The sequence below is a fragment of the Mustela lutreola genome, chromosome 4, assembly GCF_030435805.1.
Source record: "Mustela lutreola isolate mMusLut2 chromosome 4, mMusLut2.pri, whole genome shotgun sequence".
NCBI classification, from domain to species: Eukaryota; Metazoa; Chordata; class Mammalia; order Carnivora; family Mustelidae; genus Mustela; species Mustela lutreola.
This window is the reverse complement of record NC_081293.1, coordinates 56,898,392-57,019,568: the sequence shown is the minus strand read 5'-3', so window position 1 is coordinate 57,019,568 and position 121,177 is coordinate 56,898,392. Positions and strand designations below refer to the sequence as shown.

At 39.9% G+C, this 121,177-nt stretch overlaps 3 protein-coding genes and 1 long non-coding RNA gene across 6 annotated transcripts; all 4 read left to right on the top strand.

Annotated features, from left to right (window-relative positions):
* Nucleotides 1-6,246: 6,246 nt before the first annotated feature.
* On the top strand, nt 6,247-43,140 carry DDX50 (DExD-box helicase 50). 2 transcript variants are annotated; one of them, XM_059170079.1, is made up of 15 exons: nt 6,248-6,441; nt 9,887-10,183; nt 12,948-13,023; nt 13,392-13,570; nt 15,012-15,129; nt 15,244-15,429; nt 15,916-16,061; nt 22,481-22,630; nt 33,883-34,044; nt 34,505-34,624; nt 35,393-35,466; nt 35,692-35,851; nt 38,937-39,071; nt 40,220-40,264; nt 42,641-43,140. In XM_059170079.1, exons 1-15 carry the CDS (start codon nt 6,352-6,354, stop codon nt 42,917-42,919), a joined length of 2,217 nt encoding a protein of 738 aa, XP_059026062.1. In that variant the 5' UTR covers nt 6,248-6,351; the 3' UTR covers nt 42,920-43,140. The 2 variants fall into 2 exon arrangements, with proteins under 2 accessions (XP_059026063.1, XP_059026062.1); XM_059170080.1 differs by lacking the exon at nt 22,481-22,630 and having other exon boundaries at nt 6,247-6,441.
* A 3,507-nt stretch (nt 43,141-46,647) lies between these two features.
* On the top strand, nt 46,648-47,990 carry LOC131828892 (uncharacterized). The gene is made up of 2 exons (XR_009352601.1): nt 46,648-47,062; nt 47,275-47,990. It is a non-coding gene; the product is annotated as an uncharacterized LOC131828892 (long non-coding RNA).
* A 2,046-nt stretch (nt 47,991-50,036) lies between these two features.
* On the top strand, nt 50,037-76,796 carry DDX21 (DExD-box helicase 21). Its single transcript, XM_059170075.1, has 15 exons — nt 50,037-50,213; nt 53,454-53,906; nt 56,493-56,568; nt 57,904-58,082; nt 59,498-59,615; nt 60,953-61,138; nt 62,223-62,368; nt 63,707-63,856; nt 64,251-64,412; nt 65,549-65,668; nt 67,220-67,293; nt 69,860-70,019; nt 70,805-70,939; nt 73,315-73,359; nt 74,190-76,796. The coding sequence occupies exons 1-15, from the start codon at nt 50,136-50,138 to the stop codon at nt 74,484-74,486; spliced, it is 2,379 nt and encodes a 792-aa protein (XP_059026058.1). The 5' UTR covers nt 50,037-50,135; the 3' UTR covers nt 74,487-76,796.
* A 5,654-nt stretch (nt 76,797-82,450) lies between these two features.
* Nucleotides 82,451-120,812, top strand: KIFBP (kinesin family binding protein). Of its 2 annotated transcripts, XM_059170073.1 has the most exons (7): nt 82,451-83,309; nt 90,670-90,768; nt 107,226-107,305; nt 107,619-107,802; nt 110,419-110,503; nt 114,816-114,931; nt 119,377-120,812. In XM_059170073.1, the coding sequence occupies exons 1-7, from the start codon at nt 82,884-82,886 to the stop codon at nt 120,250-120,252; spliced, it is 1,866 nt and encodes a 621-aa protein (XP_059026056.1). In that variant the 5' UTR covers nt 82,451-82,883; the 3' UTR covers nt 120,253-120,812. The 2 variants fall into 2 exon arrangements, with proteins under 2 accessions (XP_059026056.1, XP_059026057.1); XM_059170074.1 differs by lacking the exon at nt 90,670-90,768 and having other exon boundaries at nt 82,455-83,309.
* Nucleotides 120,813-121,177: the final 365 nt, after the last annotated feature.

The following is a 121,177-nucleotide window of genomic DNA, read 5'->3' as shown; positions in this document are numbered from 1 at the left end:
AGCTGGCCCCAAATTCTATTTACTGGCAGCATCTGGGTCTATTTTTCTGGTTCCTCCTCACATTTGAGGCACTCTCTATAGCATGGCGATGAGAAGTCAGGGTGTTCTCAGATTGGTGGAGATAGAAAGGAAGGAGAATGGTTGCAGAATGGTTTGTGAGAGGAGGTTCTAAATCAAAGACTTATAGAAAAGATGGAAGAGGATGATAGTTTATTTACACTTGATCTATTTCCACTAAGACTTAGATTTGCTAGAATTTTTTCTGGCTGGCCTTTTTAGACCAAGTAGTGGAATGGTCAGTTCTCTTGGGTCTGAGGAACAGAGAGCAGTCAAGACTGGTTTCAGCATATTGGATAGATGCTAATGCTGACTTATGGATGAGGGGGTTTCTTCTAAGAGGTTTCTAAGGATTGTCAGGGCCTTAGATCTCAAGCATGATTGAATAATTGGAGTGTGCCTCTTTTAATTCTCACCATCCTGGTAACAGTGAAGGCAAGTTGAAGCTCAGCACCATGAAGAGCTGCCTCCAGGGGTTGGGTGTTGGTGGGGAAGGGGGTGCGGGGGAGGGTGTTGCAGAGGAGGGGAGATCAGATACACTGCTGGGTTTTGCAGTGGTTTGGCCCACTCGCTCCTGACTGTTGACTTTTAGTGGCTCTGCACAACCTACCATGGCATCCAAGAAGATCAGCTGTAGTCATAAGGACATTTGAAAACCTGGACAAAGTACCAAGAAGGGTAATCTGTATAGCAAAGGCTCATAGGGGAGATTTTGGTTTAGGGGGTCTCAGAGATCACAAGCAGGCAGAGAGGCAGGCAGAGAGAGAGAGGAGGAAGCAGGCTCCCCACCGAGCAGAGGGCCAGACCGGACGTGGGTCTCGATCCCAGGACCCTGGGACCATGACCTGAGCCGAAGGCAGAGGCTTTAACCCACTGAGCCACCCAGGTGCCCCGGTTCAGGGGGTCTTATAGCTCAGAATCATCATCACTGAATGAAAGTTAAAAGATTTCAGCTCATTTAAAGAACTTTCCATTAGCCAAAACTATCCATAAATGAAACACTTTAAAAAAAATTTTTGAGAGAGAGAGAGAGAGCAAGCACACAAGAGCAAGAGAAGGGAGAAAGTCAGAGGGAGTAGCAGACTCCCCATGTAGCTGGGATCCCGATGCGGTACTTGATCCTGGGACTCCAGGATCATGACCCGAGCTGAAGGCAGTCGCCCAACCAACTGAGCCACCCAGGTGTCCTGAAATAGACACTTTTATAAATAAATGTACTTCCCGTTATTGAGGGCATTCGGGCCAAGGCCTGGTGATCCTTTGATTGGTGTGCTGCAGAGGTATTTCCAGTACCTTAACAGGATAGCTGAACTAGATGATTTTGAAGATTCCTTCCAATTGTAAGGTTTTATACTTATAAAATTCAGTGAGGGTTATATATCAAATATATTTCAAGGAAAAAAAAGATTAAGTGAGGATCCTGCAAAGTACTAAATTCATGCAAGAATCCTAAGTTCTTCCAGTTTTCCATTCCTGTACCTATCCTTGTCAGTTCTTGCAAAAAAGATTAACAACTCTGTCCGTTCTTTGATTTTGGACCTCGACTTTTGTGGCTCTAGTCACATGTAGGGACCAATGAAATCCACCTAATTTTGCCACTAGATGCACTATGACACTCCGTAAATGTATGAAGCCTATTATGAAACCAATAAAACTTGCCTTCTACAAAACACAACATATGATTACAGATATTAAAGATGGGTATATGTGTGAATTACTTGGGAGATTACTCCTAAAATAAGTGACTTGTATTTTTACCCCCAATATTAATTTGTATGTGATAACATTAGTTCTTGATTTCTTATCCCCATTTTTCTATTCTCTAAGCAAAAAACTGTTTTCTTCAGGCAGAATGATGATCTGAATTTAGGAATCAAACAAGTTTGAATTCCAATTAAAATCATTGGGAGCTGTGTGATGGAGGAAATTTCCAAACTTCTTTCAGCTTTCTCATCTGTAAAAGGGAGATAAGTGATGATGTATCTACCTTACAGAACTGTTGTAAGATCTGAGGCTAATCTACTCAAGGTGCCCAATGCAAGAGGCACCTGATATTGTTATATATGTGTATATTTTTAATGTATTTATTCACAAAACTTGTCTGGTAGGTGAATACATGGCCTACTATACAGATCCTGTTTTTGTTTTTGTTTTCCTGTTTTTGATTGTAATTCCTCCACTTAGAGATTCAAGTCCTTTAGGTTAAGATTATAAGAAGTTTCATCGATTCAAATCCAGATTTGTCTGGGGAGGTATTGTCCCTTGGCCAACAAGTTTTCAGTTAACATCTGATGCTATAATAGGAAAAAAATGTGTAAAGAATGGGCTTATTTTAGACATTTCATACATTCTGAGATTATCCTCTTTCATCTGGAATCCCAGACCCCTAGGAATACTCAGAGAGTAGCTGGGTATTTTCAATATTTCCATTTTCAATATTTCAAAAATTCCAATAGAAATTGTATATTTCCTTTTCTTAACTCCTTGCTAATTACAACATCGTTTCTTTGGCAGTAGCTGAAATTATACCAGCTCACTAATACCATCACAGGCTGGTGACATTGCTAAGCTACATTTGTATCTTATTTATAGATAAGGAGAATGATCACAAGTCAATTACTAAATGCAATTTAGCAGACAAAGGTTTCAAAATGTCAGATCTGTGAGGGAAAAAAAACAATGGCGAGAACAGTAGTAATGTTGAAAGTTGGGGACAACTACATTTTGAGAACCCATCCTACAGCTACCTGAGGCTTTTGGGGTATACGGAAGAAAGACTACTGCCAAAATGGAGTGGGGGAGAGAGACACTGAGTCATGAAACAAGAAAGAGGGAAACAAACTCATGACTACTTTGTTGGCCTCTACAAATCCTTCTTGCTTTTGAAACCTTAAAAACATAGTCATTCCCTCTTTACGAGTAATAGCGTCCATTTCTTGGGTCATAGTGCCCTCTTTTGGGTAGCTGATGTGACTACTTTTCTAGCACTTGAAAACATGTACAAAGTAATTGGCTAAAAAAAGAGTAAGACCTCTCTGCAGAGGGTAAAGTTGAAAAGCTTTTTTTCCAGGGGCTCCTGGCCCACTGAATTGGTAGAGTGTGGGACTCTTAATCTTGGTGGTGTGAGTTCAAATTCCACGTTGGGTAGAGAGATTATTTAAAAATAAAATCTTAAGAAAAAGTTTTTATAAGTTTGAATTAGGAGCTACACATATACATAAATATACATTTGCTAAATGTGTTCAAAGCTGTGTCTTCTCCAAGGCTTTCAAAACTTGTCAAATCCTTGAGCTAAAGATAGAAATGTAAACTGTTCTGTATATCATCTTTGAAGTACTATAATATTAGCTGCTCCTCCCAATTTCCCTGTACTATCAGAGCAAGGAAGGCATGTTTGTCCCCACATTATTGACAAAAAAGACGAGGTTTTAAAGTTGAGTTGGCCATGATCACGTGGCTAACAATGACAAAATATCCCTCCTGTTGCCTCTTTCATTTTCTCCTTACTTCTTAGTACTCTTATTTCTTTTTTAAGATTTTATTTATTTGACAGACAGAACGAGAGAGGGAATGAGAGAGTGGGAGAGGGAGAAGCAGGCTGCGGGGCTCAATCCCAGGATTTGGGATTATGACCTGAGCAGAAGGCAGACACTTAACGACTGAGCCACGAGGGGCCCCAACTTCTTAGTACTCTAAACACTCATTCTATCCTCCAGTACCTTTTAAGCAATTTATAATTGCTCCTTAAACTATTTCCATGCCATGACATTTTAAAACAATAGTTTGATTCTTTTTGTCACATAAGATTGACATGCAGATGCAAAATGACTTTTAAAAAAAAGTCTGCTTTTCTATAGAACAAAATATCTAGCCCTGTAGGTTTGAGAATGACCAGAGAGAGGCAAGAGTGTAGTCCTCTTATTTTTATATTTTAAGGTCATAGAGTTTAAGGAGATAAAGCCAAAGGCAAGAGAAATCTTTATAGAATCTTGGAACAGAGCAATAGATAAGGCACCCCAATTCTTAAATTTTAAGAAATAAATTGTATCAGTGCCTCTGGTAAGATATTTTGTGGGAATTAAGATTCAAATAAGATTATATTTTGTATTTTTGGTACATTGAAATTATACTACTCCTTCATGTTCTTTCCATAGATATTATCAGATACAAATCTCTTTGAGTTTAGTTATAGAGGAAACAAATAGGAAGAAAAGTTCTACATTCCTTCATTACCATTCCCAAGTTTTCTAGTTGATATCCACGGAGAACAGGAAGTTACCCAAATTTGGTAGTACTCAAATTTTTTTCCACTAAGCCATAGCTTGAAGTAACTTATGGCTTGATTTAAGACAGCAGACAGACGTTTGATTCAATGAGTTTGAGGCTTAGAAAGGCAGGGATTGTAGAGTGTACTAAATCACAGATCATTCTGAAAAACATTTAATATACTCGTTGGTATTTGCATAGGGAGAATTAAACAGTCTAGTTCCTTCTATTTACACACCTGCTGTTTGACCTCCAAATGAATACCAATGTTTTAAAGGGGCTAAAAACTTTACTTCATCTGTATTTGATTTTCAACCACAACATACTAAAATCTGTTCCTATTATCCCAGTTTCACAAGTGTGACATTCTTTGCCACATCCACTCCTTTTTCCTATGTACATCATCCTCTCTTGAAGGGCTACAAAGACTTTACAATGGTAGAACTGGGGTGGGTGTGAGGGAATGGAAGAAAGGGATTTAGAAAAGCACAGATTGAGAGATGCATAGGGACTCTCATACTCTAGAGTTAATTTTTCCCACTATCATTAGCTAACACCCCCTTTGTTCACAGTATTGAATCCAGAAGGTAACTTTTAGAAAATCTATAGCCCTTTTGACTTCGGGCCAATCCATAATAGTGCAGAAGTCTTGTAGCGATCATTTGTGGTTTCAGCTATTTAGGACAAATCCCCAAACTCCGTGACAATAGCAGTTCGTAATTTTGCTAAGACACAAGTTTGATGCTCAGGTTACAAGACTGGTGTCTTAGAAATTGTCAAGTGCCCCTACATCTGAATTAGGTTCTTGTTCTCCCCTCAGGAGTAGCTGGGTTGAAGATAGCATGAAGAGATGAAAGCAATGGCTCTGAAAAGAAAGCCAACCAGCCGGGACCAGTGATGTAACAAAAGTGTAGACTAAGGAATCCACCCTTTTGCATTGTCAAAAAGATTTCCAGTTTTGTATAAGGTTGTAATTTAGGAGCAGTTAATCCCCATCAATAAAATAAAATCCTTTAATTCACTGCAAACACCTAATCTGTCGAAGACATTTTGGCTTTTCTCGCTACATTTCTCCAGGATTTAACGACTCATCCTAAGTTTCATGGGATCATCTGCCCCAAAACGCTTTTGGGAAAACAAAGCTTTCAGCTTGGTGTGGTAGAGAGAGCACCCAGTTTGGATTCAGAGGAGGTCGTCTCTGGTCCCGACTGTGCCTCTAACTGAAATGTGTGTCTTCAGACAAGTAAATCCTTTCCTAGGGGCTTAGTTTCCCCTCCGTTGGGGAGGGGGTGTACAAAGGACCTAAAATGAACCAAGGACTAACTTCACGACTAAAAGCTAAGACCTGAAGTACGACTGTCCAGTCCCATCCTTCCCTTCAAGGCCACCTACCCATTGGAGACCCCGCGAAGCCCTTTCCCACCAGCGCCCGGCCGCCGCCCTCGCGCTAAACCGTTAGACGTTAACGCCCCACCCCGCAATGGGCGGGCCGAGGCCTGCAGCTTCCGGCGGCGAATGGCGAGGCGGCGCGTGGCGGTCCCACCAGCCTCGCCTGGTCCCGTCCACGCGCCAGCCCGCCGCGCATGAGCCCCTCTCCGCCTCTATTGAGGGCCTTCCGAGCTCCAGCAGTGCATGTTGGGAAGCCCCAAAGTGTCTCCACGGCACCCAGTATAAGCGTTCGGCGTGGGGGAGGGGGAAAAAAGGGGGGAGGTGAATCACTTTATGCTAATAAGTTCGCGCGTCCTTTATGGAGACTGGCCAGGGTTTTTGTCCTAGCAGCCAATCACTTTAAGAACAAGGGTGGGGCCAGTCGAGATCGCTCATGCTCATTGGGTGGGAGGTTGCAACGCTAAGGAAGAGTTTAAATCGTGAATATCCGGGATTATTTTTCCCCGCCGGGCGGTGCGTGTCCCGGAAGTGACGTAGGCCTTGGCCGGGCGGCCGCCCAGCCCCCGCTTCCTTTCACGCTGCTGCCGCCCGTAGGTGGTTGTGGCCACCGAGCCCAGAGGGAGGTGGCGGCGGCAGCGAATGATGCCTGGGAAACTCCTCTGGGGGGACATTATGGAGCTGGAGGCACCCTTGGAGGAGACCGAAAGCCAGAGGAAGGAGAGGCAAAAGGTGCGCTGAGGATGGGCCGCGCCTCTTTTTGGGCTGCGCCGGCTTGGGCGGGGAGGGGACCTGTCTCGGATCGGATGGCCTGTCACAACCCGGTCGGAGCATCTCAGGGCCTCCCCTCGCGCAGTTCTTGTCCCTTTTAGGTCGCTCCGGGCTCGTTCCCATCTCCACCGTAACCTGGAGTAGGGCTGCACTAGGCTTTGGCCCGGCCTCCCGTGCTCCCTCCGCCCTTCCCGTAGGAGCCTACGAGATGAGCCGACTCAAGATCCCATCTCCGCGGAATTTGTGCTTTCTTTACTCTTTTTCCTTAAGCAGCGAGGCCTGTTTGGTTCTTATTGGCGGTCTTAGAAGACGATTAAGAAAGATGGTTGCCTTGAATATGTGTTACTTCTCCGTCATCCTGACCTGTGAGGAAATAGATCTTAGGTTTACAAACCTCGATAGCTAGTGTTTAGAGGCTTGAGGAAAAAGGTGTCACAGCCAGCGTTCCTAGGATTTGGCTGTGATGGAGTTCGTGTGGGTTGTTTCACAAGTAGGCTTTACTGTTAGATTTTAATTCAGTCCGCAGGTATTTAATGAGCTTAATTTGAGCCACACTCTTTGCTGGCACCAAGGAGTTCAAATAAGTCCCTATCCTCAAGGACCCGGTAGAGGGGTTGCAGGGAATTCCCATCCCTACCCTCAAAGAGACCTAGAGAGAAGAAAACAGAGCTTAGGTGGGTGAGGAAGCTGTATTTGAAGGCTGACATTTGACCAAAAAAATGAAAATATTCTGTATAGTTCTAGAGAGCAGAACCTACTTTCTCCTACCTTATCATCAAGGTAAACTTTGGCATTCCAGCCAACCAGTTATTATTATTATTATTATTAATTTTTTTGTGGTGAAATATACATAACATAAAATTTACTATTCTAACTCTCTTAAAGTGCAAGTTTTGTAGCATTAAGTACATTCACACTGTTCTGCAGCTATCACCACCATTCATCTCTGGAACTTTTTCACCCTCCAAACTGAAACTCTGTTCCCATTAAACACCAGCTTCCCATTGCTGCTTCTCCTCAGTCCCTGGAAATCACAGTTCTACTTTGTGACTATGAATTTGACCTCTCTAAATACCTTATGTAAGTGGAATCACCAAGCAGTCATAATTTTGGCTCCTGAAATACCTATATCTTCTGCATTCAAATCCTATCTATGAAGGTTTAGTTTATGTGTCTATTCGAAACACTCGGGTATATACATCCAGTAATCTCATTCCCCTTTGAAGTCTTGTTCCATTGCTAGCTTTACCATTTGATTGGCATCGGTTACGTGCTTCTTTGTAAAGTTAGCTCACTTTTCCCTTGTGTGTCTTCCCTAAAATGTTTCCAAAGATTCTTGAGGGAAATGGCCATGTATTTGTCCATCTTTACATATTAATACATTCTTGTAAGTTGGTGGCTTTCACGTTGTAGATATTCCAGAAGTACCTGTTGGTTTTCCTCCAACTATGAAAGATAACTAAAGATTGGGAAGCAGATTGGAGTACCAACTCGTAGAAACAGCATTCGGATAATGATCTGGCATTGAGTTGAAGATAACTTTGGTTTTGGATATGTAGAGCTATGGAGCTGGGCCTTAGATTCTCAAAACCAGAGTGCACATGAGGAAAGAAGCATGGAACTGTTTGTTGAAGCCATGAAAATGGTATGAAAGTATACACAAAGAACAGAGGCTTAGGAGCATCCACAGAAGGAGGAGGGAGGGGAACTATTGGAGAGGGTAGGTGTAAGAGGATAAGGAAGGTATATAGAGTGTCATGGAAGCTGAGGAAGTGGACAGTGTCGGCACCCACGATGGATCTGATGTGGAATGATGTATTTCATCACCTTGGGATATTGGTGGACTTGGACTTGAGATCTCACTTTACTGTGTTTCATCTTACTGAAGTATGGGTCCCCAAAGTGATTCTAACCCCAAGGCTGGCTCTGTAAATAACCTTGTTTTTCTATAGAACTTCCTGGTTTGGGGAGATGTGGGCTAGTTCAGTTAATGAAAGATCAAATGTTGAACATGTAACTGTATAATTTATGTTAATGTAAAACTCTGCTGTTTACAAAGCATTTTCATATATGTTATTCTGTTTTCACAGCATCTCCTCCATTTTATGGATGAGAAAATTGTATGTGAAAGTATTCTGTAAAATTTATGTAAATTATGGTGAAAATTTTGATGGTGGTGGTTTTGTTGCTACCACTAATAACTACTTTGTAATTTATTTTGAACTTTTGACCAAGTAATTTTGAAGTGTTAAATGGCCAAATAATTTCTTGCTGTTTGCAAATATTAAAACATTGGTCACCAGTTTGGCATTTTAAAACTAAAGTTGCAGAATTGTCTTTTTTTCTTTTTCTAAAGTTCTATTAATTAAAAAAACTTTTAAAAAGTTTCAAGGATTACTAATATATTTGCCTTTTCGTGGAAGTGTAACAGTTGGAGCTTTACGTGAATTACATAGTTTTGTTTGTTTATTCTTTAACCTGTTAATTAATCAAAATTCGAAGAGGAAGCCTGATGTGAAAAGAGCATTGTCTTTCAAATCAGACAGAGCTTGATTACTAGCACTTTCACTGGAAGGAAATCCTGCATGTGAGTCTTTGGCAAGTTACTTAACTCTAAGAACTTCTATTTCCTCATCAGTAAAATGGCAAAGGTAATACAGGTTCGCTATCCCTTATCCAAAATCCTTGGGGCTAATTCAGAGTTCTGGGAATTTTTAGAAGAGTAACACCCGGGTAGGGTTTGGGGCCCCCGGCTTATAATCAAACACCTTAATATCAAATATGAATATGCTTACTAAGTGGAATAAATAAAGGTTATAAATAGCCTCACATCAGTTTAAGTCGAATTTTTCCACCAAACGAGTTCAGGTTAGGTGAGGTTTTGTCTCCAAATAAGTTACCAAAAAACTTTCGGTTTTCAGAGCTTTATGGATATCGGAATTTCGGATAAGGGATTATGGACCTGTACTTCCCTTATAGGGTTGTTATGAAGATTTAAACAAGCCGAAAGCACATTACACAATGCTGGGTAGGTACTCAATAATATTAACTTTTTTTTCTTGGAGATATTAGAAGTTTTTGTTTGCTTGCTTTTTAATTTATAATTATAAATCTCAGGTTCTCATCTTTTTCTGAAAGGAGCTATTTTGATTTCCCTTAAATCACATAATGGGATCTGAGAGGGGCTAAAGGCCAAGTCTTGAGAATGCAAGAAATGGGATGAGAATGAAAGCAAGAGGTGAGGCTTAGGCTGGGCGTTAGCAACCAGTCTGGATTTCCACCAGGTAACTTTTCAAGGTGATGGTAGATTGAACTTTGCTGGTTGGGGAATCATGCTCTCAGTTCTCTAGAGCCTTAAGAGGAGAGCTTGTGACCCTCTTGTCACTGATTCTTTGTTTTTCCACAGAGTGATAGAAGGAAGTCAAGGCACCATTATGACTCAGATGAGAAATCGGAAACAAGAGAAAATGGTGTTGCAGATAACTTGGATGGTCCCAAGCCCAAAAAAGCTAAACTGAAAGAGAAGCTAAATGGAGACACTGAAGAAGGATGTAATAATAGACTTTCAGATGAATTTTCTAAATCTCATAAGTCAAGAAGGAAAGATCTGTCAAATGGAGATATTGATGAATATGAAAAAAAATCAAAGCGAGTGTCATCCTTAGATAGTTCTCCTAAATCAAGTGATAATAAAGTAGAGGAGGTATGAATACTTTTTGTTATGCATTTGGCATTATCCCTGAAATATAGGCTAATTGGATTTTTAGGCTAATTAGAATTGATTCCATAATGATTTCATAATGATTCCATAGTGTCTGGTGCCCTCAATTGGACAGTAAAGTCTATACAGCTAAAACCTGATGAGCCCTTTTTCCTCTGTCCCTTGTTTTTGTCATTGTGTTGCCTTTTTCTTTGAGTGGAGGTTGGGGGGATGGTCAAATATGAACCTTTCCTATACAGTTGGGTTCCTAAATAGTTTTTCCAAATTGCTTATTGATGGTCAACTACTTGGATTTCTTATGGTTATTTCAGTCCCTACCAGTCCTCATGAATTGACATCTGACTTCCTGAAAAAAGATACATAAAGCCTCTTGACTTTGTGTATTTTGCCTTCTGTTTTTTCAGCTTCTGTAACAATACCAACTCTAAATGTTATTTAGATTGTAATTCAGTCTTAAAGCTGTTTACATTTTTAAACAGAAATGAAACCTAAAAATGATCTGAAGAAGTCTGTTCTGGATAATAATTTTTTGGGAGGTGTAGAAAATATACTTCGTATAGAATTTGCATTGCTATACCCATGGCTTTTGCCCATACCTGTTAGAGTAGATATTTTCTTGCACAGAATTTATTCAATTTGTTCTTGCGATTTTCCTCTAGCAGAGTTCATAGATTTGTCTAGGTATCATAAATTGTTAGTAACTCAGGTCCTCTGAAAAACAACACTGATAGTCTTAATAATTCTTGGTAATTAATAGTTCTTTATATTTTAAAAATCTGATGGTTGCCAATACATCAGAGCCTAATTTAATGTGTAATCTTCGCAGAGCTTTGGGAAAGCATGTTGAATTTTTGCTTTAAAATATGGTATTTTTTTATTTGTGAATTTGATATTTGTCAGGAAGCACATATGTTAGAAAGTTGACTGACCTAAATAAGGCCCTACAAATTTGTCTTGCTAGTAGCAGAAGTACAGTTGCTTTTTCTTTATTGGGATTTTACCCGGTACAGTGCTCTGTATTATAAGAGGCTTGGTTGTTTATTATTTTTTTAGATCGCAGTTGGGTTCAGTAATTCTATTTCTAGGCATTTATCCTCCTAAGAAGATACTCATGAGTTGTGCAGGGATGTATGAAACTCTTATTACAGTATTGTTGATGCTAGCAAAAAATATATGCATCCTAAATGTCTGATAGTAGACAGTTGGTTTTAGGAAATATGCTATATCTATGCAATAGATGACATCAATCCTAAAGGTTGTAGAAGAATGTTGAAAAGGTATTCAGGGGGTGCCTGGCTGGCTCAGTCAGTAGAGCATGCAATTCTTGGTCTCAGGCTCATGAATTCAACCCCCACATTGGGCATGGAACAAAAAAATAAAAAATAAAAAGTTATTAAAAGGTATTCAATGTATCCTATTAAATGAAAAAAAATTACAAAACAGTATATACAGTATTTTTATTTAAAAACATTTAGGGGTACCTGACTGGCTCAGTTGATAAAGCATGTGACTTAATCTCAGGATTGTGAGTTTGAGCCCTACATTGGATGTAGAGTCTACTTAAAAATAAATAAATAAATAGATAAATAGATAGATAAAATTTATTTGTGCATAGATTGAGGTTTGGAGGAGTGTTTGTTTCAAATGTGGCTTTAGCTGACTGGATTATAGTTTTATTTCTGTTTATATGTGGCTTCTATAATGAAAATGTATTACTTTTGTAATAAAATTATTTTCTTTTAATCTTAAAAAGATAATAGCCTTGAAGTTTGCTTAAATGGCTTACAATTTCAGTTTGATATTATGTCTTTTATCTAGTTCTCTGTTCGAAACCGCTATTGTGTATGGTTTTGGAACTACTTTCTTTAAACATAGCAATAATAAAGTTAACAGGTAGTTATATTGTCTTTGTTCTATATACAAATTGATTAGTACATAAAGTTTTCAATAGATGTTAAATGATTATGTCATGTTAACCTGTATATGTGTTAAAGAAATTTTCAAGCTTACAGGAACTTTTCTTTGTTTTCGTGACCTAAAACATGCTTTTTAGAGCCATAGAACAACTTTTTTTTAAACACTTATTTTTAGAAACAATTTACTTTCCTCATTGTGTAATTTTTTTGGGGGGGTGGTTTATAGTCTTCTTAGACCTTGTAATTAATAGTCTCTATCTGTGAGTATGACTTAGATGATCAAATAGCTCTTCTGTAATGTCTGAATCAAATGGAAATATATTTTGGCTTATGTAGTAGATGTATTTCCAAAGGGAGTTTTATTTATGAGTTAATCATTTTAAAATGTCCTGTGGGAGGGGCATCTCGGTGGCTCAGTTTGTTAAACGTCCAACTCTTGATTTCCACTCAGGTTGTGATCTCATGGGTTATGAGATTAAGCCCAGTGGGTGGGCTTCACGCTGGTCATGGAGCCTGCTTAAGATTCTTTCTTTCCCTCTGCCCCGTCCCTCCCACTCCTCCTCTCTAAAAAAAATGAAAAAAGAAAAAAAAATTAAATGTATTGTGGGAAAATGTATTGTGTAAACTTGTTAGTTGAAGGGATACTTTTGAAATTAAAAGGGTTTTCCACTAATTTATCATGTAAGTTAATCTATACAATTTTTGCAAATACTAACTAAAGTTGTTTTGTTAGCTCATTCAGTAAACCCCAAAACGATAAGTGAATAAGATTCTAAATACCTAGTTGAATATGAACTATATCAGTTAGTACTTTGGTTTCATTTTGGCAGACCCTAACACGTGAACAGAAAGAAGGAGCCTTCTCCAATTTCCCTATTTCTGAAGAGACAATAAAGCTTCTAAAAGGTACTATGAATTTTAATGGATATGTAACTGAGAAATCTACAACTAGATTTTATAAAAAATCTGCCTCTTCTGACCAAAAGGAGAATTTAGAAAGCATAAGAGAAATAGCTGTTCTTTAATTGCAGTTATTTCTATGTCATCCTTTTTGATATTCTAACTGGTTTTTAACTTTAAATAATTTTATGTATTTGTCAAAAGTGTCAGATCGATTTTTTAAAAATTCCTCTTTGCAGTAGGAATAACTGTAAATGTCAGTAGGTGGTGTATTTTTAGGCTGACATTGAGGAATATAGATTTTCATTTTCAAATAAAAATATTTTTTTCTTAAGCTAGTCTTAAATATATTTCAACGGAATCTCATTTTACAGGTCGAGGGGTATCCTATCTTTTTCCTATTCAAGTTAAGACCTTTGGTCCTGTTTATGAAGGAAAAGATTTAATTGCTCAAGCACGGACAGGAACAGGAAAGACATTTTCTTTTGCCATCCCCTTGATTGAAAGACTCCAAAGAAATCAAGAGACAATTAAAAAAAGCCGCTCACCAAAGGTAACCAGTGAAAGGTTTAAACATTACGCTAATGGAAAGGGAAGGAAAGAATATACTGCTCTTAAGTTCAAGTCCCGCCAAAATAGAAAAGTTAGCGCTGTGGCATAAAGTAAAAATTTAGATCCTAAAACAATAATTAATTGACTTTTAACATAAATCTCAAGTAAAGTTGAGTGAAGTAGTTATTGCATATGAATGTAATGTGTATGGATTCATAGATGTCTTTGACAAGTGTATGTTATGAAGCCAGCATGTCTAATTTTAGGTATATTTATAGTGAGTATATGTAGTGACCTTCTCTTCTTTTTTTTCAGTCTTGATCTTTGCTTTTAAACAATGAATTTGCTAAAGAGGTATTCATTTATTTAATTATTCAGTTAATATCTATTTCACTGGTAGGCTTTTTAAGAAGAGATTATAGAAATGATTTTGCTAGTCCCTATGTTATTGGGATATTGGAAGTCTGCCTTAATTGTAGTAGAGAAAAGAGAAGACCGTGAAATTTTAGCCTAAAATTTGATGTTTTCAGAACCTGTATTCTCTTTAGGGTTAATAAAAGTGAAGAAGGAAAAAATGAGTATCATAATTTGAATAGATATATAACAAAAACCTATTTGTTCTTTGAGACTTCTAAATAGTATTGCAATATTTAAGTAAATTCACATATATTAATATAATTAAGTCATGGTGGTCTTGGATCAGGTTGGCCAACAGGAAAAACCTTTTTTTAGAGAGCTTTGTTTCTTAGGTGAAATTAGTTAAGATTGCAAGTAATAGAAGAAGTAGGACAAGATTCCAACACTGCCTTAAAAAGCTTTTATTCTAGAAGGACATAATTGGAGATTTGAGCTCCACCGTTTCTAGCTGTTTGAACTTGGGCAAAACTCTTAACTTAGCTCTAAGACCTGGGTTCTTCATCTGTAAAATTAGGATAATAATGCCACTTCATAGGGTTTTTGTGAGGATTGAATTATGTAATTCATGTAAAGCACTGGTTGTGTGCCAGGCACTGTTTGAAGCATAAGGAATACAGTAACTTAAATTGACATAAATCCCTGCGACCCTGGAGCTAAATATTTTAGGGGTGTGACAGACAATAAACATTTAAATAAGTAAAACATAAATATTTTACATGACTTAAGTGACTGAGGAGAAACAGTTAAGGGAGGAGTGAAGCATAGGAAAAGAGGGTTAAGAACCTCATTGAGAAAGTGAGTTTTGAAGAGAGACCTGAAGAGTATTATAAGTTACTATTCTTGTTATCATTTGTGCTGTCTTTATTTTTTAAATTAATTTATGTGTGTGTGTGCTCTGTCTTTAAATACTATGACTTAATGTTGAGATTCCTAGTTTTTAAATGTACCTTAAGAAAAAATATCCTCAGTTTGAATTTAGATGTCTTTAGAGAAGTTTCTTTTTATTTTTTAACCCTCTTGCTTAGGTTCTTGTTTTGGCTCCTACAAGGGAACTGGCAAACCAAGTAGCCAAAGACTTCAAAGATATCACTAGGAAACTCAGTGTGGCATGTTTTTATGGTGGGACATCCTATCAAAGCCAAAGTGAGTAGATATGTGTGGTAGTAGTGCAAAGATCTATTTCGTACTTAAATCTGAAGAAATGTGAGAACACATATTTGATTCTTACATATTACTGCAATTTCTCTTCTCTCACAGTTAATCATATTCGAAATGGTATTGACATCTTGGTCGGGACTCCTGGTCGTATCAAAGACCATCTGCAGAGCGGCCGGTTAGATCTTTCTAAACTGCGCCATGTTGTGCTTGACGAAGTGGATCAAATGTTAGATTTAGGTTTTGCTGAACAAGTCGAAGATATTATCCATGAATCCTACAAAACTGGTATATCCTAATTAAAAATAAACACATTAGCCATGCTTCTTATATTTAAAAGTTACGGATTTTTAATTTCATAATTATTATTACGTCATCCCTAGTGTTCTAACAAAACTTAAGTTACTTGGTATCTGCTCTCTTTCCACACAACAAAGTACAATGGCGTCCTTTAACTCTGTGTTACCTTCCTATGCTTTCTTTCATGTATTTTTTTTGTAGGCAGTAGTTAGATTTATGAACTCATTGTACTGATTTCTTTGCTCATTGTCCCTTCTTAAATTCTCACCTTTCCTCAGGGCTCAGTTTTCTTGATATTTTCCCCCAGTTTTGAAAGTTGACTGTTCTAATAATAGTAATGAAGTTTGTCTATTCAAAATGTACCCAAATTTTGAATTTTTTATGATTTCTTTGAAATTTGTGGAGGGGGATTTTCAAGAGCTGACTACATCATGGATATTAAGAAAGCATTTGATTTCTTTTTGTTTATTTAAGATTCTGAAGACAATCCTCAGACTTTACTTTTTTCTGCAACTTGCCCACAGTGGGTGTACAAAGTTGCAAAAAAATACATGAAATCCAGATATGAACAAGTTGACCTTGTTGGAAAAATGACTCAAAAGGCTGCAACTACTGTGGAAGTAAGTAGCTTTCTGGCATGATAGATTGTAGCTTTTATTGGTATTTGAAATTTTTTGAAGCTAAACTTAAGTTTTGGGTACCAGTTCAGACCAAATCTATCTATTTTTCTTCTTTTCCTTTTCCTTCTATTCTTCCAGATTGATTAATTGATTAATTAAGTTATTTCTTAGAGAGAGTGTGTGCACAAGCAGGGGGAGTGGCAGGCAGAGTGGCAGTTACGGAGCCTGATGCGGGACTTGATACCAGGATTCTTGGGATCATGACCTGAGCTGAAGACAAGACGCTTAACTGACTGAGATACCCAGGAATCCCCAAGTCTTTTCTTTTTTTGCCTTTAGTCAATGAGATACACAGGTATCTCATCTGTGGTCTGAGATTGAGGAGTAGAATAGAATAAATTGGAGGAGAAAAGTATGTTAGCAGACAAGTCTGAGCAAGTAATATATAAGCAGCTGTAGAGAGAAGCTTTTTTTTTTTTTAAAGATTTTATTTATTTATTTGACAGGCAGAGATTACAAGTAGGCTGAGAGGCAGGCAGAGAGAGAGGAGGAAGCAGACTCCCTGCTGAGCAGAGAGCTCGATGTGGGGCTCGATCCCAGGACTCCGGGATCATGACCTGAGCCGAAGGCAGAGGCTTTAACCCACTGAGCCACCCAGGCGCCCCTGTAGAGAGAAGCTTAAAGTGTGTAGAAAATGACAAAGGGGGCAGTTTAGATCAATTTGAAGAGAAGAACACTGGGAGGTTTAATGTGTTAAAACTTAGATGAAGGGGTGCTTGGATGGCTCAGTGGGTTAAGCCTCTGCCTTTGGCTCAGGTCGTGTTCCCAGGGTCCTGGGATCAAGCCCCGCATTGGGCTCTCTGCTCGGCAGGGAACCTGCTTCCCCCTCGCTCTGCCTGTCTCTCTGCCTGCTTGTGATCTCTGTCAAATACATAAATAAAATATTTTTAAAAAGTTAAAAAAAAAACTTAGGTGAAAAGGTTAGATCTCCATCCCATACCCTATACCAAAAAAATTCTCAAAAGAATTTATTTTGGGGCCACCTGGGTGCCTCAGTTGGTTAAGCGACTGCCTTTGGCTCAGGTCATGATCCCAGAGTCCCAGGATCAAGTCCTATATCGAGCTCCCAGCTCCACTGGGGAGTCTGCTTCTCCCTGTGACCTTCTCCTGTTTCATGCTATCTCCCACTGTCTCTCTCTTTAAAATAAATAAATAAAATCTTTTAAAAAGTTTGAATCTTTAAAAAAGTTTATTTTTTTATGTAAGAAAATAAACTTTTTTAAAGATTTAAGAGACCGGGAGAAAGAGGGCATGGGATGGGGGGAAGGAGCAGAGGAAGAAAGAGTCACAAACTGACTCTGTGCTGAGCACCAAGCCTGAGGTGGGGCTTGATCCCAGGACTCTAACATCGTGACCTGAGCCAAAGCTAAGTTGGACACTTAACCAACTGCACCACCCAGGTGCCCCCTCAAAAGAATTTTAAAAAGTGAGCCATAGCGGTGCCTGGATGGCTCAGGCATTAACCATCTGCCTTCAGCTCAGGTCATGATCCTGTGTCCTGGAATTGAGCACCGCTTCGGGCTCCCTGCTCAGCGGAAGCCTGCTTCTCCCTTTCATTCTCCCCCTGCTTGTGTTCCCTCTCGCGTGCGCACGCGCTCTCTCTCTGTGTCAATTAAATAAATAAATAAATTTTTAAAAAGTGAGCTATAAAATCATTTAAAGCAAATACAGATGAACAGTTATTTGATTTCAGTAAAGGGAAAGCTTTTCTAAACATAAAGTCAGAAGAAAATACCATAAAGGAAAAGGTGGATAATTTTCACTCTGTGAAAATTCAAACTAATAGTATATTTTAAAAAAAAAATTAAGGAGGGGGCGGGGTGCCTGTCTGGCTCAGAGAGTGTGACTTGATCTCAGGGTCATGAGTACAAGTACTGTGTTGGGTATAGAACTTACTTAAAAAGAAAGAAAAGGGAAAAGGGAATGGAATGGAATGGAATATAAGTAATATGCATTTATGACAGGTACCGTATAGGTCACTTTCCATTTAATAGATATGCGTGTATGTGTTACGTGTATGTAAATTAAAATGGTCTAAATAAGCAATAGTATAATGTATAAATACAATGGAATTGTTAAAAAGAATGAATGTGGGAGTGCTTAGGTGGTGCAGTCAGTTAAACATCTGCCTTTAGCTCAGGTTACGATACTGGGTATCCTGGAATAGAGCCCTGCATTGGGCTCCCTGTTCAGTGGGGACCTTACTTCTCTCTCTCCCTCTACCACTCCCCCTGCTTAAGCTCGCTCTCTCTATGTCAAATAAATAAAATCTTAAAAAGAAAAGAGAATGAATTGAGTGGCAAAACCTAAATTACAAAATGATACGTATAGAATTATAATATATATATGTGTGTGTGTGTATATATATATATATAGAGAGAGAGAGAGAGAGATCATGACCTGAGCCAAAGCTCAGACACTTAATCAACTAAGCCACCCAGGTGCCCCTAGAATTATGTCATATTTTCCAAAAAATATATTAATGCTAAATGGATTTTTCAGATATTTATGTTAAATGTATAAAGATAACATCAAACTGCTAATAATAATTAGTTCCTGGAAAAGAGGACTTTAACAGTATGGAATAGTCAAAGGAAGCTTTCTTTTGTATTTTATAATGGCTGAAAATTTTGTAAGGGTAGAATATATCAGTGAAAAAAATTTATTAAGGATGTTTTCAAACATACACAGAAATTGAATATTATAAGGGACCTGATATACTCATCACCAGGCTTTAATGATCTTTTCTAAACCCCCATACCTTCATTCCTACCTTTGAAGCAATCCAGTCATCATTTCATTTTCACGTAATTGTATATATTTTTTAAAGGATAAGTATTTTCTTGGGGCAACTGTGTGGCTCACTTAAGCCTCTGCCTTCGGCTTGGGTCATGATCCCAGTGTCCTAGGATTGAGCCCACATGGGGCTCCCTACTCAGCCGTGAATCTGCTTCTCCCTTCCCCTCTGCGATCTCTTTCACTTTCGCTCTCTCAAGTAAATAAATAAAATTTTTAAAAATTAGATAAAGGATAAGTATTCTTTAAAAAACAAAGCAAAGGGGCTCCTGGGTAGCTCAGTGGGTTAAGGCCTCTGCCTTCGGCTCAGGTTGTGATTCCAGGGTCCTGGGATTGAGCTCCGCATCAGGCTCTCTGCTCATCAGGGAGCCTGCTTCTCTCTCTGTCTCTGCCTGCCTCTCTGCCTACTTGTGATCTCTGTCCATCAAATAAATAAATAAATAATCTTTAAAAAAACAGTAATTTGGAAAAAAAAAAAAAAAAAACCCAAAGCAAAAACCATAGTTATCACAGTAGGAAAAAACCCAGTGGTTCTTTAGTATTATGAAATACCTAGTATCCACATTACCCTAGTGGTTTGTTTGTTTTTTTAGTAGTTTCAATCTGGATCCAAATAAGATCTTTAAATTGCCACTGGTCTGGGGTGCTTGGGTGGCTCAGTTGGTTTAAGTGACCAACTCTTTTTTCTCTTTAAAGATTTTATTTTTTTATTTGACAGTAGGCAGAGCAGCAGGCAGGGAGAGAGGGGGAATCCCTGCTGAGCAGAAAACCCAATGCAGGGCTCAATCCCAGGACCCTGAGATCATGACCTGAGTGACAGGCAGAGGCCTAACCCACTGAGCCACCCAGGTGCCCCACAAGTGACCAACTCTTGATTTCAACTGAGGTCTTGATCTCAGGGTTATGACTTCAAGCTGTGCCTGCTTAAAAAAAATAAATTGCCACTGGTTTATGTTTCTCTTAAATCTTTTTATTTAATTTTTTATTTTTTAAAGATTTATTTATTTATTTTTTATTTGACAGAGATCACAGGCAGGCAGAGAGAGTGAGGAGAAAGCAGGCTCTCTGCGGAGTGGAGAGCCTGACATGGGGCTCTATCCTAAGACCTTGGGATCATGACCTGAGCTGAAGGCGGAGGCTTTAACCCACTGAGCCACCCAGGCGCCCCTCTTTTTTTTTTTTTTTTTTTTTTAAAGATTTTATTTATTTGACAGAGACAGAGGTCACAAGTAGGTAGAGAGGCAGGCAGAGAGAGAGGAGGAAGCAGGCTTCCCTAATGTGGGGCTTGCTCCCAGGACCCTGAGACCATGACCTGAACTGAAGGCAGAGGCCTCAACCCACTGAGCCATGCAGGCGCCCCTCTTAAATCTTTTATATGTACATTTTCCTCTGTCTCTTTTTTCTTCTAATTATTTGGTTAAAAGGAAATGATTATCTTTCAAATGATGAATTTCCCACAGTCTCAATTTTGCTGATTTGTAGTCCTAAGGTGTTCTTTAATGTGTTTCTCCACCTTCATTTTCCTGTGAATTGATGATTAGATTGTAAGGCTTGCAGATTTAGATTCTTGGTTTCTTTTGAGAATGGGAAGAAGCAAAACACTGTCATAGGCGGTACAAATGATTCTTTGTGTTCTTCTTTGTTCTTTTCTGTTTTCCAGGTGCTCTGTAATTAATATGTATTACATTTTAAAAACAATTTTTTGAGATATATGTTAAAATGCACAGATTTAGGATATACACCAGTTTTCCCCCTACATTATTAAGTTTTATTTATTATTATTTTAAAAGTTTTTTATTTAAAATAAATTTAATTAACATATACTGTATTATTAGTTTTGGGGATAGAATTTAGAGATTCAGGGGTTGCATATCATACCCAGTGCTCATTATATCAAGTGCCCTCTTTAAAGCCCGATCTTTCTCCCCAACATTGTTTTAAAGGTTTTATTATTTTTAAAATGTTTTTATTTTTATTTTATTTTATTATTTTTTAAAGATTTTATTTTGTTATTTGTCAGAGACAAAGAATCTAAGGAGTTGGGGAGCAGCAGGCAGAGGGAAGAGTAGGGAGTCCGATGTGGGATTCAGTCTCAGGACTCTGGGATCATGACATGAGCTGAGGACAGATGCTTAACCGACTAAGCAACCCAGGTGTCCAAAGTCAGATTTTTACAGTGAACACTCATATAGCCATCAGCTAGCTCTACCATTAGTATTTTACTATATTTGTTTTATCATTTAGCTACTTATCCTTATATCCATCTTTTTTTTAATTCCTTTCATATTGCAGAAATGAGCATAGTTCCTCATAAGTACTTTAGCATGCATATTGTTAACTAGAGCTCAATATTTACAGATTTTTTAAGGCAAAATTAACATAAACTGTATAATATGTACAGTTGAGTGTCTGTACGTGCATGATATTGTGCAACCATAGCTTCTTTCCACTTCCAGAAACTTCATCACCCCAAAAGGAAACCCCGTATCCATGAAGCAGTTAGTTCTTCCATTCTCCCTTTTTCCTAGCCCCTGGCATCACCAGTCTGCTTTCTGTCCCTAGGGACTTAATTATTTTGGTTACTTCATATAAATGTAATCCTATAATATGTGACCTTTTTATGTTTGGCTTCTTTTAATTTGTATATTTTTGAGGTTCACATAATATTTACAGTTTTTAAAATACAGGATTTAGATACAAAAAACTCCAGAATTTTAAGTGCACTTGCTTTAGTTTTGACAGATTCATGACACATGTATCACCCAAACCCCTTACCATCATCCCAGAAATTTCCCTCATGCCCCTACTCAGTCAAGTCCCCCATCCAGGGATAGCCACTGTTCTGACTTTTTTTCTCTTCTTCTTTTTTTTTAAGTGGGTGTGGAGCCTACAGGGCTTAAACTCATGACCCTGAGATTGAGACCAGAGCTGAGATCAAGAGTCAGCTGCTTATCTGACTGAGCCACCCAAGTGACCTTGTTCCGAGTTTTTTCTGCCGTAGATTAGTTTTGCCTATTCTAGAACTTTTTTTTAACTAAAGACTTTATTTATTTATTTGACAGACAGAGATCACTGGTGGGGCAGGGGGGAAGCAGGCTCCCCGCTGAGCAGAGAGCCGGATGCGGGGCTTGATCCCAGAACCCTGAGATCATGACCTGAGCTGAAGGCAGAGGCTTAACCCACTGAGCCGCCCAGGCAACCCACCTAGAACTTGATATAAATGGAATCCTGTGTGTATTCTCTTCCTGTAAGGCTTCATTTACCTAGCATATGTTTTGACATTAATCCATATTGTTGCATATATCAATAGTTGATTGTTTTCTCTTTTTTTAGTTCCTTTTAATTATTGAATAGTATTACATTATATTAATATACAACAGTTTGTTTATCCTTTCACTTATTGATGGCCATTTGTATATTGTTTTTAAGTTGGGGTTGAGGAGAATTGTATTACTCTATGCCAAAAAGGCCAATTCTTGAACAGATAGAAAAAATATTTACAAAATAAGTCTTTTTTCACTAATTTTTATGAAACAGATACTTGATATTTTCTTTCCTCAAAGCATTTGGCTATCCAGTGCCATTGGTCTCAAAGGCCAGCAGTTATTGGAGATGTCCTTCAAGTCTACAGTGGGTCTGAAGGGAGGGCTATTATTTTCTGTGAGACCAAAAAGAATGTAACTGAAATGGCCATGAATCCACATATAAAACAGGTAAGTATTTTATCATGCTTTCTCTAATTGAGTTTATAGGATGATTGTTTGAACAAAAATACTGTCCTTTGTGGACTAGTTTTGGTAGTCTTTTTTTTTTCTTGGAGAGAGAGATGGGCGGTGGGGAGAGAACATGGGTGTGGGGGCAGAGAGGGAGAGGGAGAAAGAATCCCAAGCACACTCTATGCCCAGCGTGAAGCCCTGAAAGGGGCTTGATCTCACAATCCTGAGATCATGACCTGAGCCAAATTCAAGAGTCACTTAACTGACTGAGCCACCCAGCACCCCAAGATTGTCATTTTTAGAATTGAGTCTACTTCAGAAGGAAGTTATAGCCAGCCTATCATGGTCTTTAAGTCAGAATGGGGGTCTTGCTCGTTTTCATGAGAAGGCTTTTTTAAGACTTTGCATAATGAGATCTTGAAAACACAAAGGTTGAAACAAAATGAGTTTCTATATGTAAGAGGGGGTAATATTCACAAATATTTATTGAATGAATGGATCAGAATACTAAGTCCATGTCTTTTCTTTTAACTTTTTTTTTTTTTTTAAAATATTTTATTTATTTATTTGACAGCAAGAGAGGGAACACAAGCAGGGGGAATTGGAGAGGGAGAGGCTGGCTTCCGCTGAGGCTTGATCCCAGGTTCCTGAGATCATACCTGAGCCAAAGGCAGATGCCTAATGACTGAGCCACCCAGGCACCTCTTCTTTTAACTTTTTATAGTAGAAAATTTTAAACATACACAAAAGTTGACAGTCTAATGAACCTTGCATATTCATTCTCCAGCTGCAACAATTACCTTATTTTATCCACTGCCCACTGACTTCCTGCTCCTGAATTATTTTGATGCAAACCATAGAAAACATATTATTACATCCCTAAATATTTGGGTATGTGTCCCTAAAAGAAAAGAATTGCTTGTTTGTTTTTTTTAACGCAATACTGTTACCACATTTAAAATTAACAGTAATTAGTATCTCCAAATGTTAGGTAGTGTTCAGATTGTCAGTTACCTCATGATTGCTTTGTTTTTTTCTTTTAGAGTTTTTGTCTTGAATCTGGATCCAAATATTTATAAATTGTGTGACTTCATTAAATCTCTTTAATATATGGCTTCCTTTCTCATCTATTTTTTTTTAAAGGTTTTATTTATTTATTTGACAGAGATCACAAGTATGCAGAGAGGCAGGCAGAGAGAGAGGGGGAAGCAGGGAGCCCGATGTGGGACCCAATACTAGAACCCCGAGATCATGACCTGAGTTGAAGGCGGAGGCCCAACCCACTGAGCCACCCAGGCTCCCATCATCTGGTTTTTCCTTACAGCTTTTTTTGTTGTTTAAGAAACCAAGTTTCCATAATCTAGAGTATTGCTTCCTTGTGCAGTCATTTAACATGTACCTCTGTCTTCTGTATTTTCTGAAAATTCAGGTTTGTTTGTTTAATTAGGGCAAAACTATGTTATAGGAGTAATAATGTGTAGTTCTTTCTCTTTTTGTGATATTAACATCCACTGATAGTAAGGCTGTCAGTTCTTATGTCAGTGTCTGTCCAATCATTTTTGTTGTCTGTGACTTATTATCTAGTAGATTCCTGAAGAAGGGCTTATGGAAATAATACTGCCTTTTGATAATAGCATGTTTATAAATTTATACCTGGAAACCATTTGGCTGGATATTAAAATTCTTGGTTCATATTTTCTTTCTTCAGTATCTAGAATATGTTTTGCCATTGTTCTGGGGAGTGAAGCATGCTGGAAAAAACCTAATTCCAGTCTGATTTTTTTTTCCTTATAAGATTTTGCCTTTAGGCAAAATTTAAAAATCTTTAAAAATCAGGGATTCCTGGGTGGCACAGGTTAGGCGTCCAGCTCTTGGTTTTGTATCAGGTTTTGATCTTACGGGTTGTGAGATTGAGCCCCACATCAGGCTCTGCACTCAGTGGGAAGTCTGCTTGAAAATTCTCTTCCTCTGCCCTTCCCCACACTCGCACAGGTACTCTCTTTCTCTAGAATACATAAATCTTTTTTTTTTTTTTTTTTTTTTTTTTTTAAAGATTTTATTTATTTATTTGACAGACAGAGATCACAAGTAGGCAGAGAGAGAGAGAGAGAGAGAAGGAAGCAGGCTCCCTGCTGAGCAGAGAGCCTGATGCGGGACTCGATCCCAGGACCCTGAGATCATGACCTGAGCCGAAGGCAGCGGCTTAACCCACTGAGCCACCCAGGCGCCCTAGAATACATAAATCTTTAATCAGTAGTGTTATTAGAATGTATTTTGTACTAAAAGAATGTATTTGGTATTGTTCTTGGTTATGTTTTGTGGGCACACTATAGCATCAAATATATTTAATATTTCAGCAGAATTTCCTTGAATTACAATTTTTTTGGTGTTTGGTTTGTCTGATTGCTTTTTTTTTTTTTCTCCCTTTAGGGACTCTTTATGGATGTTGGTTTCTTTTTTTTTCCCTCTTTGTCACTTGACCTCAAATTCTTTTCATCTCTATTTCACTTTTTCAGGATTTCCTTTTTTTTTTTTTTTTTAAAGATTTTATTTATTTGACAGACAGAGATCTCAAGTAGGCAGACAGGCAGGCAGAGGGAGAGAGGAGGAAGCAGTCTCCCTGCTGAGCAGAGAGCCCAATGTGGGGCTCTATCCCAGGACGCTGGGATCATGACCTGAGCCGAAAGCAGAGGCTTTAACCCACTGAGCCACCCAGGTGCCCCAGGATTTCCTATTTTTAAGGCATTAGCTCTTATGTTTGCTCAGTCTTCTATTCCTTCCAGTAAAGTCTTCGTTTGTGAAGTCTTTATTTCTGTTTCTTTGTTGAGTCATTTCACGTCATTTTTTTGTTTTTCTCATTTTGATTTTTCTTGTTCTTTCTTACATCATTTAAAAATTTCTCTCAGCTTATTCAGAAATATGCTATACTTTCCATTTGTTTTATGGGGGTGCCTTTCTAGAGCTCTTTCATGATTTGTGGGGATATTATTCGCTTATTCTTTTTCCCCTCTCCTGGTTACTTTTTGTGGGATTCAGCTGTCTTTTTTTAAATTACATTTTTAATTTTAATTCCAGTATAGTTAACATACAGTGTTAAATTATTTCCAGGTGTCCAGTGTAGTGATTCACCAGTTCTGTACATTAGTTAGGGCTCATGATGATGAGCATCTTTAATCCACATCATCTATTTCAGCTCTCCTCCAGTTCTGCTCCCCTCTAGTAACGAGACGTTTATTCTCTATAGTTAAGAGTCTCTTTCTTGGTTTATCTTTCTCCCTTTTTTCCCCTTTGTTCGTTTGTTTTGTTTCTTAAATTCCACATATGAGTAAAATCATATGGTATTTGCCTTCCCTGACTCATTTTGCTTAGCATCATACTCTCTCACTCCATCCGTGTTGCAAATGGCAAGAGTCCATCCATTCTTTTTTTATGGCTGGATAATATTCATTGTATGGCTGGATAATATTCATTGTATGTATAATATTCATCCGTGTTGCAAATGGCAAGAGTCCATCCATTCTTTTTTTATGGCTGGATAATATCCATTCCTCTGTCAGTGGACACTTGGGCTGCTTCCATAGTTTGGCTGTTGTAAATAATGTTGTAATAAGCATAGGGTGTATCCCTTTGAATACAGTGTTTTGTATTTTTGGGTAAATATCCAGTAGTGCAGTTTCTGGATCTTAGCGTAGCTTAGGTAGCCTCTATTTTTAACTTTTCAAAGAACCTCCATACTGTTTTCCACAATGGCTGCACCAGTTTGCATTCCTACCAATAGTGCGCAACAGTTCCCTTTTGTCTACATCCTTGCCAGCACCTGATGTTTCTTGTGTTTTTGATTTTAGATATTCTGACAGTGTAAGGTGATATTTCATTGTAGTTTTGATTTGCATTTCCCTGGTGGTGAGTGATATTCAGCATCTTTTTATGTGTCTGTTGACCGTCTGTAATGTCTTTGGAAGAATGTCTGTTCATGTCTTCTGCCCATTTTTTAATTGGATTATTTGGGTTTATTTATTTATTTATTTATTTTGGTGTTAAGAACTTTATTCTTTTTTTTTTTTTAAGAACTTTATTCTTTACTGTTGCTCATTTTTAGGTGAAATTAATCTTTTTTTTTTTTTTTTTTAAGATTTTGTATTGTAATCTCTACACCCAGTGTGGGGTTCCACCTCACAACCCTAAGATGGAGTGTTGTGTGCTCTACTGACTCTTTATGAGCTTTAAATGGGCAGGCATGGGTCAGAATAGTTTTCAAGCTTCATAGCTCTAGAGCTGCTGCTTCTGTTACTGTTTGGTATGTAAATTATATCTCAATATAAAGCTGTTAAAAAAAAAAAAAGATCTCCCACTTTCTGAGCTCTGGCTGTCTTTTCCCTCACTTTTATCTCGATCTTCTCTTCCTTTGCTTCTGTGATCCCTGGCTTCCTCAATTTGGATCCCAGATCCAACCCTTTCTCCTTATTATGGACCTTTGTCCTGGAAAGGAAGCATTGGCGTGTAAATTTTGAAAGTTCATAAAGGGTCCAGGCTGCTCCAGCCTCTTTCAGACCTTACTTCTGGTTCCTTATAATCGCCCTTCAGTGTACAAAATCTTTTCTGCTTTCAGCTGCTATCCTTAAATTGGTCCATTGTGCTTTCTAGGGAGTATCTGTTCTTAGGACCAGCAGATCTCCCCCTTGCCCCATATATATAAGTCTTGTCTCTATCTGTTCGTGTTTTGGAAATCTTATGAAAATACTTGTTTCTTACTTTTGTCCTATATGTCTGTGGATTTTTAAGTTTGTTGTCCTAATTGCCCTGCTTGTTTTTATGTGGGAACTGGAGATTCAAAGACTATGCTGTTAATATCTTCCCCAGTATCATTTTAACTAATTGTCTAGTTTTAGCTTTATATATGGTATACATGGACGACCACTGGTAAATAGTGAAAGTGATCGAGGGTAGTTGATTTACTTTTTTTCCTTTTATACTTCTTTAGAACACTGAGCAGCAGTAGTGTTGCAGAAGTTATTGTTTTGTCCCGTAGGGAGGACCTGCCTTGCTGCAAAGGCTGGCTGAGAATTCCCTTCTTACTAATGAGCTTCTATGGTTGAGAGCAATGCAGTTTCTCTTCTGCTGGTTTACTATTTAGGTAAAAAGTAGTAATATATCATTATAGGGGATACAGGATTTTAGGGACTAAGGGAGGAACTTTAGTGGTTTCTTTTTTTTTAATTTTTGATTTTTTTCTTAAAGTCAGTTTTTACCAGAACAATGCTTTCTTTTTTTTTTTTTTTTTTTTTTTTTAAAGATTTTATTTATTTATTTGTCAGACAGACAGAGGGAGAGAGAGCGAGTGAGCACAGGCAGACAGAGAGGCAGGCAGAGGCAGAGGGAGAAGCAGGCTCCATGCCGATCAAGGAGCCCGATGCGGGACTCGATCCCAGAACCCTGGGATCATGACCTGAGCTGAAGGCAGCTGCTTAACCAACTGAGCCACCCAGGCGTCCCAGAACAATGCTTTCTTAATGCTGAACAGGCACATGCATACATACACACACCCACACATGCATGCCCACAAACTTTTGGAAAATGATTTACTCATAAGTTGGAGATCTGGAAACTGTCACCGGTATTATAAATGTATTATGTCACTTCTTAGGACTAGTTATCAAGTGAGAAATTCAGTGTTGTATCAAATTTTTAAAAAGTAAATTCGAAGGGGCTAGGGGGATGGGGTAACTGGATGATGGACATTGGGAAGGGCATGTGATGTAATAATGAGCCCAGGGTATTGTACAAGACTGATGAATCACTGAACAATACCTCTGAATCTAGTAATACATTATATGTTAATTCATTGAATTTAATTTAAAAAATTTAAAAAGTGAATTTGAAAATTTCACAATGGAAAACCATCCAATTTATTTTAAAGTTTTTTTTTTTTATGACTTAAAAACAGCAGTAAGGCAGTGTTTCCTTTCTTGAAAATTTCTCTTACGTTGGGTTCTGCGATATCACAGAGGTTTTCTTCCCTCTCCAGCTAACATTTCTAAGTTTTGTTAAGGTCTTTTTGTATTCTTGTTCGTACTTCCAGTATTGGCATTCCTACAGATCTCCTCCCCTTACCAGGCCTTGCGTCTTCTCACTATGTATTCTTCCTGAGCATAGTGACTAATATCACAGACTTCGGAGTCAGACATATTAGGGTTTAAATCCTAGTTATATTACTTACTAGCTATGTAACCTTGAGCAAGTCACTTTATGTTTCTTTGCCCATGTTTCCCTTTTAAAGAGTGATATCAATGGGGGACCTGGGTGACTCAATCACTGAAGTATCTGGTTCTTGATTTCAGCTCAGGTCATGATCTCGGCGGTGGGATCAAGACCTCCCCGTCAGGCTCCACAGAATCCCCGTTTGGGATTCTGTCTCTGTCCCTCCCCACTTTGCTCACATGCGCATGTGCACGCTGTGCGCACGCCCTCTCTCAAAATAAATAAATAAATAAATAAAATTAATAATAAGCTTTTTCCACTTTTAAGGCTTAAGTGAAATCATTTATTTAAATTAACACAATGCATTTCTTATAGCAAGCAGACAGTAAGTATAGAAATAAAGAAGTATAGCTACATATATAGATGGATATAACTAATCCCTCCTATGGCTCCTGTGCATGTGCTGATAATCTCTAAATCTTTCTTCAGGTTAGCTCTGTCTCCAGAATCTAGACCTGTGTTTATCTTACTGGCCACAGACACCCCAACCCATTACTGGGCACCTAAAATTGAATTTATTCTTTTCTATTTTCTTATACCCACTCTGTCTCCAATATTCCCTATTCTTAAATGGTATATCTAGCCATAGACTAAGTCAGAAATCTTGACTTTTCTTTCTTGCCCCAAAATAGGTCAGATTGTTCTCTTACAAATGTTCTTTGCCTTGGAGTACCTGGGTGGCTCAGTCTATTGAGCATCTGTTCAGTTAATTACGAAGTATTTTTGGATTCTATCTCCCATGATTTAAAATGGTTTCTTTCCTTTTTTTTTGGTAAGATTTATTTATTTTAGAGAAAGCAAGTACAAGTGAGAGTGAGGGTAGGGGCAGAGGCAAAGACTCTTCAAGCAAGCTCCCCATGACCCATGAGATCAAGACCTGAGCTGAAACAAAGAGACGCCTAACTGAGCCACCCAGGTGCCCTTAAAATGGTCCATTTCTTTCTTACTACTATTTCAGAAGCTTGAACTCTGGAAGTCATGTGTAATATTTCTTTCCTTTATATTTCATTTCTCCTCCCCTTACCAGGCCCCCCCGATTTCATCTACCAATAGTTCTTGAATTCTTTTATGGCCTAGCCCCTACTTACTTTCCAGCTTCGTCTTATTGTACCTTCTCCTCATTCTGCACGTTCTCCATACTTGCCATGTTTCCTGTCATCCCAGGGCTCTTAAACTTACAGTCTTCCTTGCCTAGCAACTCCTACTCATCTTTCAGATAGAAGTCCAGAGTACCACTTACAAGGAATTCTTCCTTGCCCCAAAATAGGTCAGATTGTTCTCTTACAAATGTTCTTTGCCTTGGAGTACCTGGGTGGCTCAGTCTATTGAGCATCTGACTTTTTTTTTTTTTTTTAAGATTTTATTTATTTGGGGCGCCTGGGTGGCTCAGTTGGTTGGACGACTGCCTTCGGCTCAGGTCATGATCCTGGAGTCCCGGGATCGAGTCCCACATCGGGCTCCCAGCTCCATGGGGAGTCTGCTTCTCCCTCTGACCTTCTCCTCGCTCATGTTCTCTCTCACTGTCTCTCTCTCAAATAAATAAATAAAATCTTTAAAAAAAAAAAAAAAAGATTTTATTTATTTATTTGACAGAGAGAGCGAGCGCGCACAAGTAGGCAGAGCAGCAGGCAAAGAGAGAGGGAGAATCAGGCTCTCTGTTGAGCAGGGAGCCTGATGTGGGGCTTGATCCCCTTGATCCCAGGGGCTTGATCCTTCTAGGACCCTGGGATCATGACCTGAGCTGAAGGCAGAGGCTTAACCAGCTGAGCCACCCAGGCACCCCTGAGCATCTAACTCTTGATTTCAGCTCAGGTCATCATCTCAGGGTTGTGAGATCAAACCCTGTTTTGGCTCCATGTGGAGCCTGTTTGGGATTCTCTCCCCCTCCCTCTGCCTCCCCACTTTTCCCTCTCTAAAAAAAAAAAAAAAAAAATAGATAAATGCTCTTTGCTTAGACTGGTGCAACATTGTTTAAACTTGTTGGCTAAATTTGTTTGCATGCCTCATTATTTGATTAATTTCCATCTCCCCTGCCAAAGTATAAAGAGGATGGGCAGGGGGGCAGTCTCGTTTTTTGTTTGCCATTTTATCCTTAGTGCTCAGCATGTTGTAGATCACTAAATATTTATTGAATGGGTAGATGGTCATTGCCACTGCCTTGGCGAGGCCACTGATACCTCTTTTGGATTTCTGCAACAGCCTGCTACCTGGGTCTCCCTAGCTTTTGCCTTGCCCTTTCCTAATACAGTCTTTACATTATAATCAGAGTATTCCTTCAGTGATGCAAGTATGTTCAGGATACTCTCCTGCTTCCAATCATTCAGTTGTTTCGTGTTGTCCACAGGATAAAATCATATTCCTTTTCTTTTTTTTTTTTTAAAGATTTTATTTATTTACTTGAGAGAGAGACAGTGAGAGAGAGCATGAACGAGGAGAAGGTCAGAGAGAGAAGCAGACTCCCCATGGAGCTGGGAGTCCGATGCGGGACTCGATCCCGGGACTCCAGGATCATGACCCGAGCCGAAGGCAGTCGTCCAACCAACTGAGCCAACCAGGCGTCCCAATCATATTCCTTTTCAACCTCATCTCGTATCACTTTCCCCTTTCACACTGTGGTTCAGCAATACTTGTATATTTGTAGTTCCCAGACACAGTGTTTATGTATGAATTTTTTTCTGCCCAAAACTCCCTAGTCTCCTGCTCATCCTTCTGCCTACTAGTTCCTTATGATCTGTCCGGTCTCACCTTCAGTGCTGCCTTCCCCTTAAACAGAATTAAGTTAGGTTTCTTTTTTTAAAAAGATTTTATTATTATTTATTTATTTGACAGAGAGAGAGATTACAAGTAGGCAGAGAGGCAGGCAGAGAGAGGGGGGGAGGCAGGCCCCCTGCCAAGCAGAGAGCCAGATACAGAGCTCGATCCCAGGACCCTGAGATCATGACCTGAACCGAAGGCAGAGGCTTAACCCACTGAGCCACCCAGGTGCCCCTTAAGTTGGGTTTCTCTCTCAAATATTCTAGTAGTGCCCTGTACCTGCTTATCGTACATATCATACTGTATTGAAAATGCCTGTCAACTTGTCTGTCCTAGGGCTGTTTCTTTATGATTGTTCCAGAATCTGGTGCATAGCAAGTACCTGGTGAATTCACTCATGAATACATTAGGCTTAGTTACTAAGCTTTAGATATGGTTAGGGTTAAATCATTGTTATGAACCCTTTGAAACATTAAAAAAATTTTTTTTAGGAATTTTATTTATTTTAGAGAGAGCGAACAGAGGAAGAGGCAGAGTGAGAGGGAGGAAGAGTGTCAAGCAGAGTCTGCACCAAGCACAGAGCCTGACATGGGGTTCGATCCCAGGACCCTGAGATCACAACCTTAGTGGAAACCAAGAGTCAGCTGCTCAACCAGCTGCACCACCCAAGCACCCCTGAACTTTTAAATTTTAATAGCAGCTAGCATGCTAGGAAACTTGTTTGTAATAGAAAAATTATTTGCAGTACAAGTAGAAGATAATATATAAATTATTTAAAAATAGGTTCAGTGTTATTAAATATTATGGAAATGTAAATTAAAACATTAGCAAATCATTTTTGCCTATTAGATTCACAAAAATTATAACAATTCATAATATAGAGGGTAGGTAGGGTATGATAAACCAAAGACTCATAAATGTTAGAGTAAATGGGCACAACTTTTTTTTCCCTTAAGTTTATGTATGTATTTATTTAAGTAATCTCTACACTTAACGTGGGGTTCGAGAGCCCTGCGATTGAGAATTGCATGCTCTTCCCAGTGAGCCAGCCAGGCGCTCCCACTCCCAGAACCTCTTCTTACAACACAGTTTTGCAATAGCTATTAAAATGTTAAATGTCCATAATTTTTTATCTAGAAATTCACCTTCTAGATATGTGTCCTACTAAAATACACATATACCGGGGAGGAGGTCCAGGGATATCAGTGCGATGTTGTTCATTGTAGTATTGTTTCTAAAGGTGAAAACTTGGATATGACCCAAATGGTCATAATAAGATATTGCTAAAATAAATGGTACTATATCATATGATGAAATCATATAGTTTTGAAAAATGAAGTAGGGTTATATTTATAGATGTGGAAAATGGCTAAGATAATTTGTAAAGCAGGTTTCAAAACATTATGTAGTGTGATCCCGTTTTCTAAGTAAATACATAAAAGTGTATGCTGTTACAAGTGGGTTATGTGTATATGTGTGTGTATGTGTTTTTAAAGATTTATTTACTTATTTGAAAGAGAAAGAGCATGAACAGAGGAAGGGGCAGAGGGAGAGGGAGAAGCAGGTTCCCTGCTGAGCAGGGAGCCCCACATGAGCCTCTATCCCAGGATCCTGGGATCATGGCCTGAGCCAAAGGCAGACGCTTGCTTAACCCACTGAGCCACCCAGGAGCCCCTGTTTGTGTGTTTTAAAAAAATATATCTGGAGAAATATTCCCCAAACTGTTAGTGAATTATTAGGAGGCTGATATTAAGGAAAGCTTTTACATTTTATGTTAAATTTTTTTTTTAAGACATTATTTGACAGAGAGAGCACGCATGCACAAGCAGGGGCAGCAGCAGAGGGAGAGGGAGAAGCAGAGTACTTGCTGAGCAGAGCCTGACACGGGGCTCCATCCCAAGACCCTGAGATCATGACCTGAGCCGAAGGCAGATGCTTAACCGACTGAGCCATGCGGGCGCCCATGCTAAATATTTTCTATAATGTTTGGTCTTTTTGGACGATAAGTATGCATTACTATAATTATCAGAAAATAAGAACATTGGGGCACCTGGCTGACTCAGTCAGTGGAGCATCTGATTCTTGATCTTGGGGTCATGAGTTTGAGCCCCATGTTGGGTGCAGAGATTACTTAAGAAAAAAGATTGAAAAACAAGGAGCACAGGCTCTGTGGTGTTAAGGTGCAATCAATTGCAAGTGTGAGCTGTACACTTAACTTTTTCCCTTTTTTCAAATAGAATGCCCAGTGCTTACATGGGGACATTGCACAGTCACAAAGAGAAATTACACTGAAAGGCTTCAGAGAAGGTAGTTTTAAAGTTTTGGTGGCAACCAACGTGGCTGCCCGTGGTTTGGACATTCCTGAGGTTGACCTGGTGATTCAAAGTTCTCCTCCCCAGGTAAGAAATGAGATTTTATTCAGAGACTATAAGAACAGCATGTAAATTGCCATTTTATTTATAAAGATACGTTTGGAATATGAAAAAGATGTTATCTGTTCTTGCTGTTAACCATTTTTTACTAATGCCGTATTAAATTGGTCAGAATCTGATGTCTTAGCAGATGTTAACTTTTCTTTGGATTTGAAGCATGGAATCATGCAAAGGGATTATAAAAAGTTGTCATGTGAAGAGCCTTGGGATGCAGTGGATAAATATTTTAAATCCTGTTTCATCTAAATATTCAGCATAAAAGGGTGTTGAAAGAGCAGTAGGTTTGAAATAAAAATGTTATCATTGGTAGTAGCAGTTTTGTTATTGTTAGTGTTATTTCGTTGTTGGAATGACGGTACTGGCCAGATATGTTTTTTTTTTTTTTTGGCCAGATTTAAAACAGTATCATTGCTTCTTTTATTTTCAGGATGTTGAGTCCTATATTCATCGTTCTGGACGCACAGGTAGAGCTGGCCGGACAGGGATTTGCATATGTTTTTATCAACCCAGAGAAAGAGGTCAACTAAGATATGTGGAACAAAAAGCAGTAAGTAGAGTTAAATTATTTCAGGCTTATTATCTAAATGGTGCCTTAGAAAAGAGCTTTTTTAATATTTGTTCTCACAAATAGATGCTTATAACTTTTCTCAGTTTAAGCTGCATTTGGATGTGAAGCATGTGGAGAGCTAAATTTATATGAGCTGCAAGACTTTGTTTTGATACAGCTTTTATTGTGAAGACAGAAGAGCTGACTTTCTCATTTTTCCCTTGAATTTCTCCCTTGATTCTAAAATCAGAAGTGCATTGTGATTTCAGTAACTCATAGTCCAGTATTGTAAAGGGGTGACTGCCATAGTCTTGGTGTATTTTTTAAGATGATATTGAGTTAAGGTAAAAATGGCTGGTTTCTGTAAGAAATTGTATACATTTTTGTGGCCTGTATTTTTGTGTGTGTGTGGTATTTGACATTTTCCCCTATTTTCATGATGTGTGTTTTTAAATGCTATTTCATCTACTTTGTAAAATGAGATAGGGTAATAAAAAAAGTTGATAGACGTGATCAGTATCTTTTTACCTTTTTTGGAATCAGCTTTATTTTGCTGTGAGATTTCATGACTGTAACTAAGGGCAATTAAATTTTTTTTTTCTCTTCCTAGAATTTGTAATTGATGATTTATTAGAAAAAGCAGGTCTTTTGATCTACTGGGGCTTGAAATCTTTAAGTCCAAGAAATGGAAATTCAACAAACTATATGAATTTAGGAATTAATTGTAAAGACTTCCATTTTTCTTTAATGTAATTCTTTCATTTTCAGGGAATTACTTTTAAACGTGTAGGTGTACCTTCTACAATGGATTTAGTTAAATCTAAAAGCATGGATGCCATCAGGTATGCTTTCTGACCTTGCTGAATAAGTTTTTCTTTTGTATTAGGCTATTCATCTTTAAGCTCTCCTAGTTCAAATATCAGAAAACTTAATCACCAGTTTTACCAGCAGACTTTAAGTTATATTAAAGTACGAAAACGTTGCTCTTTTCTTTTCCCATTCATTCTCTTATATTTAGTTTTTTACCTTTGTTTTGACCAAGAAAATCTACTCTTTTTACACCATAGGTCTCTGGCTTCCGTTTCTTATGCTGCTGTTGATTTTTTCCGACCATCAGCTCAGAGATTAATAGAAGAGAAAGGAGCAGTGGATGCATTGGCTGCAGCATTAGCCCACATCTCTGGTGCATCAAGTTTTGAACCACGATCTTTGATCACCTCTGATAAGGTAGAAATCTATGAGAAAATCATGTATGGTTGAGAAAAGATTAAAATAAAACCATAGATAATCCATCTATCTGGAGAGAAGAACAAGAGACTTTCATTTTGCACAGTACTGTGTTAACTGAAACTTACACAGAAGACCCTATTCTTTATTTTATATAAAGTTGACATGGAACCATACAAATCAAAGCATAGATTCTGTGCATAGATAAACATAAATCAAAGCATCGATTCAGTGCCATGCAAAGTTAGGATTACCTGTATATGTGGAGGGGCTATGAGTGTGGAGTGGGGTGTGTGTGTAGTGTGACACCATCTGACCTAGCCCCTTGTCAGTTAGTATCAGTTGTTAAAACACACCAGACCCATTAGTTGCAAGTAGTTCAAAGATTTACTACTCATCAGGGTGTAAGTGAGGAGAGTCCCTGGATGGCAGGATCTCTCAGCAAGAAAGCGCTCTGATGTCTGGGTGGGGACGGAGATTGAGAGAAGGAGGGAGAGTTGGTGAAAGAGGAGAACAAAAAGGTCTGGGCAGGTAAACTTGCATGTGACAATTTGGTATAATATGAATGAGTACCTCAGGGGTGGCTGATGTTTTCCGTCTGGCAAGTGTTAATAGTTTAGTCAAATGTCATTTTGCTGGGAGTGACTTCATGTGTCCCAGCTCTTCCCTCCCCCTCTCCATACACTGTGTATCTTCTTTTTTCTTTTCTTTTCTTTTCTTTTTTTTTTTTTTTTGAGAGAAAGAGGGAGACAGAGTCCCAAGCAGGCTCCATACCCAGAGCAGAACCTGATGCAGGGCTCCATCCCATAACCCTAAGACCGAGGCCTGAGCCAAAACGAAGAGTCAGATGCCTTAACCTACTGAGCCACCTTGATGCCCTCCCCCCACAGTGTATCTTTATTTTTAAATTTATTTTATTTTTATTAAAGATTTTATTTATATGAGAGAGAGAGAGAGCATGGACTGGGAGAGGGAGAAACAGACTCCCTACTGAGCTGGGAGCTCAATGTGGGAGTCAATCCCAGGACCCTGAGATCATGACCTCTGAGCCGCAGGCAGACACTTAACAGACTAAGCCACCTGGGTGCTCCTCACACTGTGTATCTTTACAAAACACCTGGATCTTCAGGATTGTGAGATTGAACCCTATGTTGGGCTGTGCGTTCAGCATGGAGTCTGCCTGTCTTTCTTCATCTGCCCCCGGCCCCCTGTACGCCACCCCCATGCATGCACTTGTGCTCGCTCGCTCTCTCTTTAAATAAAATCTACAAAAAAAAAAAAAAATCAGGATCAATTCAAGTTCATATGCTACATTTGGTGTTATGTTTCTCTTAATCTGGAACTGTTTGCCATCACTTTTATTAATTAATTTTTTGAAGAATATAGATTAGTTGTCTAGATCAGAGTCTAGAGTTTCTTATCTGGGTTTTTCTGGTTTTCTTTTCTTCATACATCATTTAACTTTTGCCTTTATTCAGCCTCCCTTGTAAACTGGAGGTAAAGTCAAAGCTTGATTTTATATTCAGGTTAAACAGTTTTGGCCAGAGTACCCTATGGGTGATAATGTACTTCATACTGTATAACATCAGGAGGTATATAATGTCAGATTGTTTTAGTACTAATAATGCTTAGTTTGATCACTTGTTTATAATGGAAAGTTATATTCCAATTGTAAAGGTATCTTTTACTCTGTGTAATTAGTAATTTGTGGGGTAATGCGTTAGCAGTGAGCAAGTGCGCTTTCCCTAATTACTCACCTAATATTTTCTTTCTTTTAAAGATTTTCTTTATTTATTTGACAGACAGAGATCACAAGTAGGCAGAGAGGCAGGCAGAGAGAGGGAGGGAAGCAGGCTCCCTGCTGAGCAGAGAGCCCAATGCAGGGCTCAATCCCAGGACCCTGGTATCATGACCTGAGTGGAAGGCAGAGGCTTTAACCCACTGAGCCACCAAGGCACCCCTACTTTTTTTTTTTTTTTTAAGATTTTATTTATTTATTTGAGCGAGAGTGAGCAAGAGAGAAAATACAAGCCATGGGGAGAGGCAGAGGGAGAAGCAGATGCCCTGCTCAGCAGGGAGCCTGATGCGGGGCTTTATCCCAGGACTCTGAAATCATGACCTGAGCCAAGGCCAGATGCTTAACCAACTGAGCCACCCAGGTTCCCCTACCACCAAATACTTCGTAAGAAAATATTTACGCCATACCTTTTAGGAAAATACTAAGATAGCCTTTAGAACCAAGAAGTACCTAAGAGATCATTTGTTCCCAACCCTTATCTAATAGAAGAATCCCTCTTTGGCAGATGGTTCATCTAACTTCTGATTAAATATCTTAAAAATTCTATTAGTGGGTTCGAAATTTCTTTTATAGTCAAACCAAAATCCAAAGCCTTTACCACAGGGTCCTACAGGGTCATCCCCTTGGTACTTCTCTGATCTCATCTCATCACTCTGCCTGTGCTTGTTTTGGCTACCCTAACCTACTTGTTACTTGAATATAAATCTACTTCCTCACAAGACCTTTGCACTTGCACTGTTTCAGGTGTTCATTCTTTGTACCAGACGGCTTCCTCCTTCACTTTATTTAGGTCTCTTCAAATACCACCACGTTACAGAGGTCTTTCCTGATGACCCTAACTAGCTTACCTTTCCCTTTACTCTCTATTCCCTTGCCCTGCTTTATTTTCCTTTATGGTGCTTATTACTATTGGGCATTTTATTTTATTTTTATTTATAAAATATTTTACTTATTTATTTGACGGAGATCACAAGTAGGCAGAGAGGCAGGCAGAGAGAGAGGAGGAAGCAGGCTCCCTGCAGAGCAAAGAGCTGGACGTGGGACTCGATCCCAGGACCCTGAGATCATGACCTGAGCCGAAGGCAGCGGCTTAACCCACTGAGCCACCCAGGCGCCCTTAAGTAAAATCTTTAAGAAAAGTTACTTTTTTTTTTTTTTGGCAGCCACATTGTACTGATGGCTCATGAGAAATGTACAGTGAAGTCATGAAGGGCTGCAGAGTTGGAACTTCATTGTCATCTTGCTGCTGCTTTTTTCCCAAAGATAATGTGACTTTTATTTCTTAAGGGATTTGTCACCATGACTCTGGAAAGCCCAGAAGAAATAGAGGATATCAGCTGTGCATGGAAAGAACTTAACAGAAAGCTGAGTAGTAATGCTGTGTCCCAAATTACCAGAATGTGCCTCCTAAAAGGAAATATGGTAGGTTTTTCTAGACAAGTCAAAAGCTTCTCAGTCAGCTACTGTAAATGTCTCTAAAGACATTTATTCTTTGTTTAAAGAGTCTCTTCTTTCCTTCTTTCTTTCTTTCTTTTTTTTTTTTTTTAAAGTCTAATAGAATGAATAGCGCAGTTTTCTCTGTGTGATAGTTTGTTTCCTGTTGTAAATTTGGCGGAGTTATATAAATTACCCCTTTGGGTAGAAAGCTGTAGATCATCCTGCTTAATTTGTGTAATAACCAAGTTATCTAAGTTTCTGCTCTTGGAGACATATTGTGTGATTGTGTGTGGTGTTTTATTCTATGACTAAGTAACTTATGATTTCAATAGCTAAACAGCTCTATTACTCAGAGAATACTCAATATTGACTTTTAAGTGGCCTGCTCTTGGTTATTAAAGAGGATAATTAAATAAATTAGTATTTTAATACATTTTGAAATAGCCAAGATCTCTAATCTTAGTGACTCTGTTTCTTTAATGGATTGAAAAAAGATATTATATTTATTCTTCTAAATTTACTACATAGGCTTATTCTAGCTTAGAGTTTGTTTATTAGAAAGAATCATTTCTCTCAAAGTTTACTGTTACTACAAGAACATTTTGTGGCAAGTATGAGACAAATATATGCATGAAGAAAAAAATGTGGAGGGGAGGGAAAAATAAAACAAGAAACTTAGGCCAAACTAATTGCCATAGTTGAGAAGTAGATTAACTTTCAATTTATTGGCAGCCAGGACCAAAAAAGAAACATCTTGTTTTATACCATTCTTATCTGATAAACACTGCAGCTCTTTAGAATAGAAACTTTCCGGGACTAAATTTTTCAAGGAATTTATACTTTAAACATTATAGTGTCAACAAGAACTTTTATAGAGAACATTCTAGATTCTTGGTAGTAGTAGTAGTAGATTCCTGTTAGATACTGTGTTTACTTTTCAGATTTAGAAAATACAGTAAGCAGCTACTCTGTCATCCATTATTATATGTTAGCTGTTTTAATCTTGTAAACATTCATGGGGCATGCCCTATATTTTCTTTTTTAGCTTCTATAAAATTACCACCAAGTATTAGCGTATCGGTAAATATCAACTCATCTGCATTTGAATAAAAATGTTTTCATTTTGCTTTTAGGGTGTTTGCTTTGACGTTCCCACAACTGAATCAGAAAGGTTACAGGTATTTTTAAAATTTTATGTTAAATTGAGTAGGTTTCTCTAAAAAATAGGAATTTTTAAAAAGTGACAATATCCTTATGATGTCTTAATCAACTAAGATTCCTTAATGTAATATGTCCAGTCTATATCATAATTTAAAACATTTATTACAAATAATTTCAGATATAAAAAACAGAATTGCGTGATGAATATTCATGTACCCATCACTCAGCTTCAACAGTGATCAGCTCATGGCCAGTTTGTTTCGTGTTTTCATGTCACTTCCATCCATTTTCCCACTCTCCTATATGTATTTTTTTTTCCCCCAAAACTCAGCTTTGGTTTTCTCTTCCATATTATACTAGGAGAAAAAGACAACAATATTTTACTTAATGCTTAAATAAACTTAAAAATTCCAGTATAGTTAACATGCAGTGTTTTTTTTTTTTTTTTTTAATATTTTATTTATTTATTTGACAGAGAGAGATCACAGTAGACAGAGAGGCAGGCAGAGAGAGAGGAGGAAGCAGGCTCCCCGCTGAGCAGAGAGCCCGATGTGGGACTCGATCCCAGGACCCTGAGATCATGACCTGAGCCGAAGGCAGCGGCTTAACCCACTGAGCCACCCAGGCGCCCCAACATGCAGTGTTATATTAGTTTCAGGTATACAACACAGTGATTCAGTACTTGCATACAATACCCACTGTGCTTAAATAAGTTTTTATAATTTTTTATTTTACACAAAGTAAGATTAAGACAAAAACAAATACCATATGACTTCACTCATACGTGGAATTTCAGAAACAAAACAAATGAACAAAGGAAAAAAGAGCCAGAAAAAAACAGATCTTTAAATATAGAGACAAACTATTGGTTGCCAGAGAGGAGGTGGGTGGCAGGTTGGGTGAAATAGACGAAGGGGTTTAAGAGTTGTATGTATTCTTTTGAAACAAATTGTAGGTATTTTATCATTTCAACCATGAATATTTCCATATACCTAACTATTAGGGACACTTTTTTTTTTTAAGATTTATTTATTTATTAGAGAGAGTGTGCGAGCAGGGGGAGGGGCAGAGGAAGAGGGAGAGAGAGAAACCTCAAGCAGACTCCCCGTTGAGTGCGGAGCCCAGCTCGGGGCTTGATCTCACGACCCTGAGACCATGACCTGAGCTGAAATCAAGAGTCGGTAGCTTAACCAACTGAGCCACCCAGGCACCCCTCAACAGGGTATTTTAATATTCACTTTCCTTGGCAACTCATGATCACAATGAATAATAGTTCATTTAGCAGGACATAATATAGTGATGCGCTTATGAGGTGCTGATTCACATAATCTTGAGTTGTTTACTCTGATACCAAAGTATTTCCAGTGGTTACATATTTTCAACAGGTTTTTAGTCCCCATCATTAGCTCTCACTTCTTGATTCTGTCACTATAACCACTGAAAGCTGTGCACTAATTAATGGCCTGCTTCATGCCAAGCAAGCAGTGCTCTCTTTTATTTTTTTAATTTTAATTTTTTTTTTAAAGATTTTTATTTATTTATTTGACAGACAGAGATCACAATAGGCAGAGAGGCAGGCAGACATAGAGGAGCCCGATGCGGGGCTCGATTCCAGGACCCCGAGATCATGACCCAAGCCGTAGGCAGAGGCTTTAACCCACTGAGCCACCCTGACGCCCCTAATTTTAATTTTTAAAAATATTTATTTATTTGAGAGGGAGAGAGCATGTGAGAGTGGGGGTGGATCAGAGGAAGAGGGAGAGAGAATTTCAAACAGAACCCCCCTGAGGGTGGAGCCTGATGCAGGGCTTAATCTCATAATCCTGAATTGATGACCTGAGCCAAAATCAAAAGTTGGATGTTCAACCGACTGAGCCACCCAGGCACCCCAGTGTGCTCTCTCTTAAAATGTATAAATTAAGTATGAAATTATGAGCCTCAAACTGAGCCTGAGGGGTCCCTCGGTGACTCAGTGAGTTAAGGCCTCTGCTCAGGTCATGATCCCAGGGTCCTGGGATCGAGCCCCGCATCGGGCTCTCTGCTCAGTGGGGAGCCTGCTTCCCTCTCTCTCTCTGCCTGCCTCTCTGCCTACTTGTTCTCTCTCTCTCTCTCTGTCAAATAAATAAATAAAATCTTGAAAAAAAAAAAAAAAAACAACTGAGCCTGAGAGTTTCTCCTAAGACTAAAATTTAGGAACTTTAATGAATGAGCTTCAAATATGTTTTTGTTTTTGTTTTCTGGTTTTCAGTTTTGTTTCAGGTACTTTGAACTTAAATGGATAGGTAGCCTTTAGCTAATAGATGATGGATATTAAAAAAGAATCTTCTGTACTCATATGCTTGCTTATGGTTTCCATTTTGCATTTATATTAATCCTCTAAATTCCCCCAACAGGCAGAGTGGCATGATTCAGACTGGATACTTTCATTGCCAGCCAAGTTACCTGAAATTGAAGAATATTATGATGGAAACACATCCTCTAACTCCAGGCAGAGGAGTGGCTGGTCAAGTGGCCGGTCAGGCCGGTCTGGCCGGTCAGGTGGTCGATCTGGTGGCCGGTCAGGTAGACAGAGTCGACAGGGAAGTCGGTCAGGAAGTCGACAAGATGGTAGACGACGAAGTGGGAATAGAAATCGATCAAGAAGCGGGGGCCACAAACGGAGTTTTGACTGAGTATTTGATAGTTAATCTACCAGTGTGAGCTTGCCTATTTCTGCCTAATCATGTACATTATTCACCAAAATTAGGTCATCATAGTTGAGGTATGTGTCTGCTCTTTGCAAAGAAGTTGGTCATATTTTTTTAAAAAGTATTTCACAAGAATGGTTGTAAACAAATCTACTTATCCAGTTATACCTTTGAATAAAAAAAACTCCTTTTATTGTCTCTTTTCACTATGCGTTAAGAATTCTGTCAATGTAATCTTCTACAGGTTCTTCTAAGACATAACAGTTAAATTAGTCTTAAAGATTACTCGCATTTTGCAAAACGTAGTGTATTTGTATTCAGATCATTCCTTCCATAGGATGTGTAGTAGAAAATAAGAAATCTCTTCTACATTAAAGGGCTATAGAAACTGGTGACTTGATTGGTTAGGTGTAGTGTTTAAATTCTATATATAGTTCACTAAAAGTGTGTGCAAGCACTGTACACTCAATTTATTCACTGATAATGACTGAAGTCTATTGTGTGCCTATCACTATGTTAATTTTAAGGGATATAGTGGTGCTCAAGGCACAGCACTATCATTAAGGAACTTACAGTTTAAAGACAAGCAATTATGAGTGAGATTAACATCTAAAGGGTAAAGTAGGTAGGTATGGAATGCTAAGGACCTATTTGGAGAGTACCAGACCAGTCTTGGAGATAGAAGGGCTTAGAAGTTTAAAAAAAAAAAAGGTCTTAGAAGTGGTGATACCCAAAAGAAGTTGTTAAAAGTATCTGTTGATTTAAGCAAGTATGTGTATGGTGGGAAGAAGAGTTTAGAAGAGAGGTTTGCAAGCAGGGAGAACAGCATATGCAGATACCCAGAGCCAAAGAATACCACAGGAAGTCTGAGGACCTACAGTTAGTTCAGTGTGGTTTGCATATGGCAGACAGAAGATGGGAATAAGAGAGAATGATTAGTATTTAACAGGGACCAGATCTTAAAGGCCTTGTGTGCATTGTTAAGAAGTTTAAACATTCTCTTGAAAAAAGATTTGAAGTAAGGAGTAACATGATGAGATCTGTGTTTTAGAAAAGATGACACTGCACTGAGGAGACTGGATTGGAGAAGGGCCAGACTGGCGGTCAGGAGGCCTCTTAAGATGCTGTTGGAGTAATCCAAGGTAGAGGTGACGGTCTGCACTAATGTCAGGGAACATATTTTGACTGATAAGAACTGAGGCATTTCAGAGATTATTACTTGTCCAGAATCAGAGCTGGATAATATGTAGTGGAGTGAGGATTTAAACCCTGATAAGTCTTGCTTCTGAACCAGCATTCTTAACCACTGTGCTAAATAGCAGTGGTGACATTGAGAAACATGGATAGATTTCCAAAGTTTTGTTTTGTTTTAACGATTTTATGTATTTATTTGATAGAGACACAGCAAGAGAGGGAACACAAGCAGGGGAAGTAGGAGAGGGAGAAGCAGGCTTCCCGCTGAGCAGGGAGCCTGATGCGGGGCTCAATCCCAAGATTCTGCGATCCTGACCTGAGCCGAAGGCAGATGCCCAATGACTGAGCCACCCAGGCGCCCCAAGATTTCCAAAAATTTTGGTTTCTTTCTTTTTTTTTTTTTTAAGTTTTCTTATTTTTCTTTTTTTCTTTCTTTTTTTTTTTTTTTTTTTTTTTTTTTTAGTAATTCCTACACTTAATGTAGGGCTTGAACTCAGTGACCCCAAGATCAAGAGTCACATGTTCCTCCAACCAAGCCAGCCAGGCCCCTCCAAAGTTGTAGGAAATAAAATTGTTAGGACTTAGTGCTTGATTGAACTGGAAGATGAGAGAGGTGCAAAAGAATGAAAGAGATTTTTGTCACTGAGATAAGGTAGTAGGAGAATTAGAACACAGCAAGGGGAGGGGGAGGTATCTTTAGTTCAATATCAGATATATTTTAATATTGAATAGCCCATGAGATAATAAATAAGATTTAAGAGGAGATTAAGAGTAGACAGTTGGATTTATAGATTTGAAGGAGGAGAGACATCTGTTCTCAAGGTGTAAAGATTTGGACATAGTTTTTAAAAAGGTTAATTGTAAGAAAATTTTTAAAAATTAAAAAGATTAATTGTAGTTAAGGCAGTGGAAGAGACTATCTAGTGAACATATAGGAAGAAAAGAGGACTAGGGAGGAACTCAGAGGCAGAAAAATGTATTTACTGCCTAGCAGAGGAAGGGAATCCCATTACCATCAAGAAGAGGTGGGAAGGCAGCAGAAAGCCCAGGAGTATGAGGCTTTCCAAGGAACCAGAAGATGAACCTGAGATGGCCACTGGATTTGGCAAAAAGACATGTTACATGGGGAGCAACCATATTAATAAAGTATGGAGAGTAGAAACCATTTATCAGTGGGCTCGGCAAGAAATGAGAGAAAGCACTAGGGAGAGCAAACATGTCTTCCAGAAATTTGGCTGTGAAGTAAGGAAGAATAAGCTAAAGCTGGATGTAAAAGAAAGGACATGAGATGACAGTTTTTTGTATGTGTGTGTTGGGGGAGGATGAGGGAAATCAGAGGATGAACTGCTAATATGGGAAGGAGTTAGAAAGGAGGGATGACGGGAAAGAATATATGATGGAGCAAGATCCCTCTGAAGACTTGGAAGGATGAGCTTTAAGCACACACTGGAGATTTTGATCTTAGGTGGTAGAAGCATATCTCTTAACATTTTGCCAGGAAGAAATGTTTATCATGTAGGTGAATTTGCAGGTGTGAAGGTAAAAAGTTGACAGATTCCTGCCTGATGTCTTTTTTTTTTTTCCTGTGGTATTCTTTCATGGTCATCTGCTGAGGGTGAAGAGGAAAGTAGCAGGCTCAGAGATCTGAGGAGATGGGAGAAATGTTGAGGCATCAGCTGTAGAACAAGATGGAGAGCTTACTAAGCAAACTGGTGTTAACAGCTTTGAGGGTCTGGGTGATGTTAGAGATTGACTGTATAGTGGCAGCAATTAGAGCACTTGAGGGATTTCCTGTGGAAGATACTCTGTGGTAGGGGTGGAGATGGGAGATGATTGATCTAGGATTGGGGTTTGCTCTGGGACATGAAAGGATGACAAGGTGGATATATTAAGGACTTTGGCAAAAGTTACTGGAGTAATGGGCTATGGAGTCTAGACTGCCTCGGAACTGAAGACAGGGAGAATGTGGAAGGGACAGGGGACTGAAGGTCACTGAGAGCTGCCTGAATTTGAAATTTCAAGAGCGGAGCACTTTGGGACAAGACAAGTGTGGGGTTTGGTAGTAGGCCGATGCGGGTGTAGGTCATTTCAGTTGAGATGGTCAAAGAACAAAGAAGCTGGTGTGGGTGGTTTTATGGACAGTGAAGTCTCCAGACTGAGGAGGGAGGGGAAGACTAAGCCAGGTGCCAAACTATCAATGAATGGTGGAGGTTAGGTTACCAGAAGGAGGACCCTTCCTCATAGAGTGATATTGCCACATGTCCTCAAAGGGACAAGGGCGATTACATGATACTGAAGGAGTTTTAGTTTGGAAATGGTTTGGAGGAGAAGAAGACAGTAATACCAGGGTACATGGGATGTAGGGAATGAGCAACATATGCATGGGAAAGTTGCAGGAGGAGTATTTTTCAAGAAGGGCCAGATCACAGTTAAGCCGGGGAGTTGTGAGGAGGACTCAGTTCTAGATAAGATTAAGAAAGGGCGAAATTTTGATTTTGGGCAATAAAGGGTAAGGGGGAAGAAAGTCTCACCTCTGCATTTGAGTAGTAGTGAGCTCTGGATTTATATGAAAGGTGAAACGGGCTCCATTGCTACAAGGGTGCATGAGTACTGGTAATTTAGTCTGGGTAAGTTGTATACCTACAGTATCCCAGGCACTGTGTTTGGGGTACAAAGGTAAGGTGTGTCTGGTCTCTGGCCTCAGGAGCTTAGAATCTAGTGAAATCGATGGACACATAAACTTTGGTCCATGGCAGTGACTAAGTGCAATAATTTGAGAGCTCTACACAAGGGCAACCAGCCCAGTCCAGGAATGGGGGTGGGAGTTTAGAGAAAGCTTTTTGGGTGTATGACTGAACATGAATTCAGTCAGGTAAAAGAAGTGGGAAGTGGGAATGGACATCCAGGCAAGGCACAGAATAGCTAATAAACAAGGTCTTTTTTTTTTTTTTTTTTAAAGATTTTATTTATTTATTTGACAGAGAGAGATCACAAGCAGATGGAGAGGCAGGCAGAGAGAGAGAGAGAAGCAGGCTACCTGCTGAGCAGAGAGCCCGATACGGGACTCGATCCCAGGACCCTGAGATCATGACCTGAGCCGAAGGCAGCGGCTTAACCCACTGAGCCACCCAGGCGCCCCAAACAAGGTCTTAAGTATGGGGAACCATAAGTAGCTCTCATTGCTGGGATGCTGGTTCGGAGGAAAGCAGTGATGAGAACAAGACAAGAGTCCTATCTTGGAAGGCCTTGTAGGCCTTGTTTAAGACACACTGAAGAGTTTCAGGGAAGTGAGTGAAAAAGAAAAGCATGTAGGTAACTGCTAGCAGAGTGGAGGTAGATTTTAGGGGTCTACTTGCTAAAGGCTGGTTTTCCTATGAGCAAGGGAAGTGGGGCAGGTCCTGACAAGATTAAGAAATAGCTTTCCATACCTTCCAGAAGAAGGTGGGGGGAGAATTCTCAGCTTTGGGCTGCATTCAGCCCTTTATTTTGCTCCTTTCTCATAGAGCCCAGCACCTTCATACTTCCTTTTGGCAATTCAGAGCCTCCTGTTTGGCATTCTGTGCCCTAGTGTGGTCACTTAACAGCTATTAGAATTCAATTAAACCAGTTACCCTGATCTTCAGTTTTTAAATCTGTAAGTATCTGTTTTATTCCCTTCAGCATTAGAAATTTAAATGAGTTCACATTTAGCTGTGAATGTCTGAGAGCTTCTTCTCTCATTGTTTTTGTTTCATATGTTTTGTGGGTAGTGCTTAATAAGTATTTTTAACCATATTTTTTTCATATTAGTAATTGCATCCACTGTTGAAAATTTGAAAAATAGAGAAGCAAATGGAAGAAAATAAAACCATCCATAATCACATCACTCAGATAATTACTGCTATCATATTATTGTGTAGATTTTTGAATCACTCTATGTGTGCGTGTTATGTATGCATACTTTTTGAAATAGAAATTCTCCCCCAATTTTATGAAAATACTACATTTTCTACATCAGAGGAAACTGATGTCTGGCAGAATCAATTCCAAACAGAACTTCACATTATTCCAATCAGATGTATATACGAGACTCATTTTTTTCCCACTTGTTACTGAATTTTATACTGATAACTAGATTTAATACAGTCCTTTGGCTGCCTTTAAGCCAGAGGGAGCCTTTGCATGCTTCCTCTTAGATTTTGGCCTTATGCCTGTGTACAGGTATATTACAAAGGAATTTACATAGTTTGTAAGCCTTAATAACAATTTTCCATTAAGTAGCGGTCCAGGCTTACCCTTTATTGATAATACAAATGCGCCTGTACTATTTTTAGCAGTATCATGGCAGTATCACAGAGGTTCCTTGAGGCAGGGACTGGGCCTTCACTTAGGTACTCTGAAGTCTGAAGTATAATGCTGAAGTCCCAGATGTAAGCCTTTTTTGTCCGTGGGTTGATTGCATTCATGCTTGCTCCCCCTTATCCCACACCTAATACCAGGATGAATGAATTGCTTTCCTGCCTGGGCATATAGCTAAAATTCATCTCAAGTAGTTCCTTCCTCACCACTGCCCCCAACATTGCCATTTTAAAGGCCAATCAACATTTAGTGTCAATCTGTGAGCCTATGTACCAGGCACTGTTTGAAATCTTCAGGATACAAAACTAGGATAAATCAAGGCTCCTAGCTTAAAGGTATCAGAGTATAAGTTAAAGCATTGCTGTAGTACATAATTTGTTTAAAAAACTGAGACTGTGAAACATCAATAGTTTATGTGAAACATGAAATTTTCCTTTAAACTGTCTTTAAAAATGTGCAGTAAAAATTAATAGTATGAAATACAGAAATAAAACTTAATAGCATTTTCCTTTGATTTCATTTTATGAAAATGATTATATTTTAAGCTGTCTTTCTAAATACACACAAGTTTTAATAGCTCTCAATTATCGTGCTTTATGTCCTAGGCACTACTAAACCCTTTTCATTCATTATCTCAGTGTTCTCAGCCCATGAGGTTAAGTTTGTTATCCTCATTTCATGCATAAGAAACTCCGATTCAGATTAAGTAATGTGTGTAAAATCACAGAACCAGCAGGTTGTTTTTGGTTTTTTTTTTTTGAAAACTTGCAGGTTTTCAAAGCCAGGCACTATTTCAACTGATTTTCAAAAATGATTTTGTGTGGAAGTGGCTCCCAATTCTTTGGATCACTAGTTCTTCAGAGAAGTTTAGCGACTTTGTCACAGATCATTCAATGGACAATTTTCCCTCAACTCCTTGAATTAGTGTATTGCCCACATATGCAAGATTTGGAGCCCTGTATTTTCTTATAGAGGTCCCGTGTGGTTTGGGGGCCCTTTCTACTGGTCCCAAAGCCGGTTCCGGTGCCTCCCTGTGTCTTCAGAACAGCTATATACGTCCATCTCCCACCAGTCTATAGAGTTTTTTGATGACACTTCTTGTGTGTTGTCCGTTACTGGGTCCTAGCCTTGTTTCTCACCTGACCTCACAGTCAATGCTCAGGGGATATCTACGTGCACGAATAAAGGAGTGACCAAAGCCCGACCGAATTCTAGTTCTTACCCAGGCTTGTGAGTCTGGGCGTCTCCTCTCAGTGTCATTTCCACACGGTGATCAAGAATACACACTTGCCGCGTCTGCGCGTGCAAGAGCTTGCAAACTCCAGCAATCTAACATAAAGCACTGAAGACCACCACGTAAAGCAACAGGTCATTTAACAGGCCAGGGCTAGCGAGAATCAGCTGTTGCCAGCCTTTGTGGTTCCTCCCAGTCCGAGCTTTCAAGTCCGGGGGGCGGTGAGCGGGGAATTCACCACCATCCCTCACCAGGCGGAGCAGCCACTACTCTTCGGGGACCACGTGGGCTCCCGCCACCCTGGGACTTTCTGCTTCCGCAGGAACTGCTTTGCTACCGGAAGTGACGCAGGTGGACGCTCCAAACGGGTGGTACCGTCTCTTCCTCTCCACGCGGTGGACCTGACCGATCAGCCTCAATTCCTTGCGCTGAGCGATGCCGGGCAAACTCCTCAGTGACGCGGACTTGGACTCAGACACGGCCATGGAAAAAGTGGAGGTACCGCGAAAGCAGGTGAGAGGGTGCCACCGAGGGCCGCGGGACCCGGGACGCTGAGAGGAGCGGGGTACGGAAGCGGGGTGGGGTGCCGGCCTGGGAGCCTGTGGCGCGCACGCGGACCTGGCGCGTCCAGAGCCCAGCGTGGCGTCGACCGCCGGAGTGCCAGGGGGCCGTGCCCTCCGCGGGCGGGGGCCGAGCGAGCGGCCCCGGCGGTCTGGCGCTCCGCTGAGCGCCGCTCGCACGTGGTCCGGGAGTCTGAATGCCCAAAAGTCGGGCACTCAGATGTGCAGGCTCTGTGCAGCCTCGGGCCCCACGTTGCTGGCTCAGGAGGCCCTCACCTGATTCTGGGCGTGAGCGTGTGCGGAGGGAATTGCGGGTCAAGGTAGGGACTGAAGCTTTGGACTAGACATAGCCGCATTTCAGTTCCACCTGCACACGTGAGCGGCGTCTGCAGTGACGCTTGAGTAGTAAGGGAAGTACAGTGTTTTCCGGCCAGCAGCCTTTAGAACATGAAGTAGTCGCCTTAATGTCTACGGACCAGGTTTTCCGTGGAAATATAAAGATGTGTTGCTGTGCCGAGTGTACACCGTATTTTTTATAGAGGTCGGCGGTGTGTAGTAGTCTTAAGTTACCTTGATCGCTGTCTACATCTTTACTGTTACTTCCTTAGTGATTCAACTTGTGACCAATTCTGTTCTGAGATAAGGTCTGTCAGTGAGAGCAAAGATTGTCCCTGAACTCCTATGGTGCATAACTTAGAATTCCCTTTCCTTGGCTGTGCATGGGTCTTTTCTTTTTTTTAAAGATTTTATTTATATGTCAGAGAGAGGAGCGAGAGTGAGCACAGGCAGACAGAGTGGCAGGCAGAGGCAGAGGGAGAAGCAGGCTACCTGCCCAAGCAAGGAGCCCGATGTGGGACTCGATCCCAGGACGCTGGGATCATGACCTGAACCGAAGGCAGCTGCTTAACCAACTGAGCCACCCAGGCGTCCCTGCATGGGTCTTTTTGATGGAGAGCTTTTACAACAGCAATATTTTGGCGTTGTAGGAAGCGGGGAAGCACAGACTTGTCCCCACAGGTGGAGAGGTCCTGGTTTACCTGCTCCTCTTCAGTGAAGATACTCAGTTGTGGAATGCTCAAGTGAAGAGGCACCTGGCCAAACCCCATTACATTCCAGAAGAGACCCCTGGGTTAGGGGTGAAAAAACTGAAGTCTTGTGGGGAGACCAGATTATTTTTCAAATGATTGAAAGATGATGATGTGGGAAAGAGTACCCTCATTAATGTTTTGAGAGCAGAAGTGGGGCCTGAAATTTTAGGGGGCAGATTTTAGCTAAATATAATAATCATCATACTTCTGGGATTGGCCTTTCATCAAGATTTGAACAGAGGCTACAGCACCTGTCTACTTAGTTTCCGTAGTATTAAGTAATTAACTTTCAATAAGTTAATTATGTTAATTATGAAAAGTCGGAAAAAGACATTTCAGGTAGGAGCTATCGTCCTGGGTTTGGTTTAGTTTGGAGGTTTCACCCATTCCATTTCCTTGTAATAATGCTTACCCTTCCCCCCTCTTTTTTTTTTTTCTTTAAAATGTTCTTTTTTATTGACATATAATGTATCGTTTGTTTCAGGGGTACAAGCCTGTGGTTCCTCAGTCTTACACAATCCACAGTGCTTACCATAGCACATACCCTCCCCAGTGTCCAGCACCCAGCCACCCCTTCCCTCTCACCCCTCTCCCCTCCAGCAACCCTCAGTTTGTTTCCTGAGATTAAGAGTCTTTTATGGTTGTCTCCTTCTCTGGTTTCATCTTGTTTCATTTTTCCCTCCCTTCCCCTATAATTCTCTGTCTTTCTCAAATTTCTCATATCAATGAGAGCATATGATAATTGTCTTTCTCTGATTTTGCTTAGCATAATAGCCTCTAGTTCCATCCACATCATTGCAAATAGCAAGATTTCATTTTTGATGGCTGCATAGTATTCCATTCTGTGTGTGTGTGTGTGTGTGTGTGTGTGTGTGTGTCTGTGTCTGTCTGTCTGTCTATTTCACATCTTCTTTATATCCATTTGTCCATTGATGGACATCTAGGCTCTTTCCAAAGTTTGGCTATTATGGACATTGCTGCTATAAACATTGGGGTGCATGTGCCCCTTCGGATCACTATGAAATTATGTCCTTTTTGATATATTTTAAAAAAATTTTTTTCAGTGTTCCAAAATTCATTGTTTATGTACCACACCCAGTGCTCCATGCAATATGTGCCCTCCATAATACCTTCCACCAGGCTTACCCACCTCCCCTCCAAAACCCTCAGTTTGTTTCTCAGTCCATAGTCTCTCATGGTTTGTCTCCCCGCCTCCAATTTCCCCCAACTCACTTCTCTCCATCTCCCAAGGTCCTCCGTATTATTCCTTATGCTCCACAAGTAAGTGAAACCATATGATAATTGACTCTGCTTGACTTATTTCACTCACATAATCTCTTCCATTTCCGTCCATGTTGGTAACAAAAGTTAGGTGTTCATCCTTTCTGATGGAGGCATAATACTCCATTGTATTTATGGACCATATCTTCTTTATCCATTTGTGCATTAAAGGGCATCTTGGTTCTTTCCATAGTTTGGTGACTGGCCATTGCTGCTGTGAAGCCCCCCCCTCCACTTAAATTAGATACATCTCTTTTACACATGGAGTGATATATTGTGGAGTTTTATAGATTTTTGGTTCGTAAAGTGTCTCTGTAAATTCATTTGCACTTGTCAGATAACCAAGACAGGTATTAATGGATCCCTGTTTACCTGTACAGGAATTCTAGCAGAGAAAGAAATGTGTTGTCCATCTGTGGATGTATATGGCCTTAATACTCTATTAGAAATAAAATGTACTTGATCACTTTCTGTAGTCATAGATATGTAGTTTAGAGCCTTGAGGATCCCATGAGCCACCCAAATCCCCTATGAATGCTTGGCAACTTATTTAACCAACATGAATTGAATAGCTAACAAGAGGCATTCTTTTCTAAGCTGATAAAATCATTGATATACATGGTACTTATTTCCAGCTAGCTAAGAAATGGTACTAAAAAGCAGTGTTTTGACTTAATTTCAAGGTGAAAGTACAGATGTTGAAAAATGCCCCCAAATTGTGTTCTTCATAATTATGTGATCTTGAAATAATACAAAATTGATGTATCCTACAAATGTATACATGCTTTGCTCAGTAGTTTTATTTTCTTTATTAATTTTTTTAGAAAGGTAAAAAAGAGAAGCCAAAATCTAATAAGACTGAAGAGGCAACAGAAGTAAAGGAAGAAATTATTTCCCCCAAAGCTAAAAAAGTTAAAAAGAAAGCCGAGTCTAATGAGGTTGACTTGAGTTCTCCTAAATCCAAAAAGGCAAAAAAGAAAGAGGAGCCATCTCAGGATAACATGATTTCTCCTAAAACCAACAAAAGTGTGAAAAAACCAAAGGAGACTACCGAAAAGAAAGTTGTTTCTCCTAAAATCAAAAAGGCAGTAAAAAATGAAGAACCTTCTAAAGAAGAAATAGTTGCTCCTAAGCCCAAGAAGATGAAGAAAGAAAAGGAAATGAATGGAGAAATTAGAGAGAAAAGCCCCAAACTGAAGAATGGATTCCCTCATTCTGGACCCGTCTCCAACTCCAGTGAAACCCCAGGGGAAGAAAGTAACAGTGAAGTAGAGCAGGTAGGTTGTATTTTAGTGTGTAGAATGTATCTTTCATTATTGTTTCAGATAAGTAAGTAGGTAATTGCTACTGGTTTTATTTAAAAGTGGGAGAGGGAGGGGCGCCTGGGTGGCTCAGTGGGTTAAATAAAGCCTCTGCCTTCTGCTCAGGTCATGATCCCAGGGTCCTGGGATGGGCTTCCGGCTCTCTGCTCAGCAGGGAGCCTGCTTCCCCCCTCTCTCTCTGCCTGCATCTCTGCCTACTTGTGATCTCTGTCAAATAAATAAATAATATCTTAAAAAAAAAAAAAGTGGGTGAGGAGTGCCTGGCTGTCTTAGTCAGTGGGGCATGCAACTCTTGATCTCCACTCCTTTTGGTTTTTGTTTTTTAAGATTTTACTTATTTTTATTTTTGAGGGAGAGAGCGAGTGTGTGCTAGCAGCGGTGGGGAGGAGCAGAAGGAGAGGGAGAGAGAATCTCAACCACTTTAACCCATTTATAAATATTAAATATTTTTACGCTTTCATAATCCATCATATAAATGTTTAGAAATCACTTAATTCCGCTATTGGGCATTTAGATTTTTTACTTTCAAATTATGCCACAGTGACCACTTTGTCATAAATGTTTGTTCCTTATTTTCTGTGGATGGATGTGAAAGATGTGGCTGTGGAAAAGAGTTAATGACCTGTGCAGCAGTACAGTAGTCCCCCCTGATCTGACGTCTTGCTTTCCTGGGTTTCAGTTTCCTTTCTTTTTTCTTTTCTCTTCTTCCCTTTCCCTTTCCCTTTTTTTTCTTTTTGAAGATTTTATTTAGAGAGAGAGATACAGAAAAAGCATGAGCGGGGTTGGGGGGTTGCAGAGGGAGAGAGAGAATCTCAAGCCAACTCTGTGCTGAGCACAGAGCGGAGGCAGGGCTCCATCTCCTGCGATCCATCCTGAGATCATGACCTGAGCTGAGATCAAGGACGGATGCTCAACCAACTGAGCTACCCAGGCGCCCGCTCTCCAGGATTTCCATTTCCTGTCACTGTGTTCAGGAGCAGATGGTTCTCTTCCTGACACACTGTCAGAAAAGGTTAATAGTGCCTGCCGTGGCATGGTGATGCCTGTGTCATCCACCCCACTTCATCTCATCACTTAGGCATTATATCAGCTCTCATCATCCCAAGAAGGGTGAATGTTGCACAGAAGATACTTTGAGAGAAAGAGGGACCACAGTCACATAATTTTTATTATGGTATATTGTTATAATTGTTCTATTATTATGTTTCTAGTCTCTTACTGTGCCTAATTTATAAACTTATCATGGGTATGTATACGAGGACATATGAAGAAGCATATGAGAATTTGTTATCAGCTGTCTTTCTATTAAAGAATGGCCAAAGGAAAAGATGTCCCAATTCATCCTTCTTTGTTGCTTATATTTGCTGTCCTGTTAAAAACTAAGCAAATTTACTCTATTTTGAAAAAAACTCTGCCCCCAGTGTGGGGCTCAGACTCATGACCCTGAGATCAAAAGTCACATGCTCTATCCACTGACCTAGCCAGGAGCCCCTGACCAAGCTTAAAATAACTGAAATCAATCTGTTCCTGAAAATAGTAATCAGACTAGACATAATAGAAAAACGACAAAAATCTCTGAAACATTTGTAAAGCAAGCTGTGTATTTGTAAATAATCTATGGGTCAAAAAGGATGTAAAAATACAGAGATTTTAAAAATACGTGTATATATATATTTTTTTAAGATTTTATTTATTCATTTGACAGACAGAGATCACAAGTATGCAGAGAGGCAGGCAGAGAGAAAGGAGGAAGCAGGCTCCCTGCTGAGCAGAAAGCCTGATACGGGGCTCGATCCCAGGACCCTGGGATCATGACCTGAGCCGAAAGCAGAGGCTTTAACCCACTGAGCCACCCAGGTGCCCCTTAAAAATATTTTTTAAAGGATGTAAAAATACAGAGATTTAAAAAATATTTTTTAGCTATTTATTTGAGAGAGATAGAGGGGGAGAGAAAGAGAGAGAGCCCAGGTGAGCACCAGCAGGTGAGCTGCTGAGGGAGAGGGAGAAAGGGGAAAAACATGCTCCTGGCGGAGCAGGGAGCCCAACACAGGGCTCCACCCCAGGACCCCACATACATAATTGTTCTATTACTATTGTTGTTAGTCTCTTATTGTGCCTAATTTATACATTTATCATGGGTATGTATAGGAAAAAACATAGTATATATAAAGGTTCCATACTCCTCTGACATTTTCAGGGGTCTTAGAACAAATCCCCTGTGGATAAGGGGTTGGGGGATACTCTATTGTTGCTGTGGGTTGGCAACAGAATAGTTCTTGGTTGAGACTGAATCTGCCTTCACTAGCCACATGTAGTATATGTACAGTATGTATTTGCTACAGATTTTTTTTTCCTTAGGGTTTTACAGATTATATTTCCTTTTCGGATCTTGATTTACCTACCAGAGTTTCTGTGCATTTTTGGTTGACTTGCAGCAGATGTTTTAGAATTGGTTCTTTTGTTTCTTTCTCAGAAGGCTTCTCAGTGAATACCTGTAGGTGTGAAGTTACTGATTTCTTTCTGTGGCCCTTTCCTTGATAGGAAGTACCTGTGGAACAAAAAGAAGGAGCTTTCTCTAATTTTCCCATATCTGAACAGACTATTAAACTTCTCAAAGGTAATATTTTTGGGAATATTGTATAATTGTACCCCACTGTTTTTGTTGAGATAAAGGACAATATATGCAATCGTACAATGCAGTAGATCTGTATATACAGTGTAGGACTGTACTAATGATGGCTTTGCTGCCCCCCCCTTTTTTTGAGATTTTATTTATTTGAGAGAGCACTAGTGGAGGGGGAGGAATAGAGGGAGAGGGAGAAATGGATTCCCCACTGAGCAGGGAACCCGATAATGTGGGGCTCTGATGCAGACTCAGTTTAGGACTCTGGGATCATCACCTGAGCCAAAGACAGACGCTTAACCAACTAAGCCACCCAGGCTCCCCTCCTTATCGCCTCTTAAATAGGTGATTCAATTTTATTCAAACCAGTTTGTGTATTCAGAGATGTGAGGACAGGGGGTATAGCTCAGGGGTAGAGCATTTGACTGCAGAGATGTGAGGACTGATTGTACTGGTGCAAGAATATGGTTCCTGCCATGTTCATATTTTCTTTTTATCCTCTCCCACTTGGTGAGACATCTCTTCATGATACCAGCCTTGCCCAGCACTCAGCCTGGCAGTGTGTTCGTGACTGAGCTAGTCAGTCACAGACGCTTAAGTAGGTGTTTCCTGAATCAGGTGTGGCATAGTCTGGACTGCAGAGCACCTGATCTGGGGGTTTCTCTTGACCTACGGATGAGATTCATGACAAGTGACTAAACTCTTAAAATAATATTTACTCTAATTTGGTGCTTTAAAGTTTGTTGATATTCTTTAGTCCAGCAGATTCTTCACTACCAGAATGCGTTGGAACCTGACTTTGTAGATTTTTATTTTATTTTATTGATTTTTTTTTTAAGATTTTATTTACTTATTTGACAGAGATCACAAGAGAGGCAGAGAGGCAGGCAGAGAGAGAGAGGAGGAAGCAGGCTCCCCGCCGAGCAGAGAGCCCGATGTGGGGCTCTATCCCAGGACCCTGGGATCATGACCCAAGCTGAAGGCAGCAGCTTAACCACTGAGCCACACAGGCATCCCTGATTTTTTTTCTTTAAAGATTTTATTTTTTTGACAGAGACAGACACAGCAAGAGAGGGAACACAAGCAGGGTGAGAGGGAGAGGGAGAAGCAGGCTTCCCGTTGAGCAGAGAGCCCGATGGGGGGCTCGATCCCAGGACCCTGGCATCATGACCCAGGCCGAAGGCAGACACTTCATGACTGAGCCACCGAGATGCCCCTGACTTTGTAGATATTGAGCAGAAGGTAGAATTCCTTAATTCTGCAGGACCAGAAGCATGGCCGGGATTTTAAGAACTGCAGTGTCAGATAACATGGTTAATTTGTTCACAGCCCGTGGGGTGACCTTCCTGTTTCCTATACAAGCAAAGACATTTCACCATGTCTATAGTGGAAAAGACTTAATTGCACAGGCACGGACAGGAACTGGGAAGACATTCTCTTTTGCCATCCCTTTGGTTGAGAAGCTTCAGGGAGAACTGCAAGACCGGAAAAGAGGCCGTGCCCCTCAGGTAACTATCTTTAACATAGACCCCAGGCTCCATATCTGCACAGGAGAAAAACCTTTTAGGCATTGCTTTCATCATATATTATAGTTTTTTATTGGGTTCTCCTTAAAGTCTTTATTTTTATCTGTTACAGATTTTTATTTGAAGTTAAAGCAGTATTGTTCTTTTAAGATTGTTGGCCACAAACCCTATATATTTAAATACTATAATCTGCTCCATGGTTGTGATCACCTGTATTATTAATCCTCATTGTGTTCCCTTTAAACTATTAGATGTCCCTGGGGCTTACGGGTTTGCTCAGGTGTCTTTGACCATTTTTACCTAGATGGTGAAAGCAGTTTTAGTAGAGAGGCATGAGTAGAAGGAGGCATACTCAAAGAGGTGAAGAGGCCAAACTTCCTTGTCAGGATGGTACTTGTTGGGTTCATTTCTGGAGAACCTGGCATTTGGCAAACCTTAACCTCACTGAAATGCCTATGTGTTCCTCTTGGTTCCTCGTGCACTTGACTTTCAGGTCCCGCCTCACTTGTTTATTGGCCTGCCACCCTTCATTCATTCATTGCTTATTTCTCTAAACAAATGCAGCGTTAAACAAATGAATTATTCCAGCTTGGCACATAGTGGGTATTCAGTAAATACCTGTTGGATGAATTATCTGATGAATCTGTGAATATTCTGAAATCATACTTGTTTCATGCTGCTACCATACTTAAAGATCTGTAGTAGTTTCATATTGTGTGTCCTGTTGGGTCAAACTCAGACTGCTCTGGGATTCAAAGCTCCTCACCATTTTGCTCCTGCCTTAACTCGTCTTTGTTCTACTTTCAGTTTACTATAGTGTAAAGGTTCAGTCTGTTGGTTTTGGAGCCCAACTGTCTGATTTTAAGTCTAGGTTTTGCTTCTTAGCTTTTTGGTTCAAAATCTTTTGTGTTTATTGTAGGTACAGTTGTACAATACAATTGTAGGTGGGTCAGTAACTTGTGAAAATTAAGTGAGAATAATGCATAGTAAGCATTTAATAGAGCCTGAGATGGTAAAAGCTCAAAGAATAGTTAAGGTTGTTATCAGCAGTGTTACTCCTTGCTCAAGTGTTTTCTTTCCTGGAATGCTATTTAAGTAGTAGCAGCTCCAGAAAACTCCCCAGTCCCTTGGGCCTGCTCTGTGCAACCCTTCTGGAGCATGGCATGCTGGGGCCCTATGTCCCTTGAGGTTGGTAGGATCACAGACTTTTCTTCTGAGTGGATTTGTCAGGGACTGTATTACATTTATGATCCTTCCCCACACAAAGTACATTGCAAAGCATATAATAGATTTTTTTAAATACTTGGTAGGATGAGTTGAGCCTTCTGGTCAGTTCCAGATTTGTGAAGAACTACTGCATAGTACTTTGAATTCAATAATTAGGTTTTCCTTTCCAGGTGCTGGTTCTTGCACCCACAAGGGAGTTGGCAAATCAAGTAAGCAGAGACTTCAGTGACATCACAAGAAAGCTGGCAGTGGCTTGTTTTTATGGTGGAACTCCCTATGGAGGTCAGAGTAAGTAAATCCAAAAGTGAGGGAAGGAAACATACCAACCTTGGTTGGATTTCTCAGACCTCGACATCTGGCTTTCCGTGGTTTAGTCATTTTTCTTTGTCATTGTTTAAAGATGGTCCAGAACACGGTCATACACGATGATGTGTCAAATCCCACATATAGATACTTGGATTTTTGTATTACTTACCTATGTTTATCTAAAGGCCATAAAGATCTGTTACTGAACCTAAGAGGATAGAGTCCATTTGGGCCCTTGGCACTAGAAAGTCACGATTCAGAGTTACTCTTTTTATCTGTCAAGGACGGTGAATCTGCCTCTTCTGGGGGTCTTTGTTTCTTTCTTGCTGCAGGTGGGCCTTCTTTCTTCTGGGCCCAGGGGCCAAATGTTGCAATGCAGGCTTCATTGTAGGACTCCATTACTTAACCAATTCAAGACCTTGAAACTTCATTATGTAGAGCAGATAAATAATTTCAGGAAAGCACTTAAGGTATTAAAAATGTTGCAGTTGCCACGTAAAGCTCATAGTTTTTCTTCTCAGCTTTGGTTAAGTGAACTGGGCTTTGGCATCAGGAAAGTCTATGTTTGAATCTAGCCTCTGCTCACAGTGTAATTTTAAGTTCAAGGTGCTTGATTTTTCTGCACTTGCTCATGTGAAAAAACAAGGTTACTAAACTCATCCGGTAATGGTGTTGAGAGGTTGAATTAGCTAATGTATATAGAGTACCCAGTGTACCCCCTGGACTGTAAGGACAATTCAACAAAAAGCTGCGTCATTATCCTCTCACCTATAATGACAGTATAATGATATATATAATGATATATATAATAATAATATGTAATGTTATAATATATTAATATATAATTAATATAAATACACACACACATACACACACACATATATATAATGATATAATGATACTGGACTCCATTTTCCTGAACATCTCTAGACCTTCTGGAAATACTTGCCCTTCTGCCTGGTCTCATTCTCTCCATACCTGCTTACCTTATATAAAGTTCTTTAAGATCCTCGTTCTCACTTTGTTTGTGAAACCTTGGCACTTTCCACCACCAGGGAAGTAATTTCTTTCCTGGTGCTTCCATCCTGCACCCGGCCTTTTTCTGTTATGTCACACAATTCACTGGACTGTCACTTCTTACCTCTTCCCCCTAGATTATCTTGAGTTTCTCCTTGAGTATCTTTATCTTTGATACTTAGCATATTACCTTGTGTTTTTGGTTAATAAGTATTTTAGAATAAAAATGTATTTAACTGGTACCCCGGACTAATAAAAGGACTTAAAAACCCAGCATGTTTTATCATTGATGTTCTTTATAGTTGAACGCATGCGGAATGGGATTGATATCCTGGTTGGGACCCCAGGTCGAATCAAAGACCACCTACAGAATGGCAAGCTGGATCTCACCAAACTTAAGCATGTTGTCCTGGATGAAGTTGACCAGATGCTGGATATGGGGTTTGCTGATCAAGTGGAAGAGATTTTAAGTGTGGCATACAAGAAAGGTAAGCTCCAAATTCAGGGAGCTGCTGGAAGGGCTTAGAGGAAGAACGGTAATTAAGCAGGCTTCTAAATGTTAAATGAAACCTTAAGTTGGGGAGTGACTTATTTTATTTAGGAAAACTTAAAGTTTTAAAAAATCATGATTTATGACATATCTATAATGGGGACAATTTGGGAAAGTAAGAGAAGAAAAATTTCATATCTGCTAGTTGGTGTGCTTTGCTTTTGGTTTCTTTATTCCTGACTTTGTACTATTGTACATATGTGTGTATGTTAATTTTAATCTTACTGTGCATATTAAAATTTGGCATTAACACTCTCATGAAGAGGTTGTGCCATGATTTAATTCCATGTATATATTTTAATTTTGAGAGGATACAGATAATTCTGCTTACAGGTGTTTTTATGCATATAGCATCCTTCACATCTCAGTATTTGGAATTTGTTCTTTAGGATGGGTGTCCAGTAATGGAATTACTGAGTTTAAAAGTATAAATAGTTCATGCTTCTCAATGTACATGGTTAATTTGCTCTCCAAAGGATTCTATCTACTTAAACCACCATTTGAAATATATGAAAATGCAGTATTATTCAAAAAGCAAACTAAAAAAAAAGGGGGGGTGTAGAGGAGCTTTTTAGTACCTGACCTTAAAGAATGAATAGGCCGAAACTCTAAAGACTGAGGAGCTGCTAGAGAGTATAGATGAGTATAGAATCTATTCTGGTGTTTATTGTAGGATGTTTGCTTAGTGATCTAAACTGGATGGTTACTGGGTTTGATGAACAGGTGTTTTCCAGTTATATCTCATAATAGACAGATTTCCTTCATTGTGCATGAAGGCCAATGGTCAGGAAGCAAAATTACTCTAAAGTACCTTTGGTGTTTCAAGTCTCCTTCACATCAATGACTTGGGCAGTATTTCTTTGCCCATTAGGACTCTCTGTGTCTTTCATTTTTATGTCCTCAGTGCTTGGTGTGGCCTCCCATGGTTGCTCTAGCGTGTTGATGGACTCTGGAAGAACTGGGTGAGGTGGAATATGGGTAGGCTGATTCGGGTTATTCATACTGACTTTTTCCCTCCAAAGATTCAGAAGACAATCCCCAAACATTGCTTTTTTCTGCCACTTGCCCTCATTGGGTATATAATGTTGCTAAGAAATACATGAAATCTACATACGAACAGGTGGACCTGATTGGTAAAAAGACCCAGAAAACGGCAATAACTGTGGAGGTGAGTGATTCATTCAGCTGCTAGAGTTAGTAATAAACTGTATGTCATGTTTTCCCTATGTGATGGTATTAGGACTGGCAAATATACACTGGTTTCCAGATAAATACTAAATCCACGTGAAGAGCCAAGTAAAGATCTGTTTCTGTTTGAGTTGTATGTGGTATGTGTGTTTTCTAAATTTCATAATCTGATAGTCTGCCTTAAGAATCTTTTGGAATCTGTATCTGTCTGAATTATGTAAGTAAAAAGAAATTACACCTAGAACTTAAACACTCTGAGGGCAGCAGAGAAATCTAATACTTTGTGTTAAAGGATCCATAGCATGGAATTCCTTTCATCCAAGTAATAGACAGACCTACAGGCTAACAGACTAATCACATTTTTAAGTGGAGAAAAGGAAAAAACATTCAGAAATTTTTCTCTTGCCAGTTACTTGGTTTCCTGTAGGAATCAAGGGAATGATGTTTCTTTTTCTTCATTTTCCTAGTTAGTTCAGAAAATGGAGGAACCAGGAGCTCCTTGGTGTCTCAGTCCGTTGAGTACCCAACTCTTTGATCTTAGGGTCATGGGTTCAGGCCCTGTGCTGGGCTCTGTGTTAGGCATGGAGCCTACTTAAAAGAGAAAGAGAAATGAAGGAAGGAAGGAAGGGAAGGAGGGAGGGAAAAGAAAGGAAATAGAGAAACCAGAGAAAGGGAAAAAAACTCTGCTTTTTCTTTTCTCTAAGATTTATTTGTTAGAGTGAGTGAGTTTGGGGGCAGAGTGGGGGAAAGAGAAGGAGAGAGACTTCATGCTGTGGGCTGAGCCCAGTGTGGAGTTCGATCTCACAACCCTGAGATCATGAACTGAGCCAAAACCAAGAGAGAGACTCTTAAAGCTTTGAGTCCCACCCCCCCTTTTATTTTTTTTATTTTTTATTTTTTTTTTTTTTTAAAGATTTTATTTATTTATTTGACAGAGAGAAATCACAAGTAGATGGAGAGGCAGGCAGAGAGAGAGAGGGAAGCAGGCTCTCCGCTGAGCAGAGAGCCCGATGCGGGACTCGATCCCAGGACTCTGAGATCATGACCTGAGCCGAAGGCAGCGGCTCAACCCACTGAACCACCCAGGCGCCCCCCACCCCCCCTTTTAAAAAGACTGACTTTAGAGAGAGAGAGAGAGACGGCTCTCTGCGCTTCAGTGGTTTGTGTGTGCTTGTGTGTGTTGTCCCTGCACGGTGGTGGCAGTGGTCTGCTCTAGTTAGGCTTAAACAATTGCTTCTAGCCCCAGTAGCATTGAGCGGGTGATTTCAGGGTCCAGATAGGCGTCACTAAATAACATCTTTTTTCCCTCTCTCATAAGCATCTGGCTATTAAGTGCCACTGGACTCAAAGGGCAGCAGTTATTGGGGACGTGATCCGAGTATATAGTGGTTTTCAGGGGCGCACTATCATCTTCTGTGAAACCAAGAAAGAAGCCCAGGAGTTGTCACAGAATGTGGCCATAAAGCAGGTTGGTTCTTCCCCTCCCTTTCCTTTAGGGAGGAAGCCTCTTTCAACTGATAGGCCCTGTTTACATGTTAGAGCTCACCTGATCAGTTAGTCTCCTCACAGGTGAGGAAAGGGTGGCTCACACCCAAGGCTACATGGGCAAAGTAGGTTTGATCACTCTTGTCTGGGGTCCTTCATCTAGTAAGTATGGCTGGACATTGATTTAATGACCAAGGAGTGGGAAAAAAAATTTGAGGTTTGTCCATGTCAGGGACATGTTTTTCCCTTTGCTGTATTTTCAGTGGAAGTATCACCAAAATACAAATATCAAATATCTTTACAGGCCTGATGGGTGATACTAATAGGTCCTGTATTGTTGCTTCTGGTGTTCTTAGGCCAGTTTCTTTCTTTGGCAGGATGCCCAGTCATTACATGGAGATATTCCTCAGAAGCAGAGAGAAATCACTTTGAAAGGCTTTAGAAATGGTGATTTTGGAGTTCTGGTTGCAACCAATGTTGCCGCTCGCGGGTTAGACATCCCTGAGGTTGATCTGGTTGTACAGAGTTCTCCACCAAAGGTAAGTGTTCTGTACTACAATTTTACTGTGTTTTGGGGTACTAAAACAAAGAGGAGGCTGTATCACTTACTTTCATGTGGTGAGTGATAGCTGTCTCTTGAGTGCTGGGATGCTACAGTGATTTTCAGAACCAGTCTCTTCTGAGGTCCTTCCCTCAGAACTGACTGTTGAGTGGAAGCATGGCCAGTGGCCACAGGTTGGAAAGATGGTTGCTGGTTGGAGGGAGTTTTGGTAGGCTCACGTAGTGAGTGTTTGAGTGGACTTTGAAGATGGGTAGGGCTTAGGCAGGGTGGGGATAGGATAAACTCATGAGCTAGAGGATAGCGAAAGGAAAGAAAGGCCTGTAGTTAATAGTCTCTGTGGTTAGAACTGGTTGGCTTTGTGGGTGATGGGAACTCTGAGGGAAGGCCCTGAAGCATGAGTTACGTGGTGAGGACAGTGCTTCGTGTTGATAAATGTTGGTCTGAAGGAGCCTGTTCTGTTCCTGTCACTTCCAACATGAGGATCCCCATAAATTGGCAGATTCCTCAAGATTAAAAGGTTGTTTACAATGATAGAGAAAAGTAACCTGATTACTCTGGAGGCTCCAATTCTTACAAAGGCAGCGCAATGGGTTTGTGACACACATGCTGTTTAAAGGAGCCTCTCCAGCTGTGCTGTCCGGTACGATGGCCACAGCCACGTTAGCGGTCAGGCTCTGGGAATTGTCGGAATTGACGTGTGCTTGAGGTAGAAAGTACACGTTGGGCTTTTTTTATGTTTTAAACTTTCTATTATGTACACTGGATTTTTAGGGCTTAAAAAAAATGTAAAATATCTTAGTGATAAGCTGTTTCCTCTAGATAGCATGCTGAGGTGATACAACTTGGAGATACATTAAGTTATTGATTGAAACTTCTAGCGGGTTACTAGAAAATTGAAGATTGAAATGACATGTGTGGTTCTGTAGCACAGTACTATATAGATGCCTTTTGAAGATTTGCCCATAGGTTAGGGACCACTGCTACAGAGATTTTAAAAATTGTGACAATTTTTACTTTAGCAATGCTGGGGAACCACCATACTTGCCTCTTCATAGACCACTCAGGTCTTTGTCTTTTTTTGTTCAGTATCACTCATGTATTTTACTTCAATAGGACGTGGAGTCCTACATTCATCGTTCTGGGAGGACAGGAAGAGCTGGAAGGACGGGGATTTGCATCTGCTTTTATCAGCACAAGGAAGAATATCAGTTAGCACAAGTGGAGCAAAAAGCGGTAAAACTATTTTCTTAGCCTTCTTTCAGCAAATGTCGAATTGAATACTAAAGTCAATCTTTGTTTTTTTAATTCAGTTTACATTAACTTTAAATTGTATGTATTTCTAGCATGTGGCCATAACTGAAAACTTATAGGTGCAATTGTTGTTGTTGTTGTTTCTCTTTTTAAAGATTTTATTTATTTATTTGAGAGAGAGTGAGAAATTGCACGAGGGTAGGAGGGGCAGGCAGAGGGAGAGGCAGACTCCCATGCAGGACTCGATCCCAGGACTCCAGGATCAGGACCTGAGCCAAAGGCAGTCACTTAACCAGCTGAGCCACCCAAGCGCATGCATGTTGTTTTTTATACACTGTCCTACAATATAAAGCACATTTTGAAACAGGTTTGCATTAGAAAACAGTGGTTTTGTTTTCTCATATTTACAATTACATGGGCTATTTTTATGTTTGAAGGCAGTTTTCAGACAATGATAACATGAACACACCCCAGGTAGTTTAAATGCAGATTAAGGGGTTATAGGAATTGCTTAAAAACCAAAAGGATAGGGACACTTGAGTGGCTCATTCTGTTAAGTCCCGGACTCAGGATTTCGGCTCAGGTCACGATCTCTGGGTCCTGGGAGTAAGTCTGGTGTTGGGTTCAGTGGTGAGTCTGCTTCAGGATTCTCCCTCCCTCTCCCTTTACCCCTTTGCTCCCCTATCAAATAAATAAATAAATCTTTAAAACAAAAACAAAAAAACCCAAAAGGATAAATTTAAAATGGGAGAGAGGAGACTGATTTTTCTGACAGATTAAGCTCTCCTCTTCCCCTTGAGCTGACTGTACTTGGTGACTTGCTAAAGGAGCAGGAGGCTGTCACTTAACTTTGCAGAAGGCAGGCAAGCACTCCCCGGCCAGGGTGATTGTGGTTAAATTAATATCAGGGATAAGCATATGCCTTGAGAATGATGTGATGAGATCGCATTTGCCTCTGGTTTTCTTCCCTCAAACCCATAATCTCAGTCTAAGCATGCAAAAAACCAGAGACAGCCTCACAGTGAGGGACAACATTTTTCAAAATACCTGACCAGCAGTCCTTAAGATCAGCACTCCTTAAAACTGTCACAGGGCATGAAAAATAAGAAAAGGCCGAAACTGCCACAGATCAGTGGAGACTGAGCACACATGATACCTGATGTTGTGGTGTCACTGGAACAGAAAAAGGACATTAATAGGAAAGCTAGTGATATATGAATGAACTCTGGAATTCAGTTAATAGCGAGGTGGCCGTGTTGGTTTCTTAGCTATGACAAATGTACTGTAGTAGTAATAATAGGGAGACTCTGTGCGTAGTGTACAGGAACTCAGTGGAGTAATACCTTTGCAACTCTTCTATAAATCTAAAACTGTTCTAAGATAAAAAAAAGTTTATCTTTTTGTTTTTTTAAAGTTTATCTTTTAAATGTGTAATAAGTATGTTTGGTAATATTAAAAAATTGGGGGATTTAATCTCAATGGAAACAGTTGATGGCCAGATTGTACATTAAACTATGGCTCATTTTCTTGTAGGGAATTAAATTTAAGCGAATAGGGGTTCCTTCTGCAACAGAGATAATAAAAGCTTCCAGCAAAGATGCCATCAGGTACGTTTCCCACTACTGCCGTGGTCTATGGTAGGACTTACTCTATTTATTGCCTGACTTTGTACAGTAATGAGATTCAGTCTTTTGGATTTTATTTTATTTATTTCTCAAAATTATTTACAACCTACTTGTTATACAAATACTCACACTGTGCTGAAGTAAAATTCTACAAAATAAAAATCCTAACTTGTACTCATCCCTACCTAGTCCTGTCCACCAGAGGAAACCACTACTGATAGTTGGGTTTGTCTGGGCATTTTAAGGAAGTGTACATTAGATACGGCGTGGGTGCTTCCCATGTGGAGGGAGAGTTTAGGGCCAGAGATTATATTCCACATCGTCATTGTTCTAGTCCCCCATGGTAGGAACGAGTCGATTATTTTTTTTAGGTATTGCTGGTTGGTGAAGATTAGATTAACTAGCAGTGTTTGTCATTGGCATTGGGGGCAAGAGAACTATTTGGTGAGATTGTGCTACGAGCTGAAGGATAGTTGTTTAGCATCTCTGGCTGTATAGTATACTCTGGAGGGGGTGTGTGGGCTTGGTATTATGAAAACCAGAAGGTGCTGACTATATTCCAGTGTTTCCAACTGGTGACCTACATTCCCTGCTTAAGAACCACTGAGTCTGAGCATCACTTTTCAACTATTTTCCATAACTATTATAAATATGTGTAATGCTTATCTTAAAAAATAGGGGGAGGGGCACCTGGGTGGCTCGGTCCGTTAAGCAGCACACTCTTCTTTTAATTTTTATTTTATTTTTTCAGTTTTCCACGATTCATTGTTTATGCACCACACCCAGTGTTCCATGCAATTCATGCCCTCCTTAATACCCACCACCAGGCTCACCCATCCCCCACATCCCTTCCAAAACCCTGTTTTTTTTCTCAGAGTCGTGCAGTCTCTCATGGTTCATCTTCCCCTTTGATTCCCCTTCACTTTTCCTTTCCTTCTCTTAATGTCCTCCGTGTTACTCCTTATGCTCCACAAGTAAGTGAAACCGTATGATAATTGACTTTCTCTGCTTGACTTATTTCACTCAGCATAATTTCCTCCAGTCCTGTCCATGTTGATGCAAAAGATGGGTGTTCATCCTTTCTGATGGAGGCGTACTATTCCATTGTATATGCAGACTGTATCTTCTTTATCCATTTGTCTGTTGAAGGGCACCTTGGCTCTTTCCACAGTTTGGCGACTGTGGCCATTGCTGCTATGAACACTGGGATACAGATGGCCCTTCTTTTCACTACATCTGTATCTTTGGGGTAAATGCCCAGTGGTGCAGTTGCAGGGTCATCGGGTAACTCTGTTTTTAATTTCTTAAGGGATCTCCACACTGTTTTTCAAGGTGGCTGCACCAACTTGGATCCCACCAACAGTGTAAGAGGGTTCCCCTTTCTCCATACCCTCTCTTAATCTCTGCTTGGGTGTTGATCTCAGGGTCATGAGTTCAGGCCCTGCATTGGGCTCTGCACTGGGCATAGAAATGGGGGAGTTTATGATTAAAGGAAATGCTAGACATTGGCATATTAATTAATAGCTCAAGAAAGGTCTCCAAAGAAGAATAATATAACTCAGTAATTTTCAAGTTTATTTTCACATGGCCTATTTATTTATTTAGTTAAAAATATTTTATTTATTTATTTTGACAGAGAGAGGAGACACAGCCACAGAGGGAACACAAGCAGGGGGAGTGGGAGAGGTAGAAGCAGACTCCCCACTGAGCAGGAAGCCCAATGTGGGACTTGATCCCAGGACTCTGGGATCTTGACCCAAGCTGAAGGCAGATGCTTAATAACTGAGCCACCCAGGCGTCCCTCACATGGCCTATTTAAATAATTCTGTAGAGAGGGTTCCTTGTACACTAGATAAGGAAATTTGGGGTTAGGTGGCCAGGAAGGAGAAAAGAGACAAATGCCAAGAGATGTCTTGTAGAGGGGCAGCCCTTCCAAAAGAGGCTGCCTCATGTGGCCTTGTTTATCCTTGTCCTGGATGACTTCCTTTGAAGATGTGACATTTATTATCACCAAGGTAATAGTGACTCTCTAACAAATGTGTATTCTCATAAAAAGTTCATATCATTTTTAATGTGATTTGGAAGTCTTTTTTCCTTTTATTTCAGAATGGAAATAGCTGTAGTGTTTTCTGATTCTAAAAGGAATACGTGCTTATTGTAAGAAATGTTCAACATTTATTTAAAAACACTCTCAGTGGCAGCATGGACTTACTTCTGTTGTATCTGTTCCATGGTTTATTTAATCAGTCCGTATCGATGCACATTTTATGCTCTGTATTACAATTAACACTGGTGAACATCCTATTCTCTTATTTTCTTGGGATGAAACTTTGTTTTTTGATAGTAAAGTCAGATTAGACATAATCAAAGGAGTGGATTTATTTGTACAGAAATGTGATGATTCTGTCTGTACCTCGCATCAAAATGACGTGTTAGAGAGCTGAAAGATTTGAAAGTTACTGGTTTATCTTGAAATGCTGTTGCCTTGAAAATGCAATCTGTCCACTTCTGTCCTTTCTCTTAACAAATACACTCAATCACACCATAGGCTTTTGGATTCTGTGCCTCCCACTGCCATCAGTCACTTCAAGCAATCAGCAGAGAAACTGATAGAGGAGAAGGGAGCTGTGGAAGCCTTGGCAGCAGCTCTGGCCCATATTTCAGGAGCCACATCGGTAGACCAGCGCTCTCTGATCAACTCAGACGCAGTAAGACTTCCTGTCAAACTCTGACCCTTGGTATTTTAAGTGTGAGCAGGGTTTGAATGGGTTCAGTTAGACATTTCAATTTTAGCTTTTGTATGAAGATAGATGTATGTAAACAAATGTAAATGTAAACAAATCCCATAAAGATAGAAAGTAGATTCATAGTTTTCAGTGTCTCAGTTAAAGGGAATGACATTGAGTGTGGATGGGCATGTGGTTTCTTTTTGGGGTAATGAAATATTTTGGAATTCTAGATAGTGATAATGGTTGAAACCTTGTGAATATACTAAAAATCCCTGAACTGTATACTTCAAAATGGTGAATGTTATGGTATGTGGATTACATGTCAGTGTTTTTAATCCTGAAAGAAAACCATATAAACACATAAATGCATATGATACATTTAGCCAATCTCCCTAGAAACTTAGAAAGATAAATGATTTTTTCCTTAAATGAAATTTTTGAGATAATTTTAAGTTTACGTGTAGTTTAAGAGATAACAGAGAGAGGAGATCTCTTTTACATTTTGCCTAGTTTCCCCCTCATAGTAACATCTTGCAAAGCTATAATATCACAGCTGGGTTGGTACTAACATTGACACAGTGCATCCATTTTATTGTGATTTCCCCAGTTTTACTGGTACTAATTTGTGTGTATGTGTCGGTGGAGGGGAGGTATAGGCTTTTAGGAATAACTTTTCTGGAAATATTTTAGAAACATGAGGGTAATTTTTTTTATCAGTTAGGTTTGTTTTTGAGACTGATTTTTGTTCTCCTTTCTTCTGTAAGGGCTTTGTGACCATGATCTTACGATGCTCAATTGAAATGCCAAACATTAGTTATGCTTGGAAAGAGCTTAAAGAGCAGCTGAGTGAGGATATTGATTCCAAAGTGAAAGGAATGGTTTTTCTCAAAGGAAAGCAGGTAAGGAACGTTGGGTCCTCTGTTGTGACTTTGCTTCGGTTCAGTAGCTTAATGTGGTTGATAAAGCACTGAATGAAGGCTTCTCCCTGTTCTGTGAGGGTGCTGCATCTTTCTGCTGTCTAGATAGTCTTCTCTGGGCATGTCATCCATGACCTTCAGTTGCCACTAAGTCACTGACAGCTACCCCTTCTGTATCTCTACCCTGACCTATGCACGGCGTGCCGGACATGAATATCCAGCTGCTTCCGTGATGATTTCTACCCAGCAGGGGTTATTGGGCAACTGAAAGTTATTCAAAATCGAATGCAATGCAAAATCTTTAATTCAAAGCTGAAATTTAAAATCTTGCTTTCCGAACCTGATGTTCTTTCTTTCGAGTCCTGCTTTCAGTTAGTGGTATGCATAAACACAGCAGTTCCCAAACATTTTGGTATCCTGACCCCTTTATGTGCTTAATAAATGTTGGGGATGCCAAAAAGCTTTTGTTTTTGTGGGTTATATCTGTTAATGTTTACAGTATCAGAAATTAAAACTGGATCTCTAAAACCTAAACCTGAATCCGTAGGGCATGCCTTTATTGAGCTAAATCTTACCTTGCTTTGCTTGCTTTCTGACTGAGAGCCTCAAGAACACTCTGATGTACTCATGGGCAAAAACAATATTCTAGTTATCGTGGTACTCCAGTGAGTGCCTGGTGTTAAATACTTAGTAACTATATGAAGGGGTGCCTGGCTGGCTCATTTGGTAAAGCATGCGATTCTTGATCTTAGGGTCGTTAGTTCAAGCCCCACTTTGGGTGTAGATATAATAAATAAATAAATAAATAGATGAATGAAGAATCCCACTAATTGCAAAATCTATCAGTATCTCATGTTACCTGGGGTTATAATTGGATAGAAATGAGGTGTTCCTCACAAAATATTTTAACTAAAGGCAACCAGCTGGGAGGAGTGCCTGTGACATGCAGGGTAGTTCAGTTACATTTGTGAAAACCAAGAAATAGGATCTCCTTAATTGGAGGGGATGGCACTGCTACTGTCCTATAAAGTGTTTTAACTTTTTTTTTTTTTTTTTTTTAAGATTTTTTTGGCGGGGGAGGGGGAGGAAGTGGCACCTGGGTGGCTCAAGTCAGTTAAGAGTCTGCATTTGGCCACAGGTCATGATCCTGGAGTCCCAGGATTGAGTCCCATATCAGGCTCCCTACTCAGTAGGGGGTCACTTCTCCCTCTGCCCTTCACCCTGCTTATGGTCTCTCTCTCAAATAAAATTTTTTTTTTTTGAGAGAGAGCATGAGTTGGGGGAGAGGAAGAGGGAGAAGGAGACTCCCCACTGAGCAGGGAGCCAGATGTGGGACTTGATCTCGGGACCGCAGGATCATGGGCTGAGCCAAAGGCAGACACCTGACTGACTGAGCCACCCAGATGCCCCTAATTTTTTTTAAAAAACTTTTTTAGGGGCACCTGGGTGGCTCAGTGGGTTAAAGTCTCTGCCTTCAGCTCAGGTCATGATCTCAGGGTCCTGGGATCAAGCCCCGCATTGGGCTCTCTGCTCAGCGGGGAGCCTGCTTCCTCCTCTCTCTCTACCTGCTTCTCTGCCTACTTGTGATCTCCATCTCTCAAATAAATAATCTTTAAAAAATAAAAAAAATAAAAAAAATTTTTATAGCAGGATGAATTGTGAAAAACTAGAAAAGTAACAATAGAAGATAATTATTTGGTGGCTCCTGGGTAGCTTAGTCAGTTAAGTATCCAGCTCTTGGTTTCAGCTTTGATCATGATCTCAGGGTCATGAGATCAAGCCCCACACTGGGCTCAGAGCTGGGTGTAGAGCCTGCTTAAGATTCTCTCTCTCCTTCACCCATTCCCCCCTCCCTCCCTTTCTCTTAAAATCATTTATTTTTCTACTTTTAGTAGGTCATCCTAAAGATACTTTCTTATGGAAGGCAGAGTATTTTAATGTAGACCATTGGTTTTGGAGCCATACTGACCAGATTTTTAAAACCCGCTCTGCTTATGAGCTGGGGACCTTTGACAAGTCAGCCTTTCCAAACCTCTGTTTCCTCAGCTCTAAAACGTAGCTAATAGCTGCTTGAGGAATTAGCAAAGTGTGATAGCCAAGAATGATTTCTGGTCAGTTCTGAGTCATTTTGAGTCCTTTTTTGAGGATATTTGAGTCCCAGATATCCTTGGGTTTTTGCTGTTGTGCCTTTGGGAGGTATAATTTATTGGTCTTATTCTAAAGTTTATCAAAAATTAATACTGGGAGTCTTTGTTTCTGATTTTTAATGTTAATACCTGGTTTTTTGGAATATCACTTAATGTACATATCCAGTTCTGGTGAAAGGCTGGGTTAACTTGCATTTGTTTGATTTTTAGGGTGTTTGCTTTGATGTCCCTACTGCAGCAGTAACAGAAATACAGGTATTCTTATCTCTTGGATTTTGAATATTTAAATTGTAAAATGTTCATTACTGGGGCGCCTGGGTGGTTCTCTTGACTTGGGCTTGGGTCATGATCTTGGGGTCCTGGGCTTGAGCCCGTGTAAGGCTCTGAGCTCAGAGTCTGCTTGGGATTCTTTCCCTTCCCCCCTCCCCTCGGTCATGTTCTTTCTCAAAAGAAAAAGAGGGAGAGAAAGAAAAAGAGGGAGAGAGGGAGGGAAGGAAGATCTTTTTTAGAAAATGTGTTCATTGCTGAAAATACAGAATAATGGAAAGAGAAACAATAGCTCTAGTCCCTTTTCTAAAAGACAATTAAAATTCATGAATTTTAGTATTTTTTCTCCTAGCCTTTGTACTCTGATAGTTTTCTTATTCAGCCTGCCTATTTTCCTTCTTTCCTTTCTGGTGCACAACATCTAGCTTTTTTTCCCTGTGTTGTATGGGGTTTACATAGACATTTTTTAAATTCCTAGATCTTCATTCAGTACTGCTGTGAGAAATGGGTTTATATGTAGTTTATTTGCATGTTTTACTCTTATTGATAGCTGTGGATACCCGGGAGTAATTGAATTGAATAAATGATACAGTGATGAAGGTACCTCTCATAGGGAAACTCTTACACTGCCAGGACTGGCTTTCAGGCCATGAAGGTGGTATTTTTTCTAACCAGTGACCTTTTAAATACTTAGGTTATCAGTCAGGTTTTTCTTTAGAGAAAAAGCAAAAAAAAAAAAAAGGGTTTTCTGGTTTGTTTTTTTTTTTATAACTGAATTCAGTAAAAGAGCAGGTAAAAAGACAACCGTCTCTCTGCAGGAAAAATGGCATGATTCACGGCGCTGGCAGCTCTCAGTGGCCACGGAACAGCCAGAGCTGGAAGGACCACGGGAAGGATATCGAAGCTTCCGAGGGCAGCGAGAAGGCAGTCGAGGGTTCCGGGGACAGCGGGAAGGCAGTCGCTTTAGAGGACAGCGAGAAGGAAACAGAAACTTCAGGGGACAGCGGGAAGGAAATCGAGGCTTCAGAGGACAGCGATCAGGAGGTGGCAACAAAAGTAACAGATCCCAAAACAAGGGCCAGAAGCGGAGTTTCAGTAAAGCATTCGGACAGTAATTTGAAGTAGAGGATTTATGCAGCAACATGGAACTGAACATTCATTTTCCTACAAGGTGAAAAGCACATGGGTTTCCTTCCTGACCACTTGCCTTGTCCCCATCTCTCCCAGAGAGACAAGCTTTGTGGAAATTATTTCATCTGATGATAATCACTTATAATGATTGCAACTTCTGTATCAGGTTTCTTTTTTGAAAAGGTGTATGAATTCATTACATTTTTATTCTGATACATTGTCTCTAGATTATAAGATAAAAATCAAGCATGTGTTGGCCCATATTTTTAAGTTGACTGTCCCTATACTTAAATGGTGTCCTTCCCTGGATACCTGTGGGGAAGGCTGCAGTCTCTGGAAAGGGGCTGTGCGCAGTCTAGCCTTGGCTCTGTAATTGGCATTCCTCAGCCCTCTGTCTGCCAGTGACTCAGTGTTCCTGTAGCCTGTCTTCAGAGAATTAGTCCTGAGCCATGTTTGGAGGCAAGGTTTCAAACTTAGCTGGTAAGTAATGCATTTTATGGCAGCACATGCTCTAAGTTTGGAGGATGGTGATACATTTGATGGGAGACATATAGGTTAGCCATCCTTATGTATGTTTTGATACATTTTTAACTTAATGTAAGGTGTGATTCATGCTTTGGTGAATTCTTCACAGCTTTTATCTATTTACATATATATATATATATATATATATATAAAATATTTTAATAAAAAGCAAGTGTCTTTAAGGAATTCCAACTGTACTAAGAAGGCTCCAGAACTTTCTTTGTAAGTAAAGAGGCTGAATAATATAGGCACTAGATGACAAGGTACTCCACTTCCTATTGGAAGCTTAACATTATTTACCGAGAAGGAATTAAGGGAGTGGGGGGCAGAGATTTGCATCGCTGACAAGAGTCAGGAAACCACCGAAAATGTTTTTCACCTGTGAGAAGGAAACCTACATCTCTGAGAGCAAAGAGAGGAGCAAGTGAAGACACATGATAAAGCATTCTTTTCCTGTTAAAAATAGCAGGTCATTAACGTTTCTAGAGATTAACTTCTAATGGGTAAACAGGGTTCTAGGTAGAATGACCCAGTGTGGTTTCTCAGAGGCCTAGTTCCTATAACCACTGTATAGGACCTGTTTCTGTAAGACTGCTATTCCATTGAAAGGTTTTAGCCGCTTGGAGACTTCCTTTTAGGACAATCTCTATATGGTTATTTTAAGTTGTTGCTTTGAGGGAACTGAAGAATTTAATACAGCCACTTGCCATGTAACTCCGAGTTCTCAAATATTACTTCCTCCAAACTTCTGCACAGTGCAGGAGCTCAAGAATGGCATTGTTTTCTTGCCTTAATTCCTAGAAATTCTGTACTGAGAATCTCAGGGAATAAGCTGATAGGAGAAGTTAAAATACATGGCTGGTCCTGTTTTCATTTGATTACATTTGAACAATTGAAATCTTTTTAAGCCCTGGTTTCTCTCCCTGGATCGGGTTTTTTTAAACCTAACTCTATGTGACCTTTGCAGTAACGCATTCAATAGCCAGCTCAGCTCTCTGATGCTTGAGGCGGCGTGTCCTTACTCGGGACTTCAGTTTTGTCCCTCGGTCCTGGGATGTTTCTCTGTTTTCAGAAATTCTCTTGGCTTTATTTTCTTGATCAACTTGTCCATTTTACCACTTTTTCCTCCCACTCCTCATGGCTTCCTATCAAGCCACAAGGATTCAGGAGAAGTTGATGACTGACCACTCCCATGCTTTGTAGATGATAATTTATTAGATTCCAGTTTTGCTCAAGTACTGAGAATATTTTAATAACAACCAAAATATTTCAGTTTGGATAGGAATGGATACCTTATCAAGGAGATAAGGTATGGTACCTGTCTTTTAGGAAGGAGCAGTTAAAACCTTGATGTAGATTATGGATTAGCCTACAGAAAAATATTCAGGCAGAAATCGAGAGTAAGGGGAAGATTCATGAGAATTTCATTTCATACAAAGAATACATGGATGTTTCATTAAGTGAAGCTTAACTTTCTCCTGGTTCCTGGAATCCACACCATACTTATAAATCTATAATCCCACTATTACTTGATTTTAATGGGCTTGTTAGGCTAGCCTGGGAAGTGCGGTTTTTACTATTTTCTACAAAGAAAATATTTTCCAATGTATCAAACTCAATGAACTTTTAAAATCCGATCCATTTTTACATTGGAGGTATCTGTGCAACAGTTTCTTTACAATTGTACATAAAATGCTTTTTCTGTAAAATTGAGTTAATGTATAAAATACTGCTTTATGCTAGAATAAAGATATTAGTATTTCCTAGTATGCTTTTGGTGGCTTTTTTCCTAAAATTGAGACTTATTGTGAAAGAAAATTTTTTTAATGATTTTATTTATTTGACAGACAAAGAGACAGAGAGGGAACACAAGCACTGGGAGTGGGGGAGGGAGAAGCAGGCCTCCCACTGAGCAGGGAGCCCGATACAGGACTCAATTCCAGGACCCTGGGAACATGACATGAGCTGAAGGCAGACGCTTAATGACTGAGCCACCCAGGTGCCCCTGACATTCTTAAGAGTAATTAAATTATGAGTGTAAAAATCCAAACAGGAGAAAAAGTTAATAGTCACTACATATCTAAACTTTTTTGTGAGCATCTCTTCCAAGAATTCATTTAAAAATTTGAATCATTCAGTTTTGTGAATTGCTTTTTCCTTGTCTACATGTGCATGCTTTTCAGTAAGTACAGATCTTAAAACATTTTTGATGACTACATTTATGATGACTGCTACCATGGGATCCTATAGTATAGGTATGCCACTTTCTATTTATTTAAGATTTTATTTATTTATTTGACAGAAATCACAAGTAGGCATAGAGGAAGGCAGAGAGAGTGGGGGAAGCAGGCTCCTTGCTGAGCAGAGAGCCCGACAGGGCTGGATCCCAGGACCCTGAGATCGTGACCTGAGCTGAAGGCAGAGGTTTAACCCTCTGAGCCACTCAGGTGCCCCGCCACTATTTAAATAGGACTGTAGATGACCATGTTAGTTATTTATAATTTCTCACTATTATATATAAATAACTCTAAAATGAATGTCCTTGTGTAAATCTTTGCCTGCTTGTCCATCACCTGGAAATGCATAAGACCTCCCTGGGACAAAGCTTAGGAAGCAATCCTGAGGAACATTAATACTTGAAAGACAGACATTTTCATTTCATTGATTCCTTAGAATAATTCTGTTTTCCCAATGGTAACATTTTATGTAAACACAGTACAAGGATCAAAACCAGGGTATCAACTTGAAGGATGTTATCCTATAGACACTTCTTCATACCTTGCTGTTTTTTCCTTAATGGCATATCCTGGAAATGATGTCAGTTCATATAAATTTTAGCTCTTTTCGTTTCATAACCACATCATACTCCATTGTGTGGAACACTGTAGTTTATTCAACCCTTTTCTTCTTACTAACATACAGGCACGTAGATTGTTACCAGTATTTTGCAGTTAAACAATGCTACAGTGGGGAAACTTGCGTATATGTATTTTCATACTGTTGGAGATGTATCTTCAAGGTATATTCCTGGAAATGGGATGGCTGGCCAGAAGGTAAGTACATATGTAGTTTTAAAATTTTATTTTATATGTAGTTTTATTATATGCTGGCAAATTTGCCTCTAGAGGAATTCCTACCTTATAACTTATTTTGTGTAGAAGCCAGGCCATTTGTTCTGTAGGCTCTGCCACATTCTGAATTTTGCTGATGCATCTCCATCATTTAACAAGGTCCTTTCCCGCCCCTGTATTTAATGTAAACTGATAATCAGCTCTAGAAGGGTATACAGTGTCTATTTGTTGCTCTGTTTTTTGATGTTAGCTGCAAAAGATCATTTCTGCCTACATGTATAATTTCATTGGGATTCTTGCAAATGGTTATACTTTCATTTCTTTTTCATTAGCTGGAATACCTCTAAAGAAGGAAACTTATCTTAACATTTGGTACCTGGAATACTATTCCTACAGAAAAGACAGCTAAGTGCTTGTTTCTTTCCATTTATTTATTTATGTATGAGGCAGAGAGCAGGGTGAGGGGCAGAGAGAGAATCCTCAAGCAGACTCCCCACTGAGTGAGGAACTGGACTTGGGGCTTGATGACCTGAGCTGACATCAAAGAGTCAGATACTTAACCGACTAAGCCACCCAGGCACCCCCTTTCCCTTTATTTATATACAAATTTTCAAAAATTATAATTGGTTCCTTAGCTCTCTCCAAAGGTGGCCAGTAAATACGGCATTTTTAGTGTTGATTTATGATAATTTGGTGGATTTTAACATACTTGATATGCTTTAATTGATGGCAGATATTTTACTGATGTTCAAATTGTCCAATTTTTGGCCAGCAAGAGCCTCTTTCTAACCTGGTACCTTCTCAGTCCTTTTGACTTGACCCTCGTAGTCTTTGGTAGTTTCCTTGATTTCTGGTGTGACAAGATACCTGGACGCATCCTGCCCCAGAACCAGAATGACCATTTCCTCCAAGGAATTGTGTTTCCTTGTAATAGGAAACACTGGCGCCCCTGGGTGGCTCAGTCAGTAAAAAGTTGGACTCTTGATTTTAGCGCAGGTCAAAATCTCAGTCTTGAGATTAAGCCCTGCCTTCAGCACTGAGCTCAGGGAAGACGGCTTGTTCCTCTCTGCTCCCACCTCACCTCCCCCCAAACTCCCGTGCTCTCTCTTTCTCTCTCTGTCTCTCAAAACATACATACATACATATATACATACATAATCTTAAAAAAAAAAAGGAAATTCAGTTTAGGGCCTGCAATCTGGAAGCCGAGACTTACATTATGTCCTATATTATTATTTTTTAATCTGACTCATTAAATAGCTTACGTTTGTTCCCTATTGTTGTCATTGTTGTTATAAAAGTGATCCTGGGGGCTTCTGGGTGTTGCAGTGGGTTGAGCATCTGACCCTTGGTTTCGGCTCACATCCTGATCTTGGGGTCCTGAGATCCAGCCCTGGGTCAGTCTTCAGGCTCCAAGCTCAGCGCCAGTCAGCTTGACATATCTGTCTCCCCCTGCCCCTTCCCCCTGTGTGCATGTGTGTGTGCATGCACTCTATCTCTCAAAATAAGCCTTTACAAGTGATCTTTTTCTTCACTGTCTTTCCCCCAATGAAAAGTTGTTGATTTTTATTGGTGAGTGGCCTGGCCTACTTACTGAACTTCTTTAGTTTCTGTGTTCACCTGTTTTACTTCACTTTTTCAGGAAGACAATCACACCTAATTTGTAAATAATAATTTCCCCATCTCCTTCCCAGCCATTATACCTCTTATTTCATTCTTTTGTCTGCTGTATTTTCTGACACTTTCAGATAAATGTTATATACTGAAGATGATATAGTTACACTGGTCTCATTAAGGAGTTTTCCATTAAGCGGGCTTTCGGATGTAAAAGACAAAGGAATTCATGATTTTTGTTTTTGTTGTTTTGTTTGTTTACTGAAGTGTGGAGGGGCAGGGAGAGAGGGAGAGAGAATCTCAAACAGACTCCATGCCTAGCACAGAGCCAGACACAGGGCTTGATCTTACAAACCTGAGATCACAGCCTGAGCTGAAATCAAGAGCTGGACGCTTAACTGACTGAGTACCCCAGGTGCACCAGAATTAGTGCTTTTAGTATGCAGCTTTTACTACAATGAAGGTAACTGGTAGACATCAGCTGGGCCAAGCAAGTTAAGTCCCTTTCACTACAGATGCCTTCCACTTTTTTGTCTCTGTTGTCATCTTCTGGGAGACAGAGCTCAGCTCACTGCTCTGTGGTGAGCCGTGCTCTGCTACCTACTGCACACCTTTCACAGAGATTGCTTTCAGATGTTTCATGGGGCTCTAAGAATGCTCAGCTCTCAAAATACCTCTGTACAAAGAAGACCAGGAAAGGGAACATACTCTCTCTATGGCAGCCAGAGTTCTATTGCAAATTTCCTACTCTCACGTTTTTGTGTTTTTTACTATGTCTGTGTAAGGATTTTCCAAAAATCCTCATTTTAGTTTTCATCTGGGTGTTCTTCCAGTTAGATACATGGAGGTCAGCACCATGGGTCATGGAGGTTTATTTTTTGAGCTCCTACTCTGACAGCATAACATACTGATCGAAAGTGTGGGCCCTAGAGCAAAACTGCCTACGTATGACCTTGGTAAATTATTACTCTCAATGGACCTCACTTCTCAATGTGCAGAAGGGGAATAATAATAGTTGCTCACAAAGTTGTTCTGGGGATTAGATGATTTTTTTTTCCCCAAGTTTTTATTTACATTCTAGCTAGTCAATGTAGAGTGGAATATTAGTTTTGAGAATTAGATGATTTTAATATATAGGATGTTATTTGGCTCGTGGTAAGTAATTAGTGACCATTATTAAACTGTGCCAGTTGCTTTCCTATTCATGAACAGCTACATACCAAGCACACTATGATTATTACAGCGGTTTCCTCACCAGTCTTCCTGCTCTTTCTCAGTCCCCCATTCCCCAGTTGTTTTAAAAATAATCCTGTATGTCAGATTTTGTCACTCCTTCAAAACCATCCAATGGCTCCCATCTCACTCAGAACAGCCAAAGTCCCTACAGTGGCCTTAAGAGCCCTACATGATTGGGCCCACATTGCTTCTCTGACTTCATCACCTACTGCCTTTTCCATTCTCTACTCCAGGCTCTTTGGAAGTCTTCCTGTTCCTTGGACACACCAGATACATTCCTATGTCAAAGCCTTTGTGTTTGCTCTTCCTCTTTCTGGGATATACTTCCCTTAATGTCTTCATGGCTCACTCTCTTACCTTCAGACCTTTACTCAAAAGACACTCCTCAAAAGGACCTTTCCTGTTTAAGAATAGCAACCTTGTTAACACTCCTTATTTTCTCTTTTGTTTCCATGACATTCATCTTCTGACATTGCTGTGTAAGTTTTTGTTTTTGTTTTTTAAGGTTGTATTTACTTATTTGACAGAGAAAGAGCGAGCATGGGGTGGGGGGTGGTGCAGCAGGCAGAGGGAGAGGGAGAAGGAGGCTTGGGGAGCAGGGAGCCAGATGTGGGGCTGGATCCCAGGACCCTGGGATCATGACCTGAGCAAAGGTAGACGCCTAACAACTGAGCCACCCTTGAGCCTTTGCTATATGGTTTATTTAATATATTTAATGTCTTTCCCTATAGGAGGGCGAGATTTTTGTCTGTTTTTAACTGCTGGATTCCCATAGTGCCATTCTCAGAGATGCTGAACATAAGAGTTAAAGTGGGGTGGGAGGGAGAGGGGGCATGTGAAGAGGAAGAGAATGAGTTCCAGTTTCAACATACTGATAAACAGTGGAACATTCAGGTGTGGTGGTTCCAGCAGGGAGATGGACATTACAGTCTGGAGCTCCAGAGAATCATCGGGCCTGGAGATGCAAGTTTTGTAATAGAGGCCATGGAAATGCGTAAGATCTCCCTGGGACAAAGTTTAGGAAAGAGTCCCGTGGAACATTAACATAAAGGATAGATATTTGATTTCACTTCTTCCTTAGGCTAATTCTGTAGAGATGAGTAATAGTATCCCTTAAGTTTTACCGTCAGAAAGCTGAAGGTTAGAAAAGTTATCTTGTTAGTTAGAAGCAGAGCTGAGAATCAAACTATGTGTATGAACTGCTAAAATCCGCGCTCTTCTGTGTATCTCCAAGCGTACCCCGAGCTGGCTACCGCCTAAAGGTTAACACCTCCGCCCCGCGCCTTCTACCCACATTTGACTTGCATTTGACTTCGTAACTTATGGAATGGAAAAAGCCACGGCTCAAGTGGCTTATCACAGGCCTGGGACTTCTGTGTTACTTTGGGAAGTTGTACGCATACCTACAACCTATTTCAGTGAAAACACCGGTCGATCACAGTGCTTTTTACGTAGTGAATGCTTTCACTCAAGAAGCTACATATTAATAATAAATGAATCCTTGTTACATTTTCATCCCGTCACGTGCTAGGTTACATACGGATATCAGCAGGCTTCTGTCATTCCGGTTAAACCAACTAATCGGAGTAGTTAGGTATGTTCCTAATGTGCTCGGTTAAAAGCAGCCGATCCTTCTAAGCAGAAAGAACTTCTACGGGTCCCGCAAGAGAACAATTAATCACCGCAGAGGGTGGGGCTGGTGGTGGGACCACCCTCAAGGAGAGCTTCGTTTCCGCGACAACGGTTGCTGTGGCGCCTTCCACGCCTTTCCATTGGTTACAGCCGAGCCCAGCGCCGGTCCTCTGGCGGACCTCATTGGTTACGGTTCTGCGTGTCGGAAATCTATCCGGGGCCGTAAGTGAAGTGTCGCAAAGCAGAACGAAGGCGGGAGTCCCGATTGCAAGCATTGAGGACGCCCAGGCTGTAGACGCCGTTATGGCGAATCCTCCGTGGGCCGAGATTCGTGAGAAATTCCAGGCCGCGCTGGCTCTGTCACGGGTGGAATTGCATAAAAACCCGGAGAAAGAACCCTATAAGTCCAAATATGGCGCCCGAGCACTGCTGGAAGAGGTCAAGGCGCTGCTGGGCCCCGCGCCTGAGGACGAGGATGAGCGGCCTCAGGCGGAGGACGGCTTGGGCGCGGGGGACCACACCCTGGGGCTCCCGGCCGAGGTGGTGGATGCCGAGGGGCCCATCGCCCAGGGGGCAGTGAGGCTGGCGGTGATCGAGTTCCACCTCGGGGTGAACCACATCGACACCGAGGAGCTGTCGGCGGGGGAGGAGCATCTGGTGAAATGCCTGAGGCTGCTGCGCAAGTACCGGCTGTCGCAGGACTGCGTCTCCCTCTACATCCAGGCGCAGGTGAGAGCGAGCCCGGCCCACGGGGGTCGGCCAGAGGCGAGGGGTGGAGAGGGTCCCCACTCTCGCCAAGGGCGAAGGCAGATGTTGTCAGGCACAGTTTGGCCCCGTGTTTTTGAAGCTTTGGAAGAAACAGCTTGCCAACTCCGACAACATCACTTGCTGTTTCTCTTGGTCATGGTCAACGCGTTGGGTTTGTGACACCCTGTAACATCGTAAATACCTTTTCCAGCTCTTCTCCACCAGTCCAACTCCTTTCCTTTGATTAAGAAGAAACCCACAGTAATTTAAATCTAAATTTAAGGTCTCGAGGAAATTACGGAGGATGATCCGAGTGCATGCTTAATTTAAAACAAGGTTGTTTGCAAATCTTCAGTTGCTGTTTTTACCATATATGTATGTGTCCGTTTGCTCCCCGGGGAATTCCTGCTCATTCTTCAAACTCGTCTCAAAACAAACTTCATACTTTTAGTGACTCTCTTTGGATCATTTTGTTTCGAACTTGTATCTTTGAATTCTTATAGTGCTTATTATTTCCCATTTATAGGGCCCCTGGTTTATTAAGAAATAAATCTGACATTCCCTTCCAGAACATAACACTTCAAGATACAGATTTGTATGAACTCCTTGTATGGGCCAGGACCTTGGCATAAGCTCACAAACCTTTACATCCAGTAGTTCCAGTTTTTAATACATGTGATCCAGGGAACAATTATCAAAATTGATCCTATGACAAGTAGGCCTCAAAAAAAACCCCTCAGAACTAAAAAGAAAATTGTATAGGTCATTTTTTAAACTCATGATCCAATAAAATTAAAAGCTACACAGCGTCCTGGGATCGAGTTCCACATCGGGCTCCTTGCTCAGCGGGGAGCCTGCTTCTTTCTCTGTCTCTGCCTGCCACTCTGTCTGCGTGTGCTTGCTCTCGCTCTCTCTCTCTGACAAATAAATTAAAAAATATATTAAAAAAAAAGCAAGAAGTTTAAAAAAAAAAAAACCTCAGTTACTTGAAATTTTCTTTAACCATATGGTTGCCTAAAATCTTAATAATTTCAACATCTCAAGAATAGAATTAGAAACCTTTCTAAATGTAATATAGAATGTCCAGTATTTACTGTATTTTGATTTTAATGTGCATATTGTTTCATATCTTAATATTTCTGAAATCAGGATGCATCTTATAGCTGTGTCATAATTTACTTGGCAGTGTTTTCTTGGTGATAGGTAAAATAATTGTATCTCACAGATAGGACATCTTACACCTTACATCTTGAAATACAATATTTCAAGCAGCCAGCGTTTTCTGAACGGTGAATTATTTTAGGTATTTTTTTTTTTTTTTAAGATTTTATTTATTTATTTGACAGAGAAAAGACAAGTAGACAGAGAGGCAGGCAGAGAGAGAGAGAGGGAAGCAGAGAGCCCGATGCGGGACTTGATCCCAGGACCCTGAGGTCACGACCTGAGCCGAAGGCAGCGGCTTAACCCACTGAGCCACCCAGACGCCCCTATTCTAGGTATTCTTACTAAAATCAGGAACAAAACCTTGATTAGAAGTTCTGGCCATTGCAGGGGCATCTGGATGGCTCAGTTGGTTTAGTGGCTGACTCTTGATTTTGGCTCAGGTCATGATCTCAGAGTGGGTCAAAGGATCCAACCGAGGTGTCAGGCTTCCTGCTTAGCAGGGAGTCTGCTTCTTTCTCTCTTGACCCCCTCTGTCCTCCATACTGCTCATTCTCCTTCTTTCAAATGAATAAATAAAATCTTTAAAATAAAATGAATGGATGAATCTTTAAAAAAAAGTTTTGGCTGTTAAGTAGTATAGAAAGCCAATAAGAGTTACTAATTTTGGGAAAAAGAAAATAATTTCTAAAAGTAACTATTTGCATATGTGATCCTGGTATAACTAAAAACTAAAGGCATCAGCTGAAAAACTAATAGAATTGTGATCAGTTCAATAAAGTGGGAAGATATAAATAAATGTGTTTATTTAATCAGTACTATTCTTGTATCTAAGCAATACTGGTTAAAAATACTATTTTTAGAAATTGCTTTCACAACAGCAATATTAGGGATAATAGAACTGATAATCCTAAAAGGAAAGATATAACAGTTTCCTGGGTGGCAAGAATTAAGCATAACAGTCATATTCTGATATTCGTTTGTAGGTTTGATGCAGTTTCTGCTGAAATCCTAATAGTTTTTCTGGAGCTTGACAGAATGAATATGTGTATCTGAAAGAATAAAGAAAAGTGAACATAGGAAAAAGAAAAATGCACTGAGATTAGCTTACCAGGTACTAAAACTATACAGCAATAGTAATTTAATTAGATTAGATTAAATAGTAATTTAATTTAATTAGCTAGTACCTAGCTGACCAGATACCCAAACTATACAGCAATAATAATTTGTCTTTTTGTGCTAATGTGTTTCTTTCTTTTTTTTTTTTTTTAAAGATGTTATTTACTTATTTGACAGACAGAGATCACAAGTAGGCAGAGAGTCAGGCAGAGAGCGGGGGAAGCAGGCTCCCCACTGAGCAGAGAGCCCGATTTGGGGCTTGATCCCAAGACCCTGGGATCATGACCTCAGCTGAAAGTAGAGGCTTTAACCCACTGAGCCACCCAGGCACTCCGAGATTTTTTTTTTAAAGATTGTATTGATTTGTTTATTTTAGAGAGAGAACATGCAAGCAGGGGAGGGGCAGAATGGGAGGGAGAGGAAGGGAAAAAGAATTTTAAGCAGACTCCGTGCCAAGTGTAGAGGACGTGGGGCTTCATCTCACAACCCTGAGACTGTGACCCCTGCCAAAACCAGGAGTCTGAAGGTTAACCAACTGAGTCACCCTGGTGCTCCAGTGATGAGAGAGTTGATCTCACTAATAATAAAACAAACTAAAAGAATTAGGAAAATTGTATCAGATTGGCAGAGATTATTAAAGATTTTGCTTATACTTGTTATTGGAGAGACAGATACTACCAAAATTTGTATTTGAAATACAAATTCACAGAACTTTTTTGAAGATCCGTAGGTGTCAGAATTCTGGAGTCAAGACTTTGACTTTAAAATTCCATATCAATATCCTAAAATAATATTGGAACAGGTATGCAAAGGTAGATCAACTTGGATATCTTCAAAAACCATTGAAATAAATATCGGTCAGTAGATAAATGGTTAAATAAATAATGATAACATCCATTTAGAATAACAGTGTGCAGCCACTAAAAATAATGATTTATATTTGTTACCCAAAAATATCAATATTAAGGGGGAGAGGGAAGACCATAAGGCAGGTTTGGAATTAGGTAGAATGATTCTGTTTTGTAAAAGACTGTGTATGTGTAGGAAAAATTTTGAAAGTAACAGCTCATGGGAATTTATGATATTCTGACTGCTTTGTCTCAATCTGGTGTTTCCTTCTTGGGAAACTATAAAAATACAAAACTGGATCCACATTAGAGGTTTATGGCCTTAAGAATGATTTTTCTCCTTGGGCCACCAGGGTGACTGAGTCAGTTAAGTATCGACTGTTGATTTCAGCTCAGGTCTTGATCTCAGAATCATGAGATCGGGCTGTGTGCTGGATGTGGAGCCTGCTTAAGATTCTCTCCCTCTCCCCACATTCCCCCATCTTGAGCATGAGCTCTCTCATTAAAAAAAAAAAGGAACTATTTTCTCCAGTTTTCTTTCCAATTTTTGCTATCAGCAAGATACACTTGCATTATCATCTTTTTTTTTTAAATTAAAGAATATGTTAAGTAGGCTCCACACCCAGTTTGGGGCTTGTGATCATAACCCTGAGATTAAGAATTGTGGGCTCTTGGGGCGCCTGGGTGGCTCAGTGGGTTAAGCTGCTGCCTTCAGCTCAGGGGCCTGGGATCAAGTCCCACGTTGGGCTCTCTGCTCAGCGGGGAGCCTACTTCCCTCTCTCTCTCTCTGCCTGCCTCTCTGACTACTTGTGATCTCTCTCTCTCTGTCAAATAAATAAAATCTTAAAAAAAAAAAAAGAATTGTGGGCTCTACTCACTGAGCGAGCCAGGTTCCCTTCATCTTGAGTGAAATTTAACTGCTTCACCTTAGTAAATTTCCAAACAAATTAGTAGATTATTGAGGGTTGCTGGCAGGGAGGGGAGAGCAGGGAGAGGGTGATGGGATTATGGACATTGGGGAAGGTATGTGCTATGGTGAGTGCTGTGAAGTGTGTAAACCTGGCGATTCACAGACCTGTACCCCTCGGGCTAATAATACACTATGTTAATAAGAAAATAAAAAATTATATATAAAAAAGATTAGTAGATTATTCTCCCCACTCCCTGGATATATATGTATGAAGAGTAGCTTTTGTGTGTCTTTATAGCTTTATTGAGGTATAACTGGCATACAATAAACTGTATGTCTGAAGTACATGATTTGATGAATTTATATACCCATGAAACAATCACTCCAATCAGGGTATTGACCATATCCATTAATTACCACTACAGGCTTCCTGTGCTCCTCTGTAGTCCTTTGCTCCCTCCCTTTCTCTCTCCCTTCTTAGTCCCTCCTCCACATTTTCTAGAATTGTATAATGGAATCATTCGGTATATCTCTTATTTTGGTCTGACTTGTTTCACTCAGCATCATCATTTCATTGCTGCATTTGAGACATTCATGTTTTTTTTCCTTTTTAGTCTGTTAATACAGTGAATGACCTTGATTGATTTTTCCAGTGTTAAACCAACCTTTCTTTCCTGTGGTAAAATACACTTGGTGTTTTTACCACATAAAAACTTGGGTGAAGTATTACCTTTTCTATATATTGTTGAACTCAGCTTGCTAAAATTTTAACATCTTTTTCATATCTGTGTTCATGAAGGGTATTAGGCTATGATTTCCTTGTTATTGTCTTTGGTTTAGAATGAGATGGAAAGCCTTCTTTCCTCTACTGGAATAAGTTATACAGGGTTGGTATTATTTCTTATGTATTTGGTAGAATTTGCTAGTAATACCTTTTTAGCTGTTTTTATTTTTTATTTTTCAAAAGATTTTATTTATTTGACAGAGAGAAAGGGATCACAAGTAGGCAGAGAGGCCTGCAGCGGTGGGGGGCGGTGGGAGACACAGGCACCCTGCTGAGCATAGAGCCCCGTGCTGGGCTTGATTCTAGGACCCTGAGATCATGACCTGAGCTGAAGTCAGAGGCTTAACATACTGAGCCACCCAGGTGCCCTGCTGTTTTTATTTTTTATTTTTTAATTTTTTTTTTTTTAAACTTAGTTATTGTGGCACCTGGGTAGCTTTGTTGGTTAAGCGTCTGCCTTTGGCTCAGGTCATGATCCTGGGGTCTTGGGATCAAGCCCTGTGTCAGGCTCCCTGCTCGGTGGGGAGCCTGCTTCTCCCTCTCCATCTGCCTTTCCCCTCCACTTGTGTTCTCTCTCTCTTAAATAAATAAATAATCTTTTTAAAAAGATTTTTTTAAATCTTCACCCAAGTTTTTTTAAATCTTTTTAAAAAGATTTATTTATTGGGGCGCCTGGGTGGCTCAGTGGGTTAAAGCCTCTGCCTTCGGCTCAGGTCATGATCCCAGGGTCCTGGGATCGAGCCCCGCATTGGGCTCTCTGCTCAGTGGGGAGCTTCCTTCCCCTCTTTCTCTGCCTGCTTCTCTGCCTACTTGTGATCTCTGTCAAATGAATTAAAAAAAAAAAAAAAAGATTTATTTATTATAGAGAATCTGAAGCAGACTCTGTGCTGAGCATGGAGCCTGATGCAGGGCTTGATCTCATGGCCCTGAAATCATGACCTGAGTTGAAACCAAGAGTCAGATGCTTAACTGACTGAGCCACCCAGGTGCCCCAGATGTTTTTATTTTATATTTAATTTTTTTCCTACCTAGTCTGGTTTCTGAGGACAAGAACATGATGATACTCTGTGAATGATATAATAGTTTCTGGTGTATTTTAGGATTTATATTATATTTAAGCATAATTTATGTAGATTGTCAGCAGTAGTTATCTTTGTGGAGTGAACATTTTAAAAAACCAGTAACATTATGTGTCAGTTATATCTCAGTAAAAAGAGTTACAAAACTAAAAAACAAAACATTATTGATTTTTAAAAATCAAATGAATTCTAGATCTGTTGCATAGTCTTTTCCTTTAAGACCTCAATAGATTATGGTTCAAAAGAAAAATGTTAGTCATTTCTAGACATGCTTTAGGGTTCTCTCCTTGGTTTAACATTTATCGTGCACTGCAGTCGTTGATTTCTGTAGCACAGGCTTCCCTGGATCTAGCAGGTTAAATATATCACCATACCATCAAAATAGAGCAAATATGCCAACCAGTTCCTGATACTAGGGAAATCTCTAGACTCTGTAGGCTAGATACAGTATTCTCGGGTTGGGCTTATTGGTGTCATGGCTAAGTGGAGCTTCTCAGGGACTGTTGTCAGGAAAAATAAATTAAACTAGAGAGTGAGATGAGGTGACTTGTGGATCCATTTCTAAGATCAGGAAATGAATATTAAGGGAGATTATATTCCTCGAGCCTGGTGGGCAGAGTAATCAGTAAGTTGGTCATGGGCCAGAGCCCCTTAAATTTTCCCAGGGTTTCCCCAGGGTCCTGCAAAGAGCCCTCATAATTAAAAAGGAGACAACTGTCCCATCTCTGTACATTATCCTTATGACCTACAGTCCCTACTGAGGACTGATCACTTAACTTAAAAAAAAGATAGAGGGGCGCCTGGGTGGCTCAGAGGGTTCAGCCTCTGCCTTCGGATCAGGTCATGATCTCAGGGTCCTGGGATCGAGCCCTGCATCGGGCTCTCTGCTCAGCAGGGAGCCTGCTTCCTCCTCTCTCTCTCTGCCTGCCTCTCTGCCTACTTGTGATCTCTGTCTGTCAAATAAATAAATGAAATCTTTAAAAAAAAAAAAATGATAGAAACATTATGTGAAACTGGAAGACCAGAGGTCTGTGTTCCAGAGGAATGATCTGGTCAGCTTTAAACTGTAGGATTTCTAAACATTTTTGTGCCTGTGCCCCTTTTTGCAGCCTGTATTTTATAAAATAAGATTATTTTAAATGTATAATAGAAAATGTAAAGGATTACAAAAGAAACCAATAATGTAGATGTTTATCGAAATGTTTGCTTAAAAGATTTATTTATTTATTTAAGGGGTGGCACAGGGAAAGGAAATCTCAAGCAGACTCCCTGCTGGGCCTGGAGCCTGAAACAGGGTTTGATCCCATGACCCTGAGAGATCATGAACGGAGCTGAAATCAAGAGTTGGATACTCAACCGAGTCAGTGAGGCGCCCCTGAAAGTTACTTTCACTGGAAGATTTATATTGTCATTATTTATTTCTCTTTTCTTTATTTTCCAGAATAACCTGGGCATCTTGTGGTCTGAAAGAGAAGAAATTGAAACTGCACAGGCTTACCTAGAATCATCAGAAGCACTGTATAACCAGTATATGAAAGAGGTATGTTGGATGTCAGATACATTTAAAAAATTTTTTTGGGACGCCTGGGTGGCTCAGTTGGTTGAGCAGCTGCCTTCGGCTCAGGTCATGATCCCGGCGTCCTGGGATCGAGTCCCACATCCGGCTCCTTGCTCGGTGGGGAGCCTGCTTCTCCCTCTGCCTCTGCCTGCCATTCTGTCTGCCTGTGCTTGCTCTCTCCCCCCCACCCCTGATAAATAAATAAAATCTTAAAAAAAAAAAAAAAAAAAATCCTTATATTAAAAAAAAAAATAAAAATAAAAAAAAATAAAAAATTTTTTTGAAGATTTTATTTATTTTACAGAGAAAGAGACTGCGTGTGTGCACAAGCAGGGGGAAGGGCAGAGGGAGAGGGAAAAGCAGGCTCACCACTAAACAAGGAGCCTGATACAGGGCTTGATCCTAGGACCCTGGGATCATGATCGGAGCCCAAGGCAGACGCTTATTCGACTGCGCCACCCAGGCATCCCAGATTTTAAATTTTTATTGAAATGAGTCAAGTACCTGGGTAGCTCAGTTGGTTAAGCATCTGCCTTGGGCTCAGGTCATAATCCCAGGGTCCTGGAATTGAGCCTCTCATCAGACTCCCTGCTTAGTGGGGAGCCTGCTTCCCTTCCTCTGCCTCTCCCCTACTTATGTACGCACACTCTCCTTCTCTCTGTAAAATAAATAAAATGTTAAAAAAAAATAGTCAAGATATGAGGGCTCTTATTCCTCATTTACAATGTTAGTACATGACTCTTTAGTTATACTAAGGAATCGCTCGATAGGGCTGTCTAGGTGTTTACCTAATAGGGTTCTTAAAAATAATCCTCAGATGAGGTCTAAGGGCAATCTTAGTCCAAATATAATTGTATAGGAAATATTCTGATACTATCCTAAAATACTGATATTGGCATATTTCCATTTATATTCTAAAATTTGTATTTTGAGCACGCCTGTGTGCCTCAGTTGGTTAAGCATCTGTCTTTGGCTCAGATGATGATTCCCGGGTGCCGGGATCGAGCTCTGGATCGGGCTCTCTGCTCCTTGGGGAGTCTCCTTCTCTCTCTCCCTCTCTCCCCCCTACTCATGTGTGAGCTCTCTCTTTTTCTCTTGTAAATAAATAAAATCTTTTAAAAAATAAAAAAATTAAAATTCTATTATAAAAATAAATAAAAATAAAAATTTTGTTTTGATTTCCATGAGAATAGCAGTGCTTACAGGAAAGCAAACAGCTGCTTTAGCAAAATATCTGATGTCTTTGAGGCATGGTTCTCATATTTCAGCATTATCAGTCTGGAGGGCTCTGGGGAGCTTGTTAAAACAGAATGCTCAGGGCTCCTGGGTGGCTCAGTCGTTAAGCAACAGGTCTTGGTCCCAGGGTCCTGGGATTGAGTCCTGCATCGGGCTCCCTATTCAGCGGGAAGCCTGCTTCTCCCTCTCCAACTCCCTCTGCTTGTGTTCCTTCTCTTGCTGTGTCTCTCTTTGTCAAATAAATAAATAAAATCTTAAAAAAAAAAAAAAAACAACCCAGAATGCTCACAGGGCACCTGGGTGGCTCAGTCATTAAGCCTCTGCCTTCCGCTCAGGTCGTGATCCCAGGGTGCTGGGGTTGATCTGCACATTGAGCTCAGTGGGAAACCTGCTTCTCCCTCTCCCAGTCCCTCTGCTTGTATTCCCTCTCTTGCTGTTTCTTTCTCTTCGTCAAATAAGTAAATAAAATAAAATCTTAAAAACAAAACAAAAAGCCAACAGAATGCTCACCCCAGACCTTTCAGTAAGTCTTGGTTGGGGCCCGAGAATTTGCCTTTTTAACAAGATGCCAGGTGATGTCGATGCTGCCTGTCCAGGTACTACACTTTGGGAACTACTGCCTCAGAGAAAGGATTTTCAGTGATTATTTTTTCCACTTGTGAAATCTCATTGAAATATAGTTTATAAAAAACTGTTTGAGCCACTGTGGTTAAGCAGGTCAGAATCCACTCAGCCCAATCCTCTAGACACCTTCTTCCCACCCCACCTTGGTAGTACAAAAGAGGTGCCATAGATCTTTCTAGGGCTGTAGGGAGCTTAGATCGAAAATTTGTAGTTTAGAGGGTCACAACCTTGCAAAGGTGGCAAATCACTGTGTTACCATCCATTTCTTAATTTTTTTTTTTAATTTTTAAATTTTTATTTTTTTTTTAAAGATTTTATTTATTTATTTGACAGAGAGAGATCACAAGTAGGCAGAGAGGCAGGCAGGGATAGAGAAAGGGAAGCAGGCTCCCCGCTGAGCAGAGAGCCTGATATGGGGCTTGATCCCAGAATCCTGGGATCATGACCTGCGCCAAAGGCAGAGACTTTAACCCACTGAGCCACCCAGGCGCCCCACCATCCATTTCTTAACAGATTTTACTTACTAAAAGTTGGCAGTTTATAGGAGATTACCCATGTGTGTAGGCAAGAGGGAATAAGAGCTATTTCTGTATTGTCAGCTTAACTTTTCTTTCTTTTAAATGTTGGCAGTCTTCTAAAATTATAGTGGATTTTAGTTAATTCTGTACTGAGGCTATGTGTAGCACTCCTTTAAATAACCAGGTATTTTGAGGTTTCTTACATGCAGAGTTCAGAAGGAGTGCCTTACTGGGGTACCTGGCCAGCTCAGCCAGTAGAATACATGACTCTTTTTTTTTTTTTTTTTAAAGATTTATTTATTTGACAGAGAGAAATCACAAGTAGACAGGCAGCCAGAGAGAGAGAGGGAGAGGGAAGCAGGCTCCCTGCTGAGCAGAGAGCCCGATGCGGGACTCGATCCCAGGACCCTGAGATCATGACCTGAGCCGAAGGCAGCGGCTTAATCCACTGAGCCACCCAGGCGCCCCAGAATACATGACTCTTGATCTCAGGGTTGTGCATTTAAGCCCCACGTTGTGTGAAGAGATTACTTAAAAATAAAATCTTAGCACTTGTTTGTGAACCAAGCAGAGCCAGAGTCAAGACATGATGGCTTGGCTGCCCCACAGGATTATCAAGTGAACCCAGCATTTGCTGGCAGAAGTTCCTGGCATCCAAGCAGAACCAGATCAGAACAGTGTGCATTATTTTCATGTAGTCATTCCCTTGAGGGAGGGAGTTTTTTATTTTACTTAATTTTGATTTTAATTTTTTTTTTGAGGGAGGGACTTTTAAACTTGAACTATTCCTTCCAGAAAAATACTTGATGGTAGCCCTTAAACTATGTTTCAAGGCCAAAACTTATCATTATATTTGGGAAAACATATTCTTCCCAAAACATGTTGGGAAGAATATGTTTAGATGTTTAGAAAGACAGTTGGTCCCCAGCACTGTGGATCTGCACAGTTCTGCTACCGATCCAGGTTTTACTGAGTGTAGTTTGACCCATGGTGACAAAGCGGAGCAGCAGAAGACCAGTGAAGCCCTCGCCGTAGAAACAGCTAGAGCATGCACTAGGCTGTATACCATGAGTAATTCTTCAAATCGATCTGATCGTTAAGCGTGCATCACTTCTCCTTTTCTGCCAAGACTTCCTTTTTTGTTTGCACTTAATGGACACAGTCTTAGAGACCTTACAGAATAAAAGCCCGGACATCTTCAGTCCTTTGGTGATTAAATGCACATTAGCAGATCTATGTCTTGTCCTCATTCACTGTTGTAAAGCAGGAACAGAGGATAGAAATACCATCTGAATTGTTGTGAATTGTTTAAATGCAGCTCTCTCTGCTTTTTTTCATTTCCCCCATCATGGTCTAAGTGTAAAGCACTGTGGATGAAGGTAATTGTCAGGATTAGCTCTAGGGAAATGGGTGTTTTCACTTTTTGGAGGGGGCAGAGAAGTAGTTCTAATTTGATGGGTTCCTTTCCCCCTTTTATGGTGGCCTAATTGCCTTGGATAACAGCAGCTCACCAGTTCTTTAGAATATGCTCTCTAGCCAAGTCTAACTTTATTTAGATGTTATGGATGGGCAAGCTTGATTGAACCAAAGTGGGAACATTAAACAAACATCACAGCCCTCACTGATAAACATTATGACTTTGCTGTCAAGTGTAGGATCCTTCCTTCAAGAAAAAGCTAATGAGGGGCGCCTGGGTGGCTCAGTGGGTTGGGCCGCTGCCTTCGGCTCAGGTCATGATCTCAGGGTTGGGATCGAGTCCCGCATCCGGCTCTGTGCTCAGTGGGGAGCCTGTTTCCCTCTCTCTCTCTCTCTCTGCCTGCCTCTCCGTCTACTTGTGATTTCTCTCTGTCAAATAAATAAATAAAATCTTTAAAAAAAAAAAAGAAAGAAAGGAAAAGCTAATGACCATTTTGTATGGCTTGTCTGGAAACTTCTGTAATCTTATGTCTTAGTAAAGTATTTTTTGTTACTCTATTTTGCCTTTGTACAGTATTTATTTCATTTTTCCAATGTGACAGGAGTATTTAAAAATTAAAACTGAGGGTGCCTGGGTGGCTCAGTCAGTTAAGCATCTACCTTTGGCTTAGGTCATGATCGCAGGGTCCTGGGATCCAGCCGTGTTGGGCTCCCTGCTAGGTGGGAAGTCTGCTTCTCTCTTTGTCCCTCCCTCCCCCACCATGTGCGCAGGCTCATTCTTGTTCTCTCAAATAAATAACTAAAATCTTTGGAAAAAAAGTTAAAACTGATGGAACATTCTGTTTTGGTCTTCACCATCTGACAAGTTGAGTGGCAAGAAGTGGATTTTGCTAGTTTCTTTTCACCAATGCAGATTTGGAGTATTTATAAGCTGGCCCTGAGTGAGCATAAAGCATTGGTATCTGATTTTTTTTTAACCTCCTAGGAACTAGAAATAAATGTGTGTTTTCTGAAAAAAAATCTTAAAAAAGAAAAAGAAAAAAATCAATGTCTTACTAAGTTCACCAGTGTTTTATGTTGCTAAAATCACTGGTAAGTTTTTAGTCCTCATTTTACTTGACTTCTCATTAGCATTTGGCAAGTTGTTAGTCTTTCTTCCTAAAACACTTCTTTAACTTAGCTTCCACCTCCCACTTCTCTGTGGTGCGCCTTCTGTGGTTCCCTAGCCTCTGAACGTGGGAGTACCCAGAGTGGTCTCTGGGCGTCTCCTTTTTCCATCTGCATTCATTCTCTTGTTCTAAATAACATCTCTTCGTGATGGCTCCCAGCTATATCTCCGGTCTGTAGCTCTCAAATTCCAGACCTGTCTGTCCCACTGCAAATGTGATATTTGCACTTTTTAAGGAGTAGGTGTCTCTAAAACCACTGTCTAACACTGAGCTTCTGATAACCTTCCTCTCCCCACCTCCCTTACAGTAAACACCAACTTCTTTCTTCAGTTGCTGAGGCCTAAAGCCTTGGAGACTCCGCTTCTCACACTGTATCTTACTTACAGTTGGCTTCACCTTTATATCTAGAATCAGATCACTGCTATCCCCTGGTGCAGGCTGCTGCTCCCTCTTGCTGAGGTTAGTGCTTTAGTCTCCGAGCTGGCCTTCTGGCTCTCATGCCCCCTTCGGCCTGTTCACAGCCTGTTCAAAGGCAGATTACGTCACGCCACTGCTTCCCTGGGGCTCTGCACTCAGAGTAGACCCCAAAGACCTTATAAAGACTACAAGTTCAGTATCTTATTTGGCTATCCTTATTTCCGTAATTTTTTAAAAGACTTCTTTATTTATTTGAGGTGGGGAGGGGCAGAGGGAGAGGCAGTAAGAATCTTAAGTAGACTCAGTGTTGAGCACAGAGTCCGACCCAGGGCTCAATCTCACAACTCTGAGATCGTGACCTGAGGGGAAACCAGGAGTTGGATGCTCAACTGACTGCACCACTGAGGTGCCTCTTTTCTAATTTTATCTTCTGCTATTATTCTCTCCTGTCTCATTGTGCTGTAGCTGCATTGACCTTCTTGCTGCTCCTGAAACATACAAGACAAGCTCCTGACTCAGGGTCTTTGCCCTTAACTGTTCCCGCTGCTTAGACTGCTCTTCCCCTAGCCACTGACCTGGCTCACTCCTTCATTCCCTCCCGCTTGTGACTCAGATGTCTCCCATCCAGTGAGCACTCACTGGCCACTCCGTCTAATACTACAGACCACCCTCTGATGCTTCCTGTCCTCCTTGCCTGCTTTATTTCCTGCTTCACATGTACATTGTCTAACCCATTGGCCATTTTAGTGATTTATCTTACTTATCACCCATCTTCAGTACTAAAATGTAAGCTGCCTGATGACAAGGATTTTTTTTTTTATTGTATTCACTGCTGTCTTCACAGCATCTAGAACAGTACCTATTTCTTTTTTTTTTTTTTTTTTAAAGATTTCATTTATTTATTTGAGGGAGAATGAGTGAAAGAGAGCATGAGAGAGGAGAAGGTCAGAGGGAGAAGCAGACTCCCCAAGGAGCTGGGAGCCTGATGCAGGACTTGATCCTGGAAATCCAGGATTATGACCTGAGCCAAAGGCAGTTGCTCAACAAACTGAGCCACCCAGGCTCCCAACAGTACCTATTTCTTGAATTAATGAGTGATATTCCACTTTGTCCATCCACATCAACCAAAAACAGAATGTTACTACTGTGTGAGTGCTTGAATGAATTTAACAGAACGTTTCAGTTTAAATATATATACAGTAGTAGTTTGTTGGAGAATTTAATTGCTTATATGATTTTGTACTTACTTAGTATCAATAGTCATTCGGAATAAAAATATTTTTTAATATTTCATAAATTATTGAGCTAACAGTGGCAGACGTTAGAATGTCATTTAAAAAATCTGTAGATTTAGAAAGAGTTCTAGGTAAAGGAGAAATCTAAACACAGCAGGGGAAGATCACTGGGTTTGAAGGTAGGAGAGTGGGGATTCTAGTTTGGTTTGTGGATGTAACTGACTGACCTGGAGGAACTCAGACTTTCTGTGCCACCTGTTCCTCATCTCTAAGATGGAGATAACTTTCCTATCTTAACAATACAGAAATGTTGTAGGGATCAGATAATAGAGTAGTTAATGCAGAGTCTCCAGAAACATGCTCTATGAAATAGTCACATAATGGTTAAGTAAACGATGGTACACTAATAAAAGAGAATATGATACAACTGTTAAAATGATAAACTCTGCATCTTGAATACATGGAAAATGTATACAATACATGCATGCACCTTGATTATACTTTTCATCTTCCCTGTAAGGATGGGCTAGATGTTATAAGTAATAAAAATGGTCATTTTAGTTTTGGAAGTTGTAGAGATGCCTAGGTTGCTCGATCAGTTGGGCAGCTGCCAGCACAGGTCATGATCTCAGGGTTCTGGGATCAAGTCCTGAATCAGGTTCTTTGCTCATTGGGGAACTTGCTTCTCCCCCTGGCTGCTCTGCCTGCCATTTTCTCTGCTTGTGCTCTCTCTCGCTGACAAATAAATAAAATCTTAGGGGGAAAAAAAGTTGTAACTAATAAACACTAATGTTTATTGTGTGCTTAAGCACACTGTATTTTATTCTCACAACAACTCTGAAGGAGGTACTGTTTTGTGGTTGTTCTTGTTTTATGGAGGAAGTACTGTTACTCCCATTTACAGGTAGTGAGTGTGTGATTCAGTGAGGTTAGCATAGACTGTATGGCAGAGTCAGGATTTAAATGGTTTTTCAGACCGTAAACTCTTGTTCTTTCTCATGTACCATGCTGCCTTCCAAGGTAATATTGTTGAATAATTATTGTATTAAGATAAAAGGATTCTTTTTCTCCATAAAATTGTTCAGATATAGAATAAGTAATAAAGAAAATATATTTTATTTTTACAAAGAGTATATTTATTAGTAGGTTTTGTGTGAGGTTAAGAGACCAAATACTGGGGAACCTAACTCATTTGGTGGGGCATGTGACTTTTGATCTTGGGGTTATGAGTTGAACCCCACTTTGGATGTAGAGATTACTTTAAAAAAAAAGTAAAAAAAATCAGACAGAGGTATATTTAACTTACTTATTTAAATTTTCTCAGCTTTTTATGTTTTTAAAAGATTTTTATTTTATTTATTTGACAGAAGAGATCATAAGTAGGCAGAAAGGGAGGCAGACAGAGAGGAAGGGAAGCAGGCTCCCTGCCGAGCAGAGAGCCTGATGTGGGCCTCGATCCCAGGACCCTGGGATCATGAACTGATCCCAAGGCAGAGGCTTTAACCCACTGAGCCACCCAGGTGCCCCCTTATTTTTTAAGATTTTATTTTTTAAGTAGTCTCTACACTTAGGATGGGGCTCGGACTCACAACTCCAAGATCAAGAGTTGCTTGCTCTACCTACTGAGCCAGTCAGGCGCCCCCCAGCTTTATTGATATAATTAACATATAACAGTGTATAAATTTAGGGTGTGCAATGTGATAATTTGATGGGTGGATATATTGCAGATGATTACCACAGTAGGAGTAGTTAATATCTCCATCACCTTACATAATTACCTTTTTTGGAGGGGGGTGATGAGATCATGTACAATTTACTTTCTAAGCAACTTTCAAGTATATAGTACAGTATTGTTAACTATAGTCACTGTGCTGCTTATTAGATCTTCAGAACTTATCTTTTAACTGGAAGTTGTGCCTGTTGCCTAGCTTCTCATTTCTCCCTCTCTCAGTCCCTGGCACCCACTGTTCTACTCTATTTTTAGGAGTTAAGTTTTTTTGTTTTTTAAATTTAAGATGCTACGTATAAGTTGTACCATTCACTATTTGGAGAATGGCCATTTTAAAGCATTTGACATGTTATAAAATTGCTTTTCATAAAAACACTAGCAATGTACTCTCTTTTTTTTTTTAAAGATTTTATTTTATTTTATTTATTTTATTATTTTTTTTAAAGATTTTATTTATTTATTTGACAGAGAGAGATCACAAGTTGGCAGAGAGGCAGGCAGAGAGAGAGGAAGGGAAGCAGGCTCCCTGCTGAGCAGAGAGCCCGATGCGGGACTCGATCCCAGCACCCTGAGATCATGACCTGAGTCGAAGGCAGCGGCTTAACCCACTGAGCCACCCAGGCGCCCTAAAGATTTTATTTATCTGACAGAGATCACAAGTAGGCAGAGAGGCAGGCAGAGAGAGAGGAAGGGAAGCAGGCTCCCCGCTGAGCAGAGGGCCTGACATGGGGGCTCGAGCTCAATCTCAGGACCCTGAGATCATGACCTGAGCCCAAGGCAGAGGCTTTAAGCCACTGAGCCACCCAGGCGCCCCACTAGCAATGTACTCTTATTTCACTAGTATATGAGAGTTCTCATCTCCTTCAGAACTTATCTTTCATAGCTTTTAAAAAAATCTATACTGTTATTGTAGACAAAATGGTCTCGTTTTAACTTGAATTTCTTTGATTATTTTTAAGTGTTTATATTCTATTTTTATCTTTTCTTTTGAAAGCATTTACTTCATGCCTTTTTACGTATATTTATTTAAGTTTGTGTTTTCTGGCTGATTTGTTTGCTCATTTATATTAAATTTTTATTTTAAACTGAGATATTGAAATATTACATTATGTTAGTATAGGATGTACCATGTAATGTTTCAATATATGTATATATTGTGAAGTGGTAATCACGAGTCTAGTTAATGTCTGTCACCACATACATTTACAGTTTTTTTCTTGTGGTGAGATCTTTTAAGATCTATTCTTTTAGCAAAATTCAGATTTACAGTACAATAGTAGTAACTGAAGGCACCATGCTGTATAGTACATCCCCAGGATTTATTTGTTTTGTAATGTGAAGTTTTTGTCTCTTGACCACCTTCAGCCTTTTCTCCACTATCTCCACCTCTGGAAACAACTAGTTTGCTCTCTACTTCTAGGCATTCTTTTTTCTTGTGCGTTTTTGCCTTTTTTTTTTTCTTTTTACAATTCCATATATAAGTGATCCCATATGGTATTTGTCTTTCTCTGACTTACCTCATTTACCATAATGTCCTCAAAGTCCATCCATATTACAAGTGGCAGGATTTCCTTTTTTTTTTTAATGGCTAAGTAATTTCCTGTGTGTGTGCATATTTTTTTTTTTTTTAAAGATTTTATTTATTTATTTGACAGAGAGAAATCACAAGTACACTGAGAGGCAGGCAGAGAGAGAGAGAGAGAGAGAAGGAAGCAGGCTCCCTGATGAGCAGAGAGCCCGATGCGGGACTCGATCCCAGGACCCTGAGATCATGACCTGAGCCGAAGGCAGCGGCTTAACCCACTGAGCCACCCAGGCGCCCCCATATTTTTTTTTTTATCCGTTTATCCCCTGATGGACACCTAGATTGTTTCCATGTCTTGGCTGTTGTAAATAGTTCTCCAGTGAACATGGGGGTGCTTTTATCTTTTCGAGTTAGTGGTTTTTTTCCTTTGGCTAAATACCCAGAAGTGGAATTGCTAGTCTTATGGTAGTTTTATTTTTAATTTTTTGAGAAATCTCCATACTGTTTTCCATAGAGGCTGCCTAATTTACATTTCTACCAGCAGTGCACAGGGGTTCCCTTTTCTCTAACTTTGCCAACACTTGTTATTTCTTGTCTTTTTTGGTAATAGCCATTCTGACAGGTGTGAGGTCGTTTCTCATTATAGTTTCCATTTGCATCTCCCTGATGATTGGTGATGCTGAGTATCTTCTCTTGTATTTGTTGGCCATCTGAATGTCTTCCTTTGAATACTGTCTGTTTAGGTCCTCTGCCCGTTTTTGAATTGGGTTGTTTGGGTTTTTTTGGTACTGAGTTTCATGAATTCTTTATATATTTTGAATATTAACCCCTTCTCAATACAGGATTTGCAGAAACTTTCTCCTATCTGGTAGGTTGCCTTTTCATTTTGTTGTTGGGTTCCTTTGTTGTTTAGAAGCTTTTTATTTGTTATTTTCCCACTGTTCATATTTTACTTGTTTAACAAACATTTATAACACTTACAGTACCTTCAGGCACTGTTATAAATGATTTACCAATTTTAACTCACTTAATCCTCATGACAACTCATAAGGTAGATACTTTTATTATTCCTATTATATAGATGAGGAAAAAGAAGCACACTAGATTGTGACTTACCCAAGGCCACACACTAGTAATTGGTGAAGCTTGGGGTTCTGACCCACATGATCTGATTCCAGAATCCATACTTTTAATCACTGTACTCCATTGTCTCAGTAGTTGGACTTAGTCTAAAATACAAGTTTGAGGTGCTCCTTTAAGAACTGTGTAGTGTGGGGTGCCTGAGTGGCTCAGTGGGTTAAAACCTCTGCCTTCAGCTCAGGTCATGATCTCAGGGTCCTGGGATCGAGCCCCACATCAGGCTCTCTGCTCAGCGGGGAGCCTGCTTCCCCCCCCCCACTCTTTGCCTGCCTCTCTGCCTACTTGTTATCTCTGTCAAATAAAAAATTTAAAAAAAAAAAAGAAGAAGAAGAAGAACTGTGTAGGGTAGGGGCACCTGGGTAGCTTTCGTGAAGTGTCTGCCCTCGGCTCAGGTCAGATCTCTGGGTCCTGGGATCGAGCCCCGCATTTGGCTCCTTGCTCAGCGGGGAGTCTTCTTCTCCCTCTCCATTTGTCTCTCCCCCTGCTCGTGCTCCCTTTCTCTTTGTATCTCTCTGTCTCAAATACATACATTTTTTAAATGTTAAAAAAAAAAAAAAAAAGAAAAGAAAAGAAGGGGATGCGTGGATGACTCAGTCAGTTAAGCATCTGCCTTCAGCCCAGGCCATGATCCAGAGTCCTGGTATCAAGTCCCACATCATGCTACTTGCTCATTGGGAGTCTGCTTCTCCCTCTGCCTGCCACTCTCCCATGCTTGTGCTCTCTCTCTCTCTCTCTGACAAATAACTAAATAAAATCTTAAAAAAAAAAAAAAAAAGCCCAAACTGTGTAGTATAGAGAGGACTTCTATATCTATACCAAAACGATAACAAGTAAAAGGAATGTGCTGTGAGCAGAATGCACAGATGGAACATTTCTGTTTGCTTCATCAGTTTAATTCACTAGACATGTATTGTTTTTATTATGTGACAGATACTGTGCAGAATGCTAGGGAACCAAATAGGAAGGAATAAAATATGTTCCCTAAAAATAACAAGCTACCCCTAGAGGATAAAGATTGGAGCAAATCAGCATGTTAATTATACCCCCAAAGAATTTTTTTTTAATATTTTATTTATTTTTTTGACACAGAGAGATCACAAGTAGGCAGAAAGGCAGGCAGAGAGTCAGAGAGAGAGAGAGGGAGAAGCAGGCTTCTTGCTGAGCAGAGAGCCCGATGCAGTACTCGATCCCAGGACCCTGAGATCATGACCTGAGCCGAAGGCAGAGGCTTAACCCACTGAGCCACCCAGGCGCCCATTAAGGAATTTTTTAATAAAAATTATTTATTTGAGATAGAGAACAGGAGAGGGGGTGGAGTGGGAGGGGCAGAGGGAGAGGATGAAGCACACTCCCCCTGAGCAGGGAACCCAACACAGGGCTCCATCCCAGAACCCTGAGATCATGACCTGAGTCAAAGGCAGACACTTAACTGACTGAGCCACTCAGGCACCCTCCCTCTCTGCCATCCCCGCTCCCTGTCAAGGAATTTTAGAATATACATTTAAAAAAAAAAAAAGGTTTTATTTATTTGTTAGAAAGTACAGAGGCAGGGGGAGCAGCAGGCAGAGGAAGAAGCAGGCCCTGCTGAGCAAGGAGCCTGATGTGGGACTCCATCCCAGGAGCCTGGGATCACGACCTGAGCTAAGGCAAACCCTCAGCCATCTGAGCCACCCAGGCGTCCCTGGATTGTACATTTTAAAAGTCATGGTGCTTCTTCTTGGTGTTTTAACTTTCCTCCTAATGAACTAAGAGGAGCACCACAAATCTGAACAAAAGATTCACAACAGGCATGTTTAGGTTTTGAAAAGTAAAGAGAGCTTTATTAATTACTATAAAAACCTAATAGAAACAGAAGAGGAAAGGAATCTCAACATAGATGAGGGTAATAGGCAATAAGTGAGAATAAAGGAAGATTACATCACACTGGGTGCTTAGAACATCCAACCTCCTTAGCTGGGGAAGCCTGGGGGAAACAGCCAGGTGGGGTCCCGATGGAGAGGCCTGGGTAGAGTGTCCTCCCCTTAGGTGAGACTTCGAACTGACTGTCCCCATAAGGGCCATATTTATAGAGTAAATGATGGGGTTTAAAGTTAAACATTGTTTCCTTACATGCAGCTTGGAGTGAGCTGCATTTCTGTGTTATCATGTTTTTATATTTTCAAGGAGCTGGGGCTCTGTATGTCTGCCTCCCCTCCCAGGTTCTATTCCAGGGAGCCAGCCCAGCCTGGAGCAGGAGGGGATGTAAGACAAGATTTATAGAACAAAACAGAACAGAAGGACCAATTCTGATCTGGAGGTCAGATAATATATTTCAATCAACCAGGCTCTCAAGGTTATCCACACAGCATGAGTCTCAAAAACATTAACCTACCTGTGTATATGCAGGTCTAGGTGGTCACTTATGTGGGACAAATCACAGAAACAGCTATCCATATGGACCACCCTCCTTTCATGATTTTAGGCTCACATTCTTATACATGGAATTCTTCATTTAAAATGTTAAGATACAGACTGCCTGGGTGGCTCGGTTGGTTAAGCCTCTGACTCGTGATTTCAGCGCAGGTCATGATCTCAGGTTCGTGAAATTGAGCCCATGTTGGGCTCTGTACTTGACATGGAGTCTGCTTAAGATTCTCTCTCTCTCTCTCTGCCCCTCCTCCCTCAGAAATGTGTACATACCAAACACCTATGATATTTCATTAAAAATTAGTATTAATATGGAAACGTAAAACATATCAAACTTTTTTTTTTTTTTAAGATTTTATTTATTTATTTGTCAGAGAGAGAGAGGAGCGAGAGTGAGCACAGACAGACAGAGTGGTAGGCAGAGGCAGAGGGAGAAGCAGGATCCCTGCCGAGCAAGGAACCTGATGTGGGACTCGATCCCAGGATGCTGGTATCATGACCTGAGCCGAAGGCAGCGGCTTAACCAACTGAGCCACCCAGGTGTCCCCATATCAAACTTTTTGTACTGAGTTATACCTGTGTTTTAGTTCGGAGAAGAGAGCGGTTTGGTTTATGTAGTAGCTGTAATGATGAAGTATGTATAGAAAATAATACATTGATTAATTCCCTTCATCAAAAAAGAGTAAGCATATATATGTGTGTGTGTGTGTGTGTGTGTGTGTATATAAAAGAGTAAGCACAGGCGCACCTGGGTGGCTCAGTGGGTTAAAACCTCTGCCTTCAGCTCAGGTCATGATCTCAGGGTCCTGGGATCGAGCCCTGCATCGGGCTCTCTGCTCAGCAGGGAGCCTGCTTCCCCCTCTCTCTCTCTGCCTACTTGTGATCTCTCTCTTTGTCAAATAAATAAATAAAATCATAAAAAAATAAAGAGTAAGCATATAAACAGCCCTCAAAATTATTGAGATCTTGGAAGAATTACTTATCTGTTGTGTTTTCCTTGTGCCTTGCTTCCTGTCTTAGTCATTTTTACTTTCTGTAAATTCTAGGAATCCAAGTTGTGATGCTTTTAGCATTTACATCCAGAATGTAAGATCACATTTTTAAAAACGGAAGAGGGATTTTTGCTATTTGAAGTTTAGCAAATTCACTTTAAAGCAAGGCTGGTCTTGCAGATGTGTCTGTCCTTGTAGAAGTAGATGGGCAGTGGTGCTGTTTTGGAGGGCTGAAGATGGTATTATAAGTGATTTACATGTAACTGATTCCTCATTAAAATCTTACGAAGTAATTTTAACTCACTCATTCCTCATTAACAATCTTACGAAGTAATTTTATCAATGAGAAAACAGAAGTGCAAGAAATTGGGTGACTTGGCCAAAGTAATGCGCAATAGAATCACTGATTTTATTGCCTCTGTATTAAAAGGGGGTAATCTATATGCTTTTCTCGTTACCTTGAGAAAAAAAAAGTATTGGAGCAGGGATGCCTGGGTGGCTCAGTTGGTTAAGCTTGCTCGGCAGGGAGCCTGCTTCTCCCTCTGCCTCTGTCTACCACTCTGTCTGCCTATATTTGCACTCTCTCTCTCGATCAAATAAATAAATAAAATCTTAAAAAAAAAAAAAAAAGTATTGGAGCAAATATTTAAATATTTTAAATGTTTTAAATATTTTAAATTTAAATATTTAATATTTAAAACTTTGATTTGATTTTCATTAGTGGTCAGTTTAGAACAATATCACTCTAAGGATGAACATACCTTTTTATTTGTCATAATTATGTAGGTTTTTTTATTTTTTAAGATTTTATTTTTAAGGGATGCCTGGGTGGCTCAGTTAAATGTCTACCTTTGGCTCAGGTCATGATCCCAGGGTCCTGGGATCAAGTCCCACATCGAGCTCCCTGCTCAGCAGGGAGCCTGTTTCTCCTTCTCTCTCCCCTGCTGCTGCTTCTCTCTCTCTCCTCTTATGCTCCCCCCTACTTGTGCACTCTTTTTCTCTCTCTCTGACAAATAAATAAATGCAATCTTTGGGGGGAAAAAAGATTTTATTTTTTATTTTATGTATTTTTTTAAAAGGTTTTATTTATTTATTGATAGAGAATTCACAAATAGGCAGAGAGGCAGACAGAGGGGGAGGGGGAAGCAGGCTTCCCACGTAGCAGAGAGCCCGATGCGGGGCTTGATCCCAGGACCCTGAGATCATGACCTGAGCTGAAGGCAGAGGCTTAACCCACTGAGCCACCCAGGCGCCCCTAAGATTTTATTATTTATTTATTTTTAAGGATTTCTTTTATTTATTTGACAGACAGAAATCACAAGTAGGCAGAGAAGCAGGCAGGGGGTGGGGAGGCAGGGCTCCCTGTAAGATTTTATTTTTAAGTAATATCTACACTCAACATGGGGCTCAAACTCACAACCCCCAGATCAAGAGTTGAGTGCTCTACCAACTGAACCAGCCAGGTGCCCCACTTATGTAGGTTTTGAAATTTTTTTTTTACTGGATAAAATTAAGACTTAAAGGCAAACTGGTAGATCTTTTTTTTTTTTTTTTTTTTAGTGTATTTGAGGTTCACTTTGCACAGCAGTTAAAATTGTCAGTTTCTAGGCAATCTCCTTTCATTGTTTGACTCTTTAAAAACTTATGGTTAAGAAAATTACTTCTTGGGATGAGTGGGTGGCTTGGTTGGTTAAGTGTCTGCCTTTGGCTTAGGTCATGATCCAAGGACCCTGGGACTGAGCCCCACATCAGGCTCCTTTCTCAGTGGGGAATCTGCTTCTTCCTCTGCCTGCAGCTTCCCCTACTTGTACTCGCTCTCTCTGACAAATAAATAAATAAAAATTTTAAAAAAAGAAGAGAAAATTACTTCTTGGGTAACATGAAAATGAGCTAGTAAAAAATGAGGTATAGTGAGCTTTAAAATTTTGCTTTGTCCAGTTTCTCCAGAGGAGGGCGCTTGGTGTTTACAGTTTAAAATTTTAGAGTTCTGTTAAATCTGTTAAATTAGAGGTCTGTTTTTCTTTAATTGTAGATTGGGAGTCCTCCTCTTGATCCTACTGAGCATTTTCTTCCTGAAGAAGAGAAGCTTGCTGAACAGGAGAGATCAAAAAGGTGAGTAGGTACAGAAATCTGCTCTCACAGGTAAATTCCATGTAGTGTAGATAAGATGACTGTTCGAAAAGGCACAATATTTTCTCTTTTGAGATGCTCCTAAAGTTGTAGAATGTGGATTCTGACATAGATTTAAAAATGTCCGTTTGCCACTTACTAGAAATGTTACCCTGTTCAAATCTGAGGCTCTGTTTTCCTCATCTCTCAGATAGCTACTGTAGCCATACCCAACTCCAAGGGCTGGTGAGAGGACCGAGCTATATGAAGGTTCCATATCAATTGTAAACTTACACAGATATTCACTTCTTCACAGATTTGAGAAGGTTTATACTCATAACCTCTATTACCTGGCTCAAGTCTACCAGCATATGGAAATGTTTGAGAAAGCTGCTCATTATTGTCACAGTACCCTAAAACGCCAGCTTGAACACAATGCCTACCATCCTATAGAGTGGGCTATTAATGCTGCTACCTTGTCGCAGTTTTACATCAATAAGGTAAGCTTCTCAAATAGTTGTCTAACAAAAAGTTACTGTACATGTGTATAAATATAGAACCAGGAGTACCTTGAAAATGTCATCTTTTAAAAACAGATAGCTTGTATTTTATGATGTAAACTGGACAGAAAAATGCAGCCCATTTTGCCAGTATACTAGACATACGTAGCTTTTTATTGCATTAATCCTTTAGAATGGTAAGATGTTGAATTTCGTCCTTGTCTTACATGCTGCTCGCCCCTAAAATTACATGTTAGTTACCTAACACCAATTCGTTTTTAATACAGAACACAATCATTCATTCTAGGGAGATGTTACCTTAAATTGCGGAGTTTATCTTGTAGACACAGCTTTATCTTTATACAGTGGTAATCTGTAACTATGAGGATTTGTCTGAGGAAGTTGACTGTTAAATGTGGGCTTTGATAAAAGCATGTGATGCATTTCAGTTATTCTTTAGAATTAACTCCTCCATAGTAATTTTTCTGTTAGAAATGTCTCTGCTCAGTTCCTGAGTTTGACTCTCTATGATACACTTCTTCTGGAGGATTACCCAGAACAACCTTGAGCTTCTCAGTTGTTGATAATAATTATTCAGAATCACGTTGGTATATTTTTAATTAACCCATTTATTCCTTTAGTTCCTAAGAGTTTTAATGCTTAAACCCTTTCAGCCACCTTTCCTGGCCAGATTTTCTATTAATCCTCAATAAGATACTCAGCAATAGAAATTACTTCTATTTGTATTTCTGATTTGCTCTGAAATTTTAGTAATTCTTTGCTGATCAGAGTTCCTTCTTTAAATCTCTTTGGTTACCTGCTGCTGTATCCTTCCTGGGCCTTTATCCTTTCTAAGCTTTTTGTTAGTGCTGGTTCTGTAAATGCGCCCTATGTTTAAAGTATTGTCCCACAGAATTTCATTCAGAAAAGCTATTAGCAGGCGAGAAAGGGCTGTGGTGACTGCAGCATCGCTTCTAGGACTTTGGTCTAAGATCAAGCTTGTAAGTAACGCTGTCGCGTCTCTTGGAGCATTCAGTTAAACCTGACTCATGAATCCATTCCATTGTGGTCGTCATCAGAAGTGTTACTTGGTGCCTCTGCTTGTGGCACCTTTTTTTATAGCTTCCAGAGGCCCCTTATTTGTTTTGTTTAGCAACTTTAAAGCCACGTATTCACTGTGATTTTAACTAACACTTAAAACTCCATCGATATTAAGAGTACTAAGATATTTAGATATTAATTTAAAGTATAATAAAAAATTTAAAGTTGTTAAGCATTGCTTATGTGGAGCATGCAGTAATTTTCATGAGTATCTCCCCCACCTTGTGCCTTTTTTTTTTTTTAACTGAAATGTTTTCTAAGTTTTTGTTACAACTAGCTGAGTTGCATTGCAAACAGAGATTTGAACCATTTTTTTTTTTTTAAGCAATGCAGTTGTCATTTTTATATCATTCTCATCTTCCATCTGGTTCCAATGATGAGGTTTTGCTACTCGATGTGTCCCTACCTGGCAGATGCTAAAGTCCCACATTTACCAGCCACCTAAAGGGCACAGGGCACTCACTGCTGTAGCAGTGGCTGCTTGCGGGCAACAAAGCCTAATAAAACTGAAAGATAATGATGGGTTAGGGATTGCAGGGGGACAGGTAAAGCTTCTTTATGTAAACTGTAACTTTCTTTGGGCTTCTGAGGTTTAATACCAACATTCTGATCTGTAGATGTTGCTGGGCTAATACTGTACACAGTACCCAGCTAGTCTTGAGGTGGCTTCTGAATTTGCTGTCATGGAGAGATACATTTAGTGCTGAGATTTTGAAGTCATAGCCAACCATGAAAAATCTTCTCAACAAAATGAGGTATTATTAATATGAACTAGACATTTAACTAATGAGGGTGGCTTCCAACTAAAAGTTGGACTTTAACTTTGTATCTCTGCTGGGTTGGTCCTATGACTTATGTGATAAACGCGAAGTGTTTGCGAGAACTTTGCCATCCCCAAATTTGAATTAGGAAGTCTTCGAGTGTGTTGGTAAAGCAGTTCCATAAAGTTAATCTGTGAAAATCTGTTAGCTTCAAAAGTTGATGGGAATCCTCATTCATGATACATAAATTCCCCAAATTCCAGAAGACAGGAATCTCTTCCTATCTATATTTACCCTTTTTGTCTTTGAAGTGGGATAATAGAGAGATCTCTGAAAACTAAATCTTCAAGTCCTCGGACAGGGGACACATTTATCCCAGATGGCATTTTGGCTATGTGAACTGAACCTAAAGGCCTATGGGAAGCGCTCTCAGTCTAGGATGATCACCGTTCTTGAAGCATCCTGAGTGATAACCCGAAGAGAGCTAACTTTCAGTTCAGTCAGCAGTTGTCTCTCAACCAGTTTGGATTATTATGAAGAGTTTGGGGGATTGTTATTTTAATCTGTGAGGTAGCTTTTTAACTAGAGTATACGTGTCGTATACCTTCTTAATGTTCAGCAACCATACAGGGTCTCCTTAGTGGTTTTTACCCAATTTTATAGCTTTTCTCATACTAGAAGTCTTTATGTAAAAGTGTTGACTGCAAATAAGGCTAGTGATGATTGCACTTACTCTTGTTTATTTCCTCCACAGCTATGTTTTATGGAGGCCAGGCACTGTTTATCTGCTGCTAATGTCATTTTTGGTCAAACTGGAAAGATCTCAACAACAGAAGACAGTAAGTTCGTATGTGCATGTTTTATTACACAGCTTTTAGAAAACATTTTCAAATCCTTTTAAATTTTGGAAAATTCACAAACAGAACAAGGAACTACCATAGCCCTTTTCAATTCACCAACTTTTAATAATTGCCTCATTTGCAATCACATTTAATTGTTCTTCAGGAGCATTTGAGAGAAGATTGTGAACGCTTGATTCCTTTACCCCTTTAGTACTTTCAGTGCATATTTCCCAAGAATATTTTCTTACATAATCATAGAACAGGAAATATAGCATTGATACAATTCTTTATCTATAATGCATATTTCTGTTTCATTAATTATTCCCATAATGTCTTTTCTAGTACTAGAGTATCCAGTTCATGATTTCCTACTGCATTTACTTGTCACATCTCTTTACTGTCCTTTAATCTGGAACAGTTCCCCAGCCATTCTTTCTCTTTCACCACATAGACATTTTTGAAAAATCTAAGCCAGTTATTAAATTAGATTTCCATCAGTTGGTGTTTAATGTTTCCTTAAGCTAAGAATCAGATGATATATTTTTGGTTGGAATACTGCATAAGTGGTGTGTCCAAATGATTAGTTTTTAATTACTGTGTTTTATTTGGTTTTAAAAATCACAGTTAACATGTATATTTGACCACAGTGAGGTATCATCTCATTCTCATGGCTTTTATGGAAAAGACAAGAAATAACAAGTGTTGGTGAGGATGTGAAGAAAAGGGCACCCTCATGCATGTTGGTGAGAATGTAAATTATCTCACAGCCACTGTGGAAAACAGTATGGAGGTTCCTCAAAAATTAAAAATAGAAATAATATATAGTTCAGTAATTTCACTTCTCGGTATTTGCCCAGAGCAAAAGAAAACACTGAACCAAAAGATAAATGCATCCCCATGTTCATTGCAGTATTATTTACAGTCACCAAGATATGAAAACAACTTAAGTGTCCATTGCTGGGTGAGTAGATAAAGAAAATATGGTATATATGTCAATGGATTATTATGCAGGAGAAAAAGAGAAATCTTTTTTAGGGGAGGTATAAACTTGCAGTTATAATTAAGTTGTGGGATGTAATGTACAGCATGGTGATTGTAGTAAATACTGTATTGCATATTTGAAAGTTGCTAAGAGGGTATATCTTTAAAGCTCATTGCAAGAAAAATTGAACTGCATATGGTCATAAATATTAACTAGACTTCCCGTGATGATCATTTTGTAATATATACAAATATCAACTCATCATGTTGTGCATATGAGACTAGTGTATAGTTGATCCTTAGTAATGTGGTGGGGTTAGGGGTCACTATCCCCTGTGTAGTTAAAAGTCCATATATAAATTTTGACTCCCTAAAACCTAATTACCAAGAGCTTACTGTGGATCAGATGCCTTACCATAACAAACAACGCATATTTTGTATGTTATATGTATTAATACTCTATCCTTACAATGAAATAAACCAGATAAAAGACAATGTTGGGAAAATCATGAGGAAGAGAAAATACATTTACAGTGCTGTACTCTAAAAAATTCATGTGTAAGTGAACCTGTACAGTTTAAACCCGTGTTGTTCAGAGTCAACTGTAATGTCAGTTTTACCTCAATTTTAAAAAACAGTTGGAGCTTTTTATTATTATCAACTCAGTAACATATATACATAGGGTCCCTGAACACACTTTACAAAGGTATCAACCCAATAACTTTTGCTTCCAAACCTTAAGGAGGTCAAGTACCCAGTTCCACCAGCTATTTCTGAAAGAGAAAAAAAAGGACTTTATATCTAAGTACAGGTTCCTAATTAGAGTCCATTATTTGTGAATTCACCCATTGCTACCATTTACTTGTGACCCCAAACTTAGTACTCTAGGTACTTCTGTGGTCATTTGTTCAGAACAGCAAAGAAGTTGGGTCACCTGAGGTGCACGTTTCCAGCTGAAGTCGAACGATGCAACACTCGCCTTCTTGTTTCAGCTCCCATAGAGTGAATAAGTGCCCTTTTTGTGGTTTATTTAGTACACTATTCTTCACATTTTTGTGTTTTTTGTTGGCAATTTCATGGTTTAAAATGGCCCCCGAGTGTAGTGCCGAAGTGTTGTCCAGTGTAAACAGGTGACACGGCCGTGACATGCCTTATGGAGAAATGACAGTGCTGGATATGCTTCGTTCAGGCACAGGTTATAGTGCTGTTGGTTCTGAGTTCAGTGTTAATAAGCCAACAGTAGATACTAAATAAGGGATCGTTAAATAGAAACACACATGAAATTAAGTTATACATATTGATCAGTTGATGAAAATGTGACCAGAAGCTCATGGCAATCTAACCCTGTATTTTTCCGAGAGGCGATGTTTCAGCATTTGCTGATAATTCCGTGTTCGCAGTGACTATAGAAAGAACATAACTATCACGGATAATGAGAATCAACTGTATGTTGTTTCTTTAGTTTTACTGTTGGAGATAAAAACCACCTTTTGGGGGCACGGAGGTGGTTTAGTTGGTCAAGTGTCTGACTCTTGATTTCACCTGAAGTCATGATCTCAAGGTTGTGGGATTGAGCCCAATGTTGGGCTCCCTGCTCAGTGGAGAGTCTGCTTGAGATTCTTTCTCCCGTCCCCGTTCCGCGCCCCCCTCACTTTCTCTCTCAAATAAATAAATAAATCTTAAGAAGGAATAACCCACTTTTTCTGCTGAAACAAATGTTCATCTAAAGGAGACCATCGAATCCACTGACTTGCTTCAGTGCCATGCTTCTGTGTTGTTTGGGAGGCTAGTGACTTGATTCTCTCCCTGTAGAGCTGGGCACTGTGACTGTTATACTTGGTGTTGGTGGTACATCCATGATGATGGAAAAGGTAGCCTACAGAGGAAGGTTTACATGGATTAATAGCAATACTTCATTAAATCTGATATGGTGATGGAAGGTGTTGTTTCATGTTACTAAGGATTTTTTCTCAAATAGTGAAAACCAAAATAATTTAAATGATAAAAGTTATTTACTTATTTACATTGTCATTTTATTTATTTTTTAAGTACTCTCCATCCCCATTGTGGAGACCCATGTGGGGCTTGAACTCACGACCTGGAGATCAAGACCTGAGCTGAGATCGAGAGTTGGATGCTTAACAGACTGAGCTACCCAGGTGCCCCAAATCATGCAAATTCTTAAAATAAATTTTTTTGCAAAAAGGAATGCCCTCCACAGGTGTAACTTAAGTATTTTGGTAAAACTGGATATGGGACTTGCATTACAAAATGAAATAATTGGGCCTTCACTAAACTGTCTCCATCATTCTGAACGTTAGTTTGGGGGAAGCTTTGCACCCAGAACTAACTTTTTTTTTTTTTTTTTTAAAGATTTTATTTATTTATTTGACAGGCAGAGAGGCAGGCAGAGAGAGAGAGAGAGAGAGGGAAGCAGGCTCCCTGCTGAGCAGAGAGCCTGATGCGGGACTCGATCCCAGGACCCTGAGATCATGACCTGAGCCGAAGGCAGCGGCTTAACCCACTGAGCCACCCAGGCGCCCCAGCCAGAACTAACTTTTAATTCATGAGAACTCCATTTCATTTTGAATTTCACTAAATTCAAATTGGAATTTTTGACAAATTGATTAATAGTTAAGCTAACTTTCACCTTGTGTGACTTATTTCTCTTCTTTTCTTGAGAGAGAGAGACCATGTATGTGTGCACAAACTTAGGGGAGGGGCAGAGGCAGAGAGAAAGAATGTTTCTCTTTATTTTAGATTTTATTTATTTATTTGGAGAGAGAGAAAATGAGCACGAGGGAGAGGTAGAGAGAATCTGAATCAGACTCCACACAGAGCCTGATGTCGGGCTTGATCCCACAACCTCGAGATCATGACCTGACTTTGTGTAGATTTGTTTCTTATAGAAGAAGTGGAAACAACAGAATTAGAAGATGGTTATATTACAAGAATGGTTATATAACCCAGGGAACATCTATTTAATTGTATGTAATGCTATACTTAAAAAAAATGTTTAAGAGTTGATAATGATACGGGTGAAGTGTTAGTGGTAGAATATGTAAAAGAAAAACCTATATTAAAAATTGAATATACATTGTGACCTTAGTTTTTACCGACAACACACAAGAAAAAAACTAGAAAGAAATCTACAAAAATAATAATAGGGTGCCTCTGGGTGGTTGGAATTTTGGGTGGGTTTTCCCCCCCACTGCTTCGGTGAGAATCTGTTACTCTTAAATTCAGGAAAAAGTGCTTTAAGAAGAATGTAGTACACAATGAAAATTGTGATGGTGACCATTAAATAAATAACGTTCTGTGATTTTAGCTACTGAAGCTGAAGGAGATGTACCAGAGCTTTACCATCAAAGAAAAGGAGAGATAGCACGATGCTGGATCAAATATTGTTTGACTCTCCTGCAGAATGCCCAGCTTTCCATGCAGGTAATGTAGTCAGAAGTTGCCTTTTTTTTTTCCTTAAATAAGCAGGAAGGAAGTAAAAGCTTAAAATCGTAGTTATATTCGTTGGGCTCACTGCATGTTTATTATGCACAGCTTGCAGAATGCTCTCAAATATTTCTTGCTCTCCCATCTGCCTTTTAGAATCTTACTTGTTTAAGGTCTATCCCAAATACCACTTCTTCCTTAAAGACTTTCCTTTGGATAGACTATAAATTCCTGGAGAGGTAGGAGCTGCATCGTATTCATATTATTATCACCAGGCACAGTAGATTCTCAATATATTAATTGTTCAGTGTGTAATTTTTCATGGCCTAGATGTACCATTTCCTTTCTTTAAACACCATAAAACTTTCCTTGCCCATCCTAAATTGCTTAGATTTTGCTTTGTATTATCTCTTCATATTCTTATTCTTATCTTTTTCCTTTACGTCTTTTTAGACGATAAGCAACTAATCTTTATATACTTTATACAGTACATATATTTATATCTATTTTATAAAAATCTGTATCTGGAAATAGCCCTGCCAGTTTATGGTAGTTGTATGTTTATGGCATTTTACTTAATCTCTCTTTGTCTCAATTTTCTCACAAAGGGGTGGAGTTGATAACAGTACTTAACCTAATAATGTTGTTATTGTTATCAGAGTTAAATGAACATATATATGCTAATCCATACTGAATCCTACTTTCTTTTTTTTATTTTTAATAAAGATTTTATTCATTTATCAGAGATCACAGGTAGGCAGAGAGGCAGGCAGAGAGAGAGAGAGAGAGAGGAGGAAGCAGGCAGAGGCTTTAACCCACTAAGCCACCCAGGTGCCCCTGAATCCTATTTTCTAACCACTAAGGAAGAAAGGAAATCATTTGGATGCAGTATACTAAACATAGATACATAGAAAACTTTCCTGGAGGAGTTAGGCTTTTTTTTTTTTTTTTTTGCATGCATTAAAATATAATAATTTTTACTAGTGATAATATAGAACTTATGAAACTACTAAACAAAAGAAAACCAGACAAACCACAAAACCCCAGAAGCATACATTGTGCAAGGATGAGAACATTTTAGAGGTAGAGGGTAAAGGTGAGGCATATTTGGGAAAGAAAGGAAATAGGAGAGCTAGATAGTTTTATGTCTAGAGAAGCTGGAGCTAGGAAAAGCCATCAACTTGCTTCTGCTCAGAAAGCAGCCAGGAAAGCATGTAAATAAGCAAACAGCTGGGGAGCAAGTAAGTAAATAAGATTGGGAGACTAAGGGCCTGCATTTGAAGTAAAGGGGTCTTAAATGGCGAAACAGACTGCCATTTAACTCCTACCCATCACTTACTTGATGTTTTCCAGACTGGGCACCAGAACTTACCATCTGGTTGCTTAAAACTACTTTATTTTATTTTTTTTTAAGATTTTATTTATTTATTTGATAGAGAGAGATTACAAGTAGGCAGAGAGGCAGGCAGAGAGAGAGAGGAGGAAGCAGGCTCCCCGCCGAGCAGAGAGCCCGATGTGGGACTCTAGTCATGACCTGAGCCGAAGGCAGCGGCCCAACCCACTGAGCCACCCAGGCACCCTTGAAACTGCTTTAAATAGTCATCGGCTCTGAAATGACTCAGATTCTTCTTAGTCTGACTTTGCTACTTTAACTTCTTCCTTTGATTATCTGTTCACCTGAAAAACTTTCTTCAACTCAAGTTTAAGACCTACACAAATGTACTTATGCCAGCTTTGTGCTGGTCGTTGTCCAAGGAGGAAGAGTAGACTTGGGGTTTTCCTTCACGTAGAAGTGCACCTTGGGTCAGTTCCACAAAGGAGAGACACCATGCCAGAGGACATGCAAGGGGAAGTAGCATGTGAAGGATGCTCTGGGAATGAGTCGGAATTAGCTGGACTGGAGAAATGGAAGTTCAGCATTCCTGCCAGCAGAAGCAGCACAGGGAGCGTAGTATTAGATGGAGTGGACAAAGGCCTGTGAGGCTGGCAGAGTGGGAGAGCACGTGAGCTAAGACAGAGTCAGAAGGGGGCTGGCATAAGCAGGGCCTTTGAGGAGTGGAGGCTTGAAGGGTTTTGGAACAGTCGCTTGGGGGGCGAATTGAGGGGAAGTACCAGGAGAGGAGGGAGATTAGGTAGAAGAGCACAGTGACCGTCCAGGTGGGAGGTGAAGGGAGCTTGGTCTGGGGTGGTGTCAGGACAGGTGGAAGAGGAAAGAATGGATTCCAGAGCTCTTCGGGAAGCAAATGTAAAGGACTTGGAGACAGACTGAAAGTGTGGAGTAAAGGGGAGCAGGGAGGGACAGCTCTAGGATGATTTGCGGGCTATTGGCTGTCCAGGTAGATGGAGGCTTCTTCACTCAGTACTACGGTAGGAAGCAGCGGAAGAAGAATAGGAGTTCTGCTGTGGACATCCTGCGGATGAGGAGCCTTCGGGTGTTCTGACAGGAGACGTCTGTGGGGGGCTTCGGCTATGGGGCTGCAGCTCGTGAAGAGGTGTGGGCTGTAGCCGTAGGACTGTGAGGCATCCTCACATGGGTAACGGTTGCAGCCGTTGGTGCGCACAGAGTCACCTGGAGGGTAGTGCTGTCCAGTAGAAATAGAATACCAGCTGTGTATGTAATTTTCAGTTTTCTAATGGCCACATTAGAAAAGGAGGAAGGGTGAATCAACTTTATACCTTTTATACCCAGATTATATTTTAAAAATTGTCATTGATATTAAAGAGATTTAAAATTACTTTTGAATTAAGTCTTAGAATTGGGTATATCATGGATACAGCCCACATTTCAGTTTGAACTTGCCACATTTCCAGTGCCCAGGAGTCATCCATGTGTGGCCACTGGCTGTTGTTTTGCAGTGCAGATCAAGAGACAGTGTTGAGGGGCGCCTGGGTGGCTCAGTGGATTAAGCCACTGCCTTCGGCTCAGGTCATGATCTCAGTTTCCTGGGATCGAGCCCCGCATCGGGCTCTTTGCTCAGCGGGAGCCTGCTTCTCTCTCTCTCTGCCTGACTCTCCGCCTACTTGTGATTTCTCTCTCTGTGTCAAATAAATAATAAATAAAAAATCTTTTAAAAAAAAAAAAAAAAAAAAAGAGACAGTGTTGAGTGACAGGAAGAAAAGGCTTTGGGGTGGGGGTGAAGCATAGAGGGATCTGATGTTCAGTTTATTGGCCAGGAAGAGGAAGATGAGTTTAGTATTTTTTTTTCTTTTTTTTTTAAGATTTATTTGAGAGAGAAAGAGTGGTGGAAGTATGAGTGGGAGGAGGGGCAAAAAGGGAGGGAGAGAGAGAGAATCTCAAGTAGATTCTGTGCTGAGTGAGGAGCCTACCCCAGGGCTTGATCCCAGGACACATGAGATAATGACCTCAGCTGAAACCAAGAGCAGGACACTTCACCGACTGAACCACGCTGACACCCTGAGCTTAATCTCTTTCTCTCTCTCTCTCTCTCTTTTTTAAAAGATTTTATTTATTTGAATGAGAATGAGAGAGAAAGCATGTACACACAAGCAGGAGAGCAACAGGCAGAGTGAGAGGGAGAGAAGCAGGCTTCCTACTGAGCAAGGAGTTAAATGTGGGGCTTGATCCCAGGACCCTGGGATAATGACCCCCCGCTGAAGGTAGACACTTAACCAGTTGAGCCAGCAAAGCACTCTGCTTAGTCTATTTTTTAAACCATTGTACCTTTTTTTTTTTTTTTTTTTGCTTCCTGTCCTGAGAGGTAGCGGGAGATATCATTGACAGATTTAACTGTGTCTTCACTTGAGTGTCTTTGAGACCTAGGACATTTCTCTGTATTTCTCTAAATAACTTCTAGCATAGAAGTTAATGGCATCTCGGTGCAGTATTTTTAGGATATAGATTACAGTTGCATTCTAATTTTAAAATATTAATATTGCATGTGTATAATGTTTCACAGTCTCTAAGGTTCTTTCATACGTCTTTATCTTACCTGAAAAGAGAAACCATAAATGGGTTTTAGCTCCCTAAAGAGGAAAGTCATGTATAAGCAGCTTATTTGATTTAAAAATCTTTTTCTTGGGGCGCCTGGGTGGCTCAGTGGGTTAAAGCCTCTGCCTTAGGCTCAGGTCATGATCTCAGGGTCCTGGGATGGAGCCCCACATCGGGCTCTCTGCTCAGCGTGGAGCCTGCTTCCTCCTCGCTCTATCTCTCTGCTTGCCTCTCTGCCTACTTATGATCTCTGTCTGTCAAATAAACAAATAAAATCTTAAAAAAAATAAAAAATAAAAATCTTGTTCTTATATTTTTAATACAATTGAAATATAATTAGAAGAAAGGAGTTTTAAAAGATGTGTAAGATTATGATACCTCCATAAACCCAGCTGAGAAAGAGGGCTTTCTTTTCTTCTTTAGTTTGCCATAATATTGTTTGACAGCAGGAGATCAGTGTGCTGTCTCACCATAATGTATTTTTTTCTTTCAGGACAACATCGGAGAGCTTGATCTTGATAAACAATCTGAACTTAGAGCTTTAAGGAAAAAAGAATTAGATGAGGAAGAAAGGGTGAGGAAGAAAGCTGTACAGTTTGGAACCGGTGAGCTGTGTGACGCCATCTCCGCGGTGGAAGAGAAAGTGAGCTATCTGAGACCTTTAGATTTTGAAGAAGCCAGAGAACTCTTCTTACTGGGTCAACACTATGTCTTTGAGGCAAAAGAGTTTTTTCAGATTGATGGTTATGTCACTGACCATATCGAAGTGGTCCAAGACCACAGTGCTCTGTTTAAGGTGCTCGCCTTCTTTGAAACCGATATGGAGAGACGGTGCAAGATGCATAAACGGAGAATAGCCATGCTAGAGCCCCTCATTGTGGACCTGAATCCACAGTATTACCTGTTGGTCAACAGGCAGATTCAGTTTGAGATTGCACATGCGTACTATGACATGATGGATTTGAAGGTTGCCATTGCCGACAAGCTGAGGGACCCCGATTCACACATTGTAAAAAAAATAAATAATCTCAATAAGTCAGCATTGAAGTACTACCAGCTCTTCCTAGACTCCTTGAGAGACCCAAATAAAGTCTTTCCTGAGCACATAGGGGAAGATGTTCTTCGTCCTGCCATGTTAGCTAAGTTTCGAGTTGCCCGTCTCTATGGTAAAATCATCACTGCAGATCCCAAGAAAGAGCTAGAAAATTTGGCAACATCATTGGAACATTACAAATTTATTGTTGATTACTGTGAAAAGCACCCTGAGGCTGCCCAGGAAATAGAAGTTGAGTTAGAACTTAGTAAAGAGATGGTGAGTCTTCTTCCAACAAAAATGGAGAGATTTAGAACCAAGATGGCCTTGACTTAATAATCCTTGTTTTTAATGAAAGTGCAATATTAAAGAGAGATCTCCCCTTAGTCAAACAAACCCCATTCCATTGTGATGTTTACCTTTCTAGCCAGATGAGTGCAGTTTGAACTTGACATAACAGACCAATTGTCTTTGCTAGGACCTTAATCAACATAAAGATAATTTATACCTAATTATGTAAATTGCCTTGTTAAGGTGACATGTGATTGGTATGTTAGATTGCTTGTTTCCTATTTAAGTAGAAACCTTTTCTGCCTCCGTTTCTAAAGGTAGGTTCTTTGTTGGCTAGTACTTGATAGATTTGTTAAGAGGAACAACTCTGGAGTTACATACGTGGTAGATAAGCCTGTTAATTAAAAAGTAACTTCTTGTTATTCTTCCCAAATACTTACTTTCCTAATTCCCAGAGAAATCGCTCCTTTTCTGAAAACATCAAAAAACTAAGTTATATTGTTGTAAAGTACTGTAAAGTAGTTTTATCTCATTTATGGAGGAAAAGGCCTTGTTGGAAATAAATTGACTTGTTTCACTAATAAAAGCTTCCATTTACTCTTTTGTTTTCTTGTAAGAATTCGTTTTGTTTTTGGCACTTTGAGTGTATTGCTCTACTTGAAGCCAGAGAATAATATTTCTTGTGCCTCATCTCACAGTTAGAAAACATTAAAACCTCATTCCAAACCAGCACAGATAATCTCTGTGCTGGAAAAATCTACTGGCTGAGTCTCTTACAAGAGCATTTTGGTGTATTTATAAACCTTGAAGCACTTTTGAAAAAGAGTATGTACTTCAAAATAACATGGTTAATATACGTTAGTCATTTCAAGAAATGAAGAATTGAAATGGAGTCCCTGTGAAGCACAAAAATCAAGATCAGTTGTAAGGTTTGATGCAGAGAATCGCTGTGTCTATTGGCTTGCCTATT

Coding starts and splice junctions, on each gene's coding strand:
- DDX50 (XM_059170079.1), top strand. CDS start 6,352: ATGATGCCTGGGAAACTCCTCTGGGGGGACATTATGGAGCTGGAGGCA. Junction 10,184..12,947: donor GTGATAATAAAGTAGAGGAG/GTATGAATACTT, acceptor TCATTTTGGCAG/ACCCTAACACGTGAACAGAA. Junction 34,045..34,504: donor TTCAAAGTTCTCCTCCCCAG/GTAAGAAATGAG, acceptor TTTTATTTTCAG/GATGTTGAGTCCTATATTCA.
- KIFBP (XM_059170073.1), top strand. CDS start 82,884: ATGGCGAATCCTCCGTGGGCCGAGATTCGTGAGAAATTCCAGGCCGCG. Junction 107,306..107,618: donor GAACAGGAGAGATCAAAAAG/GTGAGTAGGTAC, acceptor ACTTCTTCACAG/ATTTGAGAAGGTTTATACTC. Junction 107,803..110,418: donor CGCAGTTTTACATCAATAAG/GTAAGCTTCTCA, acceptor TTTCCTCCACAG/CTATGTTTTATGGAGGCCAG.
- DDX21 (XM_059170075.1), top strand. CDS start 50,136: ATGCCGGGCAAACTCCTCAGTGACGCGGACTTGGACTCAGACACGGCC. Junction 64,413..65,548: donor TACAGAGTTCTCCACCAAAG/GTAAGTGTTCTG, acceptor TTACTTCAATAG/GACGTGGAGTCCTACATTCA. Junction 65,669..67,219: donor CACAAGTGGAGCAAAAAGCG/GTAAAACTATTT, acceptor ATTTTCTTGTAG/GGAATTAAATTTAAGCGAAT.